Source organism: Patagioenas fasciata, chromosome 16, assembly GCF_037038585.1.
Source record: "Patagioenas fasciata isolate bPatFas1 chromosome 16, bPatFas1.hap1, whole genome shotgun sequence".
In the NCBI taxonomy this organism is placed as follows: Eukaryota; Metazoa; Chordata; class Aves; order Columbiformes; family Columbidae; genus Patagioenas; species Patagioenas fasciata.
In genome coordinates this window covers 1,502,443-1,624,338 of record NC_092535.1, presented here as the reverse complement: position 1 = coordinate 1,624,338, position 121,896 = coordinate 1,502,443, and the positions used below count along the sequence as shown (strand labels likewise).

The following is a 121,896-nucleotide window of genomic DNA, read 5'->3' as shown; positions in this document are numbered from 1 at the left end:
CATCCCCACAAACACTGTCCCAAAACTGGGGTATGAGAGGAGCTGCAAACACAAACACAGAACAAACCAAGAGGACCAAGGTGCTTCCTGCAGCCCCAGGCAGCGACGTCCCTGCTCGCGCATTTCAAGTTCAAAAAGGAAAAGAAAAATGAAACAAAACCACCACAAAGTATCCCCAAACCCCTTGGTTTCTTGGGTTGGTGTCCAAACCACCACAGCCATCCAAGTGCAGCCCCGCACAAGAGACTGGAATCAGTAGAAATCTTTATTAAACATGAAGCTCAGAGGAACACAAGCTTGTTAAAAGGCAGTAAAAGTGAAAGTGTCTCCAGCCTGGCCCTGGGGGGCCCTGGGACCCCCTTCTCTTCCCCTGTGCCTCTCCCAGCCCCCGTGGGCCAGACAAGGGGAGATGGGGCCGAAAGGCTGAGCGGCTGCGCGGGGAGGGGAAGAAAAGCCTGGGGACAGCGTTGGGTCCTCACCTGCAGAGACGTGCCCCCTGGGACACCCCTGCGTGCCCCCCACCCCGAGGGAACACGCACATGGGCCTGGGGCCACCAGCCCTTTCCCCCTCCCGCAGCCACTTGCCACCACGGTGGCTTCGCCAGCAGCCCCAGTTCGGCTGTGAGCAAAGCTGGGATGTGCTGGTGAGCCCCCAGCGGGACCTTCTGTGTTTGCCCCCACCAGCATCGTCCCCCCACTCCATCCTGCCCCTCCGTGTCCCGGGAGAGCTCCCACGCACCATAAATAATAAATAAATACCCACGCTCAGCTGGGCTGCAGGCAGCCCCCCCACACGTGGGGGGTTGGATAGCCCCCGCCCAGCACCCCCCACATCTCCGTCACCCCTTTCCCAGCATGACAAAACCTCTTGGCACCCCCACTCTGCTGCACAGCCCCCCCCTAATCCCCCCGAGAAATTAAACGCTGTCCCCAGGGGACAATAATAAATTAATCAAACCTATACACAGGACTGCTTAAAGCTCTGTAACGGGCACCTGCTGGGGGGACAGTGGCTCTGCCCTAAGCAGTCCCCCCAAGATCAGGGCCCTATGCGGGCGGGTTCCCTGAAATGGGACCCCCAGTCTGGCATCCCCCTCGTAGAGCTGGAGCCAGGGATGCTGCCGTGCCCCCCTGGGCTCGGGGGCTGGAGGGGTAAGAAGAAAATATTGCAAAAAGGGACGGGAGAGGATCTGCGGTGCTGCAGCCGGAGGGGCTGCCTACCCAGGGGTGCCCCCCGCGTCTGGCAGCCCCCGGCGAGCACTGGGCAGAGCCTCAGAAGTCCAAGGGCGTGAAGTCCCCAAAGTCACAGTCAAAGAGCTCGCTGATGCCCTCGCCCTCCTCCAGGCCAAAGTGGTAGTCCTGTGTCTGTGGCGGCGACAGGTTGATGAACTCATCCGCCAAGAAACCCGAAAAATCCTCCCTGCTCTGGTCCAGGAGGGCGTCCATGGAGGCCAGCGGAGACAGGCTCGCCTCCTCCACCGAGCACTTGCCGGGCAGCCCGCTCGTCCCCGCCAGCAGCGTCTCTGTGGGGATGGGAAGCAGCCGTAAATCCCATCATACTTACAAAAACCCCTCAAAAACCAGTTTTTCCCTTCCTGCCTTGCTGAGGTGACCGAGCATCACTCCAGCTCCTCGCTCGTGCCAATGGCAGAGGGGCTCACAGCTGCAAAACCAGCAAGAGCCCCTGTAACATCATGCCAGCACCCCTGTGCCCAGGTCCCTCTAGCCCCCAGGTCCCTCCTGTCCCCAAGCCTGGCTGCCCACCTTGCTCTCCGGGCAGCAGCGGGATGTTCACGTCCTGGGCGGGATGCAGGAGCGGGGAGGCTCTGGGCTGCGGACGGCTGGGAGACGACTCCTCTAAGGGGGCTTTAAAGGGGCTCTTGACTGGGCTACAGACCCCGGAGCTGTCCTCGGGGCAGAGGAAGACATCGATGGGGCCCTGAGTGCTTCGCACAGAGACCTGGAAAGCCTGGGGAAAGGGGAGAGGAATGAGATGAAGCACAAGGATGCTCGAGGACCCTGGACTGGGCTTTGCTGAGGGTTGTGCAGACATGGGGAGCAGAAGGTGGTTCCAACTCACCTCCGCTGGGTCTGAGACCTGCAGCTGGGTCTCTGGAGGAGCTTTGATAACCATCACCATTTGCTCTGAAGGGTCCACAATGCTGCGCAGATCCTGGCAGGTCACGTAGGCTGCAGTATGACGGGTCAAGGAGCAGACACAAGAATGCTTTTACCCAGCCAGGCCCACCACAGGGCTTGACCGTGTCCCCCCCACCCCAGCAGCCCCATTTCAGCCCCGCACCGAAGGATATTGCTGGTTGGCGGGGTCCTCGGTGAGCAGGCGCAGCTGCACCATGCACATCTGGATGAGGTCGTCCAGCTGCCGCTCAGCCGCCTGCAGCTCCCGCAGCTCCTTGTCCAGCAGCCGGTGCCGGCTGGGGGCTCCCACGGTGGCCTGGCTGCCCCTGAGGAGCAGTGCGGCCATCAGGAGCCAAACCCCACGGCTCCCCCTGCCCCACACCATGACTGTCCCCACCTGGGCCAGGCTTAATCCCACCCCATACCCAGGGAATCAGCCTTGTGGGGATTTCCCAGTAGGGCACAGCCCTGGTGTTCCCTCCCTGAACTTGGATGCAGGACCACATGAATGGGAAGCCACCACTCAACCCACAAGCAGATACTCTGGTGACACCGCTCTGAGCTTCTCCATCCCAGCAAGACCCTGCTCCACCCTAAGCCTGGCCCAGGGGATCACCCCATGTCAGGAGACAGCCAGCTACACCCCCACAAGCCCGGCCGAGGGACATACAGCCACTGGATGTTGTTCTTGGACTTCTTGGTAATAAGCTGGATGCCCTCCAGGACATTGGTGATGTCGTAGATGCGCCTCTTCTGCACCTTCAGAACTTCTGCCGCCCAGTTGAGGTCCACCACGCCATCAGGAGACTGGCTCAGCAGCTCCAGGAAGCGCTTGGTGGTCAAGTTCAGCGAGGTTTCGTAGCGGGACTTCTCCCCAGGAGACTTGGCACCTGCCAGCCACCCAGGACAACCACGATTTAGCCAGTGCTGGAGCTGAGAGGCCCCATAACACCCCCCACAAGCTCACAGGTGGTTCATGGATGAGAGACCAGGACTATCACCCCAAAACCCATCTGCTTTCCCAGGGCAATGGGGTGAGCTCCCCATGTCCTCTGTGGGAAGGATCCTGCAGCCCAGCACGGGCTCCAATACTCCTGTTCAGTCATGACCACAAGCTTGGTTGTAACACTGAGGCATCAGGAAGGTACTGAGGGGAGATGACGGAGGGTCCAGGTGAGTCCACCTGGGATGTTGCACCAACATCCCACAGGGAAGGACAGAGCTGGTGTGGTGCCCAGCACATGGGCAGGACAACTGTGCCACCAGCCCAGGGGACAGCAGCACGGGATGGACAGAAACACTCTGGCCCCAGGAACAGCCTTTCCAAACTGATGCAAAGGAGTGGGGAGAAGCAGCAGGGATGAGCCCAGAGGTGCAGCTCAGGCCATGGGCAACAGAATGGGGCGGCTGAGCCCACTGCTCCGGGCTGGGCTGGCTCGGAGGGTCAGAGGGAGCGGGGCTGGTACCTTTAGCGGGGTTCCTGGCCCTGCCCCGGCCCACCGGCAGGCTCTCCGCTATGTACTGGTGATCCGTCTCCAAGTTCAGCTTCCTCTTCACCTGCAAGGGAGAGGGCTCATCATAGAGAACAGCCACTGCCATGGTCCCACTGCCCGCCCAGTGCTAGACGCGAGGGTGGCTGTGAGGGACCCCCGAGGGATTCCCCCAGGGGCACTGCAGGGTACAGAAGCCCCTGCTCCTGGCAGGGCTCAGTTGACAGGAGCAGCTGCCACACACACCAGCGGGGACACCGGGGGCTGACTCTGCCACGGGGGGCCCCACCAGGCTGCGGAAAGCACCCCAAAGCAGGCGTGGGCCTCAGAAGGGGGAGGCAAAGCGCGGCCCAGCGCCCGGGAGTGCGGCTTCCGGAGCAGCAGCTGGGGAAGGGCCGCGCCCGGCAGGTGTCGGCTGCGTGGCACCGCACGGTATGGAACGGCACAGCTGGTATAGCACGGCACAGCTGGGCAGGGTATAGAGCACGGCGTGGCACAGCCTAGCAGGGTACAGCAGGTTGTGTCAAGGCACAGCACGGAGCAGAGCACGGAGCAGAACAGCACGGCCTGGCACAGCACTTTCTAGCACGGTATATAGCCGGGCTAGATGCGGCCCAGTATTGCACGGCACGGTATATAACCCGGTTGGATGCCGCCCAGTATCGCACGGCCCCGTACATTGCACGGCCCCGCCGGAACCCGCAGGGTCCCGAGCTCCGCAGCCCCCGCCCCCGCACCGCCCCCTCCCCGTCCCCGTCCCCGTCCCGGGGGTTACCGGCGGGCGGCCCAGCGCGGGCCGTCTGGGCGCGGCGCCGGGACAGGCGGGCTGCGGCGTGGCGAAGAGCAGGAGGTCGGTGTCGGGGTGGCCGTCGCCGCCCGCGGGCTCCTCAGCGGCGGAGACGATGAGGAGGTGCGGGGAGGCGCTGCCCAGCAGCGCCGCCAGCCCCGCCGCGCCACCCGCCGCCGCCGCCATGGCTCACATGGCCGCCGGGGCGGCGGGCGGCGCGGCGGGCAGGGCGCGGGCAGGGGCGCGGCCCATGCCGGGGAGCGGGGCCGCTCCGCTCCGCTCGGCTCCGCGCCCGCCGCCGTATTGTTCGGCGCGCCAGCCCCGCGCGCGCCTTTGCGCGCCAAATCCTTTTTGCCGCGAAAGCGGTGCGAGCCTCCCCGCCGCCCGCCCATTGGCTGTGCCTGCCGCCGCGTTCCGCGGGAGAGCTATCCTATTGGTCAGCACCGCCGGAGAGACGGGCGGTGCCGCCCGCCTATTGGTGGCGAGTGGCCGCGCCGGACACGCTGACAGGCAGCCAATCGGCGGTGCCGCACGGAGGTAAGGGGGCCAATCGGGGGGCGGGTCGGGGACGCGGCGGGGGCGCCGCGTGGGTGCGGAGCGGAGCGGGGCGGGGCGCGGCGGGACGGGGGCGGCGGCGGTGGCAGAGAGGGGGGGGACAGCGGCGGCGGCCGCCGCTGACCCCCCCCTCTCTGCCACCGCCGCGGCCCCCCGAGAGAGGACGGCAGCCAGAGCCGGGAGTGGCCGCGCCACGGATGATAATCCACCCACGAGACACGGCACAGACAGCTCCCACCATCAGCATCTCCTGCGTGCAGGGCGCTGATAACCCGGCTGCTGCATGAGAAGGCAAAATTTAAAAAGGAAAAAAAATATATATACATCCTTCTAATAAAACAACCCTGCGTTTAAAGGCTCGGCCTTTCCCAGAGATCACAGAATCATTTTGTTTGGAAAAGACGCTAAAGAAAATCGAGTCCAAGCATTAACCCAACATGGTCACTAAACCATGCCCCTGAGAACCTCATCTCCTTCTGTCCAGCCCTCCAGGGCTGGTGACTCCAGCACTGCCCTGGGCAGCCTGTTCCAATGCCCCACAGCCCTTTGGGGAAGAAATTGTTCCCCAGATCCAACTTCAAGCTCCCCTGGCACAACTTGAGGCCGTTTCCTCTGCTCCTGGCGCTTGTTCCTGGGGAGCAGAGCCTGACCCCCCCTGGCTCCAAGCTCCTTTCAGGCCGTTCAGAGATCAGAAGGTCTCCCCTCAGCTCCTGTTCTCCAGCTGAACCCCCCAGGTCCCTCAGCCGCTCCCATCACACTTGTGCTCCAGCCCCTCACCAGCTCCGTTCCCTTCTCTCAACTTGCTCCAGCATCTCAAGGCCTTTCTTGGCGTGAGGGGCCCAAAACTGACCCCAGGATTTGAGGTCTGGCCTCCCCAGTGGCCAGTTGAGGGGAACAACCACTGCCCTGGGCCTGCTGGCCACGCTATTCTTAATGCACACAGATGTTCAAGTTCATGGGCAGAATGTGGGTCTTGGCCAGGTACCCAAAACCCCTCTGAGCCAAGCCCAGGGTTTAACCTCTCTGTGCCCCCCACAAGCTGCCCCACACATCCTCAAGGGCCCCCAGCCCCTGGGCACTGCCAGGCAGGGCTGTGGGCCAGCGCTGGCTCCGGCCCCATGGCCAATCCCCACCTGCCTGGGATGAAGGAGACGGGGTGTTTTTTCCAGCGGTGCGTGGGATGCAGGAGGCATTCACAGTGATGAGTTAACTCCTCTGCCACAGAGCAGATCCTGACATGCAGTGCTCCGGTGCTGGCCTAACAGGTTTCAGACTTTAAGGGATTTTAAGCCAGATCCTTTGGCAGTGGCTGCAATTCACCAGCATAGAGTAGCACCATGATTTCCCTGGATTTCTACGTCCTTAAATACACCAGTAACATATCGCGTATCCGTGACCAATCGTATCACCTCTCCATGCCTCATTTCTTCATCAGCAAAGAGCAAATAGAAATACTGCCTTGCTTAAAGGAAATTAATACAGTTAATTAACACTTGGCCCTTCCTATATTCAAGGGGCCTCTCTCTGGAGCCCTTGCACTGCAATAACATCAGTACTGTGAAGCCTAAGCAACAGTTAGACCAGATGTTTGCACACAGTTAATGTTTCTTCCATCTGGGGAGGGGGGAAAAAGGCAAACCCCAATGCCGAGTGGGAGCGAAGGGCTGGCAGTGCTCTCCTCCTCCCCCGGAGCCTCGGCCGGGCGCTTCCTGGGGTGACGCAGGGTTTGGGACACAGCTGCTGCACCAGCTGCTCCCGCTCTGCTCACAAAGCCTTTTTTTTCCCTCTTTCTTTCTCCCCCTAATTCATGCGGGCGCTTATTCGGGGGGAGCAGACTGTGCTCTGCCCGCCTCTCCCCCGAGCTGCCTGGCTGCGCTGCAACTTCTCCAAGGCTTTAGTGCTGGCAGCGCTGAAAAAGGGCTGTTGCAAAGACAAATGAAAGGCAAATGCTGGTGGGAAAAGGAAGGGCAGTGGCTTTTCTTGCATGCATATGAGGGAAAGCAGATGATTCCCATCTCCTGCACAGCTGCGGCCCCGTCCCGGCCTTGCCAGCCCCGCTAAGGAGCGCAGACACGCTCCCAAGATCAGCTGTCCGGCGGGTGCTGCACAAAGATAAAGTCCTGTCTCCACGGCCCCACTTGGTCAGGAGAGGATCAGAAAGGCGATTCACACACTTTGTACCCCAGCTGGATTTACCCAGCAGCCGTCACTGAGTTTGGGTGGGTTTTGGCACATCGGGACAGACTCAGGCCAAGGGGCGTCTGCTGGTCCCGGCGCTGAAGGAAGAGCGCAGAGCGGGGCTGCAGCTGGAGCTGGTATCTATGCTCCAAAATCATCTCGTGGCAGCAGGAGCAGGCCAGAGGAGAGCTGGCAGGATGCAAACCTGCATCCCTGCGCTGTTAACCTGCATCCCTGCGCTGTTAACCTGCATCCCTGCGCTGTTAACCTTACCAGAGGTGTCCCAGAAGCACACTGACTGTCCTTGTCCATTTGTGTATGTCCTTATTTTGTTTAGCTAACAGGTGAAGCAGGCTCAGAGTGGTGTCCAGCGCCTTGTACCCGCGCCCCGCTCTGGCAGCCACCAACAGAGCTGACTTCTCTCTGCAACCACTCACCTGCGCTCCTGGCAGACCGCAAGGCACCAAGGAGCAGTCTGTCCTGTCACCATGTCACCCCAGTGCGTCCAGTTTGTGCGTGTAAGAACCTCCCGGTGTAGCCCCAGTTGGACTCAGTCAGTCTGAAGATCTGGCCGTGCTAAGCCATCCAAACAGTGCCACAGCACAGGAAAGTTCATGCCTCAAAAGAAAAAGCAGGATGGCAGTGCCCCCCATTTGGCTCTGCAGCCAGGGCTGCCCTAGTTACAGCTGCTGGTGCGGTCAGAGCAGCACTGGCTACTGCCCGCAAGCACAACCAATGCCAAAAATGCACTCTCTGCACAATTTCTCTACATACATGACTAGTAACATGCAATAATTGAGCACTACTTCATATATTTTAGCTTAATAATGATGACAATAAAAAGACAATTAGTTTTTTTTATTATTATAGAAAGCACAGCATCGTGATATTAAAAAAGAGATTGTACAGAAATAACGTAAAAATTAGTCCGGCACAAAGTCTTAGGTCGATGTACTACACCGGCTGTCCAAGAACTAAATTCACAGTGGACAGCGCTATTTCAACAACCCACCGCCCCCTCTTTTGCACATTTTAAAACCAAAAACTGAGATATATCTCTACAAGCATTCTGATCGGTGTAATTACAAGTTACCTGAGTTTACGTTCTTAGCTTTATTCTGCGCTGCCAGCAAATCAGAGCCTGGATTACACAGCAATCCCGAAACCAAACTATACCAAAAGCAGAGGTAATGCCACCTGTGTTATAGAGCATTTAATTTATTTTTCCCCCTCCTCATCCTTGGTCCCATAAGCAAATGAGACAGATGAAAATCCTTTGAAGTGGAGAAGAAAAGTTACGTCCTCCAACAATCTTGTATGAACACGCAATTTGAAAATTCAAGATTAGCACCTCTGAAATATTAACAGCGGCAGACAGACATCATGCTGCAGAGCATTACGCCTTATTTTCTCTCCTCCCTTATCTGCTGGATTTCAAAACCAGCAGCAGCAAACCCAACCCATTCTGCTCAGGTTGCCACGGTCCTGGAAAACAAACACGAAGGGAACCGCGTGTGGCTCGGGTGATTATCCAAAGGTCGCGTTTGCACCGATGCAGTGAAAATGGGTTTGGGTCACAGCAGCTTCTCCCGGTGAGGGGATCCGCAAGGGGCTCTGGTCACTCCATCCGGAACCAGCCACCCACAGTGGCTCCCAGGACCCTCTGCTGTCACAGGGGTCCCCAAGGACACCCCGCTTTGGTCCCTGTCAACAGCCAGAGACCATCCCTGTGCTTCTGCCGCTGCTCAATTCAGTTTAAAGCAGAGCTTGAACTACTCTACCAGGGCAAGAAAGCCTCGTAGCAGCAATACCAAAGCTCTTCTGCCGCCTCTCCCCCGATCCAGCTGTCTGTGGTTATTGCTCGGACACAGGGATGGCAACAGGGACAAAGGACATTGTCACACTGCAAACACAGGTTTGCACCTTACAGCAGCCACAACCCCCAAAAGCACTTCTCTGTGGCACTAATTAGACAAGCACGGGCTTTTTCTTTCAGAAACATCCTCCCCTTCACTGAAAGGATCAAACAGAGCACAGAAAACCTGACCTAAACCAAATGTCACGCACCCATTGAATTTTCACCTTTGTTAAATAATGTAACTGTCCCGGAAAGGGTTCCTCAGCGATGCTGACGGCCAGCACACAAGCTCACAAGCTGTCCTCCAAAGAGCAGGGGAGCACAGTGGGTATGCCAGGGCAGCATGCAGCGGCAGTAAATAACCCCGCGTTGGCTTTGTTCCTTCATAAAATAAATGATTAATAGCTCAGTATAGTCAGTCTGCTACTGAAGGCTTGCTGAAAACTTTTGATCGGTTTGATTCATTAACCTTTAAAACTGCCTCTAAAAGAGGCTTAAAGTCCAAAGGAGAAGCATCATCTTGAAATGAACACTTTGATTTTATCCAGAAATCCTCATTTTTGACAAAGTGAGCTAAGCGTTGTGACACGCTGCTCCTCTTTAGAGCCTCAGCATCTCACAGGTGCTGGGGAAGAAATAATACAGTAAAATAAGTTGATGGAGATGAACAAAACCACGCTCCATCTTAAAATTCAAACCCCATCAGGGCTGGGGGGGAGAAAATGGCAATTCTTTGTGATTCTTCAGCATTTGGCTGATTCACAGGTGGCTTCCCAACTGTCTCTTTATTTCTTTTGGGTTTAATGCTAATAAAAAAGGAGCACAAACAGAGGACTCAATTCCTCACACAATGCACTGGGGGAGGGCAGGGAGTGGAACTTATGGATCCCAAAAGTCTGACTCAGACAAATTACTTCTAGTTCACTTCCTGACTACACGCCCGCATTGTTCCGACACCTCGGGAGCATACGGGGCGCATCCCCAGCTATCTGGTCACAGGAACACCAGCGCGGGCTGGTGCCGTTGAAAAACCGTTCCAATTACTTCCCTGGGGAAAGAAGTGACTTGCAGCTTAACGTCCTGGCCCGGCGCAGCAGGAAAACCAACCGTCCGCATCGTCGGCTGCCGACGGCTGCAACGCGGGACCCGCGCCCGGGACCAGCCGCGGTTTGTCTTCCAGGGACGGCAGCTGGTTCTGGAGCACAAGTACAGATGGTTTGATGCTCGGGCACAATTGGCTTTGAAAGTGAGGTTGGCGATAGATTCCCAAGAGAAAAAGGGCATTTTGAAGCAAGGGCGACTGATGGCCGCTGCTGCCGGGTTGATACTGAACATTTGTTGGCTTGGTTTTGCTGACAAACACACTACGGTAGCATAAAAAGGACAGGATGGGTCACTTGTCCTTCACAGGGCCAGAGAAGTGCTTCACAAGCAGCCACATGGTTGCAGCAGCAGAACTATTAGAAGGCAATTATTTTGCCTCTAAGGGAATCACAAGCCTTTCTCAGAGAAAGGAATGCCAGCTATAAATTAAAAAGCTCAAAAACCTCTCATAGACACTCGGTTCACATAACCAGCCTGGCCATCTTTTGCTACAATAATTATACACGGTCAGGGATTTGCAAGTCTGGTAGTTCCAGGGAGAAATTCTCAAGCCACGGCTGTGAGATTCTGGAAGGGTTTTCTGAAATCCCATCGAAGCTTGTAGGAATTCAGCCATATTAGCAGGACGTTAACATTCTTATTTGGAACAATAGTGAGGTTTCTGACATAAAAACAGAGTGCTGCACTCACGCTGCTTCAGATACCCAGCAGTGCTGCAAATAAAGACACAGTATTTATAAAGAAATCAGACCTCACCTGCAGCTTCAGTATTCGTTCTGTACCTGAATCTTTAGGTTTATCTGCACTGAAGTATTTAACTGCAAAGGAACAAAACCAATTCCAAACTTTTATAGCTTTCCTGGGGTCTGATTAATTACTGGTTCGTGTGCAAATTCAAGTAGCTAGTACAGACTATAACAGAAGGTGACATTAAAAGTTGCAGGTAACTGTGGACAGTTGTTGTGGGCACCAGAGATAAATATATCACGGATTTACATGGAATAAGCACCAGGCAGCTGCAAGATCTCACTGCGAACACAGGAAGATCCAGCTTTAGATTCAGTTCAAGAGCCAGAAGACCCTCTTCCTACTCGATCTGAGACACTCGGAACGCGATTCAGTCCCAAACATCACAGCACCAGTGCAGGGGGATGGGAACATTGAACTCTCCCTCTTGCTGACACAGAGAGTGGAAAAATAAAGAGCAAAGCAGCACTCAGAAGATGCAAAATAGTAATAAAAGAGCTTAGGAGGACAAGAAAGAATGATATAAGAAGAAACTGAGATAATTTTTTTGCTACTCAGAAGCTACCTGAACTTACGTGTAATGTACCGGTTCAGTCCTACCATAAAATACAACAAAGTCCCAGAGCACGGAGACTGCAAAGGAGGATGAAGAACAGCATCGGGGGATGAGGAAACCACAGGGTCAGGTCAGGATGGAAAAGTGGATGGGGACAGGGAGAACTAACCTTTTTGAAATGAGAGGTATAAAAGGAACGAATAAAATAGTCCTGATTGAGACAAAAGGGTAAGGTTAGCACAAGGTGCTTAGTGACTCTCCTGTGAATCACCACATAAAGCCACTGTGTCAGGGATTATTTTAATGTATTTTTAACATACATCATTAAGTGAACGCTATAGTGTTATAATCGTGGTATAGTCTAAGTGCTTTGTACTATTAACAGCTTGTTTTATTATTTTAAGGGAATTTTTGTTCTTTCTCAACCATCCAGTCAATCTTCCACCCAAGCGTGTGCTGCGCTATCCCTGGGGCTCTGCACTGTATTTTTAAGAGGCAGATTCACTTGTATTTTCATCTGTGGCCTCATCAAGGCTGCACAAACTACAGATGCATTCAGTTTGATCACAGCTGACACACGGCACTGCTGCCGAGGGCAGATTCCGGACCCAAGAGAAACCCATGTGCTTATCTTCCACCAAAATAAAAGTGCTTGTTCAAAGTGTTACTTGTTTCTCCGTATAAAGCAGACAGTGTGATATCCGAGGGCGTGCAACGCGCCTCAGCCTGTTCTCAAAGGAGCTTAAGTTGCGTAACTGTTTTTGGTATTTAGTTCAAGCAGCTTTTAAAAACTTTACAAGTTTAAAATAATTACACAGTATTAAGTAGCGCACTTTGCAGAGGGCCAGATTCAGCCCAAATGCCTGAAAGATACCAAGCAAAAATAAGTCCTTCTGAGCCTGATTTACCAGGCTTGTACCAGATTATCTAACAGTTTTATCCTCATATATCTTACTGTCTCCCTGAGGGGAAAACCACAGAGAAATTCTCTAAAGGAGCACACAGCTGTCCTTGTAATAGTTTAAACAAGATTTCCAGTTATCCACAGAAATCAAGAAATGATGTCCCAGCTTTCAGCCCTGAGCAGGTCCCTCACTCCCATCACACTACAGCGAGCACAGCAGCACAACAACTGATTCTGTCTTGTGAGCATTCAGACAAACCCTAGAACATTTTTTTTCATTAGACATACTCCCCACTTAGTGTTAGGTTGTCATTTTGTGAGTATATTTAGTGCCTTTAAAAAATGAAAACACATACTTGTAGAGAAAACGAGGCCTTTTAAAAAAAAATAACAAAACACCAACTTATTTTAACTCAAGATTCCCAAGGCATTTTACCCTCACCGAGGACTGCAACAAGCTTCTGTGAGGTATTTACTTGCTCTAAACAGAGCCAAGAGAAGACTGATTAAAATATTTTGGCCAGTCTGCAGGATGTTAATTAAAAAAAACCACCAGTCAAGAGCAACAGAATAATCTTTTCCCTTAGCTGCTGGAAGGTGCCATCCCACTCACAGGTCTTTTACAAGGAAACACCTACTTGCTGTCTGTCCTTTTGTTATAAATGAGAAAATCAGAAATGTCATGCCATACATTGCTGTCATCATACAGGTAGGTCATGGAGGACTGCAGAGAAGGCTGCAGAGTTTCCCGGTGATATTCAAAGAGCCAGAGAACTGTCCCCCATACCAGAGCAGCCACAAGCGGGAAGGGATCCTGCTTTGGCTGTGGGATGCAGCCCTTCTTCACTGCCAGCTGAGACAAGCCGAACAGGATACGAGAGAGCAGGTACATAATGATCTGCGTGAAGAGAAAACCCAAAGAACATTAGGTGAATACTGTCCAGGTAAAGTGATTTAGAAGCTACAAGGCAGGCAAGAGGGGTGGAAACAATTCACTCCACTTAACATCGAACAGGCCGTAGGTTCATGTATCAAACAGTCTTTATAACTGGAGATGTTTGTGTCTTCCCCCTGTCCTCAAAGTTCTGCTTCTCTTCTGTGATCTAATTTAGTAATCAACGAGTTACACTAGATGCAATGTATCTTTGCTGTTGCACAATTTCTTTGCTCAGTCACTGTCATCTCAGATGCTGCTGCTGATATAAGAGTCCCAGAGCAGCTAACAGAGCAGTCACACCGACCTGCCCAGCACATACACATCGATAGGCCGGACACAGTAAAACCAGACAGGAGGTGTGTTCTTACAGGGCACTGCATAATTGAAACGCTTTTGATTAATCTGCATTTGAGTTTTATTTACTGATTAATGTGTGACTGTCAACCAAACTTGCCCTGAGCAGCTGCTATCAGTTTAACCAGTTAAGTCTGGCTCAGTAACGGATCATGCTCTGCACTCGCATTTGAGCTGGAGGGTTTGGCCCTGCAAGCGAGGGACACGTACAGGAGTCACCCCAGCTCCGGTGACACGGGGGTGACCCAATGGCTCTGGATTGTGTGGCTGCCCGCCCGCCTTCCAAAGTATATGAGTGCAGCTCTGGGGGTAAAGCTGGGCTTTTTGCTCTCAGACTGCACACACTGTTCACAGGGACACACAGCCACCGCTAGGATTTGAATACAGAGCAGCCAAAACCAGAACTTGTGCAAAGAGTAATATGATAAAAGAATAACACTACATGATAAGAACCACCAGAAACATGCTAGGCCATAGCAACCACTTTCCTGGCACACAAACATCCATCTGTTGGGATTTTTGTCAAGGAAACTTTCAACAAACACATTTACCTGGCTGTTGATGGGATTGTTCTCACCAAACACCAGCCAACCTCCAATACAGGCTGCAAGGAAAGAATGAAAGGGAATTTTTTTCCCCTGTAGCCGGGACTGTAATGCCATCAACCCCTTGTAGATGAACACAAAATACGCCAAGTTCCGGGAATGAGTGTATGTAGCCTGAGCAATCGATTTCAGCTTCTCTTTTAAACTGAAAAGAAACAGACAATTAAAAGAGAAGAGCAAAAAGGCAACACCACTGCAGCACCTCAGCCTGCACACTCCACCCCTCTGGCCTGTTAGACTGGTAGGTCGGGTACCCCACAGAACATCTGCTTGTGAGGGAGGTCAAGTCCTTCACCTCTGGCTCACCCACCAGACTATATTCACAAAAGCTCTACCTAGGCTGTGGGCTGTGCTTTTGACTAATTCTATGAATAGTCAAGGAACCCTTTTTTTTTCCCCCTCATTATTTTTTCATTACTTTTTGCCAAAGTGCAAGCCTCTGGCATAAGCAGGGAAAGCCATAACTTGCTGAGCCATAGCTTGACTTCCCTTACTGGAATGCAGAGCAGAGCGCTGCTGTTTGCTCCCGCTGATTTCTCCTCTGATTCTCATCACCATTGCACAGTGGCTGATCCCTGAGCATTTGTGTATGTGTGTGCATACGTGTAACCATCAGAACAACGGGCTACAACCACAGCTCACGCATCTTTCTGCTCTTTAAGCCCTCTGGAAACACGAAGAATTGGATATTTGAATGAAAACATTCTAAGCATCAACACAGAAATACAGAACCAGCGTTTGTACCTTCCACTCTTGAACAGGAACGTCATCACCAGGGCATGCGGGGCACGGATTTTTGCTCCATAACTGCAAAAAGGGAACAGATAATTAAAACTTTTTGTATTTTGCTGTCAAGCGATTGTGTTTATATTCTATTGACAGATAGAAGATGCTGCTTAAGTAACTATATGTTACTTTAAAGTAAGTCAGCCCAGCAGTACAACAAACTAGGCACCTTGGCTTAACAGAACACGCACCCCAACAAGCCAAGCCCAAAGGGGACCCCAAACCCCGTTAAAACCCGGGTTATTGGTGAGGAAGGTGGAAACGCCTCTCTTGAACCTGTACCACAAGAGCCCCGGGCTCCTCACAGGACAGGAGGGCACACGCTGGCTTTGCCGCAGCCCTCAGGGCGACTGAGCAGGACCGAGACACCGTTCACGTTCCCCCTCCCGGGCCCGGCGCCCCCCCTCGCACTCACACGGCCCCGTTGCGGAAGCCCTTGAGCACGGCGAGCGCGGCGCGGTACCGGCGCTGCTGCAGGAGCGCGTTGGCGGCGCGGAGCAGCGCGCGGAGCGCGTCCCCGCTCCCGGCCATCGCATCGCCAGCTGCTCCGGCCGCAGCCGCCGGCAGCGGTCACGCTTCCGGGCGCGGGGAACCGCCCACCGCGCGCATAGGCTCTCTTGGCTGTCCATCGGTGGTCTTGGCCAATAGGCAACACATCTCAAGCGCTGATTGGTGGGGAGCGTCTACCCTGCAGCCAATGGGGAGGGCACGGATTGCCCCGCCCATGTACCCTCGCTGAGGCGGCGGGGCAGGGCTCGCCGCTCTCGGGCCCGTGGGGTGTGAGCGCAGCGGGTCATGGGGCCGGGGGCGTGCGCCTCCCGCGGCAGGGGCGCGGGGTGGGGGCTTCGAGGGCACTCGCAGACGCCGCGCCGGGAGCCTGAGCGGGGCAGGTGTGACCGCCGTGTAGTTCCCGCTCTTCTCGGCGGGGCCCGGCCTCCGCGGACTCTCGCGGCGCTGCCAGAACCACCGCTCCGCCGCGGCCCCAGTTAAACGCGAGAGTCCCGCCAGGCCCCGCCGCACAGGCCGGGCTGTCTCTGCCCAGAGCCGCGGGTCGCCCCCGGGCCGCTCCCTCGCCCCGCCCTCGCCCCTCCCGCTCTCCCCGGGCCCTGCCGCGGGCGGAGGGCGCCCCCTGGCGGCGGGCGGCGGTGCCGCTCCCGGTGCCCGCTCCGGCTGGCGGGTCGCGGCCGTCCCGGCTCCAAGATGGCGCAGGCGATCTTCGAGGCGCTGGAAGGTAACGGGGCCGCCGCGCCGAGCACGGCTGGGCCGCGCCGGGCCGACAGCGGGGATGCGCCTGTCCTTGTTCCCCCCCCAGCCCAGCGTCGCTTCACCGCGCTGCCGCCGCCCGGGACGAGGGGCCGCGGTGAGGCCGCCCCGTGAGGCCTGGCCCGGCGCGGGGGGCTCCCGGCAGCGCGAGACCGCGCCCCGCTCCCCCTTCGCTCCCCCCGCGGCGGCGGCGCGCACCGGCGCGGCCCCGGGGCGGGCGGGCGGTGCGCGCGGCGGGGGCGGGGCGGGAGCGCATCGGGCATCCCCCGGCGGCACCCGGGGCACCCCGGCGGCACCCGGGGCACCCCGTCACCTCCCGTGCCCCGGCATGTGCCCCGCGCCACCCCTGCCACCCCCGCCCCGTGCGCGGGGGCACCCGCACTGCCCGGCCCGGTGCCTTGCACACCGAGCAGCCCCCGACAGCCCGGTGCCCCGCGGCACCTCATCGCCTCCCTGCCCTGTACTCCCCACCCCAGGCACCCCATCGCCTCCCTGCCCTGTACTCCCCACCCCAGGCACCCCATCGCCTCACTGCCCTGTACTCCCCACCCCAGGCACCCCATCGCCTCCCTGCTCTGTACCCCCCATCCTGGGCACCCCATCGCCTCCCTGCCTTTGTGGCTCCCATCCCAGGCACCCCATTGCCTTCCTACCCCTGTGCCCCCACCCTGGGGACCCCATTGCCTCCCTGCCCTTGTACCCCCAGGCACCCCATGGTCTCCCTGCTCCTGTACCCCCACCCCAGGGCACCCCATCACCTCCCTGCCCCTGTGCCCTGCACACTGTGGCACTCCCGTCACCCCTGTCTCTGTGCCCAGTGAAGGGGATCACCAGTCCTCAGGACACCCCCATCACTCATGTGCCCCTTGCCCTCCCATCAATCCTAGTCCCTGTGCCCAGCTCTCTGGGACCCCACTATGCCCCGTGTACTGGGGTCCCTGATCCTCCCTGCACCTGTTTGCTGTGCAGGTGAATGAGTCGCGCTTGTGTTCGTCTCAGTTTAGCGCTGGGACACTGTGTTACGGGCAGGTGCCATCAGAAGGAGACTCTTGGATGTGCCAAGCTGTGGCAGTCTGACACTGAGCTCAGTCAGCCCATTTGGAGAAAATCTATTTCACAAGGCATTTATTTCCGAAATTGGATTACTCACGTATTTTCCTTTACATGTGCGAACACTGCTAGCGGAAAGGCCTTACACTGTGATCATCACCCTGTGCTCTGCAAACTGCACCTGCAATTGCAATGACAGAAAGAAGAGCAAAGAAGAAATGTTTCTCTATTTTGTCAGGTTACTTGGTGCATTTGACAGCACTGTGTATAATCAAGTTCCTTATTTCCTCTTTGCAATCAGCTCCTCATTGTGCGAGTTTCATCGCAGAATTCAGGAGCGCGAAACATTTCTTCAAATTAAGAAAAAAAGTGTGTTTTTTTTAAGCCCACAATAATTGGCAGCTTTCAGTAGCTGAGCTTGTTTGTTTTGTTTTGTTGATTTGATTACAAGTCGATGGTGACTTGGCGTTGGTGTGCGGTGCTGAGAGCAGCCGTGGCCTCAGCAGGTGCGGTGGGGCAGGGACGCATCTTCAGCCACCACTGAAGCACCTGGTGCTCCTGTCCGCAGGAAAAAAGGACTCGATGCATAAAATTAAGGGCATGAGGGGAAAGTAGCACTTGGGTGTAACAGACAGTCTTGTTTCCCTCTCTAAACTGAGAGAAGTGAGTGCAGGATCGATCCAAAACTTTCTCCTGGAGTCTGTGGATGCCTGTGAACGGCATCCATGTAACCACATAACTGCCTTCATGGGTTACTGAACCTTGAACTTGGCGATTTCCCTCTGTGTTAAACGTGGTGTCATGCGTTTACCTTGTGAAACTGCAAGGACTCCATGGACATTTGCACAAATTGCCGAATGAATGAAGAGCAATGCATTTCTGTTGTCCTGGGCCACTTTTCTCCGGCAGAAGGTTGAATGTAACACTGACAGTGCTGCTGCGCCGTTGTCACCTGTCTTCAGGTCCTGGACCCTCCTGAAGCTTCTTACTGCAAGCAGGATCATCATGTGGCTTTTTTATTTGGAAGATCTGTCTGTGTCCCAGAAGGAAACCCACTTGTCTGGTGCCAGGCACAGCAAGAGTGCAAGCGTTGATGCAAACTGTTCTTAATTATCCCCATAATATATGAAACTTGAATTTTTGATCCTCCTTTTTCTTTTGCGTCCTGCTGGCTTATTTCTACTGCAGAATGACTGCTCTCTTTCACTCTCTGGTTCGTCTGTGCCAACAAGAGCCTGCAGCGCTGCCTTTGCAGTCGAACAGGAGGGTGTTTGTAGGAGAGGAAGTCCATTCAAAAGCAGGGCTTGGATCGGCGTGAGAAGATCCCCCCAGGAGTGCTCCAGTGCTGTTCTGCCGGCGGGGCTGTGCTGCGAGCTGGCTGCAGCTCTCCATGCGAGCCAGGGCTTGCAGAACTGGACCTGCAGCTTTGCTGTGCCTCCCTGTGATTTATGTGGAAGGGTTCCCATAGGCACAGGGGGAATTTTGTGGTAGCATGTGAAGCAGCGTCACCCGCTGCTTTCCAGTAGCTGCTCGTGCCCTCCCCTCCCCAGCAGCTGCAGAGCAGCGCTTGCCTCTCTGCCAGGGCCACAAGCAGTGTTTGCAGCCTCTTCCTGGTGACATGATAAAAAAGGTGCTCAAGGAGTCATAGTGTTATTTGCTTCACACTGGAGATGTAGGAGACGTGAGTATTTAGAGTATCTTTAAAATGCTGTGGATTATATGGATGTTCCCTGTTGGGAACGTAACGTCCTGCTTGTCTGGGAGCAAGTTTAAAATGACAAGAGGAACGTATGATGGGAAGATGAAGCAGTTGCTGCTGCAGTTCCTTTTTGCTGTCACCTGTTACAGCATTTCGCTGCCTTTCCTGGTGCCGTTTGCCGAGCGACCTCTCGTCAGGAGCTGCCCTTGCCTCGCTGCTCGGAAATGATCGGACCGATAGATTTTTCTGGCACGTAATTCTGAGTTGAGAGCATTACAGTTTTGTTCTGCAAAGATCTTGAAGAAAAGTAAAAGACAACCCAGGAACCCCCACGTTTCTTTTCACCCTCAAGGTAGAACACACAACCCTCACATGCAATTTATTTTATTCTTGGGTTCCGTGTCTTAAAAGAATGGTAGGGAGGAGTGGTCCATAAAAAACACTCTTCTTCACTATTTTTTTTCCGTCATCAGGTTGTTCTATGTGTCTTTACATCTTATTTCTAAATAGAGTGTGTCGGACTTGATCCATCAGTTAGGTGCTGCTGGCCAGGGAAATAGAAACAAGAGAAGGCAACCAGCAGCTCTTGCTTGAGAGGAGCCCGTGGGGGAGCCACAGTCTTGCTCTCCTGCGTGTCCCAATACTGGGGTGGCAACTGGTGGCTGAGCAGGTTCCCCCCCAAAGCATCTCCCAAGAACCCACGTTTAGTATTTCCTTCTTAAAGCTGTTTTTAAATCCTTCTGTAGTTCGTATCCCTGTGTCTGATCAGATCCAGGAATGCTGGTCTTGGAAACAGGGCGGCCTTTCTAACACTGCTGCTGAGAGAGAGTTGCTGCACACCAAGGATTTTGTCATCAGCAAGATCAGCATTGTCTGTCCTGTTGGTAGGCAGATCCACACAGGATGCTACCCCAGCTGGTCCGTGACATCCCAAATATCTACTTCCTAGCTCTTTTCATACCCCTATTTGTAAGCAACCTTCCGCTCTGCAGCAGATGCCTGAACTCGAGCCCTCGTTGGGCTTTCCTTGCAGTTCTTCCCCCCATGTATCAAAGGAGCGTGCAGAGACAGGTGGGGGTGTTGCTTTAGGTGACAGTTAATGCTGTGGAGCGGAGGGCGATGAGAAGGCGAGAGTGGCTCTGCGGAGAAGACAGCAGCAGCTGGCGAGCGGCTTCCCCCATGACTCGCGAGCGCTCCGTGTTTGGGCCCTGCCCAATTTACCATCCGTGCTTGTGTCTCCTTTCAGGAATGGACAATCAGACGGTGCTGGCTGTGCAGTCCTTATTGGATGGTCAGGGAGGTGTAGCGGATCCATCTGCTCAAAATGTCAGCTCGTCCACCGCCATCCAGTCGATGGGTGAGTCCTGGTGGCACCGCGAGAGAGCGAAGAGGGGTGGGAGCCACAGGTTTCTTCCTACAGCGTGCACTCGTGACTGTCAGAGCAGCTGGCAGCGCAGGAGTGCCCAAGCGAGCAGAGATGCTTTTGGAGATGGTCATGACAATAGACTTGACTGCACTTTTCTAATAAAGGCTTGAAAGGAGAGAGCAGCTGCTCTCTCTGCTGCTAGTGCTTGTTACTGTTCACATTTTTAATGTAATCCCTTATCCTCTGGGGATGTACAACTACTCCAGTTATTAAGTACCTCACCTGTGTGAATGAATACGGGAGCTGGTTGTTCATGTGAAAACTCACAGTGCTCGACCAGGACTTGCTGGGTGGGTACCAAGTTATCCCCTGGAGTTACAGTCTGTGTCCCCAAAAACATTCTGCTGGAGCTGTGAGTCAGGCAGGAGGTAGAGCCTCGTGAAGTGCAGAATGGTGTGTGCTTGTGCTGTTTGCTAACACTGCGAATTTCATCTAGGACGTGGTAACTGGGTTGTCTTCTTTCTGCTTCCAATGTCAAGCGCAAGTGCCAAAGACTAGCAGTCTGACACAAAGCTGTGCCCTGATCCAAGTTACTGCTCTTCCTTTGTGCAACCTGAGTAATAAAATCTGCCTCAGCTGGCATAAGGCGGGTGCTTTGGAAGAAGCTGTTTTGACTAAAAGCAGAGGGTGCTATAGGAACTGGGTTGGTTGTTCATGTCTTTGGGATGAGAAGACAGACAATGGGATTCGCTTTGTCACAGGGAGATGGGCGATTTTGGGAGATGGGCTAAATCGTATCAGGTGGTGTTAGGGAGAGCTTGGGACTGGGGAGGAGGGACAATTTGGCCTGTGCAGCTGATCTCTCCTGATGGTGATGTCCTGGAGGTGCTAAGATCCAAAAGGTCTCTGTTCTCCTATGGCTCTGCTTACTAGTTATAGCACTGGGGAATGCAGAAGAAAGCCTTGAGCAGTGATCTGGTCCTCTTAATTGCAGATGATGAAGATGTGTTCCTCTGTGGGAAGTGTAAGAAACAGTTCAACTCATTGCCTGCCTTCATGACCCACAAGAGAGAGCAGTGCCAGGGAAACGCCCCTTCCCTCGCCACGGTCTCGCTGGCCAACAACAGCGTGTACACCCCATCCATCACGTCGGTGCAGCAGGCTCCAAGCGCCAGCCGGCAGGTACTGTGGTGTGGGCAGAGACTGCTGCTCCGCTACCATGATTTGGGGATGGGGGAGCTCTGAGCGTCACTTCTAGATCAGGGACACCTCATGACTGACCTCTCTTCTGGGAGGCTCAGCTGCGGTCCTGTTGGTTTGGGATCTCATGGTTAAATCTGCTGGGTCCTCTGCGGTGCGGTATCCTCTGATAGCTGTTTTTTTCATAACAGGAGGGGTTTGTATTGTGTCTCTGTTACAGCCAGGCTTTGGTTGTACTGGACAGCCCCGGTGTCATGGCCTGGCAGGCTGGCCGCATCCCTGGGTGCTCGCTCTGTGATGCTCGGGGTGGAACGGCCCTTGCTGTGCCCTGGGCTGTGATCTGACTTGTGGGCAGGAGAGGAGGCAGCATCTGGCAGCCTCAGCCCCGCATCCCCCCTCTCAGTCTTCCGCAAATAAGCTCAGGTAATGTGGTGTGACGAGCGTTAAGCAAATATCCTCTCTGCAGTAGCTCTTCTTCCCAACAGACTTCTCAGGAGCGAGTCACTTGTGTTTGACGTACTGTGCCTGCAGTCGTGGTGGTTTCCAAAGTGCTTTTGAACCAGCTGTTTTTTTTTTCAAATTAACATAGTGCCAGTGGATGGTGCTGCAAAAGTGGGTTGTTTCCACCCAGAAAATGGGACAGTCTCCTTCCCCTCCTATAATCTGGCTCCAGCCTGAAGAGATGAGCCTGATGTTCAGCATCTGCAGCCAGAGCAGCCTCCCTCAGTTCTCCAGCATCTCTAGCTGGGGAAAGCACCCAGGAAAAGTCTGAACTTGTCTGCCACCAGTTTGTCCTGCAGATCTTGTTTAATAACCCCTGATTTGAATTGTAACCAGTGGCCACTTTCGCAAGCCACTATGATCTTTTTTACCTCCTTTTCTGAATAATTTTTCTGGAGCTGCCTTACTGTTGCAGCTAGAAACTACCGTGGACTCAGCAGGAAGCTGTAGATAATTACTGTGGCTCACCAGAGAGGCTCCGAGGTTCAGTGAAAAGCAGTGCCATCATTTTTTGTTTATTATTTTGTCCTGTTGCTGGTCAACAATGCATCCTTTTTTCCTTTCAGCAAATTTCGACGTATATCACCGTTCCCCCATCACCTTTGATCCAGACCCTGGTGCAAGGGAACATCTTAGTTAGCGATGAGGTGCTGATGTCTGCCATGTCTGCTTTTACATCCTTGGACCAGCCCATGCCGACAGTGCAGCCCCCGGTGCAGGTAAGGGGCGCACGTGGGGCCGTGTTTGCAAAGGAGAGTCCTGTTGGTCAGTCAGACTGACAGATCTGCTTCCGTGCTGAATCCTGGGCACCTCCCAAGGTAACAGCCAGGCTCGGGAAGGAGCGATGGGTAGATGACAGGACAGCTCCAGGGCCTGCTCTCTCCTGGTGTCCTTGTTGCTGGATGCCCAAATCTTTGTCACGTGGTCTCTCCAGCTTTTTGTTGCACCCCCATACAAAGGTTGGCTTCCAGAGCCCTTGTTAGTTTGGCACATGGATTCCTCTCCTCCTGGGATAGTTGTTTTGGGCTCCCCCTGTGGCTGGCCAGGCTGTATGCACTCGCCATGCTCTGAAAATCTTTGTAGCCAGAAGGATTAAAAGCTTTAAAAACAAAACAATAAAAAAAGCAGTGTGGCTTGAGTGCTTGGATTTTGGAGTAGATCTCATGGTGAGGATTGGACTAGATGATCTTTAGAGGTCCCTTCCAGTCCCTAACATTCTGTGAGATGATGTCTACTGGCAGGTCATGCCAGCACAGCGTGGTCCAGCCTGGCCATTGGACAGGGCTGCGTTGTCAGGACATTGTCACTGTGCCTTTTTGAATCGGGGCTGGGGACGTGTGTGAGGGAGCAGCCCCTCCAACTCATTGCTGCTGCATTTTTGACATTTTATCTGTCTGTCTCTCTCCCCGTTCTGGTTTTAGAGCAGCTTGAGTATGCACGCTGGGGCTGGCTACCTGTCCCAGCCCCCCCCGCCTCCGCCTCCCCCGCCGCCACCCCCTCCTCAGCCTCCACCACCTCCTCCCCCAAGCCTGGGGGCCCCGGGGCAGCCCAGCGCTGGCGGCGGCGTGGTGGAGGTGTACAGTGCGCCGGCTCCGATGGCAGCAAACAGCGCCGTGGAGATCCCGACGCTGGGGTTGCCACCCTACCCGCCCATGGAGGTAAGGCTGGGGGCTGTCCGCAGGGGCTCGGTCCTCCTGGGCCTCTGCCGACAAGCAGGGCTGCTTGGGAGCCACCTGGACTAGAAATGCAGAATTAGAGTCTGGGAAAACGTATTAGGTGATTTGACAATGATTGTTTCCTCTGGGAGAGGGTGCTGAACAGAAGGATGTTGGCAAGAGGTTCCTGAGACCAAGAGAAATGTTTGAGAGGGATGGAGAGCTTGGCTGGCGTGGGCTTAGGAGACCTGTGATCGAGGGATACGTGCAGGTGTAGGGAGTGAGAGGGAGCTGAGGAGAGTGTCTCACCTCCCAGGGGGCTGCAGAGCACTGCCCTGTGCACTGCAGGCTTACGTGGAGAGGAAGAAGCCAGTCTAAATATTAACAGACTTGACAAGGCAGCTGTTCTTAAAGAGAGACACAGGCAGAGCTGGGTTTACCAGTGGGTCAGCTGTTCACGGCCTCCACATTAACCTTGCCATTCACAACAGAAACAGCGTGACAGAGGTTTGTCTGCCTTGTATTAGTAGCTGGCATGTGATCTGGCAGTGTCAGTGTCAGAAATGGAGGGGGATGTTCGATGCTTCATGCTGTGTGTTAATTTATTGGGGTGGGCAACAGAAATTCCCTCAAACCACATCAACCCACAGGGTCAGGGCTGATCATTCTGGTAACCTCCAGAGACATGAGAAACTCTTCTAGGCATAGGACATAGATGAGGGACTCCACCCCTCCTTCAGAGTGTTTCTTTGCTGTTGTGTTCCTGCTGTAATAGCTCTTGGATACTTTGTGATTTTCAGCAGGAGAGTTTCACACCGTGCAGGGTGTTTGTTTTAGTTAGAGACAAGTAGTTGGGCTGGGGAACCAGAAATTTGATCCAGTGTGGCAGGAGGCAGAAAACTCACCCAGACTGATAGCCCAGTGTGGCAATGGGATGGAGGGCAGGGCACAGTGTGACTCTGTGTAGCAAAGCTGTTTCCTCTGATAAATGGCACTCTTGCAGGTACCAAGCCAGTGTGTGGAGAGTCCCGTGTACCCTTCCCCTCCTGTGTACAGCCCTGGGAAACAGGGGTTCAAGCCCAAAAGCACCAGCACCCCCACAGCTTTGACCAGCGCAGGAGGAGGCGGCGTGGTTGGTTTTGATTCTGCCTCTGCTGCCAAAAGTCGGCGCTGCAAAAACGAGAGCGGGCTGCAGGAAGGTAGGTGTCCTTACAGCACTTTGCGCCAGTCTGTGCGTGTCCTGCAGTGGGCTGCTGAGCCACAGGCTCTCCAGGCGCAATGCAGTGGTACCAGAGGAGGAGCATGATACTCTGCGCCAGGCTATCAAGAGCAGGTGATAAGTGTGGCCGTGCTTCTTGTCTGTCACCTCTGAGCACTTGTGAAGGACTTTCACGGAGCTACCACGTGAGCAAGCTTGTGCTAAATCTATGCAGCTGCACGCCTATGGGATCACACCTGAACTGGGGAGATCCTGCCAAGTAAAGTGTTAGAGATTGGTCTGTGTAACCCATGGAAGACTGCCTGGCCACAGGAGGTGGGCTGGATGTGGCCTGGCCCTGAAGACTCTTCCCAAGGGCTCAGCAGGCCCTTGGTTTATACCCCGTCACAGTAGCTAGAAGATGGGACTGACCGATCTTCTGGATGCCTGTGTGCTGGCTGATGGCTGACCTTGGGGAGTTCATGGGAGGCAGACAGACCTGGGGCCCTTCCTCTCACTAATCCTGTGTCTTTTCCCAATGTCTAACATGCTTTTGAAGTAGGTGCTGTGTAGCACAGTTGGAAGGGTCCCTGGAGCAGTTAGTGCCTGCAGAGGATGCCCTGTCCCTCCACTGCTACTCTTATCAGGACTTCTAGAGTTAGCTCAGGCTATGTTAAATAAATATTTGTGCCCGTAACCTCCACCCAATCTGGCCAGGCAGATCTTATCCTTTCATAAGCCCTTTATTCTTGGCCTCGAATAGATGTGTCTTGAGGTGACAGTGCTGTGCCACGTGTTCTCATTTCTGTGTGCGCTCTTGTTCTTCCAGGCAAACCCAAGTCCCCCAAGCTGAAATGCACTTACTGCGACAAGGCCTTTACCAAGAACTTCGACCTGCAGCAGCACATCAGAAGGTAACGGTGCCACTAGCCCAGACTCTGAGGGAGCCTGCACAGTCGAGCAGACCTTGTGTTTGTCACATCCCACAATCTGTGCAGCACTGGGAGGTGATCCTTCATCTCCCTTCCTCCAAGACACCTTTTCCCAGTGGCCGGGATGAAGGCTGCATCGCGGATGTAATCTTGCTGATTATGGGCCGTGACTGGGGACTTGTTTTCCTCACTGATGAGACCTTGAAAACCAAACCTGTTGTCACCTGATCTCTGGAGTAGCAGCATCTCTGCTGCTTGCCTCTGCCCTTTCCTCTCCCTCCCTAGCAAGCTGTGGCCTTCATGTTTGATGGTGTTAGCCAACTGTAGGCCAAGCTCAGTGTCTATATAGGGAGCTCTTACAAGACAGCTCTTGTCTGGCAGGAGGCAGGTGAAATCTTCAGTTTCCCTCTGCAGCACTTGGTCTTGGGGCAGATGAGAACAAACAAGTGGTGTTTTTGCTCCCCTTTCCAGCCTGGACTCTTCACATGACAGACTCTGTGTGTTAGAGTCTGTGTTTTCCCCTGCAGCAGAAGGGCAGGGTAGAAAGACCTTTCTGCTGCAGACAGGGAAGAGCAAATTCAGGGAGATCAGGGGCTGCAAGCTAGGATAGACGTGTGCAGGGGAGGGAGGGGTCACAGGGGAAAAGGATTGTTCTTCTGACAAAGTGATGGAGTCCCTGAGGTCTGTGTGGAAACCCTGACAGTGAATGTCCTGATGCTGCAGAGCTCTCTTCCTCTCCCACTTCTTCCTTTGATCCCCTGCCATCCCCAGACCACGAGTGTTTTGTCTGTGTACCAGGCTTGTTTCCCCAGGCTTCTCACAATCCACTAACTCTGATTAATCAAGTCTTTAAGCCCTTGTTTGGCTGGTCTGGGTGTTGACCGGTTGAACAGAGTGCTCAGCACAGTCCTGCAGCAGCCACCCTGTCCCTGCCCGGGTGCTGCCCCCTCATGCTGCCCACTGCTGACACGCTGCCTTCTGCCTCCAGTCACACAGGCGAGAAGCCTTTCCAGTGCATCGTGTGCGGCCGAGCCTTCGCCCAGAAGTCCAATGTGAAGAAGCACATGCAAACCCATAAAGTGTGGCCTCCAGGGCTGGGGTGCACCATCTCCCGCAACTCCATCACAGTGCAGGTCATGGCCTTGAATCCCAACCAGCCAGAGGACGAGGAGAATGCAGGTTTGCTGCCTGGGGATGGCACGTGCCGGGGGCAGAGCAGTGGTGTGAGGAGTCTGCACGTCCCTGCACCTCCACACAGGGTGGGAGGGGAGGCAGGAGCTGTTTGTGTTCCTCCCACGGGGTTTAGCAGCACACACTAGAGAAGCGAGTCACATTTGCTCAATTTCAGCTAGCAGGTACATCCTTGGGTGCCCCCAGCTGTGGTGGGGAAGAGGACACTGTGACAATGTCACATCGAGGAGAAGGCCCCACTGGAGCTGCTCTGTGCAGACATCACGGACTGTTTGCTGCTGGCTGGATCTTACCTCCTGTCCCCTGCCAGAGATGGGAGTGAATCCAGCTCTGGTTCCCTGGCAGGGGACTGCCCCGATGACTACTCCGCAGTTGTGTCCCTGGAAAAATAGAATGGGTCAAGCAGAGGAAGACGGAGTAGTCAGAGCCCTTGGGAATCTGTAGACAAGATTTAAAGCGACCCTGTTAGAGAGTGAGATTTGTCTGATCTAAAGAATCTGTCTTAAGAAGGAAGAGCCTGTCCGCAGAGTCAGGCCTGGTGTGTCTTGGCAGCGTGGCACTTCCACAGCAGCTTTCTGAGCTGTCTCATGGTCAGGCTGTGACTTTGTCTCTCCCTTTCTCCAGGTTTGACTCAGCCATCAACGAACCCAGCAGAACCACCCCAAGACATGAGCCCCTTGGATGAGAGCAAGGCAGGCAAACTGGAAGCCAAGCAGGTTGTCTTGATCGATAGCTCTTACCAGTGCCAGTTCTGCCCCAGCAAATTCAACACCTATTTCCAGCTCAAATCGCACATGACACAGCACAAGAACGAGCAGGTAGGGACAGAGGGTGTGCTGTGTTGGTGGCAGGGCTGGGACGGGCTTCATATAGCACACCAGCTCCCATGGTCTGTCCTGAGCCTCTTGCTCTGCAAAGCTGCCGGCACTTCGCATGCTGCTTGGCTCACTGCATGTCTGGGTTGCAGCTGTGTGGTCAGCGTGGCTTTGAAAAGCTCCGTTGCCCCCACCCTGCTGAGCGAGAAGTCAGCCAAACAGGTTTGGGTGGCTAGAGAAGAAGCAAAGTCCAAAATTTTCAGTGTAGGTGGCAACTGCCAGATTGTGCAACAGTCACTGCTGGGATGTTGCGGACCCACTTGAGTGGTTTCAGGCACTCATACCGACACCCTTTTCTCCCACTGTGGTTTCTTGCGGGAGTGCCCTGACAGTCTGCGTTTGCAGAACATCCAGCTCCCAGGAGGTTCTGCTGTTGTCTTCACCTGGAGCTGTCAGCCATATTTTGACGCTGAGCTGCTCTGCACTGTTCTTTAAAGACTGTTCCTCAGAGGAGGGGGATGTTTTACCCCCACGTTGTGTTGTGCTGCAGCGCAGGGCAGGGTTTCACTGCTGTGCCCTGACAGAGTGCCAGCAGCCCCATGGCCACGGTGGGAAGCTCTGGGAACTGCAGTGCTGCTTCATTCATAACATCAGCTCAGCTGTCCTCCAGCACAGTGGCTCAAGGGACAGTGGTCCCTTTTTGTAAATGACCCTGTGGCAATGATTTCCAAAAAGGAGGCAGAGGATTTTCCCTGCTTGTTCCCACAGTGTGCCGCTCCGGTCACTCTCCTTTCTTTGCCCAGGTGTACAAGTGTGTGGTGAAAACCTGCGCTCAGACCTTCCAGAAGCTGGAGTCCTTCCTTGAGCACATCAAGAGCCACCAGGAGGAGCTGAGTTATCGCTGCCACCTCTGCAGCAAGGACTTTCCCTCCCTGTACGAGCTGGGCGTCCACCAGTACTCCCACAGCCTGCTGCCCCAGCACAGCCCCAAGAAGGATGTGGCCGTGTACAAGTACAGTAGCAATCGGTGCTCACAAGGCTTGTAGGAGTGAGTGGGTGCAGAGTGTGTTTGGCTGAGAGCGGTGGGGACATTAAAGGGAAGAGGGGTGTGTCCAGCATCCATGGTTCTGTTGGGCACCCAGGTGGCACGTGGGGAGCCCCTGCACTAGGCTGCTGGAGCAAAGCACTTTGAGTGCAAGGAACCTTTCAGAACAACAGTGAAAGGCTGAGATCAGGACTGTAAATGCTCTTATCACCAGTCAAGAATGAGATGGGCTCAACTGAATGTGTGCTTGGTTGGGCAAGAGACCCAGGAAAGCCAGTTCCCAGCCTGTTTTCTACGATTCATAAACACCTGCAGCAAAGGGAATGTGGATGGTAGGAACTGTGCCCAGGTAAAATGAGTTATTTCTCCTATCCCTTTGCTGCCACGGGGTCTTTTACTAGGGAAGACCTTTCTGTTAGTATAGAGGAAAGGGGTGAGGAGTTCACAAAGAGCAATCTGGACCTTTTGAAGTGCCTGTAGAGACAGGAAGAGTAGGAAGCCCAGAGGATCCTGAAGTCACCTTGGAGCTTCATGGAATAAATAATTTGCTACTTCTTGCATAGTCCATGACTTCTAGTTATCCTTACACTGTGGAGCTTCATCTTACAGCTTGCTAGCAGGAATCTTTGAGATGAGAACCCTGCTTCTGTTTGAGGAGGTTTTAGTCTGATCTAAGAAAAAGGAGTTTCACAGCAGATACACTGTGCAAGTGCCTCTGCGTTCACTGTGGATGGTGCATGTCCCCATTGCCCAGTGTCAGGCAGCTCTGGCAGAGGTTTCTGCCAGAAACTCTGCCAGGATGTGTGAGAACAGGTGAGGTAGGTGGAGAAGGCCCAGGTAGTGTGGGAGAGGTGATGGCATGAGCTGAAGCTTTCTCAGATGCTGGAGACCCCACACGGGAGAGTGTCACCTTGTGGCTGCCCCAGCCATGGGTAGCACGGCTGCTGGGCTGTAACCCCACTCTCAGCCGCCTCACTGGGAGCTGCTCTCTTTGTGCAATGAAGATGAAATGAGGTGTTTTAAGTAAGGTGAAGTAGTTACTTAGGGCTTGTCTCTGTGAGGGAGCAATGTGGAGTATATGCCTGGGTGCTCCCATGGGTGTCTGTGTGGAAGAGCACTAGCAATTTGAAAACTTCTCCAGTTTCCCAGCATCTCGCCCTGGGGAAGGATGTTAAGTATGAGTGTGTTCTGGCCATGGGGGTTGCTGAGGTTTCAGAGCACCTGGGTGGTGGTGGTGTTGTCTGTACCAAACTGACCCCATCAAAAACCAACCTGGAAGGTGGCTGGTGAGCTGGGCAACCCTGCCTGGGCTCAGCTGGCCGTGTGTGGTTTGCTGGCCGCAGCCTCATTCACAGGCGCTGTCCTTTCTCTCCGAATTCAGGTGTGTGAAGTGTGTAAATAAGTACTCCACCCCAGAAGCCCTGGAGCACCATCTGCAGACGGCAACGCACAACTTTCCCTGCCCTCACTGCCAGAAGGTGGGTGAGTGATGGCTGCCTGAGCCGGTCTAGGACGTGTATGTATCGATGCATTGGGCAGCATTGCCACAGCATGGGCAGCAGGTTGGGGGGGGATCTTGCCCTTCTGTCCTGCTCTGGTGAGACCCCCCTGCAGTGCTGGTCCAGCTCTGGGTCCTCAGCACAGGACACACATGGAGCTGCTGGGAATTCACTTAGCTTGGGTGTCTCCAGTATTCCCGTTAGCCAAAGGCACCGTTCATACTGGCTTTATAAAGACCACGAGTGGGAGCCTTTGGTAACAGATGATTGAGAAGCTCTAATTGAAGTTAACAGTGTGGTCAGGTACTAACTACTGGGGGTACTAGTGGAAGGTGCTGCTATTGGGGGTCCTTACCCAGCGCATCCTGTTGCTGGTTCCAGTTGGAGACTGGGTGTCTGTCTGGGGCGCTGGTCCTCAGCAGTAAAGTGGTACAAAATTTAGCAGCAAGGTTTCAGCTGATGCATTTTTTAAAGACAGGAAGGTGGTGGTTGTTTCTGTTTGTTTGGGTTTTGTTTGTTTTTTGACCTCTATCTGGATTTTCCTTATGCAAACTAAAGGTTTCCTCAGCACGTCGTTTCCAAAAAAGCAGTGACCATGAGCTTCTGGTGCTTTATGTACAGACTGCACCTCCCATGCCCGTGCAGGCTCAGTGGTGTCCCTTGTGCGCTGCTGGCTCTTAGTTTCGGTTTTGTGTGTTAACAGGTGTTCCCTTGCGAGAGGTACCTGCGGCGCCACATCCCCACGCATGGCGGGGGCAGCAAGTTCAAGTGCCAGATCTGCAAGAAGTTCTTTCGCCGGGAGCACTACCTCAAGCTGCACGCCCACATCCACTCGGGTACGGGTTCCGTGGCACTGCAGTGCTCTCTGGTTCCATATCACAGTCTGTGCTGTGGTGCCCTGGCCATTCTCCTGATAACCAGAGTAACAGAGTTGACTGCATAAGTCATTTGTAGTAATACGAGTCTTAGGGAATCATAGAATCATCTTGGTTGGAAAAGACCCTCAAGATTGAGTCCAGCTGTTAACCCAACGCTGTCACTAACCCATGTCCCCAAGAACCTCGTCTCTGTGTCTGTCCAACCCCTCCAGGGATGGTGACTCCAGCACTGCCCTGGGCAGCCTGTTCCAATGCCCCACAGCCCTTTGGGGAAGAAATTGTTCCAACATCCAACCTCAACCTCCCCTGGCGCAACTTGAGGCCGTTTCCTCTGCTCCTGGCGCTTGTTCCTGGGGAGCAGAGCCCGACTACCCCTGGCTCCAAGCTCCTTTCAGGCAGTTCAGAGATCAGGTCTCCCCTCAGCTCCTGTTCTCCAGCTGAACCCCCCAGATCCCTCAGCCGCTCCCATCACACTTGTGCTCCAGCCCCTCACCAGCTCTGTTCCATTCTCTCAACTCGCTCCAGCACCTCAAGGGCTTTCTTGGTGTGAGGGGCCCAAAACTGTCCCCAGGATTTGAGGTTTGGCCTCCCCGGTGCCTAGTACAGGGGACAATCACTGCCCTGGTACTGCTGGCCACACCAGTGCTGGCACAAGCCAGGGTGCTGGTGGCTCTCTTGGCCATCTTGTCACACTGCTGGCTGGTGTTTAGCCTGACTGGACGCTCCCTGACTCTTGGTTTCTTTGTTTTTTAATCCAGGTGAAAAGCCCTTTAAGTGCTCAGTGTGTGATGCAGCTTTCAATCGGAAAGACAAACTCAAGAGACATATGCTGATCCATGAGCCTTTTAAGAAATATAAATGTCCCTTCTCGTACGTAGCGTGTCTCCAGCATGGCGGCATGTCTTCATGGGGTTGGGATGGGGTTTGGCAAGGAAGGCAAGTCTCCTGCAGGTACCATGGGGTACATATGTGGCATCTACCAATGCGCTGCTTCTTGGGGAGGCAGGAATGCTGCATGCTGTCAAACTGGGAGCCCAGAAGTCCCCATTCTTTCATGTTGACTTCCTGTGGGGCCACATAATTCCATCTCAGTTCATCAAGCCCTGTAAAATAATGCCTGCCTTCATGGGAGGCTTGGGAGGGCTGCACCTGGGGAGCACTGGGGAAGAGGAGTATTATTTGACCACAAAGCACAGGGTTGCCTGAATTGGGCTCTCCCCAATTACTGTGTCTCGAAAACCACTTGGCAACACAGGAGCTAACGCAGCCGCTGGAGAACGCCAGGTTTGTAAGGTGCGTTCCCAAATCCGTGGCACAGCCGTGGGCCCGCTGAGACGGCCCAGGCTGACTGACTTCTCCCTGCTCCCGCCACCTTGTTGCTCCTTCCAAAGTATTTCTGTCACCATCTGGGTTCTTGAACCTGCAGTTTTTAGGAGCATTCATAGTGAGACACAGACCATGTGTGTTATAGGAGCCATGTATCCCTGTAGCAGCCTGGTTACTTCTTGCTGCTCTCCAGAAGGGCTGAAACAGTGGAGCTCCTACCGAAACCACACGGAGGGACCCAGGGGTACTGGTAAACAGGAGGGTTGTGGATCTATTTATACATTGATCCTCAGTTGATTCGTGCTGCTCACCAGCATTTACTGTCATTACAGAAGCCACACGGGCTGCAATAAGGAGTTCAACAGGCCCGACAAGCTGAAGGCCCACATCCTGTCCCACTCAGGTAAGTGCAGCTCTGCCTGTGCTGCCAGGGGCTGGGGACAAAGTGGCCGGGATTCACGGTGGTGCCACAGGAGTGTGTTACAGACAGAGAAAGCCTGAGAACCAAGAGAGAGCAAACTGTGATTCTGCTTTACACCCCCAGAAGCTCAAGGTGCTTCTTTCAGGTGCTTTCCCTGTGGTGTCCCCTACCCACCGCTCAGCAAACACCACTGCTCTGTGGTTCCCTGGGGGAGAACTTTCCACCATGTGTGGTACAGTGTTTTCTGGATATATATAGCCTTAATTCTTAATATCATTTCTTAGCTATAGATTTTTTTTTAATCTCTATTGTGGCAGGGCTATTTAAGTGAGCTTGCATTTACAGCTGTGTTCGAGCTTGAGTCTGTTTTCTAAGGCAATATGAATCTGTAGGCAGCACCTGCTGGCAAGATGCAGAAGCAGAGCTGGATTACTTATGGTGTTTGCTACCAAATGAATATCCAGAGTGCTCTGTCCACTCCTCCTCAATATGACCTCACATTGAAAAGGGGATCTCCTGGGATTTGATTCCCTTCTCTATGTGTTCCCAGTCCTAATAAAGACAAATTATTCCCTTGCCCTAGGGAACATTCTGACTTTTGTCTCTTGGGGTAACACGGAAAGTCTTTTCTTGTGCCTGTCATGTCCAAAGCCCTGCAAAGCATGATCAGATGGGACTGTGCTGACAGTGCAATGGGTGGTTGGTTTTAAACTACGTTCCCATGCTTGAGAGGAAAAAAAGAAAGCAAATTTTTTTTACTTGCCAAATACACTTGAAAAAAAATCAGAGTTCAAGATTGTTTGGCATTTTCATGACAATTACCTGACACTTTTTTTCTGGTGATATTTAGTACTCTCACTTGAGGTAAGAACTATTGTTTTAGCCCTTTGCAAACATGGAGATTCAAGGTGTAGCCACGCACCCTTTTCTGACTGCAAGTTTGCCTGGCACAATATCCCCTCCCTTTTATCAGGGACCATCTCCTTGGAAGAGGAGCTGCAGCTGCCATGCGGTCCCTCGGTGCGGTGCAGGTTTTGGGTGCAGGGTCTCTAACTGCACTCTCTCCTCCCATGCTCTGTGCAGGGATGAAGATCCACAAGTGCCAGTACTGCAACAAGTCCTTCAGCCGACGAGCCCACATGATAGAGCATCAGCGCTCGCACACCGGCAACTACAAATACCGCTGCCCCACCTGCAGCAAAGGCTTCACGCGCCACAAGTACATGAAGGACCACAAGTGCCGGCTGGGATCACCCAAGGACAAGGATCTGCAGCTCAGGAAGCCTCAGAAGAAGCGGGTGGCGCGGGGGCGCAAGGCGGGCCTGTCCCTGCCCAGCCAGCTGGCTCTGGCAGAGCTGAAGGACGGTGCTGCTGGGGAAAGTCCCCCCGAAGGCAGCCCAAACAAAGAACCATTCCAGGAGTCGGACGCAGTTCTGTCCATCGTGGTTGGTGGGTCAGGAGCTGCAGACTCGGACCTTGTCGTTCCTGGGCAGTCTGACAGCATGGCATCCAGTTTGGCGCTGACAGAGCTGCAGGCTGCCTCGGACGGCCCCTGCACCATGCTGGCTGTCCCTGTTTACATCCAAACGACAGAGTGACAATGTGTAGAGCCACTGTGTGGCTGAGGGCTGCTGCTGGGGCTGTCACACTCGGTGCTGAAATCTATCCCAGTGAAAAAGACCAAAGCTCTTGTTGGAGATAGATGGACATGGGAGAGAATGGTTTTCATCTCCACTTGTTCTTCCCATCCTTGGGCAGAGAACTGCTTGGAAGCCACTGACGGCTACAAGGCACTGAAGAGAATAGCTCCGTTATTTCTTGTCCTTCTGTGTCACTGGCCAGCCTAGGGCAAGAAGGACTAAGATCCCTGAATCAGGGTAAGAAGGAGGAGCGTGCAAACTCGCAACAAACAGAGCTGCTGAAATCAAGTGGCTTTGCAAATCACAGCCTGTCCCATCTGTGGTTTTTCTGACCTAAAAGCTGTATTGCCCAGTATTTGGGTGGCCTTTCCGAGAGCAAACAATTGATCCTTCCTAGTGGAAGCAAGTTCATCCTGAGATCCTTTGGGAACACTGTTCAGAAATACCCCGGTAGACTCATCTCTGGTATCTTTCTCCTCTCTGTCTCTAGCAGTAGAAAGATCACCTTGTCTGTACTACATGTGTTATAAACACCATGGACCTCATGTGCTGTGTGAAGTTGGTGGGTGGGAGCACAGGTGCGTGTCGGCCCATCTCTTGGGTCAATATTCTCTCCACAGTGTGTGTTCTTTACATGGTTTTTCTCCATATGCAAGGATCTCCAAGTGCCTTGGACATCAGTGAGTTGGTCCTTGTGGCAGTTAAATGTGACACGTGTACAGCAGGGGAAACTGAGGCCCGGGTTAAGTGACTTATCCAGAGTCACACAGGAGCCCTGTGGTGCATCCACGAGCCAGTTTTCCAGCATCAGCTGTGGACCAGGTGCTGCAGGGTCCTTCTGTGCAAGTCGTTCAGCCGCTTCTCAGCTTGCATGTACCCTGAGCTCCGTTCTTTTGGCCAGTTGTTAGTCTGGCAGGTGGGGAGTTGGTGTGGTTGCGTAGCAAGAAAAATCTGGTGTGACTGGAACCATTTCTGGTTTCTCCTCTCTGATTTCCCAAGTAGGAGCTCCAAACCCAGGAGGTATCTCTGCTCAAATCTTAAAAATCTTAAAGATGTTAAAAATAGCAGCTTGCAGAGACAGCGTGCTAGTGCCATGCCCATCATGGTGTATCCTCCCGGCAGAATCTGCTCCCAGACTGCACCCCGTCTAATGTTATTGGGGTTACTGTCACCCCAGAGGACTGTCACACAGTTCCTGTCAGGATGGGTCCCACCACCAGTTGACTTCGCTCACTCACCTAACTCGCTTTTTGCCCGTTTCACTTTTTTGTGATGCTTCTGTACCTCCTGGTGTTGGTGGGTGTTAGGAGATGGAGTGTGGGGCTCACAAGGAGGAGGGGGCGGTCAGGCTGTAGCAGAGTTAGGACAGGTCTTGCTGCTGCCTCCAGCTGCCTGACTCCTCAGAGGTGCCTGGGGATGGGACGAGAGGAAACAGGGACATCTTATAAATCATTTGGTTGAAAAAAGACCCTCAAGATTGAGTCCAGCCATTAACCCAACCCTGGTACTACTCCATGTCCCTGAGAACCTCATCTCTGTTCAACCCCTCCAGGGATGGTGACTCCAGCACTGCCCTGGGCAGCCTGTTCCAATGCCCTACAGCCCTTTGGGGAAGAAATGATCCAACCCTCAGCGTTGTGAGAGTTGTGCTCCAGACTTTCACCATTGTGGAATGTGGCAACTTCTAACTTGTGGTCAAAGGAAGGAGGCTGCAAAGAGTCCCTGAGATCTCATTACCAGCTCTGACAGAGCATCCCGCTCTGGGTGGACACGTGTGGCTGGGCTGGAGACCTCCGGTTGGCCCTTCCTACTTAGGTGTTTCTGTGCTTCCATGAAATGCCTTGTCTGCTTCAAAGGGCAGAATCCATTTGCCCACAATATTTGTTTTAAGTACCTGTCTCTCACAGAAGGGGAACAGTATCAGGAAATAGTTTGCTAAATATACTTTTCCTGTTTTCCGCCCCTCTGTCCCCGCACTGTACGGTGTCATTATGTGGTCCCTGGCGCTCGCTGCAGTGCTGCAGTCGGGTCTATTTTGAGCCGATGCTGTGTGGGTGCAGCACTCCTCCCGCTCAGAGGCCTGGCTTTCCTTCCTGGCCACCGCTTTCCGTCAGCTCTGCGCACCGGCCAGCCGGTCTCAATGAGATGCTGGTTCCTACTGACTATGCTGAGTGTAATTCAAGGAGTGGAAGCGGAGCCACAAAACAGCCTCGTCTGTGACTGTGGGACATGGGAGCTGAAAGATGCCGCCCTGTTTGCTTGATACGTGTTTGCATGCGTGGTAATGTTGAACCGATACCAGTTTTAGCTTGAACATAATGATTGTCCTCCTAGTGTTAACCTCAGAGCAATTATGTGTGAGATAACACAAGGAGGTCTGTGATCAGAAGAGAAGCTGGGCTGACAGGTTGCACAGCTCTTGCCTTCTGGAAACTCTGTGGATGTGAGTCCTGTGTGTGTGACGGATGCAGCAGCCCCAGGGGGACTGGCAGAGGAGAGGATGGGACTGATGGGACTGCCTGCAAGCGTGGTGGCCGCTGTCCCCCGGGAGCAACGCCAGGTCCTGGCAGCCCCTCTCCTCTGTAGCAATACTGCCTGCAGATTAAATTTTCACATGGAGAGAGATGTGGGAAAGAGAATTCAAATAGAGAGCTCCTGGAGAAGCCCAGGCCAGAGCCATCCCCTGGCAGAACTGGAGCCGATCCTGGATCAGGACAGAGCTCCACGGTGCTCAGCCTCCACTTCTGACCGCAGCTGCTTGTGTGGCTGTGAGACCTGGGCAGGTGGCAGCTCTGCCTCCCCTTGCGCTCCTCCAGTGTTGTCACATTTCCTGCCTGGAGTTGTTTTTATAAACCTCAGTGCATTTTTCTTGTGTATTTTTTGTCTTCCGTATGTATCTGCCGTTATGACATTAGCAACGTAGAGTTCATTCCATTACCCAGCGTTGTTGCTGGACTCCCACCCCGTACATACAGACGCTCTTTATATCACCCAGGCAGCGCTTTTTCTCAGTTGCTGGGAGCACAAACAGGTTCTTTTGCCCAATAAGCAGTTTTTTGGTTCACTTTTCCTGTTTGCCATTTGGTGTGTATGTCTTGGCCTGTTTTACAGTGTGCGAACTCATCCAACCCTACTCAAAAGCAACAATTTCGAGGGGTGATTTCTAGTGGTAAACACTATTATCCGAGCCTGTTATTAACTTGTTTTCACACCAACTTCCAACTGGGAAGGAGGTTGTTTATTACTTTTACAGGGGCCAAACACAAAGAAACAGGAGTTGAACGTAGCCTATGAAGGTTGGTACCAGGCTGCAGCACTTAAAACTTGATTTATTCCTTGGACTTCGGACTCTCTGGTCACATAGTGCAGATTATATCCATCCTGCATCCACAAATCAGAATGTGTGACTCGTGTCCAGGAAATAGGGAGCTCGTCATGAGTCACCACCAATTAAGCAATTTTGCCTGTGTATTTAAATACCTGATTTTGTAAAGCTGGCAAGTTGAGAAAGGGAAGTTTTCAAGAATAAATTTAAGTGTGTCAGCTCAACACCGTAGCGGGCTGTGCGCAGGTGGCAGCTTGAGCGGTACACGAGGGTTGTCCCAGCACCGTGCGGTCATTGCTGGGCGGAGCAGCCCTGGGGAGGAGGCGACTTCCCGGGAGTCGCACCCAGATCCACCGGAGGTCAGGAGGCTCCGTTCCCGGCGCGATGGCCGGACAGGGCGGACTCTTCATGTCTTCAGCCGCCGCTGCCCCGTGTGCCGTTTATCCCGATCCGCCTCCCCGGGCTCTGTTCAGCTCCAACCCCTTCCGCGTTTCCCTGCCGCACCCAGCACACGCGGCCCCAGATCTCCGTGGGTTGGGGTCCCGCCCCGGGCGGAGCCCTGGAAAGCCCGTGGGGGAAGCGGAGGCGGCAGCGACCACGTCCCCCCCGCCCGCCTCCTCCTAACCCTTCCTATGGCCCGGCGGGCCCGAGGAGATCGCTGAGACGCCGGCCGGGAATGACCCTGCTGCCCCAGCCGCCGTCCGGGCCCTGTGCTCCCCAGCTCCCGCCTCCGGGCCGGCGGAGCGCAGCGGCGGCGCTAGGACCCTGCCCCGGCGGCGGCTCCTCCCGCCCCCACAGCCACCGCTGCCGTGACGTCAGCACGCCCCGTGACGCCGCTTTCAGGTTCCGCTCGGGAGACCGCACCTCCCCGCCCTTCCCGTCGTGCCCCGCGCCTCGCTCCCGCCGCGCCTACATTTCCCAGCAGCCCTCGCGGGCGGACACCGCCTGCCGGCGCGGCGCGGCGCCGCGGGGCACGCCGGGAGTTGTATGCGGCGCGGGGGCGGCAGCGGCGGGGCGGGGCGGCGGGCGGGGTGCGCGGAGTCCTGCGAGCGGCGGCGGCCCGGGCTCTGCCGGTGGACTGACGGTCTGCGAGGGGAGCGGGCACCGGTGCTTCACGGCCGTCCTCGCCTCACAGCGCGGCCTCGGCGGCCCGGCACGGCACAGCCATGTCGGGGCTCCTGGGGAAGCTGTTCGGGACGAGCGCCGGCGGGAAGGGCGCTGGGAAGGGCCCGTCCCCGCAGGACGCGATCCAGAAGCTCCGCGAAACCGAGGACTTGCTCAGCAAGAAGCAGGACTTCCTGGAGAAGAAGATCGAGGAGGAGCTGGCGGCCGCCCGCAAGCACGGCACCAAGAACAAGCGCGGTGAGCGGCCGGGCCGGGCCCCGGGCAACAGGTCGGGGGGGGCGGGCCGGCCTGTGGGGCGCTGGCCGTGCCCTGTGTACAGCTCAGACATCGATGTGCCGCCGTGTTCTATAGTTTATTGCATTTATTCTATTCTATCTCCCGCCTGGGAGCTGTGGCAGCCCCTCCGCAGGGCCCGCGGCCGTTCCCCGGTTCGCACCGGCCCGGCCTCCCGGCCCGGGCGCACCCGGAGCTCTGGGGCTGGAACGCGGCTGCCGCGTCACGGCCGCGTGATAACGATGTCACTGCTGCTCGGCCCTTCTGTTCCGTCTGCGGAGCCTTTCGAGGAGAGCTCGGGAACACATTGCGAAGCAGAAGCGGGGGAGTTGCTGGTTGTGGCCGGGAGGAGCTGGAAAAGCCGCGCACTGAGGCCCGGCTTTACTGCTGGTTGTTTTTTCTTCTAACAAACGCAACTCTTTACCAAGACCCTGCTTAATTTGAGGATTTAGCCTAGCTTTGCTGCTGGTTTTTTTATTTCTTCTAACAAACACAACTCTTTACCAAGACCCTGCTTAATATGAGGATTTAGTTAGGTATATTTTCATTGTTGTTAGGGTGCCCTAAAGCTATAGGTAGCTTAGATATGAGAGACTGGTGTTCACCAGGCGGCACAGGGCTCTCCCGGGGAGGTCTAATTATGTATTTGCAGGCAGTGCTGGACATTGATGAATGCCAGCCTGAAGGTAAGAAGTTGTCAGGGTGTGTATCTGGGTGCTCTGATGAGCTTCTTGCTTGTTTTATGGCGGTCATTAAAAGTGGTGTTTTCAGGAAAGCAGTCTTTAGATTTTTGTGTTGATGTTGCCCTTTCTGTGCTGGGTTCCAGCAGAAGGGCAGAGCTTGAAGCAGGAGGTGCAGAGCTGCTGATCCACAACTGACGGTCAAGTAGCAGGGGTTAATTTACGGTAACTACCAATAACAGTTTCTGCTTCGCGTCACTACTTTAGTCAGCATTTTAAGGCTCCTTTCAAAGCTCAGAGCAGTTTGCTGCACCAGGGCTTCCCGGTCGCGCTGTGTTTGAGTGGCGGTGCGAATGGAGCGAGCTCAGGGTGCCCGTGCCTTCGTGGCTTCACTTGGTGCCACGGATGTCTCCTGAAGGACCGTGGCAGAGCCCGACTTAAGGCTTCACCAAGTTAGTTTCGAAATCAAATTTATTATGACAGTTTTTATAAGCCTGAGTTTCCAGTGTGGTTTTTTTGGCCTAACTTGGCAATGAGCTTAAAAGGAGAACTAAAATACATATTTTTTTCTAGCCTTCCTCTTCTGCAGTTTCTGCATTCTCTGTCTTGTGCTGGTCCTGTTTAACTTCTCCTGAACTTCTCTTTGTGCCACCTGGTTGCCCAGGTCCTTGTCTGGCTCTGTTGTAATAGCAGCTCTGTGCGTGCTGCCCGTCCGTGTGCTCCGGGGCGCTTCGGGTAGTGGAGAGATGAAATTTCTCTGGAGGTGGAGGAAGGAGAAAAACCTGCCCATTCACTGCTGGGATTCTGGGTCAGACCAATTGAGGTCTCACAGCAGGACAAGATGCTGATGAGTAATTAGGGAGCTGTGGAAAGGAGAAGGGCTAGGGATGGTTTTCTTTTTTTCCAGAGGGTTTCTGAAACTGAAAGGCCAACTTTTATTCCTGGGCTGTGAGGAAAGGCCGCTGGTCACCTGCTCGCTGGCTGGGCCGTGAGTTCCCCTGGGGGCAGACTGAGGGGCTGCTCCTTTATTCTGGGTTCAACATGTCGGCCATCAGCTGAGCTCCAACAAATTGCATTACTTGTGTGCAGTTGTTTGGATTTTTCCCTCTCTGACTTCTGACTGGTTTATAATTGAGAAATTATGTAATTTTGATGCAAATCACTTAAATCTAATATGTCTTTTTAATGGAAATACTTCGATATAGTTGAATGTTTTAAGTAAAACTGAACAAAAGCTAGGGATTTGGTTTTTTTAAAGTGTTGGATCAAATTTTTAAAAATGCAGCTTTAAGAATCCTGAAGCTTTCTTAGTTCTCCAGGACTGAAGGTTTTCACCCTGAGGGTTTCTGTGTATCCCTGTATTCGGAGAGAAGTGTCCTGTGGACGGCTCGTCCTGCTCAGCTGGCAGAACAAACGCGTCTGCAGCACTGGGGAGCTCACCTGAAAAATCACAGCCCCCTTGGGAAAGCTGGCATGATGTTGTGGTTTTGTGAGGGGAAGGATGAGCGTCTGGCGTGCTCAGGATGACAAAAGGAAACGGCTCTGCTCTCCAGCACACTGGGCGATTGTTTCGCTGCCAAGCGAGCGGGGTTTCTAAAGGCTCATTGACTCATTCCCGCAGCACAGAAACTTGCAGGCCTCTGGTTCTTGTCCCTGCCCCAAGCACATGCAGGTTTTTATTACTTTGTGAACTTACTTTCCTTGCATATTTTTCATAACTGGCATTTAGGATACCCAGGCTGCGTAACTCCTCATGAAATTCCAAAGTTAAAATAGGTAACCAATGAGTATCAATTTCCTCAGTCTGTGTTGTTTCTTGGCAAGAGAGGTTTTAAGCTCTCAATAAAAAGCTGCTTTTTTCAGGGTCTTTCTGTTCTGTTGCACAGCCATAGCAGTTTTATGATCACCGTGCCTTCTGAAGGAACCCGGGGCATTTTAATAAGTAGTAATTTTATTTTTTTCCCTTCACTCTCCCAAGTCATTCTCATTATTCCACAATATCAGAGTAGCTCCCAGAGAGGGACAGGGCAGCAATCTCCACGTGTGAGGTTGGTGGGAGGGCACCTGCGCTGTTTCTAGAGCAGTTCTGGTTTTAATGTGCGTGTCGTTTTTTGTCCGTGGGATGAAAAACAACCAAGGAGAAGACTGATCATCTTCACACAGCGTTCCTGGAAACATGCACGTTACTATTTTGCTCTTCTGAGAAGAAGTTGGGCTACGTTTGTGTTTTGTTGCCTCCTGGAAGTGTTCAGCCTGTTCTTTTGCAAACAGCCTGTGTTCTGGTGTTTGGTTGGTTGTTTTTTTCCTCAAGAGGCTCTTCGACACTTGTACCTTAGCTTGTGGGTGGTGGACTTGGTGAGATTAATGGAAGTCGCAGTAGTACAGCATGGTTTGAATGCCAGTCAGCCAGTATCGTACTGGATCTTAAATCTGCCCTGAAAATAACTTTTGCTTTAACAAAAGAAGCGTGCAGCTGTGAGCTGGGCGGTTTGGAAGCACCGAGCTGCTGCTCCATCGTTTTATTCCGCTCCAATTTGTCCATGTGACGTCGCTGGATCCGATCTGGGATGTTTTATCAGGCACTTAATGTTCATGGAGCAAATTGAACTGCTGCGGTTATAGAGTTCTGGCCCTTAGTATTTGGTTTCAGGGTAGCTCAAGCTGATCTTAATCACTGCTGCTCCAGCTTTACTCCTTTCCTTGTGGCTGTCGCCTCGTCCTACAAGAGCTGGCTCGCAAAGCCAGAGAAATAGCACACAGACACAGAAGAAGCAATGGGTTAATCCCTTCGTCTCTGACTGTTTTGGATATATAACAATTCCAGAATCTGTTTCAGCATTATCTCTTCTGATGGAAACCCAGAGCTCAAGTTCTGTCTCCATGTGAAGGTCACAGCACGGAGGGAAACCTGGTGCTGTGCCGGGTGCCACTTGTGTAAGTCCCCTCGGGAGTTTGTGCCCGGGGTGGCGCAGTCGTGTTCCTCCACTGGATTTTACATTTTGTTGATGAACACCAGGTCCATAAACACCACAGGGGTGAAAAACTAACATCATGCTAATACATAGTAAAAATATTCAGGCTTTAGCAGGAGACTGATGTTTCATAGATTTCTATCAACTCTGACATCTGTTAGTGTTTTTTCATCCCTAATGTCAAAGTTTCTCTTTCGTTGTAAATAAATTTAATGCTGTTTTTCCAGCACTGGTGACTGAGTACAAAATGGATGCAAAACCACGGCTGTATTCTTGCTATATAATTCAGGCTTTTCTGGAGAGAGAGCACTCCTGTGCTTCACCCCACATGAAAAAAACCCCAGACAACCAAGAAAGTTGGGTGTAGGCTGAAGTCAAAAGTCATCATTTTCTGCCCACCTCCGGATTGCAATAGATCCTGGGGCTGCCACAGGTCAGTCTGTTCAGCTGGCTGTTCTGATGGAAAATTACCTGTTTTCCATCTCCCTGCGTCTCCAGTCTGTGCTGTGAGTCTGCTGAGCTGCTGTGCCCGCTGCTGGGGGGTGTCCGAGCGAGCGGGCCCTTTCCGCGGTGGCGGAGGCGACGTGGCTGGAAGGTGCCGGGGTGGCCGCGGGACAGGCTGGGCTTGGTGCGGTGGCACCTTGTCCCACCTGCTCCTCTTGTGCTGGCGTTAGCGTTTGTGTGGGCAGCGTGTGAGTCGGATTAGTTTGCTGAGCCAGCCGAATCCGAACAATTAATAATACAATTAAAAATGAAAAAGTTATCGCGCTTAACCACAGCAATGTCAGAGCGGGCGGTGCAGGAGCCAGGAGTGCGGCTGGAAGGGGACGGCAGCTCTGCTGGCAACAGTCTCCTGTTTGGGCAGCTCGGATGTGTAGTTGTGATAAAAATCTGAGGGTGACGTGCAATCTCCCAGCAAGGGGGAAAATAAACGGAAGCAAGCTTGCATGAGTACATTGACTTCTTTATTTAGATGTTCGACTGGTTCAAAGTGTTGCAATGATCTGGATTTCAAGGAAGAGGAAGCTACAACCTCAGGCCTGGGTATGGGCAGAGACTCAAAGGGCTTGTGACCATGTATCTAAGGTCTTAGACATTAATGCATTGCTTGCAAACGTGTTTTTAAGGTCATACTTGACGTTTGACCAGAGAAATGATCTCTGCTCCCAGAATCAAATAACATGAACTTGGTTTTGTTTCCGTGAATCATAAGATGCTGATGTAGGGGAAGCAGGAGTCCTGCAGCAAACACTATCCAGCCCTTCTTGTAGTACTTGTCCGCCTTTATTCATCATTTAAGTCACAATCTGATGCAAAATGCATCTTTGAGTCCCATGTTCATAGTCAATTTTGCAGTACTACATGGGAAAACTGTATTTTTATCAGCCTGCTGACTCTTTATTGTAGTGAACGTTTTTCCTGTTTCGCTGATGAACTGCTGTACAGACTGCGAGGAAGAAAAAGGCTTACAACAGCCGTATTAATAATTTGCTTCTCTACTTAAAACCCCATGAAATTAAATTCTTACAGCTTGTGTTTCTTGAGAAGAAAGTGACGTTATTTGGGTGAGCAGTCATGCTTCTCAGGCTGAGTGCTGACGGAGGGTGTTCTGCACGGGTGAGTGTAGCACCTTTGCACTTGTGAGCGTTCGTGAGTCAGACGGAGAAGCGACTGAAAACCCTGACGCGAGTTCCGCTTATCAGGTTGGGTGTAACGGTGAAACCCTCGGTGTCTTGTTATTCACCGTGGTCCAACGGTCAGCGTGAAACTTGGGCTGGAATTCCAGGGAGGACCGTCACAGAAAGTCAAATCAATGTGACATTTAAAGTAGTGTGTTGCAGTTCATCAGTTGGAGACTGTAAATAAGAAAATAAACCCCTGAACAAACACACCCCCTTGAAACAAACCAAACCAAACCCACTCCCCAAACAAAAGAGCAAATAAAACAAGCAAACAAAAGAACCCCAAACCAAACTATTTCACTGGACTTGCCCCCCTCGCCCCTCCCCGAGCTGATGTTCTCATCGTGAGAATTTCTGTATAAAAAGGAGCTGCAGGCATTAGAGGCTGAGGCTCATTAACACTGACACGTTCTGTTTTCCTTTGCCAATGGAGAAGAGGTCATAAACTATTTCTATCAGTTTTAACTGCTCAGAGCTCTGTGGTGGAATCTTTAGGAATAAAAATTGGCCCTGATGTCCCAGTCGTAGCTGATAATGAAGACAATGAATATATCAAAATGTCATATGGAGAAGATAATTTTGAGACTGCTCACCATCTCCTAACGGATGGCAGGCATCACCCACTTAACTGTATTACCTTTAATTTAGTTGTAATAATATATGTAGAACCGCTTTTTGCCCGGTGCACGCTTCTTTATGAACTCTGCTGAAAACCTCACTAAAATTCAAGTAAAATACATCTAAGTTTTGTTATTGGCTGTTATTTTTTTTAGAGGATACTTGAAGTGCGTGCAATTCATCATGCACATTGGACTTAGGAGCTAAAGCACAACCTGTTAAGGGTAAGGTACCGTTGTAAAAGTTGTCTAAAAACACCCAAGTGTTTGCTGGCGGGTGCTCGTGGTCATCTCGGGAAAATTAACTTCCCATGGAACAGTCAGGGAGGGCGTAAGAAAGAAATACACAGCCATGATGTGGTGAGAATGAGCACGAGTCTCTCTTCATTTCAAGCCTCTGAGTATCAGGCTCTTTGCAGAAGCCGCTGCAAGAGCCTGGCCCAGGGATCTTGTAATCTCATGCGGCTTTTTACTCCAAGATAAGGAAATTATCGCACTCTTGGAAAACTTAAACCAGCTGTTTCTAGACAAATAAATGTGCTGCTGATCTCTCTAGCACCAGGTTCTGGGTTGTGGGCAATTCTGGCTATGTTAGGGAATAAATGCTTTAAACTTAATATACAGTTACAGGTCCTGCAGAAGCAGTTCCATAGTAATTTAAGCTGGCTATTAAATTACATTGCCTGCCTGTGTAATTACTGTCTTGGGAGTGGAAAAGGCATAATTAAGGGTGTGGGTCCTGAGGAGCGTCCCCTGCACACTGCCCAACGTGGCTGCAGCTCTCACAAAGAGCAAGGGTACAGCATCTTCAAGCGCACATCCCTTTCTTGCATGTGCATAAATTAACGTGATGCTAGAGGATCTGTTTCTAGCCTGCTGTCTCTTTTTCACACTTATTTCAAATTCTGGAAACTGATGTTTTGTTTGTTTGTGGGTTGTGGGTTTTGTTTTTGAGAAAAAGAGCCCGTGTCATTGCCTACAGATTAAGTATTCAGAGCTTCGACTTCGATAAAAAACGTAATAAAAATATATTACTCTGGCAGTACCTAAGGTTTCCGTAGGTATTTATGCAGATGGTAAAGACTGTTGTGCAGGAAGAAACTATCAGAGCTGCTCATCAGTTTGCAGAAATCAATGCCTAAATAGGAGAGTAGAGATCAAGCAGCTGTGGATGGGCACAGAATCGCCGCCTTGGCTCCCTTCCTCGGGCAGGTACCACTGCTCTCTGAAGTTTGTGAAGTGTGATAGCAGCGTATGGGAAACTTGCAGGCCTGTTATTTGCTGTTTCTGCACTTTAGCAGGGATCTGTCTCTCCCGCCGTGTCCGGCTGGGTGAGCCCCTGGGCCCCTCTGCAGAGCTCAGTGTGTTTTTGGCTCTAGAGAGACCTTGATTCCAGAAATCCCTTGTGACCTCGGAGCTGTGGGTGTTGATGGGCTGTGCTCCTCCAGAAACACCTGAAAACTGAGGAACCAGTCCTGAGAGGCGGAAAATCAACTGAACAGGAATGGTCCTAAACAAACACATGCGATTTTAAGTCTTTCAAATGAAGTCGGACGCAGAGACATGACCAGTTAGTGATCTGCTGTTGCAGCTGAGACTGCTGATAGAGCACAGAAGGTCTGCAGTGGATCCCACGTCTCTGCCGAGCTGCGGGAAGGGCAGATGTGCAGGAACCAGCATTATCTCAGGTGTGTTTGCATTGGACACAGGTGGGGAACCGATAATTGCAGCAAGTCCAACCCTGAATGTGAAGTGTAAATCCTCTTCCGTGCGGGGAGGAGCGCGGGGAATTAATTGCCAAAACTTGCAGGATGAAGTGGATGCGAGTGACCTAAATTAACTTGGTATTTTCTTATTTTTACAGCTTCATAGTCTTCTACACTAAAAGATAGTTAAACAAGGAAACACAGACGAAAATAAATTGCAGGGAGTTGTGATCATCTCATTTGAGGCACTGAATGCCTTGTTCTGCTTCCACCTGCAAAAAATTGCAGTCTCTTGTGTAAGGTTTTCTTGGTTGCAGAAACTCATTTATCACTCTGATGTTAATCGACCTGCACTAAATATTTATGCCGAACTGTCCAGGCACAGCAGCTTTATGCATGATCCTGTGCTTATTCCTGGGGCTGTCTATCAGTCCGTGTTCCTCTTAGGCTACTGAAATAGGCATTTCTACCTGTGGCTCTTCAGGTAGGTGCAGGTGTGAACTGGGGACAAAAGTTTGTCCTTGTGTTGGCCTTAATGGAGAGAGGGGAAAATATAAATACCAGCCACGACCACTTGGCCCTCACAAACCCGGTTGAAGTTTTCACTTGAAACAAGGCAAGTTTTAAGCCCTGCATGTTTATGTTCCTGTTCCTAGGCAGGATCTCGTTTACAAAGTTTGGTGTCTGAGCGGCTTGTTTTAAATGTGCGTAAGCATGAAATGGAGGCAAACTGTAGCGATGCTCGGAGAAAGCTGAACGTAAATTGTAGTGCTTTACTTCGGTTTGCACGACGGTTATAAAATCCCTGGTTTTGCCAATAATTTTTCATGATGCGCAAAATCCTCAATAAAGAATGTCCTGTCACTGTCTGATGCTTCTCCAGCATCTGTCGCTATATAAACACAGCCTATTAACAGTTTTATCTTTCTGAGTAAGAAAACTTTACATATCCTTAATTAAAGCATTAGCGCAAAATTAACCAGGCTAAATACACCAGTAATGTGTTGCTCATCAATTGATGATCTGGCGTACAGCTGGAATGTTTCAGATGGTATTTGCGCTGGATTCTGCAGAGCAAACGCTCTCCTTTGTGTTACACAAAAACCTGGCCCTGTTCCCATCCTGGCAAACGAGAATGGGTGTTGGACCCACCCCAGGATGGGGAGATTTACTGGGGTTGGGCTGAAAGTCAGCGAAGGGTCTTGATGTGGAGCTTTGTCCTTGTGTTGGGACAGTCGAGGTGATCTGTGCTTTTGTGGTTTTGATCAGTTCTAAATCAGCCTGTGCCGCTTTGCGTGCCTGGCAACCTTAGCTGTACCTTCAGAAAGTGCTTTTTAAATTCTCTAATTGGTGTAATTTGAAAGTAATCAAATACAGCATTTCATAACCAGTTGTAGAACTGAGGGTATATGCAGGGCTTCTGGGCACCAGGGTGTTACCTGGAAGGAAGGTCAAGCTTGTCAAGATGCCATCTGACAAAATGCATGGGGTGCCTGCAGGCTTAATCTGCTTTAGGAGATGAATTATTTTGCTTGTGTTGCAGGAACATACTCATCATGTCACAGTTATCACCCCGCCAGCAGGGGAGATAAGGGGAGCTTGTCTGCTGTCAGGATCTCCTGCTCCGTGTCGCACCCACCCCAGATCTGCTGTGGAATTGTAAACAGGGCTGCAAAGTTTTGAAATAACATCTTAAAGATTAAAACCCTTTATTGGTCACCTTTCATGATGCTCGTGACTGATCTGTTGGGAGGTCCAGGGTGTTCGTTTTTAGCGGAGCCTGTGTCATGTTAACGTTTTCCTGCTCTGTACAGATATCAGGGCACTGAAGAAATGGAGTGTGCGTGTGGCTGAGATCAGAAACCAAGAGCAGGGCTGCTAGGGCAGCAGCTTTCTGTTTTGAGAGTAGGTGGTTGTAGTATATGACCAGGTCTGTCGTGCAGGGGACAAGTCTGTCCATATCAGGAGGGGCAGCAGAAGAGAAGAGAAGAGAAGCGAAGCTCTGGTTGTGTGTTTGATGCCTGATGTTTGTTCAAGCGCCTCAGTGCTCGAGCTCGGTAGGTTTTGCCCACGCTGCAGCTCCTACCAAAACTTCTACCACGTACAGGCAAGATTATCTATAAATCCAGTTTGTGCTCAGTGTCGGTGCTTTGGGAACATGTCCATCGCTCTGTTGTCTGTCCAGGTGTCTTGGGGAGAACCGGTGGCTGTCACCAGGTGGGTGCGTGACAGCACCAGCAAATTGCTCAAGCCAATTTCAGTGATAACACCTCATGTCTTCAGTAGAGACTGTTGTGTGGACCATGCCTTGTCGTAGGAGTAATATGAAACATGCACAAAGTTTGTTTATACACATATTTCTACAAATACGGAAATATCTATTTCACAACATGAAGCTGAAGAAACATCTGTCTTGCTTTCTATCTGAATGAGCTGCTGGGGGGACCCTGCAGCGGCATCTCAACCTCATCTGACAGCAGCTGCGCCAGCGGTGCCGTGATGTGTTGGGGTGATGGTGAACAAAGGTGTTTGTACGTGGACCAGCTTGCACTTGGCAGGCTGCTGTTTGCTGCAGCGTGGTCTGGTTTGTGGTGTGTTACAAGTGACCAGGTGACTGGTCCTTGAGTTGCTTCTGGGCTTGAATCCTTCACGTTGCAGGGGGTGGACAGCAAGGACCTGGCCACCTTCCAACAGTTCTGTTGAAGGAGGCGAATGCAACGGTGAGGCAACTTCATTTATCTAGGACAAAAAGCGAACAACACGCAGCGGAACGTGCTGAACGTTTCTCTGTGCTGAGTGGCATTTGGTACAAAAGGTGAATGGCTGTTCTGGGCACAAATCTCACAAATCCTGCTCTTTTCTTTGTTGTTCAGCTGCTCTTCAGGCCCTAAAGCGTAAGAAGAGGTATGAGAAGCAGCTTGCACAGATCGATGGCACGTTATCAACCATCGAATTCCAGAGGGAAGCCCTTGAGAATGCCAACACTAACACTGAAGTGCTCAAGAATATGGGTTATGCTGCTAAAGCTATGAAAGCTGCTCATGACAACATGTAAGTCGTTCCCTTCTGCGTCTTTCTGTAGGAACCTGAGTTTGTGATTTGGTTGATCTGCTCAATGCCAGGTGATTCGTAACCAAAGGTAGAGCTGGAGTAGCAAAATCTTCTTTTCAAAGGCTGTAACTTAAACTGAAATACTAGATATGCGTTCATATTGAACAAAATACACAACTATTGGTGCTTTCTCAGTTTGACATAATTTTATATGGCACAAAAGCCGCTGCCTTTGTCCGACAGAAAAGCGGCACCAGTGTGGTGTAAAGCAAATGGGAGGGTGCACCGGTCCCAGATCCGCCTGGTGGCAGCAAGAATTTTAAGCCTCAAGGGGAGGCTTAAACGTCTTTCTGTGCAGCGGAGTTGGTGTATATAGCAATAATATAGCACTGTGGGGAAGTCGTACTTGCTCCAAAAGCAAGTATTGTAGACGTAATGTGATTATGCTGGATCAGGGAACAGAGCAAATTATTATTAATAGAAGTAATGCAGAACACAACCCGTTCATATGAAATGTCTGTAAATAACTACTGTGAGCTGAACTTTTAAGAAAAACATAAATACTTGCATAATTTTGTTGAGACCAGGGGATAAAATTCAGGCTTGCATGCAATATATGTTTTGCGAAAGGACCTTGTAAAATGTCACGATGGTGTGGCATTGCTACAAAACGCAGGAAATACAGTCTTAAGGGCTGATTGGGAGAGTGCCTAATTATATTGAACTCTTTCCTTTCTTCTACAGGGATATTGATAAAGTAGATGAATTAATGCAGGACATTGCAGAACAGCAGGAGCTGGCCGATGAGATTTCAACAGCCATCTCAAAGCCAGTAGGATTTGGGGAAGAATTCGATGAGGTATGCTTTAAATCCGCCTCTGTTTATAGCACGGAATTATTTATGTTGGAAAAGACCCCTGAGATCATAGAGTTTGGCCATTAACCCAGCGCTGCCAAGTCCACCACTAAACCGTGTCCCTAAGTGCCACGTCTACACATCTTTTAAACACCTCCAGGGATGGTGACGCACAGGGGATGTTCAAGATTTGCATGTTGTGTGTGTCTGGTGGAGTACTGGGGATGTACAATCCCTCCCAGAACCTGTTACTGGCTGTTCTGCCAGTGCAGGCAGCAGCTCTGACCCGGCTTCATGCTGGGAATGGTCTGGATGGCCTGATCTGAGAATGAATTCAGATGAAGATTCGGACTCCTCATCTCCTCAGTTTGAGCCTATGCGTTGAAGCTATTTTCTTTAATAATATGACCAGCTAAATCTACTTGCTAATAAATACAACTTAGTTTATTCTTTTTGCTTTCTGTTTTCCTTCTTTGAAAAACTAGGATGAACTCATGGCAGAACTAGAGGAACTAGAACAAGAAGAACTAGACAAAAACTTGCTGGAAATAAGTGGTCCCGAGACAGTACCACTACCGAATGTGCCCTCAATATCAATACCGTCAAAGCCAGGTATGTGTGCACCTTTACCAGAAACATCTTGGGTTGTTAAAAGTGTGTGTATTGACTGCAGACTCCTCCGATGTGAGGGATCTGGCTGCAGGCAGCGCAGGTGTTTTCTTCAAATTGCTGCCTGAATCACAAGTTACATCTCGTGCTGTTTCTCCGGGGGGGTAACCTGCCTTTCCTAAGAACAATGAAAATGAATAGCAATCACAGGAACGGTTATTATCCATTCTAACACCACCAGTTTACCTACAGCACAGATGACGCTCAGAGTGGAAACGGGGGTAAGGAAACCACTTGTGATCTTGACGAACATACCAAGGCTGTGACAGGGAGTGCAGAGTAAATGAGCTCTGGGAATTAATCCCAGGCTGGTTCAGATCCTCAGGCTGAACCACCACGCTTCCATGCTGCTTTTTTGTTTAATTTGATCCTTGCCTTTCTGGCTTTTGTGGGGAACGAACCCCAAAGTCCCCACTTTGGGGACAGCTGTTCCCTCCTCTGAGGTTTGCACGTACTCACACCAGTCCGTACCAAGCCGAGGGTCGTCCCAGTCTTGGAGCACATACATCTAGAAAATTATAGTTAGTGTGGTGAACGTGGAGAACCGGCACGAAATATTCGCATTGACAGGGTTCCAGGTTGCTGTTCAATCTGAACTGCTCACTCTTCCGTGAACTGGAAGCGATACCTCATGAAATAGAGTTGAGAAAGGACACCTTTGGCACGCGTTAATGCGATATGAAGCTTTACCAGCCTATTTTGCCGAATTTACCTTAACATGTTACGAATAAATTGTGGAATTTGCAGATCTATTTCATGTGCTTACTTAGGAAAAAAAAAGGCCTGAAAAACCAGGGGATGAAAATAACCCAAATTGGTCAGTGTATCTGTAATTATTGTGCAGCCTTTCCAGGGCTGACAGGACGTGAGAAGCAGCAGGCGCTGCCGAACACCGAGCTGCTGCCTTAGGGACGTGCTGCGCGGTTCAGGCCTTGTCCGTTGTATTCTTTTACTTTGACAAAATCGGTTTGTTTTCCTAGTTGTGTTTTGCTGGGCGGAATTGCTGAGGAGAGCGACTTATATCCATATAACTTAAATCTGCAACTTTATCTACGTACAGATCCAACAGCAGGAGAAACAGTTGAAATAAACATGCGCATTAACTTTTTATGTCCTGGCTGCTTTAATGAGGTTTGTCCTCTAAATATTCCTTGGGTAATAGACATTAAAATGTACTGACTTGGACCCAGACATGCTTTTTGCATCATCTTAGGTAGTAGTGACTGTGCGCTAGTGAGAGGCATTGTAATTGTGCACACATTTGAGTAACTCTGCACCATAACACTTACGTAGACATAAAATTCCTAAAAGAATAAAAATAATAAAGACATCAAGCTTTTTTAATAGTAAAAGCTATTAGTATAAAACTCAGTGTTTTGTAGGTTTTATACTAAGGTTCTTTTGGGCGGAAATTGGAATTCCATCAGTGTATTTTAACGGTGTGCTACGTTTTATTCAAGCACCGCTGCCCATGAGATAAGCGTGGGGTTCTGGGGCGCTGCTGGCTGCGGATTTAGCTTGTGGGGTTTTTTCCCCTAAGTTATTTTTCACTTAAAATTGACTTCATGTACACTGGGATTAAAGTTTGCTGCTGGTCGTCATGGGCCAGACTTCCAAAGAGTTCACTTACCCGACGAGCAGATACCTCCCTACTGTGCCTTTTGAAGTCGGTAACGCCTCTGCTGCGGTGGAACTGACTCTTATTTACCTCCCGGAAAATGAGGGTGAGCTTTCCTGCTTTTCCAGTTCTCAGGACTGTCTGGATTTTGGCTTAACTGGTCTGAATGAGAAATGTTTTGCAGTTGCCTGTCAGCTGAATTAATGTCAGAAGAAATTCAGGCAAAAGCTGTTTCTGTTGAACAGAGACTGGAAGAGCTTAATTTAGGAAAACACATTCCAAACTTGTATAAATGATGGGTCTTGAGTGTGACTTAATGCTGACTCAGCTCTCTCTTGCGTAAACGCTTCATTTGGAATGACACAAACCATTTTGAGCATGAATTATCTGCCTTTTCTCCCCCCCGCCCCTTGTGAAACGGAACCGCTGCCTGAGGAAATGACGTCTTTTCTTGGCTTTTTCCAAAATTACTGCAGCTATTTCTGGCCTAAAAGCCTTTTTGCTGAGTTAACAGTTTCCATCTCCAGAAACTGGACTTGCGGTGTTAGGACGGAGCGGCGTTTGCTCCCGCGGCAGGACCGGGGGTGACGGTGGGGTGACGGTGGGGTGACGGTGGGGTGACGGTGGGGTGACGCGTCCGCTGCGTCGCGTCCCCATCGCCAGCCGGGTGAGCGCACACGAGCCTCACTTGTGACGCTGCGAGAACTTCAAAATGGAATAAGGAATGATTTTGTTCTTAATAGAGGCACAACTATAACACTGGAGAGTCCAGACAAGAAACCCAAAACTCAGGGTTTGGTGGTCTCTTCCCACGCAAAGTGGAAATATCAAAGTTTATCCCATTCTGGCTTTTTCGGAACACATCGGTTACTTAATTCAGAAAGATCTTGTCTATTTGTTACTGGCACGTGGTGCTTCATTTCCTGGTTGGGCCGGTGGCACAGAGGCTCCTCTCCTGCAAAGAACGGGGACAAGATTCTGTCAAGTGTCCCACTCATTTGTTTTCTTTTAATATTTTGCAGCCAAGAAGAAAGAGGAGGAAGAGGATGACGACATGAAAGAGCTGGAAGCTTGGGCAGGAACCATGTAACCGCAGCAGCAGCTGCCTGAAAAGAGACTTTGATTACATATTCTGGGTGCAAATGTGTTGTGTTGAGGAGAAAGCATAAGCAAAATGTCTTTATCTTTAATTTTAACCCAAAGCAGTGGGAACCGCGTTGCTGTTTGCTGCATAGCATGGTCTGCGCAGAGTAAGAAAGGGGAGCAGGGGGAATTGCCTGCGGTTGAATACGGTTGGGTCTCTGTAAAAAGGTATTTGCAAAATCAAACATTCAGCTTTTGGACTGTGCTGCTGCCACTGCTGGATCTTCATCTTCAAAAGTTTGGGCCATATGGAATTGAAATAAGCTGAAAAAAACCAACACTCTGTAATTTTAAGTCAGTTTTAGTGTGTTTAGAAGTCTTGTAAGGCATTTAAAACCAGGAAAAGTCGTAAGCCACCATTGGCTTCTTATTGTCTTTAGGTGCGAGAATGCTTTAGGTTTTTAGTTCTTTGCAAGTTGTATTTCTGTCCCTCGATGCTGTGTGGCCAGCCTTGTGTTTGTCACTGCAACAGCTGTCACTGTTCCCATTTACCTGGTGATGATTTGCGATTGACAAACGCTGTCTTGGAAGTAGGGAAGATTCCAGTTTCAGTTGTACATTTTTCTACGTAGCACTACAATGTTTATTGCTTTTTTGTGATAATTGATAACTCATTCAGATACATGCACACAATTATTTTAATTAAGAAACTACTATGGATTGCACTGTATTAAATATCTCGATTAATTTTCATCTGTGGCTACTGTTGTCAGTTCTTTGTGATGTTTAAGTAATCTGACCATAATTTACAAGCGGTTTGGCCTCTTTCTGCGTGAGTGCCACACTTTTTAAAGGGAGCTGAACTTCGACCCTATGACTGTGGCTTAGTTGTATAAAACTTTACCCTTAGCTGAGTAAAATTGCTGGAGCGCTGCTACTTTTAAACCGTTTCCTTATTACAATAATATTCTGGTCCACTTTGTCAAAATCTCCACACGAAGGAGAAACCAAAACGGATTTAACAGTCGAAGCAGCAAGTTTGGGGGCAGAGCTGGGAGCCTTGGCTTTGTATTTTTTGTCACAGACTTGCTGTGCGCTCTGCTAACAAACGTGTGTGAAAGCAGCAGCAGCATCCGAGCTCTGGGTGAGCATCTCTAGTGCAGGGAAGTGTCTTGAACAGAGTCCAGGTGTAGCTGGGGGAGGGAAAAGAAATCCCCAAAGCACCGTTAATGCCTTTAAGGTTGCTGATGTAGAACATCGGAAATGGAGTGACAGAGGAGACCTGGCCCAGCTGTTTCCCACGTCACGTTTGCTTTCCTGTTCATTCAGCCGATTCCTTTGACTAAAGGAAGAACCGAACCTTGTCTACACAGCAAGAAGAAAACGTGACAATGAGCGTGTGTCGCGATTCCTGTTCACTTGTAGCCAGGTATCTAGGACTATGTCACTTCTTACAACCGATCTTTTTCTTGGTTATTTTAATAAATGATGGGGTAGTTTCTTAATCCTACTATTTATTAGTATGTCTGGGGACCAGTCACCTTGCTGTTTTGACTATCACTGAGTCCCTTGACATATTGCGTAATATCAGTAATTAGCTAAAATGTTTAGAACAAAACGTTTTTCTGCCTTGCTCAGACTGCTCCTGTGGGCAGAGCACACGGAGGCAGCACCGCGGTGCAGTGTAAGGGGAGCAGCTCTGGCCCTGGAGCCGTGCCCAGGATTCCCCATCCTCGCAAAGGCGGTGGAGTTCCTGCAGAAACCATTCACAATTAACTCGCCCTCATCAGGCAACTTCATTTGCAGCCGCATCCGTGTTTTCATGTAGAGCTGCTGTGACGTGTTAAAGGAGGCGAGGAGAGAACTGGCGTCCAGGTAATTTCAGTTTGCGGTTAATCTGTGTGGTCTTCTTTTGTAGGGAAGGTGCAAAGCGTTGTCGACGCTGCACGCGTGTACGTGATGGGCACAGTTAAAGCTGGGCAAATATATCACGCAGCTGATGGACCTCGTTACTGTTTTCCCTCATAACGCTTTCAGCCCTCGGCAGAAGGGATGGCTGTTACCTCTGCTATGCAGGGGAGAAACCAGGACATCGCTGTTCTTCTTGGACCGTAGGGGAAGCTTTTGCCAGGGAGGCATTTTGTGTTTGGGCTGGGGGAGTCAGGGGAGGTGTCGCTGCGTGGTGGCTGCTCGAAGGTTCAGGGTTTCACTCACTGCTTTTGTACCTTTAGAACAGGGTGAACAACATGCAAAGAGAACTTGGGAAAGCTGGGCCGGAGAGCAGCTGAGGGGGTTTTGTGTTCCTGACCTCAAACCTTGGCACGTGTCCTGCCCTGGACCGCAGGGGACTTGTGTTGCACCGCAGACCGGGTCACTGCTCCCTCCCCGGAGGAACAGGAATCCCAGCTCGGCCCAGTGCTGCTTCCTATCAAATCAACCTTCAGCATCGGTGGATCTTTACATTCCCCACCGTGCAAACCCATCAGATGCTCCTGTGATGCTGCAGCTCCTCCATTCCCAGGCTCGACCCCTGTGGCACTTCACCTCCCAGGTCCCGAGGCCGCCTCAGTCATCCTGCACATCCCCCGTGCCAGGTGGGTGTTTAACAACATGGGGCATCCAAAACGCGGGGTGGGCTGGAGAGCCCCTGCTCACTGCCGGGCCATGGGGACTGTCCCCAGGCAGCCTGTCCTGGGGGATGCCCTGGGGATGCTGGTGCCCCAGAGAGCACCAGGGGGTTCGCCTGAGGGTACCCCAGCCTGTGACAGCCCCTGGGTTACTCCGGCACTGCCGCTTCATCCCCGAAGCTGCTGCCACCAGTTGCAAGTCTCTCTAAATCCTTTGCAGACATACATTTAAATCTCGACCCTTTCATTAAAACCCATCAGCTTATTGAAGCCTCTGAATGCAGCGCATTTATGAAATTAGCCTGCGTGTAAGAATGAGTTTCTTCTCACTTGAGAGGTGTAATAGTGCTAATCGATATAATAGATTAAACCCTTTTATTATGGCTCTGCTGAGAGGATCTGGAGTTTGACATTTGTATGCTGTGCTCCACACTCCTTTCTCCCCTGCTAGTTATTTTTATCATTATTTTGGTTTTTATGACAAAATTGCTCTCTGCTCATCTGGAAAGCTCTTCCCCCCTCTAAATCCTGCTCACGTTCAGCTTGTGCTCAGCCTGGTGGCAAATAAAAGAGCTCTCTAGACTTAATTTTCTAACATCAAGGTCCATTAAATCGAAGTGATGCTTTCCAGAGCTTGTGGCTCTCAGCAGCCCCTCTCCACCCCTCCCTCGCTTGGCTCCAGATGCCCCAGCTCTGCTGGACGTCCGAGCTGGGCCCCTGGCAGGATTTTGAGGCCACATTTTGGGGCATTATCGGAGGATTCCCCTCATCTTGCCTGCACTATGGGAACCTGGCGATGTCCTCCTACGTGCCATCTTGGAGCTGTGGCCAAGAGCATCGCCTGTTGGCTGTCCCGGGGGTGCGAAGGAGGGTGGTTGGCTGGGTCTGGGGCCCGCTCGTGTCACCCTCCTCTGCTCTGGGGTTTCTCCTGCTCTTTGCTTTGCTGTTTGCCTGCACTTGTGCTCCTGCTCTTGTTCCCTGCCACGCCAGCGGGGTGAAGTTCCCTTGTGACCGGCTCAGTCCATGTGACGTGAGGAGGTTTTGCCAGGGGGTCTGAGGAGCGGACAGGAGGGACGGGACATGCAGGACCACACAGCTCAGATGGGTCTTCCCCATCCACGGTGAGTTCTCCAAACCCAGCTGCCCTCGCAGCTGCGGGCCCTGGCTGGGGACAGCCATCCCCAGGCACGGGGGGAAGGTGGCTTTGGGGTTATATGGGACTGTCAGGGCTCTTTGGGATCGCGAGTAGGCAGCACCCTGGCTTGAAGATCCCAAATGTCCCAGGCACCAGGGGGTTTAGGCTGAACTATCAAGCACAAAGGTCCTGCTGCCTTGGCCTGTCCTGTCCTCTCTGCTGTGTTTGCACACAAATGCACGCACACGTGTGCACACACGCATCCCCCTTCTCCAGGCAGCCCCAGCCTGCTGCAGAGCCCGTACAAACCCGGTTTGCAAGTTGTACTGTGGCGAGCAAGAGGACGAGACCATCCATGCAATATCCAGTTTGAACACGTGGAGGCAAAGCTGCATTTCTGGACAGACGATGTGTTGCACGGCCGCTGCCTCCTGCTCAGGCAGGGCCGCAGGCACAGCTGCTGGACACAGCGGGCGCTGCTGCCGGCCCTCCCCGGCTTCTCCCTTGGGATTCTGGGGGAGGCGCCAACCCCCTCGGTCTGGGAGCAGGGCCCAGGGTGCTGCCCGAGGGCTCCGTCCCTCTGCAGTGGGTCATAGATTTAGGTGCTGGTTGGACTCGATGATCTTAAGGGGCTCTTCCAACCAAAAGGGTTCTGTGAATCCTTTTTTTCGCTTGGAGAAGAGGAGACTGAGGGGGGACTCATTCATGGGGATCAATATGGAAAGGGGGAGTGTCAGGAGGATGGAGCCAGGCTCTTCTCGGTGACAACCAGTGACAGGACAAGGGGCAATGGGTGCAAACTGGAACACAGGAGGTTCCACTTGAATAGGAGAAGAAACTTCTTCCCAGTGAGGGTGCCAGAGCCTGGCCCAGGCTGCCCAGGGAGGTTGTGGAGTCTCCTTCTCTGCAGCCATTCAAACCCGCCTGGACCCCTTCCTGTGGAACCTCAGCTGGGTGTTCCTGCTCTGGGGGGATTGCACTGGATGAGCTTTCCAGGGCCCTCCAACCCCTGGCACTCTGGGGTTCTGTGATTCCCTGCAGTCTGAGCAGCAGGGCCCCCGTCTGCTCCTCTGCCTCCTGCTGGGGTCCCCAATGCTGGGAGGGGCTATGGGGGTGCTGGGGATGCTGCTGAGGACACGCTGCCATTGTCACCCTGAGCACAAACACTGCGGTGGCCTGTTGGCCAGATATCCCCTGTTCCAGAAAGCATCTCCTAACAAAGTTTGTGACTGTAAAACAATTTCTGTGTCTCTCTGCTGAACTGTGTTAAACTTCTGTAAATTAGAGACTGGTGCTTTAGTGCTGGTGAGGGGTCACTGACTGCCGACTGTTCATGAAAACAATTTGTTTTCTGCTTTAAAATTCATCTCCCTCTTTCCCCGGGGGTGAAGCCCGGCCCCCAGAAAGCTCCACTTCCCTTTTCCCGTGGCTCAGCTGCTTTTCTGGGCACAACCAGCTGGACCCTTCCCCACCCAGCCCCCTTGCCAAGGCCAGGGCTGCCGCTGGGCTTTCGCTGTGGGGGTGCTGTGGGTGCCCAGAGGCAGCAGAGCTGCTCCTCAGCGTATTTTGGAGAGAGACAGCAGGGGAAAGGCTCATCCAGGAGGGATTACCAGCAGAGGGCAATGCTGTGATGGATTCCGGCTCTGTGCAGCTCAGCAGGTGTGAAACCAGAGCTGGTCCAGTGTGGGAGGAGGAAGGAGATGGATGCTGGGACTGCAGTCCCCCCGGCCCTTTCAAACCGCCTCAGCCCTGGCAATGTTGTCCTGAGCAGGCAGGAGGGCACCTTGTTCCTTGGCAAGCAGCTCGTTGCACCCCAGCACCTCCCCGTCCCCCCAGTGCGGGATGGAGGGGATGACTGGGAGCTGCTGCCCTGCTGGGCAGCGCCACGGGGGCAGCTCCAGGGAAGTGGCAGCGGGATCAGGGTATCCCAGACCAGGGCGAGCAAATCCTGGGTGATGTGTGTTTTGACTGTCCTCAAAGATCGGGGCTTGGGCTTTGCTGCTGACCCATTCCCCTGAGGACAAGGCAGAGCATTTGGGAAGCAAGAACAGGGAGCAATGTTGTCTTTGACTTTGCGAGGCTGCAAGCATCTTGACTGGGCTTGTGCACCTGTGTCATCGGTAGGTGCAAGAGCATCCTTCTAGCACAGAGCAGCAGCAGCTGAACATGAGCCAGCGTGTGCCCAGGTGGCCAAGAAGGCCACCAGCATCCTGGCTGGTACCAGCACTGGTGTGGCCAGCAGAACCAGGGCAGTGACCATCCCTGTGCTGGGACCTGGGGAGGCCAAACTGCGAATCCTGGGGTCAGTTTTGGGCCCCTCACTCCCAGAAAGGCCTTGAGGTGCTGGAGCGAGTTGAGAGAAGGGAACGGAGCTGGTGAGGGGCTGGAGCACAAGTGTGATGGGAGCGGCTGAGGGACCTGGGGGGTTCAGCTGGAGAACAGGAGCTGAGGGGAGACCTTCTGATCTCTGAACTGCCTGAAAGGAGCTTGGAGCCAGTGCTGCCCTGTGGCACAGGCTCTCGTGAAGCACAACCGCCATCTGGGACAGGGACGTCTGGTGCTGTGGTGGCATCCCGCCCAGCCACACGTCCTTCTCGTGTCATTGGCATTTCTTCACTCCATTAATGCTCCCAGACCTTCCTCTCCTTCACCTCTGCTGGAAGATGAGAACATGGAAATTCGCCATATGGTTTCTTGATGGCATGTTCCTGTGAGCGGAGCTATTACAGATGCAAATGAACAATTTAAAGCGGTGAATGTGAAACCCAAAGGCAACGGGACACTCTTTACTTCTGCGACACTTGTACTTTGGCAGAGGCTTGTGCAGCCGTGTGCCCCAGGTGATGGGTTTGGCATGGGAGGACCAAACTCTCGGTGGGGTTGGGATGCTGGGCCTGGAGGCATCACTGGCCAGGGATAAATCACCTCGTACTGGCTCAGGTGGAGCACTGGAGGCGGTAAATGCTGTGCTGGGCATCTGCAAAAATGGGGTCCCGGCTCCTGTGCAGGGAGCACGTCTGCTGCACGTCCCTGAGGACCCGTTGTGGTGATGGAGCTGTTCCCTCTGGGCATCTTCAAGGCGTCCTGGCCCTGGGGCTGTTGTGTGCAAGAGGGGAGAGGGAGGGATTGCTGGGCTGATGGTTGTGGTTGAACTGGGGCTACCTGCAGCCCCACGAGACACGTAACCATTATTTCTGTTGTCCCAAATGGCTCCTCTGCCGGGTCTGGCAGCCCCGTGGAAGGCAGCAGTGCCTGTCCATCCGTGTCCTTCCTGGGTCTGCTCCTCCCTGGCTGCAGAGGTGCAGAACACAAACACTTGTTACGATGTTCACAGGGGCCTGCTGGCATTTTTGGGCACAGGAAGGGAACAGAGACCTCCGAGCCCCAGGTCAGATGTGTGCAGAGACAGGGTTTCATGCCCATTGCCCTCTGTGCAAGGAGAGCAGGAGCATCCAGGACGTTTTCTTCCCAACTTTTGCCCTAACAGCCTCCTGCCCACAGGCACGAGCCAAGGAGCAAGTGCTAAAGCTTTGCAACAGGACACACGTTCCCTGCAGGAAATGCTGACACGTGTCCCGTGGACTGAGGAGCTGCTGGTGAGAGGATGTGTGTGGGGGGGGCAGGGGGAGAGCCATCTGCCACTGCTTTCTGATTAACGCTGGCTTTGATGTGATAATTAAATCTGACTTTTGCATTAATTTTTTGCTAATTATTTACGAAAATGTTTTGGGTAAGTCTCATCATGTTGTGCAGAAGCACTATCCAGCTGGTGGGCTCATCAGCGCGCTTGGCCGTGGGGACAAAGCTGCCGTGGAGCAGGCGCCTCCAGGTCCCCAGGGCCACCACCCGCATCAGTGGGGGATTTTTTGGGGTGCTCCACATCCCACAGTGCTGTGGGGTCATGGCTGGTTCTGGGGGTTGGCAGCGGTTGTCCTACATCCCAGCTGACCTCGTGCCAGGTGCTGGGGGAAGGAGGACATGTGGGGCATCCAAGCCCTTGGTGAGGGCGCAAGAGGGGCCTGGGGTGCAGCCTGGGTCTGCCCCAGGCACTTTGGGGCTGGGGGCAAGGAGAGGGACAGCAGCACAGCTGCTGCTCTGCTGGATTCTGATGAATGCATCCATTGGCGAGCACCAAAATTTCCTGGCTCTGACTGTGCCAGTGGCACCTCCAGAGACTCACCCTCCTGGAAAGTCAAACCTGTGACCGTGTTTGGTGTTGTCACTGAGTGCTGTGGCCGGGTTGCTCATGCAGGTGGCTCCGATGGCCACACAGATCTCTGTGCCTGGGGGCAGCTGCTCAGGGATGCTCAGACCCAGAGAGAACAGCAGCCTTGTGGGTCGGGAGGAAAACAGTGCTGGAAGTGAGGGTGTTTGTGCAATGCCAGCCCCGAGAGGCTGAGAGAGTTGGGGTGTTCAGCCTGGAGAAGAGAAGGCTCCAGGGAGACCTTATTGAAGCCTTTCTGTGCTTAAAAGGGATCTATGAGAAAGATGGGGACAGACTTTTCAGCAGGGCCTGTTGCAGTAGGACAAGGAGTGATGGTTTTAAACTAATGGAGGGAGATTCAGGCTGGACATGAAGAAGAAATTGTTGCCCTGAGGGTGGTGAGAGCCTGGCCCAGGTTTCCAGAGAGGTGGTGGCTGAACCATCCCTGGAGACATCCCAGGCCAGGCTGGACGGGGCTCTGAGCACCCTGAGCTGGTGAAGATGTCCCTGTCATGGCAGGGGGGAACTGGGGAGCTGGGAAGGTCCCTTCCAAACCATTCCATTGACCCTGTGACTCTATGACTCGAGCTGGGTGGGACTGAGCTGCAGAGGTGGGTGCTGGGGGGCAGGCAGGGGGAGCAGGAGCTGCGATCGGTGCCCTCAGTTCTGGCTGGTGCTTTTCTCTTCGTCAGTATGAAGCCGGCGTGTGGATCAGCTCACCCTGCTGAGCACTTCAGAGGTTGCTGCTTTTCTGTACCAGTCTGTCTGTGGCTGTACAATGTGTAGTTCACAGTCAATTTACCGAAAGTTAAAATACAAAGAAAGAGGAGGAAAAAAAAGAAGGAAAAAAGAGCCTTTTTAGTTTAGCAGAGGTGATGCCTCAGTAGTCACCACAGTGGGCTATCAACAGCACTTCACAATCCGATAGCTGATGTTATTTCTTAGCCTCACTCAGTTCAGTTTCACCTCAATCCTGACCAAATATTGACAAATCTAATATAATCCCGTCAGTACAGGACCAGAGAACTTTATTTTATTTGCAGCGTGCTTGGTACCATCTCTAACCCCTGGACAGGAGCCAAGGGACACAAAACCAAAGGTGAATTGGAAGAGCAAAAGGACGGGAGAGCAAAGAGGCTCCGTGTGCGTGCGGTTTGCTGGGAGTGTGTTTTGGGGACAGGGCTGCTCCTTCCCATGCGTCCGCACAGCTGCGGGGCTGGGTGGCTGCGGGCGCAGCGCCGCGGGTGAACCCCCCTCACCCAGGGACTCTGCTCGCTTGCAAAATCCTCCAAGGCACACCCGAGGGGAAAACTCGTCTGACACTTCCAGGGACAGAGGTGTGTCTGCAGGGGACCAGGTGAAGATCGGGCACGTGGGGACGAGCTGCAGTCACAGACCTCAGAAGGGACACCGGGGCTGGGGACAGCGTCCCACTGCTGGAGCGTGGCTGGGGCACCACATCGCACAGGCAAGTGAAGCGAGGGAAGTTTTGCTTTGATATTCATACTGAGACAGTTTCTATTTTTTGCTATTGGAGAATGTGACAAATCTTCCCACACCCACCGCTTCCATCCCCGTGGTTTATTGTCCCCTCCCAAACCATCTCTCAGTGAGGCTGGGAGGAGCTCCCTTTCCACACCACCACTCTCATTATTGCTCGGAAGGTTTTGGGTGCTTTTGTTTTACCAGTCCATCAAAACCCAGCTCTGGGTCAGGGAAAGCGATGGGTGCATCAGGATAAAGACCCAACAAGTGCTGCAGTTTCTCCTGGACAGGCGCTGCTGGGGTCCCCACCACTGCTGCAGTGGCCGGTGAGGAGCTGGGCACGGTCCTTGCTGTGGCTCGGGACTGGTGAGCAGAGCGACGTTGTAGGTGTGAACTGGCTCAGGTCTGTTGTCTTGAATTGGAGCAGAAGGTTTGTCTGAGGCAAAGGGAAGGTTTCCTTTTTGTTGTGCTTATCCCCATGGAGGTGGCAATGGTTGCTGAGTGTTCGCGCTGAGCTGACGTCTGGTTCAGCACAGCTCACAGCAAAGCTGCATTCAGACTGTGCAACCTGTGCCTGGGACACAGGGGTTGCCACGAGTGGCTGGATCCTTTTTGGAGATCGCTCTGCACCCCAGCAGGCTGCACCCGATGGGCAGAGCTGGGCCAGCACTTGAATCATGGAGCTAAAATCCCAGCACTTGAATGGGAAAGACCTGCCCAGCTCAGTTCATGGGAAATCTGGAGTGAGCTGGGTGCCGTGGTGAAGCTGGGGTCCCTGGGGGGCTGGAGCAAAGCCGGGGTCCCCTGGGTCCTGTGGCAAAGCTGGTCCCCAGGGTGCCACTGCAAAGCTGCGAGAACAGGGACCTTCTTTCCCAGGGTGGCTGCTGTGGTGTCACCCACTGCCCGGTGCAGGGGAGGGTTTGCACCCCCCAGCTCTGGGTGTGACCCCCACCCCACGCTGTTGTGGCTCCAAGCCAGCACATCCCAGTGCAGCCAAAGGCAACCGCAGGGCTCAGCAGGGCTGCAATGGGGCAGGACCTGTGCCCAAGCATCCCTGTCCCCACTGTGGGACCTCAGCTGTGGTTTTGTCCCCAGGATTGTTAATTCTCTGACCAAGTCGTTGTATCCTGCCTAGCGCAGGAGGATCTTTGTCCCTGAGCTGGGCTCTGTGGCCGGTGCTGAGCTGGCACAGAGGTGGGGAGCACTGCTGGGGCCATCACAGACGTGAAGTCCTGTCAGGAAAAGATGAGCCCGTTGCAGGATGAGCCGTGAGGGGGGAGCAGTGAGATCTGGGGGACCGCAGTGCCCTAGCTTGAACCCCAGCAGACCCCAGCCAGTGCTTTTCATTTGGCAGCTCCACGAGGGCTAAAATGGCCCATCTCCATCAAAAATAGTGCTTTTTATGCAGCCAGGCAACTGAATATTTCACCTACATCATCCGCAGCATCTTCACCCTGCCCAAACCCTGCTGCAGCGCGGAGCCCAGGGAGCGGCTCTGGGCACCGGGCTGGATGTGCGGAGCCGGGAGCGACGGATGGACGGGCGCCTGCCAGGAGGATGGCAGCGGAAGAGAAAGCTGATTTCAATCGACTGCTTAATGACTTCATAAAGTCAGGGACTTGTTGGCAGCGCCTGGCAGTTCCTTTTTAACAGCGGAACTCCAGTGCTCAGCCCCAACGCCAGCTGCCTTGGAAATTCAAAACTCAATAAGCAGCTCTGGGGCTGAAAATAAGCTCAGTTTGAATCAATCGCGCTCTTCCCTGGACCCCATCCATGCTCTGACTGCTAAATCCTTGCCATCCCTGAGTCCTGATGGAGGAATTGTGCCCTTCCACAGGGTATTAATCACAAGCTGGGACCTAGATTAACCTGACATCCGATGGAGCCAGGGACAAATGGTGTCTGCTGTTTGGCCTGGACATGGCATTGATTTTCTTTCTGCATTTCCGTGCTTTTGCACCCTGCTCCCCTGCAGAATGGGGCAGCGGCTGGTGCTGTCTCAGCCTCAGTTATTCCCTCCCCAGCCTTGGTTATCCCTCCCCAGCCTTGGTTATCCCTCCCCAGCCTTGGTTATCCCTCCCCAGCCTTGGTTATCCCTCCCCAGCCTTGTGTCCTGTCCCCCCAGACCAGATGGATCATTTCTCTCCTTGCTTATCTATGGCACAGGTCTTGAAACACTTGTAATAGAATTTAATCTTTTTCAAGCCCCACGGTTTTGCTTGGTGAAAAGCTGGTGTTACCGCTAATCTTTCTGATCTCTGCTCATTTAATTATCTTATTCCACTCTCGTCCCCCGCCTCTCCTCCCCCGGCTCTCTAGCCCTTGATCCGCAATTCGTGGTGGCTTCTTAGCATGGGCTGAAGAGCTGAACCCGCAGCTGGGCCTTCATCTCCAGCTGTACACTCAGACTTTATGGTCTCATTTGAAATCTTCACCTTAAATACCTTTAAAGGCTCCCCCCAATCTGCCCACGACCCGCTCCCACCTTTCTGGGTGTCCCTCCCTGTGACACCTCCCTGATCTCGCACCCCACAAGGCATCACGGCTTCCCCGGGGGTGACGCTCTCTGCTGGCGAGGTCCAGAAAAGCCGGGATAAAACCGTAATAAGGGCATCCTGGTTTTCACTAACTTTATAACATTGGTGGTCACACACGCAGAAAGCGTTCCTGTATTTAATCAGCTCGCTGCCAGGAGCCCGATGGCGATGGGCTGCGTTGTTCCAGCAGCTTGGGCTCACGGTGATGGAAACGCGGGGTTAGAGCCGTGGCGAGGAGCTGGCCGCAGAGGAAAAGTCTCCTCAGCACAGCGGTGTGTGGTAGTACATACTAATTAAGACAAATGTAATTACCCAGACTGCAAGTCATGCTGAACAAATTAGAACCAAAACATGGCAAACATGAAGGGAGAGGGAAAACAGGCTCACGGATTTGGAAAACAGAGTCCGTGACTCTCCCAGAGCCCACCCAGGGCGCAGGGGACAGCTTTTCAGCTTCCGCCACTGTCAGAGTCACTGCTGAGAATTAGAGGGGCAAAAGTAAAACAGAAAAAATACTAAAGAGGCACAGAAAAAGAAAAAAAAATCAAGAAAGCGGAGTGAGAAATGAACCAAGTGTTTCCCAGGTCCTTTGCAAGGAGCAAATGCACGTTCTTGTTCACTGTGACACCCCTGTGTTTCCTCAGAGGCCGCAGTGGGACAGCAGCTGCCTGTGCCGGGGACACCGGGTGCTCCCGGGGGTGTCCGTGCGGGCTCGGCAGGGAGGTTGGAGCAATTCTGCCACCGGACCTTGTCACCCGCTGCACCTCGCGCCTCCCGCTCGTTGTGTCACCGGCGGATGGACGGACTCCACGGCATTGCTGCTCTCCCGGGCCGTTCATCGCAGGAGGTGAATGCGGGCTGCATTGAAAATCTCATTGTCTTTATGCATAGCCATAAACTAATGAAGGAAAGCTGAGCTCTCTGTGAAAGTCGTGATCGGGATCACTTTAGACCTTGGGCTGTAATTTTTATTAGGCTTTAATTTTTATCAGATCATCTGATTTTTAGCAGATAAATCAGGCTTTAATTTTTGTCAGAAAAGAGCTGCTGGTGAAAGCTTGATGTGTGCTAGTGGGGATGGTGGGACTGAGCTGCTGAGGTGTCCCTTGGGGACGTGACCGTGACCGACGTGGTGCGTGGGGCTGTGTGGGTGCTCCTGCACCAGCGTGGCCGAGCTCGGTGCCCTGCCCAGGCACCCAGGAGCTGGCTGGGTCCCCGGTGGGTGTCACTTCGTTCCCTTGCTTGGGCAAGCTGCTGTTGATCTGCACCCGGTTCTGGTGCCAGCATCCTAAAGCAGAAGCCTGCTGGGAGGAGAAGGGGTTGTGCGAAAAGAAGCTTCAATGAAACCTTTCCATGCTCGGTATAAATGTCAGGAAGAGACGCTGAACATTTCTTGCTCCCCTGGAAATGCCAAAAGAGGCTTTTGAGTGTGGAGCCGAGAATGAGCAAACCGACTGGAGAAGCGGATGTTGCCCAGAAAAGGACGTTGCTCAGAGATGGATGTTGCCCATCGAGGCAGGTAGGACCGTGCATTCCTGCCCCCTCACGCCGTGAGAAGACGCCGGTGTCTGTGTGACCCTCCGTAAGGACTCGATGGGGTTCCCTGTGCCTTGGACCCCCCTCGCCCAGCTGCACATGGCAGAAGCAGGGGCTGCATTCACCGTCCTGTGGTCTCCACTCACAGAGGGTGTGGCGAGGGGATGTTAGAAAGCAGATTAATGAGCAAGAAATTAAAAAATAAGCCAATGAAAATCTGCACAGTAAGTGGAGCTGCTGTCAGATGGTGCTCCCGAGGGAGATAATATATCTTCCCCTTAATTTCTTAGTAAATCCATTATGATTAATGTTATTACAGAAGAAACACTATTATTACAAATACATTGATGATGGTAGAACTGCAGAATTAATAACACTGGGTATTACTTAACTAATTAGCTGCTGTTTTCAATAGGACTGTTATTCAGATGCATTAATCTGAGCTCTACGTTGCTTTGTTCCCTGGGCTGGCTTTGCTGCAAGGAGATGAAATGAAAAGCATCTCCCCGTGGCACTGTCATTCAGTTGAGCTGCCTGTTGGCTGGTGGCACCTGTGGCAGCCCTGGGAGCTGGTGGTGGAGAGTCTTGCATTGTTAGAGTCCAGCAGCAACGCAAGGAGGAGGTGGAACCAGGACCTGGCATCTCCAGGTGGTCCTCGGCCCTGCGGGGCTGCCCATGCAGGGGACCCCAGGGGCCACCGCAGCCCACGGAGACCTTGGCAGGAAGCTGAAAGGAAACAGGTGGGTTGCAAGTGCTCAACATGCTGATGCTGCACAGGTCACCAGGACCTTGGAGACCATCTTTGTACCTTGGGGAAGCCATGTCCTGTTGTCAGGTGGACCTGGCAGCTGTGAGCAGCCTTAATATAATAGTTATTCAGTGCATCCGATTTCCAAACAGAGCAAAGGCCAGGTGGGGTGAGGCGGTCACCTGCTGCAGCAGGAAGGGTCTCAGCCAGTCCATGCCACTGCCGCACCAACAGTCGTGTCCTGCTCAGCATCATCGGGCAGCTTCTCAGCAATTTCTGCATTATGGTAGTTGGTCTGAGAGGGGTCTGCTGGGGCCTGAAAGGCAAACAAGACCTGTGTTGTTAGGCAGGGAGGCTGGACGCATGGCTCAGGCGCTGCGTTTAGGCTGGAGCGGATGGTTGCTGGCACCATGTCACCTCTGCCAGCGCTGCCCCTGCTCCCCGGGGACCCGGTCCTTCCTCTGCACGAGCATCACTGGCCCCGCGGGATGGAGTGGGCTCTTCCCCTCCTCCATCCCCCAGCCTCCTCCTGACACAAACCGATCCTGACGCTGCCAGAGGGCTCCTTCCAGTGCTTTCAAATTAACAGCTACTTAAAATGCAAATGCAAATAAATTTTTAATTTCCTTAATTAAAATTATTTCCCTGTTAGATCTGAATAACGGGATTCAAAGAATAGAGGTTACACGATGTGACTGGCTATGTCACAGGGGACCAAGGCACTGGTGAGCAGAGTGAGAGCCTGGGAGTGGTGGGACCGTGTCCCATGTGTTTGGGGAGATGCAGCAAGCTGGATCTCAGCATCCTCAAGTAGTCAGCACAGGACAGACACGGACCTGCTGGAGAGGGGCCAGAGGAGCCCCAGGAATGACCCGAGGCTGGAACAGCTCTGCTGGGGACAGGTGAGAGAGCTGGGGTGTTCAGCTGGAGAAGAGAAGCTCCGGGGAGACCTTAGTGTGGACGTTGGTACTTAAAAGGGGCCGATAAGAAAGATGGGGACAGACTTTTGAGCAGGGCTTGTTGCGAAAGAACAAGGGGTGATGGTTTTAAACTAAAGGAGGGGAGACTCAGGTTGGACATGAGGAAGAAATTCTTCCCCATGAGGGTGGTGAGAGCCTGGCTCAGGTTCCCAGAGAGGTGGTGGCTGAACCATCCCTGGAGACATCCCAGGCCAGGCTGGACGGGGCTCTGAGCAACCTGAGCTGGTGAAGATGTCCCTGTCATGGCAGGGGGGAACTGGATGAACTTTGAAGGTCCCTTCAACACAAACTGTTCTGTGACTCTATGATCCCTCACACCCACTGTAAGTAAAACTCACTCAAGCGGCCACTTAAAATATCACAGCAGCCCCTGGTTTTGCAAAGGCTGAAGATGATGGATTGCTCTCCTGGGCTCCCCTACAGCCCAAAGCAAGGTCCAGGGGGCTGCGGCGGGTTGAAGCACTAAGGGAGCTGATCTGCTCTCACTTGCTCTGTGGGGTCAGGGTCTGGGGTGCTGAGCTGTGTGTGAACACGGAGTAAGATCATCCCGGAGCTGCTGCAGCCAGGGGCAGACAAGCTGAGCTCCCTCCCTGGTGCTGCTTTGCCCTGAAATGCCTCTGCACCAAAATAACTGTTCTTCTGTTTTGCAGGCTGGGTTTCTCAGCTTGGTTGTTGTGCTGGTGAGTTGTAAGGAGCCCATGTGTTGACGCTCTGGTGCACGCCTGACTGTGGAAAAAAAAGGGAAAACGTACAATGATGCGTTTAATCAGCCCTTGCTGCCCATGCACAGCCCAGCGCCTGGACTCACGGACAGAAGGTGCTGAGGTAAAGAGACAGATTCTGTCTGCTCTGATCTGACTGAAACACTATTGAATGAAAGCACAGACGTTTGAACTTGGAATCTCTGAAACGTCCCTGCTGCTCTGTCTGCGTGTCTCCCATCTGCTGCCAGTCCTGCCCGAACATTGTACTGTCTTTGCAAGCTTTTAATGTATTTATATCAATGAATACTAATTTACCCATTAAAATGCTGCAGATCAATGAGTTATTCTTGAAGGAGGTGAAGAGCTCTGCGTATACAGCTTCGGAGAATTTATTAGCTTGTGTATTTGCACCTCTCGCAGCGTGCTTGTTAGATGCTGTACATGAAATGATTTATACAGATCACTGCCACTTGAACCAGTACAGCCTAGAATAATTCAAAAGCAATTGCATAAATCATTTATTAATGATTACTGAAGTATTTATGCAGCGAAAGGGTGCCTTCATTTGAATTGCTGGCCTTCTTTTACCAGCGTTTGCTGTATTGACAAAACATTTTTGAGTGTGGCATGCACCTTGCTAACATGATGGGCTGGCTGCAGGAGAGCCCAGAGCTCTGCAGCCCCTCTCTGCCTGCCCGGGGTTTGGGATGAAGCCTCTCCCTGCAGCCCCTGGCCTGGGCACAGCCTCTCTACACGCTGCCTCCAGTAACGAGCAGGTAGCCTAATTAATCCTCATTTCCAGCAGCAGCCGAAATGAGCCCCGCGATGAGCACAACGCCATTTGATGCAGATGAACTGTGCTTTGGTGGGAATTCAATTACACAATTTTTCCTCGCTGAACATAATGCATTTTGATGATACAGTAGTTTCAGTGCTAATGAGATGCATTTTAACTGCTGTGAAGACTATATTTCTCCCTGCACTTAGTACACAGGATCCACATTAATTACAGTTTCAGTGGAGAAAACCCACAGAGTTACTACCTACATTTTACTCCTGGTAACAGCCGTTTCCTTGCACTGCCAGGAGCATTATGGATTCACTTTTAAGCCACATTTTATACCAAACAACTTGATTGTGATAGCAGGGAGAAAACTACGCCGCTTTCCCTCAACTGCTCAGGCTGTGTTGTAAAAGGGTCATTTATAGCAGGGGGATGAATCGGATGCATTTGGGTCAGAATATCCTTAGAAGAAAAGCACTTATCCAAGTTGTTTTAAGAAGTTATTGCAAGACATATAGGACTCAAGGACAAATTAAAACAGCAGCTTAGGGGTCCACACAAAGATTCAGGTGTCCTTTGCCCCTGGGATGGGGACCGGAGCGCATCCTTGTGGGGCAGCACCCATCCCTGGAGCCAGCAAGGAAAACCACAATTGTTTTGTTCCCAGGAAGAAGCGCGTTTGCTCTTTCATTTCTTTTTGAGAGTTTTTGAACTCCCAAGCCCGGCAGCACAGAGTTTCCCTGGTATTTCTCCCACTGGAGTTGTGCAGCACGGGAAGTCCCACTGCTCGCTGTGAGCCACAGGAAAAACCACACTCTGGCCACAGGTTTTGTCATATTAGTTAAACTGCACTGTTTCCCTCAGCTTTCAGTGCTTGAAAGGGGCCTGTAGTAAAGATGGGGACAGACTTTTCAGCAGGGCCTGTTGCAATAGGACAAGGGGTGATGGTTTTGAACTAATGGAGGGAGATTCAGGCTGGACATGAGGAATAAATTGTTTATGCTGAGGGTGGTGAGAGCCTGGCCCAGGTTCCCAGAGAGGTGGTGGCTGAACCATCCCTGGAGACATCCCAGGCCAGGCTGGACGGGGCTCTGAGCACCCTGAGCTGGTGAAGATGTCCCTGTCATGGCAGGGGGGGCACTGGGGGGGCTGGGAAGGTCCCTTCAACCCAAACCATTTTGTGGTTCTGTGAAGTCTGCTGCCTGGCCCTGGTGTGGCAGCAGAGCAGGCAGCAGCTCCATGGGGTGGGAGGAGGAGACCATTGAGGTGCAGCAGCATTGAGGAGCCCCTGGGCTGCATCCTTGGGGCTGCTCTGATGCTCTGCCCTTGGGACTTTGTTACCTATTTCCTAACAGCCATTTCCCTTTCTCCACACAGTGGTTCAGGCTGAGACCGAAGCAGACAGCTTGGAAAAGCCGAGTGGTTGTAAACTGCGTGAAGCACATGTTTGATGAGGAGTAAGCAGTCAAAAGTACTGCAGAGACACTTAATGAAAGATTGATCAAACGCATTGTGGTATGTTGTGTTAATCACTCTGTGACCTTCATTTAACGCTGACGCCTCATCTCTTAATAGCTGGAAATCATTTGTAGCCTTCTATAATGCATCTCAGCAATTGTAGTGGAAAAAAGGAAAACAATTATTTCTGTTAATCATTCATGTTCTTATTTAAGTATTTATACATCTCCCTTCATTCAAAGGTTCCTCCCTCTCAGCACAGGGGGGAGCCCAATCCCACCCATGCTGCTAAAGCACCAAGTGCTGCAGCCAGGCTGGGATCTGCTGCTAAGGCAGGTGACAGATAAAGAAGTTGTTGGTCAGCCCAGGAGACAATTAGACCCTCACTTCTGTGGCTGCGGGATGTGGCTGAAGAAAGACCTATTTGCTGTTGAAACTCTTTGGATATCGGGTGTGGTTATAATGTCACATACAAAGTCTTACTCAGCTTTCCTGAGGAGCAACTGGGCAGGACGAGGAGGGGACACTGGTGTCCATGGCTGATGTGGTGGGCATGGACAGCTGAGGGGCTTTGGAAAACGGGTTTGCGTGGAGTCTCGGGGAGAGAGAGATACTTGTGGAGTGCATTTTGGGAAAAAGCAGCAAGAAGGGTCTCACCCCATTTTTCCTTCATTCCTTTGGAAATTGACGTAATTGATGTTGCTCCTTTTCCAATAAGTTGTCTGTTTGTTTTCTCCTTTGCCCCTTTGGTACTGATGGTTAAAGCAAAGCCAGCAGCTCACAGCTCTGTCATGCTCGTGGTGCCGGCTCCCTGTTTGCCGACAGCTCACAGCAAGAGGTTGTTTAAGGAGAATCTTTATTTCTAGAGTCCTCAGACACCTCTGGGGCGGTGGATTCTTTTGAAGACAATTGGCCAGGTGCCGAGACCTTGAAAACTGGAATCTGTTTGAGAAATCAGAGCTGTGTTTCAGGCAGCCGTGCCCCCATACCCGGTTCTGCTCCGCACTCACAGAGGTTGCAGTGCTGGTGAGCAGCACAAGCTTGCACCATGCAGGCAGCCCGAGCACTTCCAAGTGGGAAAAACGACGAGAGGATTTAAAAAATAGCAGCTCACTGTCCTTTTGCTTTTTCACTGGTTGTGAATGCACCCGAGTTGTGGTTTTACGGTGTCTTCTGCAGCAGCAACAGCTGAAAACATACTGATTTTGAGAGCCCCAAAGCAGAAGTCCCTGATAATCCCAGGGCTCCAGGAGTTGGGGCTTCCTGAAAGGTGGAGATGGGGATAAAATCTGGGTGCCAGCCATAATGAATAAATTGAATAGGAGCTCACTTCAGACACCTGGAAGTAGCGGGGAAAAATTAGTAAAAAATTAATCTGGAGGAATTAACATGAGGGTAGAGATCTCACTGTTTCTTTAAATAAAAATTGCTAGCAGATTTAGGTAGTTCAAATTCTCCTTAAGTGTGCGGGTTGGCAGGCACCTGTGGAGGATAATGGTAGCTGATAGCAAGTACTGGGTCTGGTAATTGAGGGGAAAGGAATTAAAATGCATCAGGTGAGTGGTCAAGGTGGAGCTTTTCAATGCTTCTGAAGTTCTCAGGTAGCTGGTGAGATTCTGCTTTCCAGGTAGGCACGGTCACAGGGAGAGTTTTACTTTAAAAGTAGTTTACAAATGGGACTAGAGCCCCTGGAAAGACTCCAAAAGAAGAGACCGCTGCCTCTTGAGGGGTGTAAATGACTTTGCTGGTAAGGCCCTGGCTGGGTCTTTGTGTTTGTGTGGCTGAGCCTGTGTTGATGAATTAAGCTTAGTTGTGGAGCTGTGCTTGTGTCTCATCCCAGGCTCTGCTTCCAGGTAAGGCTGGAGGTCATAAATTTCCAACTTTTAGTTATGTTTTGCGTGAAACATTGATAATCTTTGGCTGTTGCTGTGGATGTGTGTCAGCTGGTGAATCCTTTCATAGAGGAGATGTCCTGGCCAAGGGCTGGGGTGGGAGCAGGTTGGCCGCTCTGTGGTGCCTAGATCTGATCAGAGTTGGGGACAGCCTCACTGTGTGATGTCCCTTTGGGTCCTGCTGAGTAGAAGCCACAAAGGTTTTTAAGTTTGAGGGAGGAGCTGGGTGCCTGTGGCTGGGATGGGAGGTTGGCTGAGGTCCTGCTGCTCAGACCCTGCCCTGCTGCAGGTGGAGAGAAGGTGAAGAGCAGTTTCTCTCTTGTGGACACTCCTGCTTTTAGTGACTTCTTCAGGGGAATGGCGTGAAGGTCTGTGAGGTGGAGCCCAGCCTTGTGTCCTAAGTTATCCCAGGCTGCTCTACTCCCTTCCACCATTCTCCGCCCAAGCGTGGGTCCACCTCAGGGTCTTTGTTGCAAAGAAACGGCAGCCATCTCTACAGCATGAACTTTTATATTAATTCTCATTTCCATGTTCTCTGCACTAAAAATCTCAGCTGGAAGGGAGAGCACCTCGCAAACACCACATGCCCAGAGTTGTTCTCATTGTGGTGTCTCAGAAGCACAAAATAATCTCACCAGCAACCTGGTTTAATGTATTTACCAGCCTGGTTTCATTCACCAAAGAGGAATGGGCAGTTTGCATCTATTTCAGAGAATCAGTTGTGATTTTTTTTTGTTACTTTTTGTGAGGTTAACTGAACCATGACAAGTCTTTTAGCTCACCAGATCCAGAGATCTGGCTGTAGAAATTCTTCCCCTTCTGGTATTTGAAAGCAGATGGCAATTTATTTTCTAGTCATGTTGGAGTAACATGATTCTGTTCCTCTGTATATGGATGGTCAATAGAGAGCAGCCCATCTTCATGTAACTTTCAGTATCTTAGAGGATCCAAATGCACAACCCTGTACTCATAGACTTCATGTAGATTTGTGACCTTCTTTAGAGGAGCCGAGGTCACAAAATAGTGACTGGAATTCAAGGGTAAATTATAGCTGCCCCAGATCAAAATATGATATTAATCTTGCTTGAATATTGTTCATGTTATTTAGAGGGAATATGGACCCATTTAGGTTTGTATTTTATCGATGTGAAAGTTGCAAGACAGGGTGGAGGTAGTAGTTATAAGAATGGAATAAACTGTGCATGAGGTTTGGAAAGGCAGCTGAATGTCCTCCAACAGAGAAAAAAGGTTATTTTTAGGCCTTTCTAGCAGTTTATTTATGGAGGAGTTGGTGCTACTGGAACAGAGCAGCGCTGGTGGGAAGAACATTCATTGCCTTGGTCAGGAAGCGGCAGGCAATGAGTTTTACTGGGATGAGCTGGAAGCTCCAGGAGCATCAGGGAGCAACAGTCCCCACGGACAGGAGGTGCTGGGTGGTCTCTGCGCTGGAGTGAGAACCTCGGCTGTGCTGCAGCTGCCAAAGTGCCTGGGGAGTGGTCTCAGTGGGGACATTTGGGGACTACAGACATGGCCATATGGTAGTTGTCTTGTGAGTAAAGGTCCTGTTTTCCATACTCTAGAGCTACGCTAGAGATGGTAGGCACAAGGTGGGCTTAACTTAGGTGCAGCACTAACACTTCTACCCCCTCTCCAAGGTCAGCTATATATTTTGGGGTTTTAGGGAGTCAAATGATATTTATGAATAACTTATTCAACAAAGTTTTCAACCGTCGGAGTGATTTGTGAATAAATGTTTTCATTACTTGTCTGGCTCTATAGATGGATGAACAATATCCATCAAATAAATTATTCATCTTTTTCTCTCCTTGCCGTCATCAGATAAATTCTTTGTGATTTATATTTGTTCATTATTCATTTGGCTATGAGAAACAGACATATTAGAGATGGGTTAAGGGCAAAATCTGCTTTATTGAAGCCAATGACAGTGTTCTGGCTGATAGTGGAGGCTATGCCAACACAAATCTCATCCTGGGTAGCTCAAGTGTCCTCTGAGCAGAGATGATGAGCAGAAGCCACCAGAGATGCTCAGAGACGCTCCATGGGTGGTGAGAATCCCCAGGTGACGTGGGCAAAGCCACATTCTCCTGCTTTAATACCTGATCTCCGACTTCTTAACTCCCTCTGTCAGGGCTGCCTTGGGCTGCTTCTTGCCAGAAACCGTGGGTTAGGGATGCCACCCTGCACAGCTGATGTGTTGTGTCCTTTGGTCAGGTCATGGCTGCAGAAAATAGACGTATGCTTTTGGAGAGTGCAATTCCTTAAAGGCATCTGTTGTGTTGGAGACCAAGCACAATGAAGAGAGGGATTATGGATCTTTATGGTGGTTTTTGTAGTGTTTTACATAATAGGGGTCTGAGGCTGTTGTCCTTCCTTTCCCAGGTTCCTGCTTTGCAGCTTCCTCAGGTTGCTTCTGGCCCTGAACAAAGCCATGCCAGCATGTTCTTTGGTGTGGCGTTGGTGGGACATCGTGCCCAATGGACCACCCAGACCAGGGTGTCAACCCTGCAGGGGTCAAGGGTGGCAAACCCTATAGGGGTGGACCTTCAGAATCTTCCCTGTTCGCTCCATCACCTTTTAAAATGGAGAGAAGGCAGATGGTTTTGATTTTCCCTTCAACTCTCTGATTGAAGGGCTGGTGCTGGGCAGGCTTGGGACTTTGCTTCCTGGCAGCCTCCTCTTCAAAACACTCCGGTAACAGGGATATGGAAAGGCTTTTCAGTGATGCCAGTGGAGGACGAGGACTTTGTTCGGCTCCTCTACAAAAAGAAGCAAAGAAAAATCATTACACCAAGCTGACCGAAGGCACAGACATCGCAGAGATCTGCTGCTCCTGCTCACAAGTGGCCGTTCATTCACCCATCTGATTTACGAGCACTATGTTGTTCGGCAGCCTGGTGACTGAACCAGTTTCAAGTTTAAAACCTTTGGGTTTTTTTGCTTTACACCAGCTCTGAAAAGCGTGTCTGCAGTTATTTTCTTGTTAAACCACTGGGAAAAGCATCGTCCAATTGCTCTCCCATGACTCAAAAAATGACAAAACTTCCTTCAAACCCTTTTTCCTCTCAAAGTTCAGGCAGACAGAATATAAAGGAACATTCACCTTTAAATATTGAATATCTGGAAAAGTTACCTGTATGTGAAAAGTGGAGGTAATAATGGAGATTGTTTTGTAATCTAATGCAGAGTGTGCTGTGCTAGGCACCGCTGGTAATAACAGGCTGGTCTACGTGAGGTGTTTGCAGACAGCCCTGGAACACAAGAAAAGCTTTTATTTTTCATCCATGGCATCTAACATGACGCTCTCAGCTGAGTGATCAAACACAGACACAAGCATCATGATTCAACTGGAGAGAAGGAATGACAACTGACGGAAAAAAAACGTAGCTGAGTGGATGAAAGGAAAGGAAAGGAATCCTCTGCAGGAAGGGAAACAAAGAATTTAGGGCTTCCCAGCCCACCTGGCTCTCTGGTGCTGGCTTTGCTCAGCTGGACATTGTCACTGTGGCCACCCAGCTCCTGTCCCAAGGTCCCATCTAGGGCACCCCCAGAGGTGCCCTGTGTGGGATTTGTGGCTGTCACGTGCAGGGTCCTCTGAAATGCACACTCAGCTGCTCTAACCTGTGCATGCCCTAAAGAAACTAAATATGGCAGCAAGCAGGGGACCTTCACGCCTGAAGGACATATTGGAGTGTAATTTGTAGAGTGAGTGATTGATATTTTTCTTTTTTAATAATTTTTTTCTCCTCTTGCCAGCTGTCTGGTCCAGGGGACACATCAATCCTTGAGCCCTGTTGAACTCAGAAATGTATTTTGGCAGGGATCATTTGTCTTGCCCCCCTGTGTGGGGTGGGTGTGGGAAGGGAAGGGAGCAGGGGTTTGCTCTGCAGAACGGTGCGGAGGGAGGTGTCCTCCCCCTGTCTTCTGTTGGCCTCTGGGCCGGCACCAAGGGTCCCTGGTGCTCTCCTGGGAGTGCAGGGGCCCTCACCCAACCCAAGAGCTCATCCAGTAGAAGCGGGTACTCCAGAGGCTGTGAGAGCCTTGGGCACAAAATCAAGCCAATTTCAGTCTCCTTTTTAAAGATTAACAGGTCTTGGGAGCAAGCATGTGGGACAAGGATGTCCTGAGCCTCAGCCTGTTGCTTGGACCTCCTCAGGTTGGCTTTTCCAATGTGGATGAGGAAAGCGTGATGTTTCTTTCTTCTTTTTATATCTTTTCCTTTCCTTTGGCAATGGCCAAGAAAGGTCTCCAACACCAGCAACTGGATGTTCTGTAGGGCTGATGAGTGAGGGGCATCAGGCTGGCGTGTGCTGAGGAGGAGCCAGGGCAGACCTGGGTGCGAGTGTCTGGACTCTGGGATCTGTTCAAGCTGCTTCTGTGGTGCCCAAGGTTGATTTAGCACCCACGATTTGCTGAAGTTTAGGCACATTTCCCGATCTTCCCTGGGGCAAACAGAGAGCAACTTCAACTTCAGTAGTCCAATGATACTGCACAGATTGTATTCTGGATTTTCATATTTTGTTCCAGAAATAATTTGATTTATGATAATATATCTGAAACTGTGGCAGAACTTGGCAGCCTCATCTCAGCATTTAGGCCAAGCCTGCTGCAGAGTCCAAAGGGCTTGGGCTGTGCTTTGTGTGTCTGATCTGGGCTCAACCCTGCTCCAGCTGTGCAGCAAACCCTGCTCCCCCCTGTTAAACTGCACCAGGAGCCTTCCTGCAGCATGCAGCATGTTTTGGTGCTGGAGCTGCGATCTCCTGCTCATGGGGGGTAATTAGCAGCTCCTGGGAAGAGTGGGAGGCACTCATTTCTCAGCCTGATCAGATGGGATCTGCATTTGCCCATCTGTTCAAACCCTTAATTAATATCCTGCTGTGTGTCTGCTGAACACTTGATAAACCTTAGAAGTTAACCAGAAGTGGCTCATGGCCCTGTTTGGATGGGCGTCTAAAGCTTAGGCACTGTTAGATATGTATTAAAGGATTCAGTGAGCAAAGTATTTCCAGAGTCCTCTGGGCAGGACTGCACGTGACAAGCTAAGACCCTATTTTCATGGCTCAATTATCCCATTCATATCCTTTCTCTCATTCCTGGTTGTTTTTAATACTCCCATGTTCTGCTTTCAATGTGGATCTGGTTCCAGGGATATGTGGGGAAAAATGTGGGTGGAGCTGTGTGTCTGTGGTTTTGTTTGTGTGTTGTGTGCACTTATTTGTTTATGTTTAATCAAACCAACCTTATCTGACTCAGCACATGGCACCATGGTCATCTGCATCAATCCAACAGAAAGGTTGGGTAACGGGGAAAATGAGAGCAGGGACTGCATCGGTCTCCAGAGAGCCCCTTGCTTTGCACCCACCCATTTCCCATGCACAGGCTGAACCTGAGCGTGGTCTGCTCAGCCAGAGCAGCTCAACGTGTTCCCCCTCAGATCTTGGGGGACATGTAACCTTCAATCACACCTGTTCCTGCTGAGTGCCGTGTGTCAGGACTGCGAGAAGGCAGATGGTCTTTCAGGCTTGCAAAGAGTTCAAGGCTGCAAAGAAGTGAAGAAAACCAGCAGTGAGCTGCTTGGAGGCACAAGGTGAGAAGCACAGACAAGGACGAATACTTGGTGGCAGCAAAGCACGGGTAAGGGGCTGTGCTGGGGTAAAAGCAGAAGGAAGCAGGCTGGGTGAGCTGGAGCTGGGACCTGCACCCTCTGGCCCTGCTCCTCTTCACGGCTGGACTGGCCTCTGGGAGATCAGCACTGGGGTGGTGCTGGTGCCAGCAGGGAGCTGCGGTCCTCAACCTGCATCTCCTCACTCCCCACACAAGACCACAACTCACCAGAGCGACAGTGATCGTGTTAGGTTCGTTCACAACATCCTTTCTGCTCGTGAAGGTCCGCTTTTCCTGCTGATCCCATCATGTAAGACAAAATATTTCTGTGTTCAGGGTCTGCTAAGTTTGTGTATTTTACTGCTGAAACGTCTATGAAAGACCAGCTTTTCGGGAGCAGAGTGGAATGCTTGAAAGTGCTTATGTTAAGGCATTTTCTCTAACGACTACTTTCTTTTGCTGCTGCTGCAGACTCCCCTGGCCCTCTGTAATCACTCAAAACCATCTCCCAGCTTGGAAGAGTAAACAAGAATTAGTGGTTCTTTGATTTTTTCCTTATTTGTGGACAGAGCCTGGTGCTCCCTCCTCCTTTCAGCATCCCGTGTGGCAGAGGAAGGTCTGATGAAAGCCCTGGAGCCACCTCGGCAGTGCTGGGTCTTCCTGAATGTATTGATCCATGAGCATATATAGGAGCAAGATTTGGGTGTAATCCTTACTTAACCCCCCAGCAAAGCTAACAGTAAAGTACTTCTTGTCGAGGGCTTTACTAATGCTAGCAGCAGTGATATGGGCTGTCCAGCTGAGGTCAGATCCTGTCCATGCCCAGTATCGGCTTGTTCCAAACTGCAGCCTCAACTGGGAATCATTCCCTTGGACTTGGCCTGTTGTTGCCCTTGGGTAATGAATCCCTGTGGTGCGTGGTGGGTTCAGGTCAGCACTACCAGCTCTCTGAAGCTGAGGCAGAGGAGAGAGTGGGGAGTCGCCCTAGAGGGAAGATGATCCAGTTTTGAGGTTGGTCTCTCTGGGCTGGGTGGCTCTTGGGGTCTGTTGTCTCCACAGCCCCTATAAACTCGCGGTGACAGGGTGAGATTGGATATAGGGGAGATCTGCACCATCCAACTTTATGCATCTCCAGTCCAAACAGCTGTGTTTGAGTGAGTTACACAGGCTTCCTTTGGAGCCGAGAGAGGGAGTTGAGTTTTTCTGTAGTGCTATTCACCTCCCTGGATTTTGATAGTTGCAACAGGTGAGAATACAGGTCCTGCAGAAGTGTAGTTTTTTTTTTTCAATATGAAACCCTCAAAAGGATTCTGAGTGGCCAACTTGGATGGAGAGATCTAGGTGGCTAATATCTAAATTTGGACAACTGTGTTTCTTCCCTAATTCTAACTCCCACTCTGTAGTGACCTGTGCGTACCTGGCTAAAGCAGGCCCAAATTCTCTGCCCCCCAACATGATGTGCAACACTATTTTAAAATGCTTTACCCTGTAGAACAACATATTGCACTGTTCTCCATTCACTTTCAATTTTATGCAACTTTCTTCACTGGAATGGGCTCAATGATCTCAGGAAATAATTGGTGAGCTTGTTAGACTAATGGGATTTTTATTTCCAAGGCTATAGATCAAACAGGTATCCCTGAAAATTCATTATATGTACAGTCTGTGCACTAAGTAATTATTCCTGCCCATGAAAGTGCTGGAGGAGAGACTACGACAAGGTATAACTTTAAAAAAAAGCTGCTTGATTTATCATTTATAAAGCAAAGTTCATATTAGATGTACTAGTTAAATATTCAGTGAATAGTAAGTCACTTGACTAGCCAGGGTGCAGGAGGAAAGTGTGGCAAGCATGGTGCCAGCTCTTGTTTGCTGTTATTTTTGGTCTGGATCTGAAGGAAGCGCCTCTCCCCGAGTTCCCCTGCACCTTGTTAGTGAGACAGCCCTTGATGTTGCTGGAGGCAGCTGAATTTCTCTTCTAGATGGTGAAGGGCTATGGAGTCCTACCTCACCCTTCTCCAGGGGCTGGATCTGCATCCTCCTTCCCCTCTGCTCTCATTTACACCTGGGCAGGGAAGAGCAAAACTCTGTGCAGCCCAACTCTACCTATACATGGCAAATGGGACATCAGTGATGGAGAACCTGTTCCATAATAAAAGGACAAAGACCAGTGACTGGGACGCAGGCTTTGCAGGGATCACGCTCGGCCTTGCCATCCTGAATTGCAGTATCTGGGGCTGTTCTGGCTGATGCTGTTGGGAGCGTGTTGAGCTGAGATCTTGCCCATGAGCTCAGCTGGAACCACTCCGTGGGTTGTGTCCTGGGTGGAACCAGGTGGGGCTGTTGTGTTTGGCTGTGCCATGCCCTGGGCCAGCAACCCTGGCTCAGGCCCTGACTATATTTGCATTCCACAAATAACTTGGGGAGGGTGGTTGTTACCCTGGGACCTGGCCTCTCTTGCAAGTCAGGCTTAATAACTTTGCTTTTTGGCATGTCTGGGTACAGGAAAGATTTTTCTCCTTGTAGTCATTCTTGCCTTTGTTCTGTATGGGGTGGGATGGTGACTGAATCTTATTTTCAGCGTATTTGCAAACTGCAAGTTATTTTTGCAGCTTTGTTTGCAAACTAAGTATATTTTGTGTGTGTGTGTTGGATGGAGTTGTTCACTCTTTGTTATTTTTCTATCAAGTATTTAGTAGTTTCCTTTTGTAGAGCTGGTCTCAGAATTGTTTATTGAGATTTTTCCACAGAAGAATCTTCTAACGAAATAACAAGTGGATACCGTTTTTGTAGAGAAAATTGATGAATATTTGTGATATGACAGGAGAAAGAAAAAGTGAAGAAATACAAAGGAAAGTGGTAACAAGAATCAAAAGCAGGAGGTATGAGATCTCTCAAATGAGATTGCTTGATATACCTTGGAAAAACTTGAAAACAAATCTATGTAACAGGCAAAGGGACTCATCTGAAGTGACATCGTTTAGGAATGTCACTTCCAGTCTGGTGCACTCACCTGGTATTTGCCTCCTGGGTCACCCATCGTGCGTGATCACTCTGAACAGGCAGGAGGAGGAATTTAGTTCCCCCATTGGAGCCTGGTCTGGGTGCCCCAGCTTCTTCTGGGGGAGCAGTTCCTGACCTGCTTGGGCTCCTACTGCTGGGGTTGCACACACAAGGGCAGAGCAATTACTTGAACTTAGGTTTTCTAAGCTTGTGGTCTGAACCATTGAATCATTTTCCACAAGTGGTATTAATTTAATAAATGATTTAATCACTATTCAGGCCCTGATAGGAAAAACCGTGCTCTCGAGAGCTGTGCTCTTGCTAATGACCACCTGGAAGGTCCGTGCCTGGCCTGGACGCTTTCCTTGGAGCAGAGGGGGTCGCAGGCTGTTACACCGGTGCTCCTCATGGGGAAATGTCCCCTGGCTGCCCTCTCTGATGGGACGTCTCCTGCCTGAGTCGTGGCGGAGGCCACGTCACCATGAACATCCCGACCTAGGATGAATCTTCTTGCTGATTAATCTGGCATTCAGGGTACGGCAGTTCATCCATCACGTGAACCGTGGGTTTGCTGGGAGAGGGAAAGGGACCGGGTTGAATGATGAGTTGCACACCACCACACACCGAGTAAGTGGATAACTAATAGGCAAGCAGCACAGTTTTGGCTGGGGTGTCCCTGCTGGGCTGAGGGGAGTGGCCGCATCCATCCTCTCAGGAAACGTGCTCAGCGTCTCACTGTGGTGGCTTTTCAGCACAGGCTTCTGCTGAATGTTCACAGTTGTTTGCAAATAGCTTATGGGGCAAAGTATCAAGGGCAGTTTTTCAAAAGACCACAGCGGCGCCTTTCAGAAACCCGCTCCGCAGAGCTCGGTTTTAGCGAGATGCACACAAGTACCCTGCACGTGTATGAGCAACAGGCAATCGAGCGTGCGAACGGCCAGCAACTTTAATTACTGTCTGTTTCCTTCAGTTGCCTCTAACCTCTGGTCATAGCTGTAAAACAAGTTTACATTGTGCAACAATTGTATTTAGAGGCTCAGAACATCCCCATCCTTTCATTTACTGTAAGAGTGGGGTGATAATATGTAGCTCCGCAGGGAAACTGTAAAGCTTCACTAATAAGGCTACAAGTGACTGTGAAGTTCTCCGCTCCGATGTGCTCTGTGAGTGTGAAGTGCTGCTTGTGAAGCTCCGAGATGGGTGTTGGTTTTATTCATGAAGGACTCTGGTCGCACGCAGTTCCCTCTGAAGGTCCAATAATGAAACTCATCTCTGTAGCTCTGGTTGCTGAATTTCACCACTGGAAGCCGCAAACAAAACCCAGAAGAGATGGAGCTCCTGTTAAGCTGGCCAGGAGAACGTTTCCTCTCCTGCTGCTAATTATTGGACAAGTATTACAATGCAACATGTTAGTAGAATTAACTATCTATTTGAACTTGGCTTCCTACGTACTTACATGTGACAAATTCATTTTAATATTATTTGTTCTGTGACTTTCAATAATTCATTGGGATGTGTTCGTACCAGTAATTAGAACATGTAAAGTAAGAAACAGAACTCACATAAATTATTCCATGGCATTCATTATTTATTTGACCATTTAGAGCTGTGCGAAATTTACTGAGAAAATATGTACGTTAATTAACGTGTACATTAAGATTTCATTAGCCTTACTACACTTTTTCAACAGTAAAGAACGTTAGACTTGGGTGTGTGAAGAGCTAGAAAGGTTTTGCTTGTGTCTCTTGTATTATTCAAATAGAACAAGCAGCTCTGTGATTGGGATATGGGAAGAGCCGCTGGTGAACAACCCTTCTGCCGGCCTACACAGGCACCGGGAAAGCCCTTTTATCAAATATGTTGAGATTCCCGAGCCAAGGAAACAGACAAGTGCTTGGCTACGTTGTACAGTCGCTGTCATTGCAGGTAGAGCAGCAAACGAGACAATCCAGCACTTAAGACCCTCTGCTCAAACATTGAGGAATTTGTTTATGCCAAGTGGATTAAAAACAAACATCCCGCAAATTGTTTCTCTTCCTTTCCCCAAAAGATTCTTAACCAATGCTCTAAAACGGATTCTGCTTACCTTGTTTTACGTTATTAATGAGTCCACTGGAGGATGCACCAGGAAATTTCCACATGAGCAAACTCCCACCAGCGTAAAAACGCTGAGATCCACCTCTGCCATTTAATGGTTCAGTTCACACATGAAAGCTGTTATCTGAGGTTTTAATTATTAAGCACAAATTGAATTTCAGGTTTTGGAGCAAAGGGCTCCCTCCCTCTGCTGGTTCCAGCCAAGGGGAATATTGAAGAGGGTTTTGGTATGTCCACTTTAAACAGCAGCCACAGAGGTGCATGTCCCATGGGTCCCCCCATGGGTAGGAGTATATTCAGAAAGCACTGTCTTGGATTGTGATAAAGAGCTATTCACCAGGTGTAATTCAACTTGGGAATTCCAGCTGTAGGGGGGGGTTGTTATGAATTACTAACAAAACTCACGGTGAAAGCTGGCTATTAACTTTTCTTTATGCTGACTACTGGGCAAGAAGTCTGAAGTTCCTGGTCAATGAGTAGCTGGTTGAAGGCTGGAATTAACTAAACGCTCCGCTTCATGGTTGTGGTGATTGTTCTGCTCTGGCAGGGGCGCTGGCTGTGACTCTGCATGGGAAATGGTGGTGGTGGTGTGAGAAGAGCCGGTCGCCAGCTGGTGGATGAAGGAGGACAGGTCTTTGTTCTCAAGTCTGAAACTCACTCTGTCTTTCCAACCAAACCCAACCTGGCAAAATCCGCTTGTGTGCTTTCATAGTTCTTGAATTAACAGCCACTTGGAAGCGTTTTGGGTCTGACTGTGTGTGCCCTCAGTGAGTGGAGCACATGAAGGGAGACCAAAGGTTTTTGGGAGGTAGATCAGGAGAAACCAACCACCTGCTTTCTGGAAGGGCTATGGTGGGAAAGGCTTCAGAAAAAAGCTCCCTGGTCTCTTCCTGCCTCTCACCGAGAGCCATGGGGCTCTGGGACACCCGTCCCTGGCCCTCAGAGAGATGAAACCCAGACCCCCCATAGCTGGATGTATTCAAGGGTCTTAGGAGCTTATCTCCCAACCAAGAACAAGGCCGGGCTGTGGTTCTGGGTTTTGTTTTGTCTTTACAGCTCAGCTGCCAAGATGCAAAAAATAAATTGGTTTGGATCGTCACAAAATACATTTCTTCCCACTGCAGCGGAAGTGAACAAATTCTCATTTGTCTCAGCCATCTGCTCCTCTGCGAGTGTTTGATACTAAACAGAGCCAAAGTTGAGAATCACAAGGCTGCCAGGAAGGGGCTCTCCTCTTCTTCCTTGTCCTCTACATCATCATCATCCTCCCAGGTAACTCGGAGTTTAGGACATTTCACAAGGACAGTGAAACCCAGCTCACTTTTGTAGCCAGATGCTGGGGCTGGAAATATCCCCCTGTGGCAGTCTGTTATGTATAAAAGCTTAATGGGTGCAGCTATTCTGCCTCCATGTGTCCCATTTTGAAGTCTGTGTCTCAGCTACCGAGTCGGAAAGCAGGGCACTCCGCACTTCTCTTACCTGTGAACGCTGCCAGCCCTGCAGAGATGCAGCCCGGAGGAGCCTGTTGCTTGGTGCCAGGTGATGGAGGGGAGCGGAAGGGGGGAAACTGAGTCTGCCTTGCCAGTGTCCTCGTGTATTCCGAAGTTCACGTCCAGAGTTGAGGCTGGTATTGAAAAATGTGGATTTAGCTCTTTTATAGAGGAGCATTTATTTTTCATGGCAGAGGGACTCTCTTGAGGAAAAAGTTTGAAAAATATGGTGCCTTGTCTATCGAAAAACGTTCTGAGGAACTACTGCCTGGTTTCAGATGAGGGCCGCGATTACGCTCTGTAGGCTGTCACGGGGAAGGATGCAGCTCAGTCTTTCTCTTTTCTTTTCACTGGAGCTGGCATGAAAACGGATTATTCTACACCATCTCTCTGTCTTGCTGTCCCATTCGTCAGGTTCCTGCAGTCACATTCCCTGCTTGATGTTTTCATAAACTGCACTCCTTTTCCTTGGGTTCTGGTGATTAATTGTAACGACAAATGGAAATATTCCAAAATAAATCTATTCTCATGGCCCTCTGCAGAGTCCACTCTGAGAACCCTCTGCAGATTTAACAATTTGGAGAGAGGTGGGACAGCACAAGATTTACATCAGAGCAGTTGTGGTGGCCCTTTATGCTACAATTATTTTGGCAGGGACTGTATTTTCCTCTAAGGAGCAAATAATTGTAATTTGGCCCAGGAAATGAAAGGAAAATAGGCAGAAGTCCCGCTTGTTAGGGGCTCCACGGACATGGAGAGGCCAGCAACAGCTCCGAAGCTGGGCTGACAGAGCAGAGGTGAGGTCAGATCCAGAACTGCTTGAGGTACTGACAATCATTTGCAGTTACTTCCCACATTCGTGTCTTCCTTTTAAGAATATTTCCAGCACAAAGGCTGTTCTTTTGTCTGGAAATGTGCCTTTCCATCCCTGAAACTGCCTCTCCACTGGAGATGATCCCATTGTACAGGCCATCCCTTTGGTAGCAGCAGTGCCCTTCTTGCACGTTGTGGATGCTGCATGGGTGAAGCCCATGGCCCCATGGTTGGGTCTCTGCAGCTCAGTCACCATCCAACACCTGCTCTGCTGCATCCTTGTACAATGTACCTGAGCAGAGGAGGGAACGGAGCTGGTGAGGGGCTGGAGCACAAGTGTGATGGGAGCGGCTGAGGGACCTGGGGGGTTCAGCTGGAGAACAGGAGCTGAGGGGAGACCTTCTGATCTCTGAACTGCCTGAAAGGAGCCTGGAGCCAGGGGGGTCGGGCTCTGCTCCCCAGGAACAAGCGCCAGGAGCAGAGGAAACGGCCTCAGGTTGCACCAGGGGAGGTTGAGGTTGGATGTGGGGAACAATTTCTTCCCCAAAGGGCTGTGGGGCATTGGAACAGGCTGCCCAGGGCAGCGCTGGAGTCACCATCCCTGGAGGGGTTGGACAGATGCAGAGCTGAGGTTTTTAGACACATGGTTTAGAGGTGGACTTGACAGTGTGAAGTTAACGGTTGGATTTGATGATCTAAATGTCTTTTCCCACCTAAACGATTCTGTGGTCTCGGAGGAGCACGAAACCCTGCTCCTGACCAGGATGATCCGCAGACGCCTTCATCGTTGGTTTGGCACAGGTGGGTGTTGGCGGAGGGTTTGTGGCTGTAGCGAAGCACAACTAATGCCCTGGTGCTGCGCTGGGCTGTCAGCAGGAGGCTGAGCAGGGAGGCGAGTTCCCACAGCAGCAATCAGCCCCAAGCAGTCTTGGTTTTACCCTGCAGCCTGGTTTGCCCTGAGCAGAGGAAAAGATGAAAACAAACTCTCATGATCGCTTTTTCCTGCAGGAAGATGCAGATGGGCAGGTCCTTCCATGGAGATGCCCTTCAACCCTGCACCTGAGACACTGCTGCTGAGCCAGGATGGGTTTATCTTCTCTTTCCAAGAAAAAGAACGACGTAAACAAAGGTGAAACAACAAAGAGGGAATTACAAAGAAGGAGAGACTAGATTTGAATTGATATAAAACCCAGGACTGGCGTGCAGCCCAGTAAATATTGGAATGACATTACCTGAGCTTAAAAAATGTGACAAGTTGTTAGGCTTAGTTTATATCTGTAGTGGAACTGAGGAGCAAACAGCATGGAAATATAATTATTTCTTTTAATCATTTTCTTTGGTAACAGAAGCAGAAGGAAAAAGCTCTGGAGAGATCCTTATTATAATTTTTCCTCCCTCTGTCTCTTCTTTCTGATTCCCTCCACTGTTCTCAGCTTTGTCAAGATTGTGACAAACTTAATTACCAGCAAACAGTAGGAAATCCAGATGACATATCACACATTTTTTTTTTCTTCTTCTTTTGACTTCATAAAAGCTTTATAGTCTTTAATCTAGAATGAATGACGACAGGGCCCAGATGGCGCTGGTGTCGCTATTGGCAGCATCCGAGCCCTTATCTCCTTGAGATCTTCAGTGTCAAAGAGCCAAAGACAAGGACAACAGAACCTCCAGAGACTGCGTTTCAGGGCTGGAGTTTCAGAAAACATCATCACGTGTGGTCAGGGCCAGGTTTGCAGAATACCTCCACTCCTCTTCGTGGGGGTGTCGCCTGTTATCCTTTTCTTGAAAATCTGGACTAATTGCGCTAATCGCAGGATGCTCACAGCAGCAAGCACAGAGCCCAGGGCTCCCAGCACTGGCGTAGGGCACGTTTGTGGTTCCTGCGTTGGCAAAGCCTGATACACGGTTGATTATAGAACAAGAGCTGGGTGAAGTGCTCTCAAGAACAGTCTGCCCCGAAATTTTACTTCTGGGGGGTGTAAAAGAGCTCAGGGCGAAGTTCAGTGAATAAGTTTTAAATGAGAAAAAAAGAATTAAAAGAAAAATGCCAAAAAATACTTTGAGCATTTCAAAGTGAGGTTTTTCCCTTGGAGCTTTTCAAAGGCGGTTTTTCCCTCCCGCTCTTTCAAAGATATATTTTGCTTTAAAGTCAGGTCTAACTCAAAAAAGAAATAAGTGAAAGGGAAATGAAAAATACAAAAGGGTTAAAAAGGGACATAAAGTGCCAAATGACCTGAAATGGTGAAGCTTTTTGCACTCCTGAGGACTAGAAGCTTTATTTCCTTTTGATGAATTCCAGGGCAGCCGGGACAGAGCAAGTGCCATGATGCTGCGGTGAGGTCCAGCAACCACGGAGAAGCTGATATTTGTGCTCCAGTGAATTGTGGTTTTGCAGAGCTTATTCAGCCCCATTCTCAGCGCTCCAGGTGGGTTTCCTTAAGTCCCTGTTTCATTGCAAAAGAAGAAAATTGATCATCTGTAGAGGGTCTGTCCTTCAGTAGCTTTGAAAGGGGCTCTGGCAGCCTCAGCCAGAGGTTGAGTGGTTCCTTGTGGCCCCTTTGCTGTCCAGCTATGGGCATCCCACCTTTTCCCCTCAGCCCTCAGGTAAAGGGATCTCCCAAAAGCCAATATGCTGTTGCTCTTTTTCTCAAGGGGCACTAGGCACAAAATACAGCTTAATTATCAACCTTAAGGAAGTTTTCTCTCTTCTTACATTCTTCTCTAAATAACTAATGAAGTGGAGCAGCTCAAAGCCACTTCTCTCAGCTGTAAACCAGAGCACAGAGAAAAGCACTAAACCTCTCATTTACTTGTCAGAGTCAAATAAAAAAGCTGAGTGTGATGCTAATTGTTCTCAGTATGCTGGTTATGATGGTGCATTTCTCAGCACAGATGTTCTTAAATAACTCAACAAATCTGGGACCTGCTGGGGCTAACTGGCTTGTTTTGCTTGGGGGGATGCAGCCACCTCTGCAGAATGATGCCCCAGGGGTCTGCAAGGAGCTGTGTGCTGTTCAGTGCTGATTAGAGCTCCGTGGATGTTTAATTCTGCAGAGATGGCTGGGGGGATAAGCCAGATGAGGGACCTCAGGCTGGGAGAGTGATTCTGGAAGCCTTGGAAGATCCAAGGGTCCTTGAGTTACCATGAGCAGAGCGGATCTGAGTAGGCTGGAGTCCTCACTTGGAGAAAAGAGTAGAATAGTTCCAGCCTCTGTGTGCTGCAGAAGCTGGGGACAGGCTCAGGAGCTCCTCAGCTTCAGCCCACGTATTTCCAGGATGTGTCACCCAGCAGCCGGCCAGAGCCCTTTCCGGGGCACCTTCCCTGCGAAATGCTCCGTCTGCAGCTCTGCAAAGGTAATTCTCACACGCTTGTCTCTCACCACTTGGTAGCGTAGAGGCCAGAAGTATAAATGTCTTAAAATTTACACAGCTTCTTGAAGGTAAAATCTATTGGGTGTCCATCTGAGTGCAGGGTCTGGATGTCCTTGTGAGCACTGGTGCTTTACTCCTATGCTTTCCTCATTTGTCTAGATAGAGCTTTGAAGTCCCAGGTCTGGAGGGAGAAATACCATCTGTGTTTATGTCTTGATTGTCTTTCTAAGGGAGTTTCTGGGAACACTTCTGGGGAGGAGATGTGTATGCTTTTTTCTTTTTGTTGTTAAATTTTATTATTTTTAATACAAATTTTTACTTCATTCAAAGAGAAAAAGACAAGGAGCTGCAGCACCAAGGGGCCAAACACTGCATGTGTCTGCCAGGGTCTGTGAGCACCGGGATGGAGGTGTTTCAGGGTCCATACCAGTTCTCCAAGTTCAGGTAAACCCATGGCAACCCAGGTTTTGGGGCCCTGTGCTCCCACTTCTGCAGAAGCAGGGAACCCTCGCCCCCATCCTGCCCTGAACTCGTGGACCCTTGGAAGCGAGCACTTAGCAGGACTCAGGGTGTGTTTCACTGCCCATTAGTTTTGGCACCGGAACATCCAGTAAGAAATAATTGTGGAGATGTTTGGCATAGCTGGTGCCTGTTCCACACCTCCGGGCTTCACAAAATAAACCACGGTTTGTTACTTATAATTAATGAGATTAGCAGATGTGCAAAAGAAGAATCCAAATCTAAATTGTCTCCTGTGATGAGGGCAGCTTCTTTTGCTTTGCTACTTCCAAGCCAGCATATGCAAACTGCCCCGCATTCATGTCCTTCCAGGACATTTCCCAGGCTGTCACGTTTGCTGTCAGCTCACCCTGCACCTCTCACAGCTTGCTGATGGGCCGTGATGCTGTCCCCAGCTTGCCACCTGGCATGTTGCAAAGCCCACTGGTAATTCTCACTAGTTTTATTAGCAATAGCTTGTGGTTTTCTGCCATTTCTCGCATTTGCTGTGCCCATTGCCTTGGCTGGAAGGTTTTTGCATCAGTCTCGCTCCTTGCTTGGGATTGTGTGTGAGCACTGGACACCACGGCCCTGCCTCTCAGACTCCAACATCGTAAGCAGAGATTTCATGAATCAAATAGTATTGCAGAAATAGCGGATGAGAGTCCCCCCATGGATCCTCACTGCTCTCTCCAACCAGCATGGCTGAAAAGACACAGCCAGAACAAAGAGGGCTGTGAAAAATGGAAGGAAGAAGCAGAGCATGAGGAAGGTGAACAGCGGCAGCTGAGCACCGCTCCTTCCAGCCTTCCCCCGCAGCTGGGGAAGTTCTTCTGAACTGCGAGTTAATTTGTCACATCACTGTTCAGTGACTCTATTACCATACCTGGGGTTTCACCCTGCTTTCTTTTTGAGTTCTTGTGGAAATGCAGCGACAAGGTCCTTCTGTGCCCAGACCCCGGTATCGCCTTCCACCAACAGCCAGAACCTGGTGGAAGTCGCTCCCTTTCTCCTGGTGGAGATCCATTTCATGAAGCAATGAATTTACGTTCCCACGCTGGCTTCACCGAATCCACAGCTCACTGCTGTTCTCCTTTGGAAGTCACTTTTATTTGTCAGATATGTTATTTTTCCATTACAAGAAACCTATAAGATTTATAGGGAGCTGCTTTTCCCTTTCAGTGAGTGCTGTTTGTTTCTGTCTCTAATGAGAGACTGTCAAACCAGCATAAATTCTATAACACTTCTTCTGCTGGTTTTTTTGGCATGTCAGCAGTGGGAGAAAGTACATCAATTAGAAATTAAAGAAATTTAGTTAGAAAACAGGTAGGAAAGCATCAATAGGAAAGCTCACATAAAGCAGAGAACAAAGACACCAGAAATAAAATTGCCTGACAAACATTAGAATCGATATTAAAAGGAGAGAAAATAAGTACAGAAGCCTCAAAAATAACCCCAGAAACCGTAAAAAGCAACGCCTGACTTCAGAAACAAAAAACGCAAGGAACATAACAAATGATTTCAGATCTGTTCCTGTCAGAAAGAAACTTGATTTCACAAAAAAAAAGAGCAGCAGCTATAGAGACGATCTTATAAAAGGATGTACAATAAAAGATTTGAAAATGGTATCCTCCAAGCTACTTTAAAGAATGGCAAAAGAAAGGGATACAGATTAAAATACACTAGCGCTGTAATGTCTAATACAAAACGTTCTGTCAGTGAAAAGAGGTGTTTTGACAGGTGTATCAAAATTTACCACCGATCTTGGTGACCCCACCAAAAAAAAGCTCTGAAAGGATAATTTTAAAATAGCTACAACAAGTGGCGAGGAAGATCACGGAAGCAAACAGCTCACAATTATCTCTGTGGCTGGAAAGAGATCAAACCTTATTGCTGTGCTATTTTTACAAGAGGCGAAGTAGGACAGTCGTATCACGCTGCTCCAGATAGCACTGCAAACAAAGGTTACGTGAGAGCACGCAGGCAAATAAAGCACCAGCAAGCCCTGAGGTACGAACTGAGCTGCTGCACGTTGCCTTGAAACGGAGAGACTTCTGGAAAAGTCCGTCAGGGAACAGCAATCCCATGGGAGCACGGAGAGGAGCTCCTGGCCATGGCTCCCCATCAATGCAGCCACGTTACAGTCAAGCAACCTTTGATTACATCAGTATTATCCCACAATATTTCTACATTCATAAGTGATCTTGATTGCCTGGCATCATGTGGCCACGTAAGAGCATGTGCTTACTTGGAAAAACCAAGCATTTTTATTATTTTGCCCCTCAGGCCACCAGTTCTGAAATTCAAATGCAAAATAATTGGGACAGTCCATTGGCTGCTGTTTGCATATCAGTGGTATTCCTAAAACATTTGTGAAATTAGTGAATAACACCTGGCACCATCATCGAAGCTGGATGCCAGACAAAATGGCTCTAATCCATCCTAACCTTGATGCCATTAAACTGCAAATTGAACCACAATTAAATTAATCTACTAACTTCACTTAAACGGTGGCAACACTTTGCAAATACTCTACGAAAGTCTAAAGCATCAGGGCTTGTGTTTGGTGACTAGAATTCAGCTGACCATGGACAACCTTCATTCAGACCCATCTATGCACGTGCATTATAGAATCCTGGAATCATTTTAGTTGGAAAAGACCCTCAAAATCGTTGAATCCAACCATTAACCTGGCACTGCCTCATGTCCGTCTGTCCACCCCTCCAGGGCTGGTGACTCCAGCACTGCCCTGGGCAGCCTGTTCCAATGCCCCAGAGCCCTTTGGGGAAGAAATTGTTCCCCAGATCCAACCTCAACCTCCCCTGGTGCAACTTGAGGCCGTTTCCTCTGCTCCTGGCGCTTGTTCCTGGGGAGCAGAGCCCGACCCCCCTGGCTCCAAGCTCCTTTCAGGCAGTTCAGAGATCTGAAGGTCTCCCCTCAGCTCCTGTTCTCCAGCTGAACCCCCCAGGTCCCTCAGCCGCTCCATCACACTTGTCCTCCAGCCCCTCACCAGCTCCATTTCCTCTCTGCACTCTCTCTAGTATTTCAATGTCCTTCTTATGATGAGAGGCCCAAAACTGACCCCAGAATTCGCAGTTTGGCCTCCCCAGGTCCCAGCACAGGGACGGTCACTGCCCTGGGCCTGCTGGCCACACCAGTGCTGGTACCAGCCAGGAAGCTGGTGGCCTTTTTGGCCACCTGGGCACACACTGGCTCATGTTCAGCTGCTGTCAACCAACACTCCCAGATTCTTCTCTGCCAAGCAGCTTTCCAGCTGCTGTTCCCACGCCTGTAGGAAAATAACCCAGGTGGAAGATTAAGATGTCCTGAAGAAGATCACTACACTGGAGTTGCCCACTTAATTCTATGGCAAAGCCCAGGTACAACTTTAACAACTACGAAATTAAATATTCACACACACAAATTTAAATGTATTTAATTGCATGCTTTTTGGTTTCTGACCTTTTGCTTCTCATTTGAATTGCATATTTTATTCTGTAGATATTCTGAAAAGGTTGTGAGCTGAGGCTGCGGCTCTTCCCAGTGTGGGGTCCCGGGCAGATTTGAGGGGAACATCTATCAGGTGGTGCCAGGTACTTCAGGCTGTTCAAAGGAAAAAGACAGGACATACGGGATTGGAATAACTTTTTCAAAATTACCTCAGTTAACATATAGGGAAAAATTGTAAGTGTTATGGATAAATTAGACTCAAATGGATAATACATTATTTCACATTACCGTGTAACAATCTCCTTAGGGTTTTTTAATTGTCCCTACACTGTAGTTTCTGAATCCACTGGCTAAATTTCAACCAGGTCTTACAGAGCAGCAAGAGGTTTCAAAGGTGATTAAATTCTTACAAAATGTGAAAAAATAGGCAAGTGCATATGAAAAATGTAGTGTTAAGTATCCTAATGGAGGGAAAGATCACTGTGTGAGCTCAAACTCTAACAGCCACCAGAGGATCGGATGGAGAGCGTTCAAATCCAGATAAAGCTCAGCCAGGATCTGCAGTTCGTCATCAGATGTAAACCTCCCTGCCTCATCAGCTCCACAGCTCGGGGACCCTGTGTGGTCAAGGGACACACGTGCTTGTGCTTCTCCTTATGGAGGCTTGAGTAAGTCCCCTCTCAACCACCAACATAGAGCAGCTCTAATCACCCCAGCCCGAAATAGCATATACAACAGGCTGGATTGAACAGGAGGGAGCACCTGTGAGGGAGGAGAAGCGTAAGAGCAGGCCAGCAAAGGAAAACAACACTAATAATAATATACAAAATGAGCAATGGACAATACAATTACTCACGACCCAGTGATGGATGCTCAGCTTGTCCCTGAGCAGTGGTTCCTCTGGCCAGCTTTCCCCAAAATATATACTGAACAGGATGTCATATGGTATGGAATATCCCTTTGGGCAGTCTGGTTCAGCTGTCCTGGCTGTGCCCCCTCCCAGCTTCTTGTGTATGGCATGAGAAGCTGAAAAACCCTTGACTGCTTACCAACAACTAAAACACTGGTACATTATCAACATTATTCTCATTCTCAATTCGAAGCACAGCACTATACACAGGCACTAGGAAGAAAATAACTCTCTCCAATCTGAAACCAGGACACCTGGGTTGCAACTATTTTGCTAGAAAGAAACTAACCATTTCAAAGGAGAGGTGTAACATGAGTTTGGCATTTCCTCTATACAATATTCCATCTTTAAAATCAAGGAAGTAAACCTCTCGCAGGTGTGTTGTTGGGTAGAAGGAACAAAGGTACTTGTGTCCTTTCTCCCCTGCTGTCCCCAAGGATGTCAATAGCAGGAAAGCTCTTCCTGACGGATCGATGCGATCATTCAGGTGCGGGTATGTTCACAAGAACAATCGTCCTGAGCACCGGAGGACTTGCAGGGAGCTCAGCAGTTCCCACAGTTCACTCCCCCAAACCTCAGACGTGCAAGTGGCTTCTCGGGGTGCAGGGACCCCCGTCACGCCATGGCATCCCCTGCCGGGTGACCATCTCACCACCCCGGCCCTGGGGGACCCTGCGTGTTCACCGCTGCTCTCAGGGACACCAAGCACTTTGCAGACCAGTGAAACACGCAGATATGTGCCCATCCCCTTATTGTGCTTCTCTGTGCTAAACACTAACACCTCCTCCTGGGATCCCAGAGAGTGCTCTGCCGTGCCAATGAGGAGGTGTCGCAGCTCAGCGAGTGCCTGACCCGCTAAGGCAAACAACGTATCGGCCGGAATTAATGCAGAAAAAGATGGCCCTGGTGTCCTTTCTATTCTATTTTTCCCAGCCAAGCTGTCTGTACTGTGGATTCCTTCAGCTGTGTAGAAGGGCATGTGATTTATTCAAACTGGAAAGCTTGCAGACAAAAAAGGCTGTGTAATTATTTTGTATCTGACACAATCATTAGCAGTATTATTTCTTCCAGAGCTGGGAAGGACACTTATAAAACATCTAACAAGCTGCTAAGGAGGTTGCCTAAAGCACTGATGTTCAAAATGTGCTGCTAGAGCCTAATCTTCTGTGCTCCGTACATATGAATATTTCAAGCTCCAGCTTCTTTTTATGGAAGGGACTTCAAATTGTATTTCTGAAGGATGTTTCTGGCAGTTTAGTGGGCACCCTCTTCAAATATTAGGCCTAGGGTACCTGTTGATTCCATGATATAGTGATGATTGAAAGGGGCCAGTACAATCTAAGCAACTGTGCTGTAGAACAGAGGGGCATCCAGGCCTCCTATTTTACTTTGTTGAAGAGCAACAACCTCCTCTGTGCACATGTATTGTGCAAGAACTCCAGATCCATTTTCCACGCTGAAAACAAGCACAGTAAGCCAGGCATCAGTCTCTGAGCTAAGGATGCTGCTGGAGAGCTTTTGGATGCTCTCCTATGGGTAACCTGCTATGACCTGGCTCAGCCAGGAGTTGCCCAGTGGTCCAGCCTGCCTGGAAGTCCTGGTCCAGCTAAGAGGGATGCTGGTGGAAGGCAGCTGGTGGCACCTTCTCAGGGGACAGGCACCTATTTCATACAGCCACTGTATGCAGTTTGCCCAGGTCTCAGGAGAAAGAACAAGGTTCCATGGGCAGCAGAGCCCAGCTTGTCCTCCTGACAGCTCTGCAAGCTCAGGTTGAACTCCTACATAAACACATGGCCACATCAGAGACTGAACGTCCCTCATCCTCCTGGGTGGAAGGAAATCCAAGGACCTGGAAACCAGTGCTGGCCAAATCTGCACAGAAAAAGCCTGGTTCTCTGGTTAAGGGGATGGTGGTTTGACTTGAGCAGGAGCTCCTTTCTCATGGTAAGTGTGGAGTGTATTATCAGCAATCCCTAGCTCTCGTCTGGCACTTTTCATCAGCAGATCACAAAGCGTGTTGTGGAAAGAGGTCAAAATAATGATTGTCATTTTAAAGATGGAGAAGCTGAGACACAGAGCCCAACAACAGCAGAGGAAGTCACCCCGCAGGCAGCTGGCAGAGCTGAGGACGGAGTCCCACAGTCCCCACGTCCAGCCCAGCACTCCGGCCTCCCTGTTCCCATCGTTAGCACTGGGAAGTCTACCGCTAATTGGTGTCGAATGTTTGAAAGTGGAAGGAGCTGTTGTCATGGATACAGCATCCGCAGGCTGTCCTCTGCCATGGCTGGAGCCCTTTTCTTCCACAATAGCTCTGTGGTCTGCAAATGGCGCAATAATGAGCACAGAAACAGCGATTCATTTGCAACCGGTGCAAACGCCTGCCATGTCATACAAAGACAGAATAAACTGTTAGCTGTGGTCCTCTTACACTGACCGAGCTGCCTGGTTCACTGAGTTCTCTAGTACCAACTGGAGCAGACTGTCAGGACCTGTTGGATCAATTCTCTCCTGTAAATTTTGTACAGGATTTACACTCAACTTGTGCCTTTCACAGCACAACAGCACCCGTGTTCTCCCTGTCCCCACCCTGGGCAGTGTCTTTCCTTCGCAATAGGCGGGGTGTCAGCAGTGAATAGGAAGGAAAACCCCTCCCCAGCCACGCACACACACAAACATGCATCCCCAAGAAGGTTTTAGCTGCAGATGCACAGATGCGCCCCCACCCGCGGTGCTGAGCGCGTGGCTGCCAACCCACGGACAGACGTGACCCTCCATCCCTGCCCACGCAGGGACAGCGTGAAGAAGCTGGGGTTCTTGGACATGCAGCCTGCCCAAGCAAGGCTCAGCTCTCTATCCTCCCATTAGTCTCTTTGAAATGGCAATTACAGGGATTCACCAGCACTTCTGACATACCAGGTTCAAGGTAAAGCAGATGGGAAGAAGCTCTCTAGTTTGGGATTTCTGTTGTATTAATGTTGCTGTGTTACCTCCCTGCCCCAGATCAGGACAGTTCATAGCCCTTCACCCATGTTAAAAGAGGGGGAAAAAGGATACCTGCTAAACTAAAATAAATGTGGCTTGGGCGATTCCATGGCAAGGGCTTTACTGATCCTTAGTGAAGGAGAAAAACGCGGACATCAGAAACTGTCCTGTTTGATGTTCCCAGTGCCTCCCATAGTTTTTGACAGTTTGTCTTCACCTTCCTTACAAACACAGGTGCTGTGCAGCTTCTGCCAAGGCAACGGGGTAGTTATCACCATAACTACCCAGCTATTGAAACCCAGCTGTACAGCAAGCTCAGCTCCGCAGCAGGCTGGCAGCTATCACACTCCTTACATCTTCTGGAGACAGAAAGGCTCCGTCAACACTACAAAGGATCTGAACAGCAATTTTCGGGTGGAGAGTCTCTGTTCTTCCCCCGTGACACAAAGCACTAGGACATGCCTCTTGGTGACTAACAGCAGCAGACCTATCACATGGAATTACTTGCTGTTTTCTACCTCTGCAGGAGCTTTTTCTCTGCCAAGGGGCCTTAGCAAAACAGCCTGCTTTCTAAAAGAGCCGTGACAAACAGTGGGTACAGAAAGGGTGCAGGAGAGGACAGGAGCAGCTCCTTGGAAGTCAGTATGTTTTGGAAGGGTTTTCCACAGGAGTTCAGGTGCTGAGTCAGGCTCATGCATCTGTCCCTGGTAACTGGTTCTTTGCTGGCAGCTGAAGGGAGCTGAGAGGGACCACTAACTGCTCAGCTTCCGACCGCACAGCAGCTCGAGCTCGGGAGCACAGGAACAGAAATCTGTAGGATTTGAGTGCAGAGACACAGGGAACCTGATCTGCAAAGAATTATGACACCTCAGACAAACTTAGAAATGAAATGCCCCTTAAATAACCCAAAACCTCATCCAGAATGTTATCTAGGAACAAAGACACTTGGGATCTGCAGCAAAAGAGGGGGACTTGCTTAGCAAATAGTTAAACCAACCAGTCATACAGGACTTCCAGACTCTTGTGATTTACCATTTCTGGCCTCGCTTCTGGGGACCTCCCTACCATGGCTCTAGGGGGTGAAGGCAATGTGACACTTGTCTGTCCAGTGTTCCAGGGCCTCATACCTTACTTACAACACTTTTGACTCATGCATTGCAAACATGGTGAGATGTGCGACCATCCCACCTCTGGTCACCTCTATTCCAACAGCTACCAGCTCCTCGCCAAGACAGCATGACATGGTGTGACCACCACATCATTCATAGTAAGCAGCTGAGCAGCTACTTCTGTCATTAAACATTAAGCACTAGTAGATAAAAGCAATAGGAATTTCACACCAGGTGTGAAGTCCTCCTCTGGATTTGTTTTCCTATACTTGCTTTGCTTTTCTGGCTATTGTTTCCCATCCAAAAGAGCTCCAGAACTAATTGCCATTTCTAGATGGTGTGTGGCAAAGATCACAGAGGGTTTGTGGTCTATGCCAGCAATGCCACTCTCATTGTGCAGGAGCACTGAGCGCTGAGCTCCTCTACACAGGACAAGGTGTATCTGCCTGATTAGAGTAATTAACGAGCCACAGCAGGGCCTGTCTCCACCCCATTCCACTCTAATTGGCCAAGACAGAGACTGGCTCCTTTCTGTTGCTTCCCAGAGCTGTCAGTCACTGAGGGTCCCTCCTTACACCACTTATCCAACCAGTATAAAAGGGCAGAACAAGGCTAATGGAGCATGGTGTGGTGTCTGTTTCTTTCTTTGCTGCTCATCTGTTTGCTGCCAACAGGGCAAAAAGGTACTGTTCTGAGATTTTTGGGTGTTAGAGGTATGATCGTTCCATGAACTCCTGGTTCATGGTTAGATGTTTCTTACCTGGTGTAATTGTGGAATGGAGTTAGTCTTAGCTGACATGAGGTTGTTTGTGGTCCTGCCTGAAGGGCTGGGTACAGCTTTTGAGTGAGAAGCTGGTTCTGCTTGGGCTGTGCTAACAGGGTAGAGCAGCCTCTTCAGATGGTTTGGTTTATTTTTTCCAGTTCTGCAGTTACTACCTCCCAATGCAAGACTTCCTTGAAGCTTTGGTGGGGAGGAAGGAGGTACCCACTATCTCTTTTAAGTATATTGAGAATAAGCACTATGATCTCTCTGGAAAGGGCTCTGCTGAGTGAGAAAAGACTTGTTTCTCATCGTTCCTCTGATTATCATAAACCATATGAAACCTAAATATGAGGTGGCTTTGTAAGCAACACAGTTCTGTTCCTTCTGTAATGGGGAGAGGCATGTTTGGGAGATCTTCCCTTAATGAGTAGTGAAGGAACATATCCATTTAATGAGGCTGGAAGGAAGTGTCCCCTGGGAAGGGGAACCCCTCTGGAGGCTCAATGGTTGTTTCATCTCGTTCTCTTCCTAAACCCGTGGTGCTAATTGCATTTCAGCTGCAATGGCCTCTGCTCTGCCTGACAACGAGGAAGCTGCCAAGGGATCCGAGGAGGAGCAGCAGGTGGGTGCCTCATGTCAGATGTACTGAGGGGCTGGGTGTGAGTGTGAGGATGTCACCCAGCTGTGGAGCTGAGCCCCACAAATGGAGACTGTGTTGCCTCTGTGCCCTGCAGCTTCTCTGGAAATGTGGGTGGCAGCACGGACAGAAGAGTAGACTGAAGACTCTGTGAGTAACCTCCTGGGACAAGAAAATAGGCTGGTTCTTGGCTAGGAAAGGTGTTTTTCTAACTCTGTAGTCAAGATCCTGGTTTTCTGCAGGTGATGCTTCTATGGAAGGGCTCCCAGGAAACCTGCTGCGCCTGCTTTACTCCCAGCAGCATGCATCTTGCAAAGTCAAGTCTGTCAGTTTAGAGGCAACTTTGTCCTGTCTGAAGCTTTTCCTGGAGTATTGGCTTGTTAAATAGCCATACCAAATGAATTAGAGCTGGACGTGAGCACAGAAGTGCTGAGGTTACCCACAGACTCAGCTGGCCCTTGGGTAACATTGAGGAAGACCTTTCTAGAATAGACCAACTGTGAGTGTCAGTGCTCCACAGCTTGTTTCACAACTGAGTTGTGGATTTAAAGTAAGCGTCAAGCAAGGCAAGCCTTGCTTCATCGACCAGACTAGGTGACTTCAACAGCCACACAGAAGAGGAAGTTTTGGGGCAAAACAGCATAGGAAGCTCAGGGTCATATGTGAAAGCTTCATGGCTTTTTTATCCTGCCTTCTAGGATGCAGTAGATCAGGTGGCCAACCTGACCTTGGTCAGCTCTGCCTGTGACGTGGTCTGCACGGTTTATGCCTCCACTAAGGACAGCCACCCCTACATCAGATCCGTGTGCGATGCGGCGGAGAGAGGAGTGAGGAGCGTGACGGCAGCCACGGCCGGCTGCGTGCAGCCGGTTCTGACCTCGCTGGAGCCCCATGGTAACCCCCCGAGCACGGGCAGCTCTGCACCGGCCTCTGAGGGATTCTCTGGTTCTTTCCAGCCCTGAAAGGAGTCCTAGGATGTGGAAATGCACCTCTATCACCATACTGAAATGACAATTCCTGGCTTACAAGTAAGGCTAGAAAGGGGAGCCCTAGTCTGAGTAGTGTGATGGAGGACTAGGACCTCACTCTGATATGGAGTTCCCAAAAACTGATTTTGCAAGGTCCAAAGTATTGGGTGGCAGATTATTATAGGTGGATTCTTACAAGTGACAGGAAAAAGCTTTATCTTGGAGGACTGTTACATCTAAAGGTCTTGTTTGCCACGGCCCTTAAATAAGATGATTGTGGCATCTGAGAAGAAGCTCTAAACTCCTGGAGACAGAGGGGTTATTCTTAATAACAAGTGTCTGACAAAGCAGCCTGTGTGAGAGGCCTGAGCTCACTCTAAGCCCAGAGTGGGCATCCCCCTCCTATCAGTTGCTATGTGATCCCAGGTCCTTAGGATGTGGAGGCTTGGGCAGAGATAAGGGCTTGTGCACCTATTTGGTCAAAAGCTCAAGAAACTGTAGAAGGGGGTCCCACGAAGGTGTGTGTACAAGTGGAATTTGGCTGCTGTCAAAGTGAACAGATCTACAAGGAGACCAAGACAAGATGCTCTACAAAATCAGCTTATAACACACCTGACCTGATGGGCTGAATGGAGACCTTCACCTGGGTTCCCTGCAGAGTGGCTTGCTCAGGAATGTAGAACTTGAGATGGCATTGCAGAAAAACAAGTTTTGACAGTACTTTTTTCCTTCCAGTTGCTGCAGCAAGTGATTATGCCTCCAAGGGTCTGGATAAACTAGGGGAAAAGCTCCCACTTCTTCAGAAGCCAGTGGAACAGGTAAGACTCAAAGGCCATGCAGTTCCTGACTGGCAGAGGGTCCTGGTTTTGCAGTGTTTCTAACCTGGGGAGTGAAGTAAGGTGTTGTATGAGGAGCAAACTACTCCTAGGTATATAGTGCAAGCTCCTACAGGAGGAAATACTTAGCAGACATTATGTTAATTGTCCTCTTGGTGTGGTTTGGAATTGTGGTGTAGTACATGACCCAGTCCCTTATCTGACATGAGTTCCCTCTTTCACAGGTTATCTTGGACACAAAAGAGCTGGTGTCATCCGGAGTGGCTGATGTGAAGGATGCTGTGAGCAGCAAAGTGACAGAGGTGATGGATGTAACCAAGGAGACTCTTCAGAGTGGTGTGGAGGCTGCCAGAGCTGCAGTGACCAGCAGCATGGGGATGGCTATGGACTCCAGAATGAGCCAGACAGCTGTAAGTGGAGCAGAAGCTGTGCTGGAGAGCACAGAAGACAGCTCTCTCCCCATTGGGAATGAAGAACTAGGTAAGGAAACAGCATATGTCTGGGGAGACCTTACTGAGGCCTTTCTGTACTTGAAAGGAGCCGATAAGAAATATGGGGGACAGACTTTTTAGCAAGGTCTGTTGTGACAGGACAAGGGGTGATGGTTTTAAACTAAAGGAGGGAGATTCAGACTGGACATGAGGAAGGAATTGTTTATGCTGAGGGTGGTGAGAGCCTGGCCCAGGTTGGGCAGAGAGGTGGTGGCATCCCAGGCCAGGCTGGATGGGGCTCTGAGCACCCTGAGCTGGTGAAGATGTCCCTGTCATGGCAGGGGGGGCACTGGGGGAGCTGGGAAGGTCCCTCCAACCCAAACTGTTCTATGGTTCTATTTGTAATGGGAGCCACTCCACTGGGGATGGTCAGTCCCATTCCTCACCTCGCTACTCTGGAATGGGGCTAAAGGGAAGTGCTGTGTTGGAGGTTGCTTGGCTCCTAATCCAAGATCTCGTGACACATTTTTACTCCGTGTGGTAAGCATCTCTGGTCAGATGCTTGCAGATAACATCTTTTTCCTCAGCCAAACTGGCAGCATCTGAAGAGGGTGCGGACATAATGTCTGTGGAGCAGCAGCAGGAGCAGAGGAGGTACTTTGTGCGGCTGGGGTCTCTCTCTGACGAACTCCGCCAGCTCGCCTACCTGCACTCAACAGAGAAAATGAAGCGGGTGTGGCAGGGCATGCAGGAGGCCCTCGCACAGCTTCACTGCATCATTGGACTGGTAGGTAGAGCTCCATCCCCTGGAAGGAGGGGACCAAACTGCTGGCTTGGTCTCAGCTTCATTGCTATGATAAAGAGCTGTGCTGGTCACCAGCAGACCTGTTTGCCTGATGGTCTGATCTTCCCCTGACACAGATTGAAGTGTTTAACGAAGGATTTAATCAAAAGCTTCAGGCGGGGCAGGAGAAACTGCACCAGATGTGGCTGGAGTGGAGTAGGAAGTGTTCCAAAGAGAGTGGAGATGAAAGCTCTGCAGAGCCAGAGGTACCTCCTGGGGAGGGAAGATAAGGGCTCTGGGCAATCTCCTGATTATATATATAATATATATATGATTTTTTTTCTTTAAGTAACTCACTCCCCTGATCTTGTTCTTCCTGCCTCCTCCCAGGAGATGGAGTCTCTGGCCCTGCTCATGGCCTGCAGTATCACAAAGCAGCTGCAAATCACCTGCTGCAAGATAGTGTCTGCAATTCAAGGCCTCCCCTTGAGCCTTCAGAATAAGGTGAAACAATCTCTTGGTGCCATAAGGGAGCTCCATGCTTCTTTCTCAGCAGTGAACTCCTTTCAGGACTTGTCCAGCAGTGTCTTGACCCAAAGCCAGAGGAAGCTGTCCATGATCCAGGAGTACATGGGGGAGCTGCTGGACTACCTGAGAAACAACACTCAGCTGTCCTGGCTGGTGGGACCCTTCTCCCCCAGGGAGGAGGAGGTGAAAACATCACAGGAGGAGGAACCCTTGCAGGAGAGAGATGCAGAAACAGCAGGAGCAGAGGATCATCAAGCTTCCACCATCCTCATGTAAAGGATAAGGTCACGAGTACAGGTTTGCCTGGCATGACTGGTGAGGGCTTGGTCTTTGCTTTCTGTAGCTTCACTCTCCACTTGAGGACGGAGCTGCCACCATGGCTACTGGGTATTGATGAGCAAATCCTCAGGGTTTTCGAAGGAAGGTGGTGAAAGTAGCAGGGTGACTTTTAAATGTTTACAGCTGCCTTCAGGAATGGTGGCTGAGCTGTGGGCCAGGACAACAGAGCTGCAGCTCTGCAATGCTCCCACTTCCTGAGCAAGCTGTCTATGGTATGTCCACTAGTGTATCCAGGCACTACCTGTGTTCAACACAGTTACTGCTGTTGGTCTTAAACTCTTGGCTAGTATAAAATGTAAAGAATTACCTTCCTAGAGGCTGCTTGTACCTGACCATAACTGCTTAAAATAAAACTACTGCATGCAAAACTACTTCCTGTCTATTGTCTCTTGGAGAAATGCCACAAGAGTATTGCTCAAGAGATGTGCGAACTGTACTCATCTTATCTAGCCCTTGATGCTGGGACAGTGCTGTCAGGATTGCAGGAACTGGTGAGCACTCAGTGGCACAGCAAGGATTTGTAATTCCTTGTAACTCCCAACCCTGGAGGCACATATGTGCCCTCTGGCACTTTCCCATGCTTGGTGAAGCTCTAGGGACCTGTTTAGGATACTGGCATCTCCTGTTAGACCTCCTGGGTCTAATTCTCCTCCTGCAGTCTTCTGCTGCTAACCAGTGGTGAAGACTTTGGTCTGTGGTGGGGCAGTGGGCTGCAGGAGTGGCTGCCTGGGAGGTGCGTGGACCCTTTGATGGGGGTCATTGGGGTGTGAGTAACAGACACTTGCTGCCAGTGCTGACCTCTCTGGCCAGGAGATGTTCCAGTTGAACTAAGAGCTCTTCAGCTGCCATGTCTGACCCTCTTCCAAAGAGCTGGAACAGCCCAGTGCTTTCAGACCTGCCAGGCCATGATGTAGCTGAGGCTGATGGACCAAGTGCCTGTTGAACTGCTCAATGAAAAGCCCTGCACCTTGCCTCCTTTCTTTCTGTCCTCAAGGGAAGAAGTGGAATCTGCTCCCACTGCGAGTACTGCTTCTTCTAGACTTAAAAAACCAAAAAACCCACAAAACAAAAAAGAACAACAAACAAAACAGTGATGGTTAAAATTGTTTCCTGGATAGCAGAGATGGGGACTGGGGAGAGCGATGATTGTTTTGTTGGAGAGAGCAAATACAGACTTGATGAGGTGAACCCCCGCTAGCCCTTTAAGTAGAAGTGAATACTGTTCCAACAACAGTCGTAATCCTACATTATTGTGTTTGTGAGGGCTGTACTGTGGCAGGCTCATGTGGTTCCTGGGGTTTGGCATCAGTTATTCCATTGACACAGTACAACCCCCCTGACGTAGTAAAGATCTGGATCAGCGTCACTGAGCTCAGCATCTCAAAGGGGCTATCAGAAAACTGCCCAACCTCTGTTCATCAAGTAGCAACTAGTTTGTGTTGAAGTGAAATACTAAGCCAATCTAAGTTGCCAGGCCAAGATATTGTTGAGATCCAAGAGAATAATTGCAGGGGTCATCTCTCTACTGCATGCACTCTGCTGCCAAGCAATTCTCTCTACTGAAGAGCTCAAGGAGAGGCAGATCCCATCTCTCTAATGTCATTATAGCTGAACTTGTAGGGTGGGAAGTGGGCTACTAACTTGAAGCAGCATTGGAGCTAGTCCTGCTTGGTAGGAAATAATACATGGGATCTTCTCAATAGCAAAGTGTGCCTCACTACTTAGAAGTGCCTGAATCCCATTTTACACTTACCTGGATGAGTGCTTTTTAAGAAACAGCTAGATGTGCCTGATATTGATCTGCCAATGCAGCACATCTGACCTGTACTAATATAGTGCTTAGCCTAGTGAATCCTGCTGCTTTTGCATATGGGTCGCTGGGGCACACTCTTGCTCGTTGATGAAATCTGTTTTTGGCTGCTGTGCCCCTGGGAGCCTGGTGCACAACCCATGTGCCCCTCTGCATGTGCAGCTCGGAGTGCAAGCGCTGTGTGTGGCTGGGGCTGCTGTGGTTCCCTGTGCTGGAGCTGGTGCAGGACAGCCCAGCACCTGGGAGGCTTTTGTGGGGCTGCTGCAGTCCCCATGGCCAACAACAGGCTGAAGTGACCTTCTCATGGCAGCTCCTGAAGCTCCACCTGAGGCTGAGCGGAGGTCTCTGCTTGCATTTTAACTCCAGGGATTCAAGGGATTGAGCAAGAAGGGCAAAACTGTCACCAAGCCACGCCTAGGAATATTTAAACTTTATCTGTTCTTTCTCTTCTGGTTTCATCCATGCTGCAGAGACAGGAAAGGAATGGGGAATTAGAAATTGCCTGGCTTTTTGTGCTACTTAAAATAGAAAGAAATCTGAGCTCTAGGAGAATATCCAGATTGTTCCCCGTTTTATCTAAGCCAGTTTGCCTACCTAGATTTACTTTTGGTCATTTGGGGTAGAAATAAGAAAAGCCCAACTCCAAACAAGCCGCTCGGCAGGGAAGACATGCTTTGAGGTTCTGTTTCTAGCTCTCAGTAGCCCTTGGGAATGATGTAGTGTTGCTTGACTCTGATAATCATAACCCAAGTGATTATTTGCCATCCCTCTCTACTTATTCTGTGGTCATGTATGATAGCTCAGTTATAGGCTGATCTGAATTTTAAATGCAGTCACAAGGGCACTTGTTCCTTGTTTAACTCTCGGTAGATGCCACCTCATCTTCCTCTGCCAATTTGCTTAACACTTTCATTATTTCATTCCCATGTTCATGCACTTCTGTGTTTCTCTATTCAGTTTCTGCTGTTCAGTGTTCAAGTGCCTGACTTCCAGGCCAGGAAATGTGCTGGGACTGGGTGAAGTCTACCTTGGGCATCATTCCAAAAGACTGTCACCTTTCATGAGCTTAGTTAGGAGACGTTAGCCCACGTTACTGTGCCCTGTAACTGGCAAGGGCAGCTGCTTGAGGAGGGTTTTCCAAGCAGCTCTGTCATGAAGGCAATAGATTGGGCAACTGAAGTTCTTAGCAAGTGCTGAAGGGCAAATGCTCTCTAGTTGCCTGTAAGAGCTTAATTTCCATTTTCATTTCTATGTTTCTTGACACACTTGGACATTGTTCTCTCTTCTGAAAAAGCTGTGCTATTGCCTGCTATAAAATAACACTAAAAAAAGATTTGTGACCTCTCCAAAGGGTTGCTTGGGTAGCTGGGGCCCTGCTCAGGCATAAGCCGGGTTCCAGGTTTTCTATGACAAGTCCCTGTGGTTGGGGAACTTTAAGATCTTCAAGTCTTTTTGGAATTAATTTGCAGTGGAAACTGGATGAAGTCTCTGCCCCCAGTGCTGGAAAATGAAGATGCTGGGTCTGGCTAATGTAGGGGCAGAGTCGGGCTGGGGGACCTACTCTGGCTCTTCTTCCTGCTGCTGACGTGGGCAGGCTGGAATCTTATTTTGCTGCTTAGCACCTGATCCTGTGATTTCCTGTTGTAACTCTCCCCACCTCCTTTCCCTGTATCAAAGAAGAACGCGTTTCAGAGCACGGGAGATGCGCCCGGAGGGACGGCCCGTGCTCTGGTTTGGCTGTGCCCAGCGGGGCAGGGTGGAAGGCTCAGGTAAGACGGTGGCAGTTTAGGAGCAGCTGAAAATAGGCTTTTTTTTTTTCCCTAGAGAAGGACAAAGGCGCTTTCAGTAGCAGCACCTTGCGGTGACTTGTGCTCCGAGTTGAAGCACATAGATGCTCTTCCAGCTGAAATCTCTGCTGGTGTCAGCATTCAACTCTTCTTTCAGAGGCTCTTCTGGCAAGACTGGGCAGCTTTCTCTTCCCTCTGTACCCTGTGGATGGCAGGGGAGGGAAGGGGGTCAATAAATCTGCTTCAAATTGCCTTACAAACCAAGTGTAAACTTGTGACAATTCCAATATGATCTTTGTGTGGCTTGTTAAAAGCCCTGATGCCTCCAGGAGCGACAGGCGTCTGACCTGATCGATAGCTCAGCTGCCCTTTGCTGCTGCAAACAAGGCAAAGTGCCTTCTGTGAATACAGAGCACTGCCAGCAAATAATTACCCTGGTTGTGGTGCTTTCTGGACACTGGTGCCTCCCTCTGTGGTAATGAAAATCCATTTGCAGAAGCAGTTAGTTTGCAGTATTGACTTCCCCGTCTCCCCCTGATTCTCATATTTATTTAGATTCAGCAATGGCTTGAGGTTCTCCAGCAGTGAATTTGGAGGGGAGGTGATGCGGAGGGTAATTAACAAGCTGACTGCTGACATGGCTGGATTTCATGCCATCCTCAGTACTGATGCTTTCTTTTTGTCTGCTTGTGCTAAGCTTGCTTCATAAACTCTGATGGGAGCTCAGTGCAGGAGGCTGGTAGATGGGCAGATGCTGCCTGTCTCTGCCCATGTGTCCTGTCCTACGTCTCCAGAGGGGAAGGAATGGTGGCATGGGCGTTGTTAAAGGCAATTAGCTGGGACAGCTAATTGAGGGCAAGAAACAGCAAGTAAGGGAAGAGTGTAGAGGAGGCTGAAGCTGGGGACAAGGGGAATGGGAAAGCATGAGAGGGCTGGGAGAGAGCTGGAGGAGGGGACACCAGGAGCGCTGGGGACAACCAGAGCACAGGTGAGACAATGGGTGGAAAAATAGTGATTTGGGATTAGAGATGAGAATTCAAGGAATATGGAAGAGGAGGAGAAGGGGGAACCTGAGCATCTGGATGATTAAAGGAGAAAAGCAGGAGAGTGCTGTACAGCGAGGGGTTCAGTTTGACCAGAGCTTGCACAAGGTGGAGAAGACTGGAGGACAGGAGAGGAACCAGGTGGTCAGGAGCTAGAGGCTCCTCTGTTCAAGGGCATGGTGTGCAAGCCCCTTATCAAGTTGTCTCACTGGGTGTCTCGGTGCAAGGCAAAATAACCTCTTATCTTTGCCAAGTAAACATTGGAGTAAAACCTACTCCTTTGGAGGATGTCTCCAGGAGATGTACACTGCATCTAACCACTCTCACATGGGCCATCCTGCAAGTGATATCATCACATAGCTTGGTTCTGCAAGAGCTGTTACTCCCTAGGACAAAAGACATCCTGAGCTCTCCCACTTGGGACAATGCCAGCATCTTACAGTGGTCCTTCCCCAGCAGAGAAATCAGATGGTTCGGTGGTGCTCGTGCAGTGCTCACTAGAACAGCTGTGTGCCAGCACTGGCTGGTTTCCGGAGGAACATCTGGCTGGCGTGTTCACAGCGACGCGCTGCCCCCTCCCTGCTCCACGCTCCCGGGCGATGGTTCTGCAGCTGTAAGCTGAAGGTCACTTTAAATGTCATCTTCATTTAGCTGCCTTGATGGGGTAATTATAGCTGAAAATACAAGGTTTACCAAACAAATTACAAAACAAGTGAAGTGTTTACCCTGTAAGAAACTGATTGGAAACACCTGCGATTTTGTGGAACAGAAAAAAAGCAATTCTAGGGCTTAGAATATTTCTTTTTTTTCTGCTTGTAACGTCTCCCCAGAGCTTCTGTTCTCAGCTGAACCCCCCAGCTCTCTCACCTGTCCCCAGCAGAGCTGTTCCAGCCTCGGGTCATTCCTGGGGCTCCTCTGGCCCCTCTCCAGCAGCTCCATGTGTGTCCTGTGCTGAGGACCCAGAGCTGGACCAGCACTGCAGGGGGGTCTCACCAGAGCGGGGCAGAGGGGCAGGATCAGCTCCTTGGGCTCCCTTGTGATCTTGGCAGAGAGCGGCTGCAGAGCAGCGAGAGCAAAGCGTGGTTCTGTGCTTGGCACCTTCCCGGTCACACCGGGTGCTGGTGCACAAACGTTTGCCCCAGCACAAGTTACAGAGCTGCATCCTGACCTGGTGCTGCTCCTGGGACTCGTGAGCTGCTGCACTGTGACTCTCTTGAGCTCAGTCTGGTGGTGGTGGCTCCTGGAGAAGTGTGGCACAAGCACCTATCAAAGCTGAGAAGGATCAGCCACCGCTTTCAGGTGATTTCCCAAGTCGGCTTTACAGCACTGACACAATTTCTGACCCATTAAATACTGGTCCCACTAACCTAAAGGAGGTGCAGAGGAGCATGGATACTTCTGGAATAAAACGAGGATCCTTACTGCTTCTCCTAAGGTCTTTCTGGTGGTCTGAGCAGCTCCTTCAATCATTCTGGAACTCTTTGAAAGATTTTTATGAGTAGGTTTTAGTGTTCCTCTGAAAATCCACAGCAGTAATTTGGCAAATAGAGAATAACCAGGACCTGGAGTGTTCTGGACCCGCTGAGCTGTAATTTGCTATGGGTAATCACTATTCTGCTGCTTCTCTCTGCTGGGTCTGAAAGCTCTGTGAATTTAGAGTAGGAATCAATTAAACAGCAAATAGGTTTCTTTGTCAAAATCAATTAAGTTCTCTTCCCAGCCAGTGCAATGGTCTCCCTGGAATTCCATATTCTTCTTGGCTGCTATTTCTTCAGCAGCTTTTGCTGGATAATGTTGATGTTTTATAGCTTGATTTAAATCATATAGATCAATGCATATGCATACGTTATTTGGATTTTCAATTACAACCATATATTTAGCCTAAATGAATTATCCAGGTTACAGTTTCAGCTACACAGACAATTTTTCATAACACTCAATTCAATTTTTAATTTCTCTGTAAGCATCAGTGATTTCTTTGGAGAGCAGGATCATTACGGTTGTTTCGCCCTTCTTGCTGCAATGTTAGTCTTGAAAATGGGCCGCACCAGAAGTTCTCAAATATGTTCAACCTGTGGATTCTGCTTTTGCTTTGGCGAGAGATGCAAACATTTGGGAAGCCGGTGCTGTGGGTTGCGCTATGAGAGCCTTTTCCGAGCCACTTCCCGGGGACCCGCAGCCCCGTGCGTGCCGTCCCCTGCCCGCAGCTCTCGGAGCCCGACGGCCCTGACCTGTCTGTGCCCACTCAGACCCGCTGCATCTGGATTAAAAGCCTCATTTTCCCTGACCATTGTGCATCTGAGTATCCCAAGTCCACCTGCATCTCCAAACCCCAAATTCCTTTGCAAACATGCCCGAGTCCCCGTGTCACTGCTGAAAGCAGGACTGTGGCTCCTAAACCTCCAAAGTGCCTTTCCGATTTTTACACGTATTTCTCCACAGATAATCTATCCTTAGTCCCTCTCTGGGAGAGTGAAACAGCTCTGAGTTTTAAGCCAAGCTGTGGCCTGGCTTTAAATCAGCAAATACGTGTCTAACATTTATTTTCCTGGGTGTGCTCTGTGCTCACCAACAGTGCTGGAGCCTTTTTTATGATGGTTTGTGACACACTCCAGCTCAGCTGTTCTTGCTGCCGAGGCGCCGATTCCTGTGCCTACAAATGCGCATTTCCTCGTGCATTTCAAATACATCAGACTTCTTATTGTCACTTGGGTGAAATACTTTGGAAAGTTAATATTTCTTTCCAGGCTACTTTTGAGATGTTTGACCACCAGAATACAGAACCGATCAACCACTAATTGACTATTTAATTCTTACAAATAAATGTTTCCTGTAGGCAAACGACATGGTCCCCGTTGTTATCCAGGGGAGCTCTGTGTGCAGACCAGACCCCGCTGGCAAGGAAAACAAAACCGCAACAATGGGAAGTTTTCACTTGTATTTTATAGCATTGGAAATTATTATAAGAGGTCAGGAATAATGGAACGGTGATCTTGGATTTGCTTCAACTCCAGGGTTCCAATTATGGTAAATTACAACTGAGAAGGGGTAATTGCTAAAATGGTGTGAATGATTGATTTATTTTTGCCATGTGACAGCCAAACCAAAAGTTTTTTAAAAATCCATTGAGCTTCGGAGAGCTGAAGCAGCACTACACTCTCCAGCTTCCCCAAAATGCAAATACTCAACACTTTGTGTGGTTCGATGCACAGTTTTTCCATTTAATGCAGAACTTCTCACGCTGCAGATGGAGGCCTGGGGTTACGAGCCACTCACAAGCCTGGTGTCATCTGAACCTTCGTGCTGCTCGTGGGGATTCAAGGGCTCAGTCGCCTGCCCGCAAAGCGCTCTGCCCACGGGCACTCTCCTTACCTCCAGGCTAATGAACCTTTCTCAAGATTTTGCTCTTGGATTTAATAACGACCTAAAAAATCCCTTGCAGCAGAGAAAAACGCCAAGGGCGAGGAGTGAAGAGCCCTTTCCTGCAGGGGACGGGGCTCCGCTGAGGATCAGAACCACGCTCAGTCGCTCCCATGTCCTGAGCAGTGACAGGATCTGCGTCTCGCTTGTCACAGGGCTCTTCGAACACCCCTTCCTGGGAGACCTTTCATCCACCTGCTCTCACCAGGGATATTGTGCTGCTCAGCAGAGCTCAAGAGCTGTGGAGAGGATCTGAGGGTTCACCACTTTACAGTCTTTGCTCCAGTGAAATTTAATCCCTTAAGCAAGGGGAATGGTTTAAGGAAGAAAGATGCAAAACGCTCACTTGCACAGTGTGCTCGGGAGCAGATGGTTGTGGGTGTCCAGAGTATGACCGGGATCCCTCCAGGAAGATGGACCTGGACTTCCCACGTCTCAGCTGAACATCCCCAGCCTCCGAGATCAGGGGCAAAAAGGTGCTGAGTTTGCCTTCTTTGGGCCCCTGCCTTCCCCCATTATTTGCTGCTAGCTGGGGAACAGGGAAAATCACCTTTTGGAGGTTATTTGACTGTTAACTGGGGAGTGAGAGAAATGCCCACACTTCCCACGGCCGTGTGAGCTGCTGTGCTGCTGCTACTGGGAGCTCAAGGCGCCAGTTCCACCTCCTGAATTCCACCCCCGGTGACTCAGAGGAGCGTTCAGATTCACACCCGATGACTTCAGCACGTCCACGCTGCTCCGATCCATTCCCAGAGCTCTGAGAAGTCTCTGCCATCTGTTAATTTAATAATTGCCTAATGTTGTAATACACACCTGCCTTAATTGAGCAATTTCCCAGATCCCATCATAGAATCTATTTAATCTGTCAATATTTCTTTATAATGCCTGTTTTTTTTTCAGGTCCTTTTAAAAACAGTGGCATGGTTGCAATAACTTCGGTTAAGCTGGCACTTCATCAGGCTGGCTTCGGAGCCCCTGCACAGTGAGTATTAGAAATTCCCCATATGTCTGAAGCAATTTTGAAAGTTTTTAAAGGAATACATCCTCCTCCTTACAAGGCTTGATGGTGCAATTAGCTAGTCCATTCGTTATTATCTGGCTTACTAAGAACGTGAAAATTATTCTTTGAACAGTATGAACCGATGCAAATATAAATTAAAAGGGGTCAGGTTTATTTTATGTCCACTAGAAAAAGAGACGAGGCCAGGATGCCAACTGCGGGCCATACTGGGTGAAAAATGGGATTATCGCAGCACCATGCTGTCTCTGCTCGTGCTGCTCCTGGTCTGCGTATCCACGTGAAGCTCATCTTAGAGGAAAGAATAAATAAAGACATAACTCCTCCTTGTTCCCCACAGACACGCAGGGTGGATTTATTACATGCATGCTTCAATTTTACTTCAGAGTCTCAACTTCATCTAGCTTTTTGATAAAATTTCTCCCCGCTATAGGTGGCATTGAAAGGCCTGATGGCCTCATTAAGCCCTTCCGCGGTACATCATTCCTATTGCCTCACAAAGGTTTTGCCTTTGGATAACTCTGGACAAATGAAGTTTCTCATGAATACACCAAGAGCCATTAACAAACCACTAAGGATGAGCCGTATTTCTAACCGGTTGGTACTTGGCCAACAGCATTTGCCCCCTTCCTCCCCGGCTCTCCGGTGGGTGCCCGAACCCTCCTCGTTATCCTCACCTATTGCCTTTTACTACTAAAACCCAAATGCCCGAAGCTCTGAATCAGCTACTGGGACTTCCATGGTATATTTGGGAGGAATCCTTTAATTTTAAACAGTGAAAAGTTGCAAGTCTAAATCCATGTTCTTCACCCTTAGGTTCCTTCGAAGTCCACGGAGAGAATGGGCGCCCTGTGGAGGGGCTGTCTCCCCCATTTTAGGCAAACAAAGAGGATCAACCCCCTCTTCCGGCACCCCAATTGCTCTATCAAAGGGTTTCGTTTGAGGTGACCGCTGAATCGGCACCTGACATCGCGAGCGGTAAGTCAGGGCAGCTGACTCTCATATTAAGAGCTGATCTTGGTCTAAATGGACTTTTCCCACGTTGTTTTGCACCATCTTAGCCCTGCCAGTCACTTCGGTGCCTCTCCTCCCACTATCCTGCAGAAAGATCACACAGTTTTGTTCATTTTGTAGCAATGGTTTGAAGTCCTGTGAAGGATTGTGCTGAATGTTGTGGGGGAATGGGGAATCAAATGCAGATTTACCTAGCAAAAGGAAGTGGGCACTGGCCACGCTTCCTCTTCAGAGATGCCAGTTCAGGATTTGCAAAGTGCTTTAAAGTCTCCAGGGATGAACGCTAATGTAAAATGTGACAGCTATTATTATAAACTCTCAGGAAACTTGAACTTGTCTAAATGTCTATTCATAAGCTTATAAGAAATCAATTCCAAATAATTGCATTATGCCCTTTGTAGCAGTGGATTTTGTACAGTAATTGACTTTATAGAAAAAGACATCTATTGGCTTAGCAAGGAGTTTACACCCAGCCCACCACCAGGAAAATTACAGGATTCTGCATGTGAAAGCATCTTTAACAGAATGATTTAAAACGAAAAGCAGCCCTAACAATGCTGCAATTATGAGCACCCCCTCAGGCTAATCCATCTAACAGAGTGTTTAATGCTCCGTGAGTTTTCACCCGGGATTCAGATGCGTCCTGGAGGAGACTGAGGAGAAATACCAAGTGAAGATGTGTTCATGCACTGAGGGTTGGGCTGGTGAAGGTGTGCGGGTATTTGTCATTCCAGAGTGAAATATTGGATTATCACCTCCCTCAGTGGATCTTGGGGGAGCTCTTAGAGCTGAACCTCTTATAGTTGAACAATTTGGATTCTGGACGTATATGGGTTGAGGAGCCGTGCTCTGTATGTTCATTAACTGAAAGAAGGAGCAAGAAACTGGCCTTGAGTCGGCAGCAATTACACATGGCTGTGAGATGTTTGAGTCCTTGCTCCAAAATTCATTTTGCCAAACAGAGAAGCTTTGTTAAGGCCATGGGGCTTGGGAGGAACACCTCAAAGCCTCCAGGATGTTGGCATCAGAGTCCTTCGTTCAGCCATTGCAGCATTTTCACCTGATCTAAAAATCTTATGGCAAAATTGTAGACAATTTTGAAATGCTACTTTAGAAAAGTTGAGTCGGGCTCATCCAGGATCTCTCCAGAAAGCTCATTGTGTAAGCAGCTGGGTTTAATTCACTTTCCTTAAACATTTTGGATCAAGCTTTATTCAAACGTGTAGTTCCAAGCACTGCTGGGAAGGTGATGTTTAAAACACTAAGTGGTTTAAACTGCTCCAACTTCATCTATATCCCTGTTTTTACAAAGAAGGAGATGAAGTTGTGCTGAACACAAACACAGCGAAACCTGAAAAATCAATTTCTTTGGTAGTTACAAACAATCCCGCATTCATAACAAAGCCAACATTAAATGGAGAACACTGATTGTTAAGAAAAGAGAAAGCAACAAACCTTTTAATGGATTCCATAATAAATAACATTCTGTCTCAGTAAATCAGTAACTCTGAACAGCTTAACAAGGAAGCGCTTGCGCTAGGACCAGCTTAGCACCTGGAAGGGACCAGTGGTGCCAGAGGCTGTCCAATAGCTTCTGGGTGATTTCTGTGTCTTGGTCTGGAACAGCATAAGCACTAATAGTGTTCCTAGTGCTTTTTGCATCTTGATGATTTGAAATACTGCAGTAGCACAGTCTCAGCCTCTGCTTTTCTCCCACTCCACGATGCAGAACGGGGCCTGTAAAAGGGACCTCAATTAGACCGAGGTCCAAGATTTTGCTGTAGATGTCAAATGATTCAGTTCTCTCCACGGTTTCCACTCTGGAGTTTCTTCTTCAGGTTCAAGACCTACGTTTAACATAGAGACACAAATGTGTTGTCTAAATATTAAAGCTGGCTCTGCTTTTGAGCATGTTTAAGGCACCTATACATTTTACCCACATCTGCTCATGCATTCCTATAAGTGTACTGAGGGTATCAAACACTGAAACAGGAATACACATAGTGTCAAAATACCAGCAAACCTCCAGAACCTCACGGATCTGAGATGAAAATCCAGGGGAAGCAATAATAAATGTGAAATAACTTTGCTTGCAGTCTTATAATTTCATCCCAAGTTTTTGCAAATAAGTAATTTGTGAAGTACCATCTTCATAAAACCATAGCATCTCAACAATTTAATGCATTGAAACGGCCCCTCTGAGGCCTCGCCCACATCCTTTCCGAATTCTCCCACATGCCTCTCTCAGCAGCAGATACAATTAGGGAAGAGCTGTGAGTGTGAAAAGGTGTCACCATGAAGTAAAAAAGGACCCCAGGAAGGGTTTGGAAGCTTGATAGTAATCAAATCTACTGCAGAAAAGAAAATCAATGTTGCTATCTTTATATATCAACATAAACATTTATATTTCGTTACACCGATGAGAAGGACAAACTAACAAATCAAGAGGGATTTCGGGAGTGGAATGATGATGAAGAGGCCCAGCTTGTCAGTGTTGTGTCTCATGAAGGATAACCCCGTCTCCAAAACACTGTAAATCTTTCACCCTAAGAGCCTTCGCAGCCCGAAGCAGGAGGAAGATCAGACCTCCAGCAACCACTCATGGCCAAATGACTTCCGCGTCAGCATCTCTCTAATGGGGAATATCGATTGGGGTTCCTTTAGCGAGGTGGCTTGGGCTGTAGGTGTGCAGGTCTCCAGCACCTGGTGCTCCCTGTTGCCGGAGGTGGGATCCATCTCCAGCCGGCCCGGGGCTGCCCGCTGCCCCTGGGGTGCTGGGACAGGAGATCTGCAGAGGTCTTGCCGAAGCCCCTTGCACACAGGCACGGGGACAACACGGGCTCAGGAGGAGCTCAGGAGCTCCGGAGGGCTCAGCCCTGCCTGGCGGGGGCTGGGGATGGTTGGTGTCACGGTGGGAGGGAGCTCAGCCTGTCTCGGGGGTGCCCCGAGGAAAGCAGTTGCAGTTCTGCACCACCACCACCACCCCCCGTCTTCTCTAAGATATCCCCTAGACACCCCTCTAAGGCCCTACCTACCCACATAATCTGAGAGCTTTTGCAACTAGATACAACGCAAGCTCCACCTGAAAGACAAATGTGCTCATGAAGGTACATTCCTAACTGATAGGGGGTTTTGGGCAATCCTATAGAGCCCCCTCCTTAGCCCTTAGCTGTGGACATTAAGGGGAGTTCAAGATACACACCTCACCCATGTTTGGGAAGCACACTCTTCTTCATCCCAGAATAACAGTTTATTAAGGGTGTTTGTGTGGAAACCGGAATTTCTTGAACTGGCAGTAGACCACACTATTATTATTCAGTATCCTGTTACTATTATGTATCTGGATTTGTAATTCCCAAATCCTTTATAGATTTGGGTGGTGGGAACAATCCTTTGAGAGTCAAATGGCCTCCCCACTGCAGACAATGTTGTGCAAACAAAGCAAAATGTTCCCAAATACTCTAAATAGGTTGAATGTCCTTCACGTAACAAGTCAACAAACATAAGGAAGCAATGAATACATTTGCAGAAAATGGGTTTGGATCATGGACGGAAGGTCTAACTCACTGAATAATGTATTAATTCTACTAGCTCTAATATGAATGAGGAAAGAGAGATGTAGATATGCAAGCAGGTCAGGCATCAGAAATTTTAGTGTGTAGAGTTTGGGGCACAGAATGTAGAATCCATTCCATTTCCATTACAAATAATCTTATTAATTTATATTTTAAATTGCATGGAAACATACTAAGGTTCTTGTAGCTATTGCAGAACAAAACCTCTCTCCTTGAGAGCACAGGCTTTGGAGTCCCCTCCATGTAATTTGGGGAACAGCTGGTATGGCAGAGGACAGGGTGGTTGTCTACGGAACCCAACAGGAACTCTGCGCTTGTGCATCTCTGTCTGTGTGAATCACGCCGAGGGTGATCAAACACGGAGTGAAGGGTGCAGAGAGGCTGTGAGACGATCAAAACTCAGCTGGGCAAAGCTTGGAACAAGTTCCTCTGAGCAGATCTGGTTCGAGCAGGTTGGACCGCAGCCCTCCAGCACACGCGATGCGGTGACTCAGGTCCGGCCATCAGTGCAGCTCTGAGTCAAAGGACAGTCACTAAGTTCTTGAATAATCTTGTTGAGGCTCCGACCATTCTGTGAAAGCTACAGCACTTTGTCACGTCAAATCGCACACGTCTGCGGGGCAGCCCATGGATCCCTTCAAATGCGCTGAGGGAATATTCCTGACAGCTCTCAGGAGCCGCAGTGTTCATGAAAACTTGCCAACTGTAAGTGACTAACCGGCCTCTTTCTCTGTGATATATTGAAAGTCTGGTTTTGCAGTGTGTTAAGGAAGTAATTTTCATAGCTTAGAGCATTCTTCTCTCAGTGCATTTCCACACGAGCTGCCCCACAGGTACCTGGTGACGTGATTTTCTCCACCTCCTTCAGGCTGCTCCCTCCTGCCCCTCGTCCCCATGGACCAACGCCTTTGCTCTCCTTTACCCCTCTGGGCACCACCGTCCTTTCCACTCTGTTAGCTGGCCGGAAGGTTTCTCCTCCACACTTGCCTGGAGCAAAGCAGGAGTGTCCCTGGGGCCCTGTGGTGGCTGTAAGGGACAGGCTGGGCACTGCTGTTTTAGCTCTTCCTCTACATTTACACCAACAGTAGCTCCAAGGCTTTCAAGCCGCTGCCATTGTTCATGGCTCCTCCACCAATGTTATCAGAGCTGTTTCAAGCTCTGACAACACTGGCACTTATCTTCCAGAATCTGCCTGGCAGTGCTTGAAGGCACCCGAGATTCACTTCTTTTTCACTGTCCCCTCGCTCTTTATAAATAAATGTGACATCTCTTTTGCTCCTCCAGGCTGGAAACTTTCTCTTCGCTCCGGGTACTTTCTTTCGTTCACTCCAAGGTCTCAGGAGGCTTTGGGAATAAAGATTCCAACAGATGAGATGGGTTTCGGCTGGTGGATGAGCCTGCAGCTGCGACATCGGGTTGCTGTACGCTGCAGCTTAATTTCTTTCTCATCCTGTAAGCTGTACGATCTTTTCCCAGTTCCTATCCCTGAGAGCAATGTCAGGATCCCTCCTTCTTCTCTGATACTGTTAACTTCTTGAAGTCTGAAGAGGAAGGATTTTTTTTAAAAAGATTGCCTTCTTAGGGACCTTTGTAGCCCAACAGCTTGTGCTGTTTTTCTCTTTGGAGCATCTGCAACCAGTCCTGCGGGGGAACCGATTCCGAGGTTTTGTGAAACCTCCGTTTGTTCTTCGCAGCAAAGTAACAGATGGAACACCAGTGGGAGGTAATTTGCTACCTCCAGAGCAAACATCCTTTGACCCCATTTATCTTGAATGAAGGTGATCCAGACTGCACAGGGTGACCCTTCCTCTTCCTCCAAACCACCCTGAGCTCTCAGTTACGAGCAGATGCAGGCTGAGCATGCCCAGCCGCTGATCCAGCCAGAACCCCCTTCCAGAATCCAGTATCTCAAATTAAGTGCTAAAAATATAAATAGTTCAGAATACATTTATTCCTTTTTAAAACCAGGTTTTTGAAGATGTTGACGTGTACACACAGCACCCCATAGCTCCAGCACCGTTGTCCTCAGCCATGAACACAGAAGCGTGGAAAAAGGCTGTGGAGGAGACAGGAGCTGAGCTGGGGTTTAACCAGCCCAGGCGGGTCCTCTCCATCTCACCCCATGGGCGCTGGGCCAGCCGCCTCTTCCAGCATCCCACGAAGAGACTGCGTGTGCACCGGACTGACTGCCCCGCTCCTCTGCCACCTACAACATTTGAAAGGTTGTTCCTAAATGAGTAAGGCAAACCTTTCTTTTAAATGCATGATTTCCTACCTTCGGCATACACGGAGAACAGTCTTTATCTTTGCGGCAGCCTCTTCCATTTTTAAAGACTATTACTTCATTCTTCCCTTCCCCATCTCCTCTGGCTTGTGCTGAAAGGCCCCAGTTTGTTCATCTTTCTTCATAAGTCCTGTTATCTAAACTGCTGAATGACCTGCAGGCATTAGGAATGCATTTAGTAGCCTTCGTCCTGCAGAAAAGGAAACTTGGGTGTAATAGGTATTTACCTTCATGGTATCGCTACAAAGTTAGCTGAGCTTCAGTGAAAAATACTGCAAATTCACACGATGGTTATTAGCAGCATGGCCTAAACCTAACTACCTTTCTTCAGCTATAGCGTATGAACTCTATTCCACTATGGTCTAACTAGCGGAAGGTTTCAAAGATTGTTCTTCTGCTTCTGAATTTCATCAGCAGAAAACCACTGCACATTGCAAAATGTGCTAAAGGATCCACCTGTAACAAGTTTTACACTGCAAAGATATGCGCAGAAATATCGGATGATGCACATGCATCATTGGATTAAGAGAGTCAGCCCAGAGGAAAAGCCCAGCATGGAGCCTGGGGCTTGGTTTCTGTCACAGGATCTTGCAGACGGGTCTGCTAATGAGGGCTCATCTTGTTTTTACTGAGATGCTTTGTTGAAGAACTGAGTAACAAGAAGGCTGGAATGGGCCCCAGATGGAAAAGGAAGTCTTGAAATATCCTATAAATAATCAGCTTGAAGATCACTTTGGACCCATAATCCTAGAGACAAATATATGCAGCTCAGACCAAATGACTTGCTAAGGAGCAAATTGTAAACAATATATTTTTACAGTTAAAAATTTTTCTAATTTAATGATATCTGTTCAGTCAGTGTTTGGAAGTAAATCAGTGTGTGAGTA

At 50.4% G+C, this 121,896-nt stretch overlaps 5 protein-coding genes and 2 long non-coding RNA genes across 11 annotated transcripts; 5 read left to right on the top strand and 2 right to left on the bottom strand.

The window, feature by feature from the left end:
* Nucleotides 1-247: 247 nt before the first annotated feature.
* E2F1 (E2F transcription factor 1) lies at nt 248-4,626 on the bottom strand. The gene is made up of 7 exons (XM_065850228.2): nt 4,405-4,626; nt 3,606-3,696; nt 2,810-3,029; nt 2,313-2,465; nt 2,081-2,195; nt 1,765-1,969; nt 248-1,523 (listed from the first exon to the last, which is right to left on the bottom strand). The coding sequence occupies exons 1-7, from the start codon at nt 4,600-4,602 to the stop codon at nt 1,273-1,275; spliced, it is 1,233 nt and encodes a 410-aa protein (XP_065706300.1). The 5' UTR covers nt 4,603-4,626; the 3' UTR covers nt 248-1,272.
* Nucleotides 4,627-4,831: 205 nt separating this feature from the next.
* Nucleotides 4,832-9,419, top strand: LOC139829237 (uncharacterized). Its single transcript, XR_011741635.1, has 2 exons — nt 4,832-4,953; nt 7,487-9,419. It is a non-coding gene; the product is annotated as an uncharacterized lncRNA (long non-coding RNA).
* Nucleotides 7,993-15,581, bottom strand: PXMP4 (peroxisomal membrane protein 4). Its single transcript, XM_065849794.2, has 4 exons — nt 15,416-15,581; nt 14,959-15,021; nt 14,161-14,359; nt 7,993-13,216 (listed from the first exon to the last, which is right to left on the bottom strand). The coding sequence occupies exons 1-4, from the start codon at nt 15,529-15,531 to the stop codon at nt 12,953-12,955; spliced, it is 642 nt and encodes a 213-aa protein (XP_065705866.2). The 5' UTR covers nt 15,532-15,581; the 3' UTR covers nt 7,993-12,952.
* A 234-nt stretch (nt 15,582-15,815) lies between these two features.
* Nucleotides 15,816-35,224, top strand: ZNF341 (zinc finger protein 341). 2 transcript variants are annotated; one of them, XM_065850171.2, is made up of 15 exons: nt 15,816-16,231; nt 20,259-20,369; nt 21,373-21,560; nt 22,646-22,798; nt 23,501-23,737; nt 24,738-24,933; nt 25,762-25,846; nt 26,853-27,043; nt 27,680-27,873; nt 28,674-28,882; nt 30,297-30,393; nt 31,118-31,250; nt 32,051-32,162; nt 32,951-33,021; nt 34,123-35,224. In XM_065850171.2, exons 1-15 carry the CDS (start codon nt 16,201-16,203, stop codon nt 34,635-34,637), a joined length of 2,523 nt encoding a protein of 840 aa, XP_065706243.2. In that variant the 5' UTR covers nt 15,816-16,200; the 3' UTR covers nt 34,638-35,224. The 2 variants fall into 2 exon arrangements, with proteins under 2 accessions (XP_065706243.2, XP_065706241.2); XM_065850169.2 differs by lacking the exon at nt 15,816-16,231 and having other exon boundaries at nt 16,590-20,369.
* A 3,803-nt stretch (nt 35,225-39,027) lies between these two features.
* On the top strand, nt 39,028-55,089 carry CHMP4B (charged multivesicular body protein 4B). The gene is made up of 5 exons (XM_065850199.2): nt 39,028-39,366; nt 49,933-50,110; nt 50,855-50,969; nt 51,452-51,578; nt 54,276-55,089. The coding sequence occupies exons 1-5, from the start codon at nt 39,171-39,173 to the stop codon at nt 54,341-54,343; spliced, it is 684 nt and encodes a 227-aa protein (XP_065706271.1). The 5' UTR covers nt 39,028-39,170; the 3' UTR covers nt 54,344-55,089.
* Nucleotides 55,090-69,453: 14,364 nt separating this feature from the next.
* On the top strand, nt 69,454-72,533 carry LOC139829180 (uncharacterized). The gene is made up of 3 exons (XR_011741537.1): nt 69,454-69,510; nt 70,239-70,413; nt 72,454-72,533. It is a non-coding gene; the product is annotated as an uncharacterized lncRNA (long non-coding RNA).
* A 7,274-nt stretch (nt 72,534-79,807) lies between these two features.
* LOC136108433 (perilipin-3-like) lies at nt 79,808-105,385 on the top strand. 4 transcript variants are annotated; one of them, XM_071815644.1, is made up of 11 exons: nt 79,808-80,031; nt 88,460-88,580; nt 89,751-89,877; nt 91,154-91,267; nt 101,093-101,157; nt 101,871-102,066; nt 102,876-102,958; nt 103,201-103,456; nt 103,995-104,194; nt 104,329-104,457; nt 104,582-105,385. In XM_071815644.1, the coding sequence occupies exons 5-11, from the start codon at nt 101,098-101,100 to the stop codon at nt 104,993-104,995; spliced, it is 1,338 nt and encodes a 445-aa protein (XP_071671745.1). In that variant the 5' UTR covers nt 79,808-80,031; nt 88,460-88,580; nt 89,751-89,877; nt 91,154-91,267; nt 101,093-101,097; the 3' UTR covers nt 104,996-105,385. The 4 variants fall into 4 exon arrangements, with proteins under 4 accessions (XP_071671745.1, XP_071671746.1, XP_071671747.1 ...); XM_071815645.1 differs by lacking the exon at nt 91,154-91,267; XM_071815646.1 differs by lacking the exons at nt 79,808-80,031; nt 88,460-88,580; nt 89,751-89,877 and adding an exon at nt 90,442-90,805.
* The last annotated feature ends 16,511 nt before the right edge of the window (nt 105,386-121,896 follow it).

What these genes read in the sequence shown, in the direction of transcription:
- E2F1 (XM_065850228.2), bottom strand. Translation starts at nt 4,602, where the DNA reads ATGGCGGCGGCGGCGGGTGGCGCGGCGGGGCTGGCGGCGCTGCTGGGC. An exon ending in AAGAACAACATCCAGTGGCT is followed by an intron (nt 2,466 to 2,809) that starts GTATGTCCCTCG and finishes ACTGCTCCTCAG; the next exon opens with GGGCAGCCAGGCCACCGTGG. An exon ending in GAGGACCCCGCCAACCAGCA is followed by an intron (nt 2,196 to 2,312) that starts ATATCCTTCGGT and finishes GACCCGTCATAC; the next exon opens with TGCAGCCTACGTGACCTGCC.
- PXMP4 (XM_065849794.2), bottom strand. Translation starts at nt 15,531, where the DNA reads ATGGCCGGGAGCGGGGACGCGCTCCGCGCGCTGCTCCGCGCCGCCAAC. An exon ending in GGCTTCCGCAACGGGGCCGT is followed by an intron (nt 15,022 to 15,415) that starts GTGAGTGCGAGG and finishes CCCTTTTTGCAG; the next exon opens with TTATGGAGCAAAAATCCGTG. An exon ending in TTCCTGTTCAAGAGTGGAAG is followed by an intron (nt 14,360 to 14,958) that starts GTACAAACGCTG and finishes GTTTCTTTTCAG; the next exon opens with TTTAAAAGAGAAGCTGAAAT.
- ZNF341 (XM_065850169.2), top strand. Translation starts at nt 20,132, where the DNA reads ATGAGAAGGCGAGAGTGGCTCTGCGGAGAAGACAGCAGCAGCTGGCGA. An exon ending in CTCCAAGCGCCAGCCGGCAG is followed by an intron (nt 21,561 to 22,645) that starts GTACTGTGGTGT and finishes TTTTCCTTTCAG; the next exon opens with CAAATTTCGACGTATATCAC. An exon ending in GCACGCCCACATCCACTCGG is followed by an intron (nt 31,251 to 32,050) that starts GTACGGGTTCCG and finishes TTTTTAATCCAG; the next exon opens with GTGAAAAGCCCTTTAAGTGC.
- CHMP4B (XM_065850199.2), top strand. Translation starts at nt 39,171, where the DNA reads ATGTCGGGGCTCCTGGGGAAGCTGTTCGGGACGAGCGCCGGCGGGAAG. An exon ending in CGGCACCAAGAACAAGCGCG is followed by an intron (nt 39,367 to 49,932) that starts GTGAGCGGCCGG and finishes TTTGTTGTTCAG; the next exon opens with CTGCTCTTCAGGCCCTAAAG. An exon ending in AAAGCTGCTCATGACAACAT is followed by an intron (nt 50,111 to 50,854) that starts GTAAGTCGTTCC and finishes TTTCTTCTACAG; the next exon opens with GGATATTGATAAAGTAGATG.
- LOC136108433 (XM_071815645.1), top strand. Translation starts at nt 101,098, where the DNA reads ATGGCCTCTGCTCTGCCTGACAACGAGGAAGCTGCCAAGGGATCCGAG. An exon ending in GATCCGAGGAGGAGCAGCAG is followed by an intron (nt 101,158 to 101,870) that starts GTGGGTGCCTCA and finishes CCTGCCTTCTAG; the next exon opens with GATGCAGTAGATCAGGTGGC. An exon ending in CATTGGGAATGAAGAACTAG is followed by an intron (nt 103,457 to 103,994) that starts GTAAGGAAACAG and finishes CTTTTTCCTCAG; the next exon opens with CCAAACTGGCAGCATCTGAA.